General features: G+C 38.9%; 2 protein-coding genes across 3 annotated transcripts; one reads left to right on the forward strand and one right to left on the reverse strand.

Annotated features, from left to right (window-relative positions):
- Positions 1-6,761: 6,761 nt before the first annotated feature.
- Positions 6,762-7,279, forward strand: ATOH7 (atonal bHLH transcription factor 7; the record flags this gene model as incomplete). Its single annotated transcript, XM_080823511.1, has 1 exon — positions 6,762-7,279. One exon carries the CDS (start codon positions 6,762-6,764, stop codon positions 7,218-7,220), a length of 459 nt encoding a protein of 152 aa, XP_080679637.1. The 3' UTR covers positions 7,221-7,279.
- A 10,389-nt stretch (positions 7,280-17,668) lies between these two features.
- On the reverse strand, positions 17,669-120,333 carry MYPN (myopalladin). 2 transcript variants are annotated; one of them, XM_080823590.1, is made up of 20 exons: positions 120,306-120,333; positions 104,880-105,782; positions 80,254-80,429; positions 77,548-77,599; positions 73,623-73,737; positions 72,449-72,520; positions 63,777-63,918; positions 61,107-61,130; positions 58,209-58,325; positions 57,464-57,836; positions 49,212-49,802; positions 48,725-48,863; positions 34,244-34,465; positions 32,927-33,076; positions 31,591-31,673; positions 30,259-30,385; positions 28,865-29,072; positions 27,022-27,187; positions 22,341-22,474; positions 17,669-19,367 (listed from the first exon to the last, which is right to left on the reverse strand). In XM_080823590.1, exons 2-20 carry the CDS (start codon positions 105,779-105,781, stop codon positions 19,198-19,200), a joined length of 3,963 nt encoding a protein of 1,320 aa, XP_080679716.1. In that variant the 5' UTR covers position 105,782; positions 120,306-120,333; the 3' UTR covers positions 17,669-19,197. The 2 variants fall into 2 exon arrangements, with proteins under 2 accessions (XP_080679716.1, XP_080679715.1); XM_080823589.1 differs by lacking the exon at positions 120,306-120,333 and adding an exon at positions 116,800-117,035.
- Positions 120,334-121,896: the final 1,563 nt, after the last annotated feature.

A 121,896-nucleotide genomic window follows, 5' to 3' on the forward strand; every position in this document is an offset into this window, starting at 1 on the left:
GAATAAAAACTTCAGTTAACCAAGCAGCTAACGCATATTTATCAAACACTCTAGCAAGACCCAGGTATCTGAAATTTGCCCCTTCCCTCAAAGAACTTATAACTTATTTGGAGAAATAGGAAATGAATTCATAAGAAGATACCAACAATACCAGTTTGAGGGTAGAGATTTTTGCACTGTGGCCAACTCTATTTCTAGCACCTGGCACATAGTAATTTCACTAAATATTTGAATAAATGAAAGTTTGAAAAAATGAAACAAATTGGTATATGGTTGCCAAAGGAATAGGAAAGCACATATACTCCTATGGCTACCAATGCTGGATACCACTTGGAGACAGCCAGGAATCTGACTGGTATAGATATCTAGTGAGCTAGGCATGACCTCTTTTTGCTCCCTGCTCAGTGAAGGTCAGTAGGAGGCTGGGGCACAGACAGGGAAGTAAGACTCAAACATGATGGTGAGGCGGAACAGGAACACAGGAATTAAAAGACCCAAGTCTTCGGACATTTAGAAAAACTTGTTCAGCCAAGCTGCTGAAATTGCACAAAGAAACTAAAAAGCAACGTCAACTAAAATAGAGAGAAAACCACTTCCCCCTGGGGCAGGGAGTGGGTATCAGCGGCTGGCCTGGGCCAGCAAGGCCTCTGGGCTTTAACTCTGAGCTGACTCAGGTACTGCCTGAAACCTGGATTGTAATGAGAGCCACCCTTTGGGGAAGTAAGCCACCTGCTCACTGTGAAACAGCGAATACCACAATTTCAGAGCAGAAACAAAAGCAGCAGGTCTGTTGCCACTGCTTTGGAGGGCACAATTTCCCCCCAAAGAGTCCATTTGAGCAGGAAGAAAAAGAGCTGTGTTCCTAGCGGAACAGTGTCTACTCTCCCTTTGTGTGTGGGGTCCCTTCATCTACCTTTTCCTCTTCCTTTCTTTTTTTCTTTCAACCAAATTTCTTGAGCATCTGTTATGAGCTAGACACAATTCTATGTACTAAAGATACAGCTAGGAATAGTACAGACGAAACCCCTGAATTCCTGGATTTGCCAAAGAGCGAAGGACATAAAGCATCAGACAGAACAGGAGTTGAATGACACAACGAAGCCACCTGGGGGAGATCTGGGGAAACTGTATTTGAGGCCAAGGGAGCAACCAGGGAAGAAGCTCCAAGGTGGGGGAAAGCATGGGATGTGGAGGAGGAGCAGCCTTTTGAGAGGGCAGCAGTAAGAGATGATGTCAGAGGGCTGGGGTCACGAGCCAAAATCCTTCTTCCTCCAGAGCACAGTAAAATCTCTCTGCTCTGAGCCCCTAATGGTACTAACCACATACTGTTTCATGCCTAGGACAGTGGTCCCAGTTTTTCTGATCATACACTCCTATCAGAGAAAAAAAAACAACAACGCTGGTATATACTCATATATAAATATACATTTTTATATTTTGTATGCCATAAATACACCCCAAGATAGAAATTTAAAAAACCAGGTAAAATAAATATCAGCAGAATTTCTAATCTTCTTACATACTCTAATGGACTGTCTTGTGTGCTGTTTGGGGACTATAACACTGGTTTATGACTCAGGGTTAGTTTTTTGATGGGCGTTGGGTCTTATCTCCACAACTGGATTGTGAATTCCATTAGGCTAAAGGCTGTCATCCCTGATGTTGTCTGGCACAGGGCTGAACAGATGGAAACAGTAATTACTGGTGGACATGCAGACAAGGAGACACCTTTGTATAGGGTCTTCGCTGGGAGGCAGGATGGGTCCTGTGATTTTGCTGTTGCCTGGAGAAAAGATTCCTTGTACCAGTCCAGGGTTCAACCAGCGAAATGGGGCCACTGTGTGGACTATGGAAGAAGGAACTTATTGTAAGGATGATGACTTACACAATAGGGCAAGGGGCTAAGAGTGCAAGTGTCCAGAAGGGGTTGTTGAAGCATCAAGGAATAGTCACTAAGGAACCCTGGCTTGGGTGAATGAGAAAGAGCTTGCAGTTGGGTCTGGGAGGCGTGTATTTTCAGGGGCTGAAATAAGACTAGGTGGGGAGGTGTGGTACAGTAGAGCTGGCAGTCAGGAGGGAAGAGTAGAAACACAGTGAAAAAGTTCAAGAACAAACGGGAATCCAGGTGCACCCTTATGTCTGTTTTTCATGGCCTCTAACCTGTAATAATGTTCAGAACATGTTGACTTCACTTCTGCTTCCCAAACCTCATGTAACTTCCTTTTGCCCACCTCAAATCCAAATGACACAGGGAAGGGCATTCTGAAAAACATAGCTTCTGGTCCAGATTTACCATAGAACAGTGCAGCCCATCCCTTGGATTGATTCCCTTCGTTCTGCTTCTAGACTCATGAAAAGAAATCATAACTGATTTGTCTCCTCAAAAAGACCTCAGTACCAGGAAGGGAAGGCCCTGGATGGTGAATGCAAATATTCCAGTCATTGGAAAAATAGAGCATCCCCTGAAAATTAACACTTTAAAATATGTGTCTGTAACTACAAAACTGAACCTCAAACTATAATACAATCCCCAAACTTACTTGCCAGTAAGGCCCTGAGCAGCAAAAGGGAAAAGGAACTCCTTTCAATTTACTCTTCTCTCCCTGTTCCTGCTCCTATGGAAGAGAAGGAAAATAAAGCAAAAATGAGCAGAAAGGAGGGGAGGCTAATCTAGATCTTGAACAACTGCCACAGGTCATTTTATTTACCCAAATAAGCACCTGTACCGCGTTTAACTGTATGCCAAACACAGACCTAAGTGTTTACAAAGATTAACTATCTAATCCTCATACCAAATCTGTAAATTGGTTCTATTATTACCCTTCTCTTTAACAGGTTAAGTTAAGAGGCATAGAGAAGTTAAGTAAGTTGCCTAAGATTGCACAGCTGGGATTCACATCATGACTAACTGTAGCTTTATGTATAAAAGATTCAAACAATGATTCATTAAGTTCATTTTCATTATCATTTGTAAAATCTATTCACAACATGAAGGATTAGCTGTCATTTAAAGAGTGACTTCCTTAGGGACCAGGCAGGTTCTTTACAGCTACAGTCTCATCTGATGCTCTCTACTGCCCTTTGAAGTAGGTATTATGATTCCACTTTGCAGATGGAAAAATAGAAGTGATCTGTGTAAGGGCACACAGCCAGCTGACAGGAGATACAGGACTCAAAACTGACTCCAAAGATGGTGCTTAACCCAGACACTAAGAGGAGGCTAAGATCCACTATGGAGAAGAGTGAATGCAGAGTCTAAACCATGCAAGTCAGTCTGGCTCATGGTGAGGAGAAACTAAATCAGACTGTCAAGCCAGAATTTTCAAGCAGTGTGTGAAGTGATAGGAGTTGGAGAATCACCTGGGACACTGTGGTAAGCCCATACTTTCTGGAGATAAGTGATCACTTCTGGGGCCTGGGATGGGAACCCCTGCATCCTTGTCAACTATCTTTAAAGTAATATTGCTCCTATTTTTCTACTCCTACAGGTGTAAACTCCTTCTATGTCTCCCTCTCCCCCCATCTCCATCTGCTAGTTTTGATTTCTGGCCAACCCTGAAATATAAAGTAACTGCCAGTTCCCTTGGTAAGATCATACCTTCAGGACAGAAACAATGTGGGAATTTCTGAGATGCATGGTCTTCTGGCTCAAATGACGGTATTTTCTGGTAAGAATTAATTTTGCATTCAAAATGTGGAGGTGATGTGTATGTTCTTTATAAGGTGAAGGAATGCAAATCATTCATATGGGTTATTCACTAGGAATGCACTCATTCTGTAGCATCTATCTCTCATTTACCTAATTTATTTTTCTAGCCATTCAGTTTGTGTCATGTATTACCTTTCATTGTCTAAGTGCTCTGCTAGACATTAGAGTTATGAAATAAGTAACACTATCCTTTAAGTACACAATTTCTAACTTTATTCCTGAAACGTTCACTAGTGACTTGTCTGACTTTGGGAAGTCACTGGTGGATCTCAGTTGCCTACCATAAACTGAGTGGCTTGTATTAAGTGATCTTATAATTTGAAAGCCTCTAAAATCAAAGGACAGAGGATATTTTAATACAGTCATTAAGTTGCTCAATACCTCTGAGCATACTGTTTAGCTTCTATGACACACCTTCTCCTCTATAAAATAAATGGGAGGTTCTAGAGCAGGTTTGAAAAAGTGTATTCCAAGGAACTTTGTGAACAGGCTTTTCCAGGAAAAGAAGGTCTGTGTTCAAAAAGGTCTAAGAAATGCTGGAGTCAGGAGGTTTCCTTATCTTAGGACCTCTCAGAAACTTTATTGTACTAATTTTGTTTCATGTCTTTCCAAGCGGGAGATAGCAAATATGTTTCCCAAACTTACTTGACAATGAAATCCTTTTCCCCTAAAGCCTCTCTGTAGTACTAATAAATTGTCCTTCAGAATACATTTAGGAAATGTCTTACTTTACACACTGTATACTCCTAAGGCCCTTTATTATAGCAATGTTCTCTATGCATCTCTATCTTAGATCAATTTCATGTCATAGATATCTGCTAGTTTATGTTCTTATGTGCTGTGTGCATACTGCTATTTTTCCTTTTTGGAAAAGTTGTGCTTTTGCTTCTTTTAGTACACAGGCTATAATCTCTCCAAACATGAATATATGGCCTGCAAAATCACACGTCTTATTAGCACTTTGATCAATAGAGTCCAGAAGAAGCGCACAGTATGTTTTGCGGGGCAACATTCCCAAGAGTGTCACAGAGGAGACTCCTTGGGGAAAGGGATGAGACATGTGAACATGACAAATAATGGGATTAGTAGGGCAGATTTCCATAAGAATTCAAAAAATATATTTGACATTTTGATGATGAAATACTGTGGTCTTTCCTGTCACAGAACTACCATTCCTGACCAAGACTATTAGGACTCAGAGTAACAGAGCTGAGGGTGGCTCCGTGCAAAAGTCTGTGTTCAACATCTGTCACGCTGGAGATCATTAATGTTCAATTGCATCCTATTGTCTTCCTGCTACTCAACTTCATTTCACTGTCATTGCTTCAGCTGGGGATTAATCAACTATTTATGGGAAGACTGGACTTGAGGAGTCAGGACATTCACAATGGGGTTTCAGTCTGAGGCTACGGTGGGGGAAGAAAGTTATAGTAAAAAGACTCCTGCTTTGTTAGAGTTTGTTGAAAACTGAATTAAACAAAAATATCTGAGAATAATGCTGACATCATTCATATTTCAAAAGAAGAAAGAACATACTTGGTATTCCTGAAGAATCCAGAAATGATCCTGGCTTGAATCTATTCGGAGCTGGTTTCTTTGCCACTTTACTCTTCCTTAAGAGCTAGAAAAAAGCTGTGATGAGAGAATCAAATTAACGGGTTCTCTGTATAAATCAGATCATTATCAATAGTGGAAATGGTGCTTCGTTATTGTTCCTGAGGACAGCTGATACAACTGAAACATCCACGTAGTATGAAATATTTATGGCTTTATGAGATGGGGGAAAAAACTTCCATTAGGAATTATTTTTTAAAATCTCACAAATTACTTAGATGTTTCTATTTTGCACATATATGTGCATTATGATTAGTTTTATTAGATTTAAATGTCAAACAGCTTTCATCTCAATATATGTTCCCAAAACATTTATGAACCTTTTTCAGGGGAAATAGAGTATAAATTTTGAGTTAATTTGCCTAAGTATCCAATCTCATGCAATCCAACTATGTAGCTAGAATATTTTTGATATACCATTAATATATTTGATATGTTACAATAAATCATTCTGCAGAAAACAGCCAAATTACTTGGACAGTAGAATTTCAGGTCTGTAATATTAGGACCTACTAATTTGTCCCAACTTACTTAATAGCTAAGATAAAAATGTCAGTATATCAGATCGGCATTAACCAAAAATGTCATACATCTTGACAAAGCTAAATCTCCTTAAACTTATATCTCTTAATTCCAAGACCAACATGTTCACACAAATAATTTCTAATAAATGTAAAACCTCGGCTAAGTTTTGGATACGTAAGCTGCTACTTGATATGGGAAAAGATGGACCAAGCTCTTTCCCCACCCCCACCCTTTTATTCTTTTGGGGACAGCCAGGCCACTCCAGATGGTGTGTTACTGTTGGACATAGCTTTGGAGAAACTTCAACAGACGAAGGCTGTAATGTCAGGATTTTGCTGTGCGTCGTCCCCCTTCCCCCCCTGCAGTTCCCAGGGTAGGAAGGTGCTGAGATGGAAGCTGAGGGACGCCCGCCCACCTGCCACCACCTGTTCACTCCCTCAGCCCTCTGCTATAAATTCTCCTCCTTCAAAGATTCATCCAGCACTCTCCGACAGCTACTGCGGAAAAAGCGCTCCTTCTCTCTCTGAGCATCTGGAAAGATTTCGTCTTCCTGAAAAAGAAGTCTCGGGCTTTCCCAGAGGACTTGAAAGATCTTCCCCAAACCACCACACCAAATTCTGCAGCAAGAAGGTTCCCTTCTCTTTTCCACCCTCACGTTGGGAAAATGACTTTCTCTTCAGCACCTCAGTTTCCCCTAAATTTGAGCAAGTGAAGAGACAGCAGTCTGGTTATCCAGTAGGACGGAAGGCGGGGTCCCGTACTCCCCACTGTAAACTCTGATTTCCACGCGAGTTGCTTTGTGTATGACTTACTCGCTCAGAAGAGCCACGTTGGGGAGCGGCTCGATAGACCGGCTCGCGCGCAGGTCCTAAGCGGGCGAGTGAGCTTAGAGCCTCCCTCCTTCCGGCCTGGGATGAAGTCCTGCAAGCCCAGCAACCCCGCGGCGGGACCGCGCGCCGCGCCCGCGTGCGCAGGCGGCGCCGAGTGCGCGGGTGCGTGCGCCGGAGCTGGGCGGCTGGAGAGTGCGGCGCGCAGGCGCTTGGCGGCCAACGCGCGCGAGCGCCGGCGAATGCAGGGGCTCAACACGGCGTTCGACCGCCTGCGTAGGGTGGTGCCCCAGTGGGGCCAGGATAAAAAGCTGTCCAAGTATGAAACCCTGCAGATGGCACTGAGCTACATCATGGCTCTGACCCGTATCCTGGCCGAGGCCGAGCGATTCGGCTCGGAGCGGGACTGGGTCAGTCTCCACTGTGAGCACTTTGGCCGCGACCACTACCTTCCATTTGCCAGCGCGAAGCTGCCGGGTGAGAGCGAGCCCTACGGCCAGAGGCTCTTCGGCTTCCAGCCGGAGCCCTTCCAGATGGCCAGTTAGGGCGCGCGGCCCTGCCAGGGGGAAGATGCCCAGTGATCGAGCTCCGGAGCCATAGCCCTTTCCCCAGTAGGTGGCCAAGGATGCGTTCTTAGAATAAAATAGCAAACCTTCAGGTTACTTTTATTCGCGTCACCGGTCTTATGGACACGATTTTCTTGCCTTTCTCTTCCTCCTTATCAGTATTTTGTAGACTACATTAATGGAACTTGTGAATGGTTTTGATTCCTGTGAAAATAATGCCCCCTCTCCCTTTTGGGGGACGACTTGAAGGGAAAACAATCTTAAGAAAAAATAGGATTAGGCTATACTGCAGTTTTAGTCCTCGGAGAAACAATCACTTTCTTAAACTTTGTAAGTTTGACCTGTTCGGGTGAAGTTACAGTATTCATTACGTGTGTATGCTTAAAACAGCTACCTACCGTCGTGTAAATACATTTATGCTTACTGCATTGTGTGTGTATGCATGAAGTAGTCATACTTTTTTTTTTTTGCTAGAATACATGGCGTGAGTGCTCTGTATTTTTAAATGTATACATTATTAAAATATAGATTTTGTAATATAGAAATAAAAATGTGAGTTTGTTTTTTATGCTAAGTGCCCTGCTAGTTTCCTGATGGCAATAAAGGCCTATTTGGGGGCGATGATATTGAGTGCTTCCCTGAGTGAAGATGTGGAATGTTTAAATCTAATTGCACCAATTGGCAGATGTGCTCTTTTGTAATACTAAAAAAGGCAAGCTGATGAGAATACAAATAATTAATCTGAAAGCTTTCTCTGTAACTTGGAACTATAGATGTATTATTATTATTATTATTTTTAGATGTATTATTTTTAATGGTTTTTTTTAAAGGTTAAATTAATTGAAATAACATTTAGCTTTTAAGTAGATATACAATTCCTCAATATTTTATTGAGGCCAATTACTACTAATTCCTTACAAGTACCCAAATATATATATTTGTTCCTATATAGGAATGTGTATATGTTAATATTACACATATAAATATAACTAACACTGAGAAATTTTAAAATGTTGCTTTTGTAAGTTATTTCCTTTTAATCAGTACAAGCAAGCAAAAAGAGCATCACTACCATCAAGGCTAATCAAGATAAGAGCAAAATAATATGCATGGTGTTTGTTTGAATTACTTTCATAAATTTGCTTAACCACTGGATGCGTAAACCAAACCCTTAATGTAAATAGTGACTTGGTGATCAACAGCACTGCATGCATTATTAGAAATAGCAATTAGAAATAGTAACTAGGAAAAGCCAGGACTCTAAGTTATGTGTGCATTTGGCATTTTTCACAAGTCAACAGAAACAACAATGACATCCCCCAAACATATTATGGATTCCAACACCTAACATCAGATGCAGCCACCTACTTGCAATTTATATTATTTCTATAGAAAGTCTCCGTAGAATTTTTACTTTCTTAGTTACCCCTAATTAGCAAAATCCATTTGGTATATAAGGAATGAAAGTGTCTTCCCCAGGGCATAAACTTAAACTTACAAAATCGCAAGTGAATCCCTAGAAAGCTTGGAGAAACAATTGCTGAATTTCTCTTTCCTTCTGATATCTGCTAATAAGAAACTGAGGAGGGCTCAGGACTTTGCTTCCTCACTGCAAATTAGAGGGTAAAATGTTTAGGCTTAGAAGATACTATAGTTTACACTACATAACTCTAGAAGAGACGATACCATGTCCTCTTTCTGGCCACACTCCACACTGCAGTGTGTACTTAAACTAATGACAAGGCTCTGGGCCTCTGTCTGTCTTACTATTTGGGCACGATAGTTTATTATCTAGACTCGGAAAGCTTCATTAATAACCCCAGTAAGTTTGTAGAGTTTAAGAATGAATAAAATCAGTATTAAAAAATGTGTTAATTAGGGAAGGTCTCAAAAATGTGTTAAGATGGGGTCCTTTTCCCAGTAGGCTTCATATCCCACTCTCTAGACTGTAAATTCCTTTTAAAAGAGAGCTGTGCTTTTCATTTGATCTCTAATGGCTTTTAGTATAGAGGGATAGAATAAACTCAATAAATATTTCTTTTTTGATTATAAACAGTATTTTCTTAATGAGATTGAATAAATTAATTAAATAGATAAGATCCTAATCCCATATCTCTTTTTCCCCATCCCCATTCTCTGAAAAGAATGGTAATCTGTCCGTTAAATATTTTGCCTATAGCTTCCTTTTCTGTGTTTTTTAAATCTCTGGAAGCAATTTAGCTCTAACCAAATTCCTAAGCTATCCACCCCACTTGATGTACTATTTTTTCCTGGGAGACAATTGAGGGAAAAGTAAATGGGTCTTAGTGATCAAATCCAGTCTTGGATAAAACTCCAAAAATTGTACATTGGGAAATCCGTTATGATTTATGGATTAGGAGCTTGGGTAGCACAAGTATAAAATCTTTTTGAAGTTAAGATTCATATATTATTATACATAATAGATTGTAGATTACCAAAACACTTAAGAGTTGCTGTAGTATTCTATACTGTCCACATTTGAAAAATCTGTGTTCTTTCTAGTTTGATAACAAGGCATATTGAAATTCAAAAATATTCTTTTGCCTGGGCTCCCTTTAAAAAAAAATCAAATATTATCAAGCACCTACCCACACCCAGGCTTACTCAACACCACCCTTGTCCTTGGATATGCAGCCAAGATGAGCACACGTACTAATGAATAAGCGGTCCTAAACAGAGTATTGCTGAATACTTTAGTGGTGTAGCTCTAGTAACGTATGCCATAGGAACCCTTTAAGAGGGGGCATTAAAATAAAAGAAGACTCCCCTGGGCAGGTTTTCAGTTTGATTAGTTATTATATCTGGGCTCTTCCTGGGTGCTAACTGGAGGCCATATCCCCAAACACCAGGGTCAGAAGTCTTGAAGAACCATACACAAATGAACAGGTCTATCATGAGGGGAAAGACCATCCAAGCCAGTGGTTCTCAACCGTCCCTGCTCATTAGAATCACACCTAGGAGTCTTGAAAAAAATACCAACTCTGGGGCCCCCAGCTCAAGAATTGATTTAACTTCTCCAAGGTGAGGCTTGAGCATAGTTTGAAATTCTCCCCAGGTGATTCTAATGGGCTGTCAGTATTAAGAACCACTTAACTGAGCAATATGTACTATGACACCATTAAGCTCATTACCCAAAACTGATTATACTGACTTCCAACTTTGGGTACTTGCAGATGTTAAGAGAATCTGGCTATCTTTTTTATCCAATACAGCCAGTTTCTTAGTTAATGAGGTGGCCTTTATATTAATGAAGATCTAAAATTTCTGTTAGATATGAGCCAGGTAGAATGTATTTGGGTTGTGGTTGGTAGAACTGTAGGATTCAACAATTAAGGCTCAGTTAAACTTACATTTTGCCATATTCCAGTAAAAGCAAAGTGCTGTTTTGGACTGAATTTGGCTACCCTCTGCTCTGCTTAGAGATACCTCTTTTTGCTAACTACAGTGAAAACAACTTCAAAGTGCATATAAAACCATAAATATATGGCTTGTCCTTTTACATGGGTATACACCCATTCCCTTCTAAGGTCATGAATACAAGTGAGTACAAGCTTTCACAGTTGTTGTATAGAAGTAACACAGGTCTTTAGGGTTGCTATTTTAAACTGGCAGTGTATCCAAAAAATACCTGAGCTGAAAAAAAACCACTGAAAGCAAGAATTTACCTATCTCACATACATAGTCTTGAACCAAGCTACAAAGCAAACAAACCCAACAATTAATTGAGAATAAATAAAATTTTATTTAATGCATAAACAGTCCATCACATCCTCTAAATTTCTTTTTTAAAATATCCAGGTTGAATTAAATACTGGTTCTTAATTTTTATTTTTTCTTCTAATTGCAAAGTTTCCAAACAAAGCACAACCCCTAACAAATCTTTAAGAAAGCACGACTAAGAAACAGTAACAATATCATGGAGATGACTGGTCTACTCGAATACAGTACCACATACCTTTTGAAGAAAGACACAGTTTATGCTCACAGACATTTGGGCTTAAGCGATCACTTGTTTTCAGTTCCACAGATTATCTAACATGCATGATCCAGAAGAACAGGAATAAAAGCCAAGATCCATTCATTGCTTTTTAGTAATGGAAGCAAAACATTATTTTTATGTAATTTGCACATTTCAAAATGGCTGCTATAATGGTTTTTCCATTAGGATTTCAATAAACAAAAAAGTACTTTAGAAAATAAGTTGACTCAAGCTTCCTAAGATGGAAGCATACCATGTTTGTTAGAGGCATCTCTTGATTCTGATTGAATTATGTTAGCTGTGGGTGCTCCGTGCCTCAACTGAAGTCTCTGTGTGTGTGTGTGTTCATGTGCATGTGTGTACATGCCTGTGGGTATATGTACATCCTTTGTCAGTCCTCATGGCTGAAATGAATCATTGGGGTTAAATTCAGACTTGATGTAGCTGAGAATGCAAAAACAGTGGCCAAAGGATACACTCATTTTTGTGGGTCTTTATCTATCTGTTACCCTAAGTTGATTCATTTCAACATAAGGTCATTGACATGCTAGCATGGAACGTTTTTTTCACTGGGATCTGGAATAGTACAATGAAGTTGTCCTGAACTGCTTAAGCCAGAAAGGAATACAGAAACTCCTTTGCTCTTTCTCTGTGGTCTGCAGAGTCATTTCCACTAACTTCATTCGTGGACACAGGAGTCAGAGTTCCTGTTGGCTATTCTACCTATGCAAAAATAAATTTTCCTGGAATCTGCCTGCAGAAAGCCGATAGAATATTTTTTAAATTCATTTGGTTTTTCTCTAGATTCTTCTTTTAACTGCATACCATCTAGAAGATTCCACCATTATGTACTACCCTTCTAAAGAGAAACAAAGCAATGGGGGAGGAAAGAAATGCAAACCTTTAAAGCAAATTTAACTACTTACTTTGGAGAAAAATATTTTAAATGTTTCCTTTGGAATTAAAAAAACGCTATTACTTTTTTTAGGGTCTCCAAGTAAATTCTTCATAAATGTATGTTTATCCTAGCCTCCATCCTGGAAAAGGTGAAATAAAGTATTTTGTTTACTTTACAGATAAAGAAACAAGAGACCTCAGAGTTACAGAAAAATCAGAGAATGTGTCTGATATTCATCTGAATTATTAAAATCCCTCTTGAATTCCTAGGAATTCACCTAAGAATGCCTAGAAATAAGGAACTTCCCTAATACTGCTAAGTATTTTACAGATTTTTCAATCTCAACAGAAAGGTAACAAAGGAAGAAGAGTAGGTTAAGAAACTTAATGCTGAAGATTGGAAAAGTAAGTGAGAATCAGAAAAGAAGATAAAGTGTCTCTGAAATAACAGTACTGAAAAAGTAAAATTTAATTTACCCATGTGCATTAAAAAAAATGCAGTTGCATGCAAATGATTTCATTTGTATTATTTGAGGGGTTTAACTCTCCCTTAACACAGTAAAACTGTTTATACTCTGTACCCATACACATTTAGTAATCTTTTGGTAGTAACTGCTGTAGTCAATATTAGCAGATAATTCACTGAATTCTTGCACTATTAATTGTGGGAAAATTACAAGAATCTGCTAGTTTTCAGATAACTCACTGAATCTGTGAAAAGCATCATGTTCTTTGGAATTTTGGAACATCGAACAATTCACTCTTACCATACTATGTGAAAATAACTCATGTTTCTTATGGGTATAAAAACACTTTTTTTTTAAAAAGACTTTACTTTTAAGTAATCTCCACAACCAATGTGGGGGCTCACAGTCACAACTCCGAGATCAAGAGTTTCATGTGCCACCAACTGAGCCAGCCATGTACTCCAAAACCCCTTTTTATTGTATCTCCATTAATTTTCAGTCTAAACTGGTCAAGCTTCTCCACCCCCATCTTTCCCATCTTTAAGTCTCATTTTTTAATGTGTCTGTTTTCAGTTAGGAGGCAGAATGAATTTTTATCTAAGAGAGTTAACATTCTATAAGAAGTCTACTGGATTTTCTGGATATTTTAGGAAGATTAAAACCTAGTTATCTTTCTGTTGCTCTGTTGATATTTAATCAGCTTGTAATTTATGTTGTAACATACAATTTGAATAAGAATATTTTTACAAAATCACTTCCAAGTGTCAAATATACTTATACATTAAAAAATTGGTTGAATCACCATCAAAAAGTTTAAACCTGGAAACTAGAACTATTTTCTTCATTTTAAAGAAAAATATACATTTACTTCAGCCTTAGAATATTTGTTGTCAAATATTGTTGAAGTCTTTTAGTTTTTATTGTTAGGGAAACATTTTCTATTTACTCATATGTTAAAATCTTCTAGTAAATTAGTATTTTTATGCCTCTACACTACAGCCATTCTCTTTACGCTTACTCTCAGCATTTTTGGCCCAATTCTCAGAGGACTGAAAGTGTGTTCTTTCTCTATTTCTTGCAATTTCAAGGCTACCGCTTTTTGGAGTTTGAGGTGGCCATTGTTTACATATTAACAAAAGGCAGCCTGTTTATCATTCTATAATACCAAGTGTGCTAGCTAATATAATTAGAAATAGGAGGCAAACATAATTTCAACAAATATGCATTTTTTTTGCACTGCACAGATTTTTAAAAACATGGTATTAGCAACTTTTTTTTAGCATACTGATGACCACTGCATTGTCAAAGTTTAGAAGACGTTTGGCATTTTTCAAGCAGTGTTTCAGTGATTAACTTTCTAAAATCTTGATCCACGTAAAACAAGAAAAGGCAATTAGTGGTGAAAAGGACTTCAAAAAGCTTCTTGTAATTGAAGTAACTGTTCGTCTTACTGGTAAGGCACATTGATTTTCTACTCAACCATCAGCAGAAATACTTTGAGGCCAGGTTACCCAAGGACCCTGGAAGGGACCTTGAATAAAGGTCATTATTAGGAACTTTGCCTTTGAGTTTACAACCAATTCATAAATAGCCCGAATACAAACAGACTCAGGCCAGGATCTCGGCTTGGAAGGTACTTTGGGAGTGTTGTGGGGAGGAAGAGGACAGGAGGAGGTTTTGATCAACAAGAATTTGGATGTCTGACCCACTTAGGATTCTAGACCTCCCCTCCCAACCTGATTTATTTTTTTTTATTTTTTATTTTTATTTTTTTTACTTTGTCAGCAATTCTGTCAATTAGAAGTTGATGGGAGTAAGAAGGCAACTGCTTAAAAAGAATGCAGCCCCTCTATGAAGTTAAAAGACTCTCAGGTAATCAGAATTCGTTCAGTTGGACTGCTTTCTTCTGACCGTCGGCCTGAGATGCCTGGAACTGGAGTTAGGTCATTTTGGAGCATGCAGCATGCTGACAGGCTGAGATGGGATGGGTTACCACAGACGGGGGTTATAGAACATGGAGCACAGGGCATCTGGGGAGAAAAACACAGAATGGGGGATAGATGCAAAGGACCTTAGACCACATGATAGACACAAAAAAGGAGGAAGTAGTTTCTCTTCCCCTCTTATGTTATGGGCTGCTTTGCCTGGATCCTGTTCTTAGGACCATCACCCAATCAGGTATAATAGATGTTGTAACTCAGTCATGAATTAAATTGGGTTTACTGAGTTCACTTGGGAATCTAGCACTGTGTTTTGGGTGTAAGGAAATATATTCTGCGTTTTAAACCACCAATTTACAAGTGAACATCTGGAAAGCAACCCATTTGTCATTTGAGGATTATTCAAATTAACCTGTCCCTATAAAAGTCAGCTTTTGACTCCTCTAGGCATCATTCTCCGTGGTTCGTTTCATCCAGAGCTCTAGCTCTATCTACTGCTGGTCTCTCAACTATTCAATTTCTCATTGAATGCTTACAAAAGTGAAGTGAGGAATAAAAAGAGAAAGATGCATTGATCCCCATTTCCACAACTAATCAAATTATGAAAAGCCCTTCAAATTGTTTGGAGAGGAGAGTGCTTATGGGACCTGTGTGACTTTTAGAAACAAAGGACCAGACAAATTGCATCAACTTTCTCTCCTTCCCTGGTCCGTTTTTGCAGGTTTTTGATATTCCTCTGGGGCCTTTATGAATGCTACATGTCTAATGAGTGTTGCACAAAATAGGAGGGTCCAATAAGGCCGAAGTGTGTGTTTATTTCTACTTTCTAGGCATGCACTGCATGTACCACAAAGGGGAGTATATTCTTCACCAGGTGCCCAAACTACAGCTTTATGCCCTCTGCATCCCCTTGGACCTTTCTGGGTAAGTTCTGAAATTACTCTCCGTAGATGTGGCTGCTGTTTGGAATCACCTGGGAAGCTTTCATAAATCCTGATGCTTCTGCCACAATTCCGGAGCTTATGACTTAACTGATTTGGGGTTGTGGCCTGGGTATCAAGATTTTTAAAACTCTTCAGGAGATTCTGATATGCAGCCCAGGTTAAGAACCACCGCTCTAGTCTCAGTTCACTTTATATGGGAACATACTAACGTACCTAGAAATTTAAAGTTCAGTTTAGGTCAATGAATATTTATCGAGTGCCTACTCTGTATAAGGTACATGACAAACTTTGACACAGTCCATACCAACAGTAGCTAAAACCTAGTGTGGGCAAGACTGGCTAGTGCAGGCAGAGGGGACAGGCAGGTATAGAGAGGCTATATTTTATATAAAATACTATACAAGGCCATCTTTTCTTCTTCCAGATTCAAAAAACTTGCTATAAGTTTTCAAAGAAAATAGAATGTATTTGGGTGGGGCCTGTGGGATCAGAAAATAGTTCCCAGAGGCAGTGGCATTTTTAGATGGGCTTTAAGGAACAGAGAAGATTGCCATAGGTAGAGGCTGGGGAGAGAGAGTCTTCTAAGGTAGAAGTGACAGAGAGGCCTGGAGCTGGGAAGCAGGGGCCTGTGTTAGGTTTGCTGCCATATTGGGTGTATTTTCTGAGGAATGGGTTGAAAAGTTTTGGCATCATATTGGAACAAGCCTTGAATACAACAGGGCAGAAGAGTGGGTACCTGATTGGCTCCAGGGAGCCACTGGGGGTTTGAAATTGGGGAAGTGTATGAGTAGAGCAGTACTTCAGGAAGAAAGAGCTGACACTGAGATCTGGGCTGGATTTGAATGGGAGAAAGGGCAGCAAAAGAGGCAGAAAGGCCACTTAGAAGTCCTTTATTATGGTTGAAGTCAGAAATATTGAGGGAAATTAATAAAGTAATGCAAGTCTGAACTGGAGAACCGCAGGGGGATGGAAAGGAAGGGCTGATGTAGAAGAAATAATAGAATTAATGGGATCTGTTGATCGATTGGTGAGAGAAAGCAAAAAATGACTTGGATGCTTCTTATCTGGATTGCCAGGAATGTGATGGTGCCATTAATAGAACTCATTAAGCAAGGCTGAAGAATGGTTTATGAAAGGGAAGATGATGAATCTGATTTGGGACGTTGAGTCCAAACATATCCAGCCGAACCAAAATTTCTTATATACGTATCCCTCATTTTAATAGACTTCTAATGGAATTCTCAAAGCAGGGAACTGATTCGTTCAACACAGTGGAGGACTCTGCCTCGTAGGAAGCATATGGCATTGTCTGGAGACATTTTGGGTAGCCACAACGTGGGGATCAGCTGCTAATACTACTGACATCCAGTTAGAGGCCAGTGATGTTACCAAACATCCTACACTTTGCAGGACAGCCCCTGCAATGAAGAACGATCCACCCCACAAGGTCAATAATTCTGAGGTTCAGAAACCCTGCATTGACAGAATCCAGTATCTCCAATTTCAGGAATTTTTGAGTTTCTTATATTTTAGGTTAGACAGCGCCATCCAGTGGTCAAGTATAATACTCATCCGAATTCTCTGGTGAACACTAGAAGGCAACAGATAAATAAAAAGTATTTCGAAAGCTAAGACATAGAAAGGTGAAAAATGTCCTTTCATAGGAGAACTACTTAAGGTTTATAGAAATAGATATGATAGGAAGGTCAGGTGAATGACCGAGAAGGAACAATCCTGGAGTTAGAAAGTTCTCTTTGGGTAGAAGAGATTTCATAATAGAAGCCAACCCGGAAACAGAATATTTTATAGGATACATTCTGCATGAAACTTATGCTGTCATTACAGTTGCTTGTATTTTTAGTATTGCTCCTGAATACATGAAAAAAGAAAACAAAAATCTAATAATTTCACTGAATAACTGACTGAAACCTTTATTTCTTAATGATGTAACCTGTGGCATTTGTTTCATTAAGAAATAAAGATTGAAAATATTAAGATGATTTTAGAGTCATAAAAAATATAGGGTGAAGAGAACTACAAACACTCTTACAAACACTCTTTATGCCTTACATCTTACCTCCCCTACTAGATTGTAAGCTCCCTGAGGTCAGGGACTATGTCTTATTCATAAGTCTCTAGCATGACATCTTATACAGAGTAGACACACAAATGCTTTTTTTGAGTGAATGAATTTATTTTTATACTGGAAGTCCTTGCCTTGAAGTGAAGAAAATTTCAAACCTTTCTAAACAACTATCTGTTCATTGGAGTTAGATACCAGCTGAGGGTGCCTGGCTCAGAGAACACCAGACACCTGTGCATCGGGAATTGGTAACAGACACCTCCAATTCATTTCACAGGGGAGTCTGGAGCAAGCTGTGCTGTGGTGACCATTCCCAGGGCAGTTTTTGGACTGCTGTGTGAATTGCAGATTTCTCTATCTAATATAAGATTCATTTATCCAACAAATATCTATTGAATGTCTACGTGGTGCTAAGCACTCTTCTAGGCACTGGGGATAATCGCAGTGAACTTAGTTCTAAAAATTCCTTAAGTTAAGAGGCAGGTTTTGAATAGGTGGGTTAGAACAAAGATGCATATTCCCCTTTCCTCCCACTTTCCTGGTTAGCATGATTTTTTTTTCAGCATGATGTTTTTTATATAGAAAATGCAAATGATCTGAAACACAGTTCATACCTATTAAAGATATCTCCTTCCATACCCACTGCTCTTCTAGGGCAAGTGAAAAACAACACTCTCCCATCACTTCCTTTCCTTGTTGGCATCTCTTCCTCCCTCACTGCCTCATACACTTCCAGACTTTTGGGGAGACAAGAGGGGCAGATGATGACGACTCTTGCATATTTTGCAAGCGGCAGTTGAAGCTAGTAGCTTTAAAAGTGACCCCATAGAAGCTTTCTTGTTGGTTGGTTTACTGGCAACCTTTTAGTTCTAGGATTTGGGGATGTATAAAGTCAGAAAGCAAAACCACTCACCATTATATCCAAAAGAAAATGATGCAGACAGGCTAATGGGGCCTTGTTTTGGCTATTGAACAAGTGCATTGTGCAATATTGAGGGTTTCAGTGAATTTTCTGGTATCTCAAGCACATTTTGGCACCTTAATACGTGGCTCAGTACACTCAGGATAAGTAAATCAAAAGTGCTTCTCCACATCTGTGAGTTGTATGGCATGATTTCTTAAGGCTAAGTAGAAGCTGATTAAATGAATCCATCAAAACTACTGCTATGGATGTAACTGATGAAAGGTAATGGAGACCTCCCCACCTTTTTCCTTTACATTGTTTGGTGAGTTAGTGATTCCTAAGGTCACTACTGTCTAACTCCTTTCAGCCCAAACATATGGCCCCTCATTACTCCTAATAGGGCCTAAATATCCCTAACATAGCAGGGGACAGGGGAGCATGCTAGCTTTTTCCCAAAGCAGTGGATGACTTCGTGACATCTTTGGTTCATCTGTATCGTCTTCTCACATTTTTGTTGGAATCTTTAAAAGGCACAGCCCGACAGCTTTCCCCTAGCTGAGACAGCAAGAGTCCCCAGCTGACTTATTCGAAGCACTTCTTGCCACGGGTCCAGCAGCATGGGAACCCACTCAAATCCAGTTGCTTGGAAACTGCTGTGTCTGGCTTATCCTCCTTTCCTCTCCACAGTCTGCCCCCTTACACAGCCGGCACCCAGACATTCCTAAAGTTCATCACTCTCCACTACACTCCGAGAAGAACATGAATACACCATTGTGCTTTCCATGGAGGAGAAGGCAGAGAAAATGTCAAGTCCTTTACTGGTGAGAGATCCGTAGCGACTGCCAGTGGGCCGGACCGACATAGGCGGTGGGATCTGCTGGTGCCACTGAGCTGGAAAATGGACCAAATAACATGTTACAATCAAGGGAATGCAGTTGAGTGGGTACAGGGCAGGGGTGTATTCTGTCCTCATTCAAACACTTTCTGTGAAATATATCTGGGTCTGAAATGCGTCATTTGCAAAGAACCAAAAAAAAAAAAAAAATCTCTCCTTCCCTGCCAGGAATAGGCAAACTGGGCTGGTGAACTCTTATGCTCCTAATTCCAAAACCCACGATCTGGGACTATAAGAGTAGCTGCACAGGGAACACCTGGGTGGATCAGTTGGTTAAGCATCTGCCTTCAGCTTGGGTCATGATGCCAGGGTCCTGGGATCTGGTCCTGGGATCAACTCCTGTGTCAGGCTCCCTGCTCAGCAGGAAGCCTGCTTCTTCTTCTGCCTGCCCCTCCCCCTGCTTGTGCCCTTTCTTTCTCTCTCTGACAAATAAATAAGTAAAAATCTTTAAAAAAAGGGGGGGGGCACATGGGTAGCTCAGTCAGTTAAACATCTGCCTTTGGCTCAGGTCATGATCTCAGGGTCCTAGGATTGAGCCCCGTATCAAGCTTCCAGCTCAGTGGGGAACCTGCTTCTCCCTCTGCTGCTCCCCCTGCCTGTGTTCTCTCTCTGCCTCACTCTTCCTCTCAAATAAATAAATAAATACTCTTAAAAAATGAAAAGAGTAGCTGTATAGGGTGATTTATCAAAATAGCTCCTCTTACATCCCCTCTCACTGATCTAGCATGGAGTCTCCCGGGGCAGTGTAGAAAGAGCTGTAGGCTCTCAAGGGCAGGTACCTCAGAAGGCAGAGACAAGAAACCTGAGGTAATGGAAGCCAAAAGACAGGTCCAGACCTCCAAAAGTACCTGTCCCACACCCTAATCACTAATCAGCCACTACCCATCCACCCCCTTATTCAGGTTCTAATGAGTTTATAGGAAGAAGACTGAAAAGTAACTTATGTGCAATCAACCATGATTCAGGGACAAAAGAGAATGTATTAGAATTTCCATGTTCAGCAAACACTGTGTAAAGGAGATGATCCTTAGGCTTGAACATGCCTGAATGAAATATCCATCCAAATTGCTTTGTCCCTCCTGTTGTGCCTGATTCAGAAATTTCGAAGCAGTCTTCTGATTAGGTTTCCAGGGACCTTGGTGTGGAGAAGGGGGAGCACCAGCTGGGGAGACTGGGTACTCTGGATCCTAGAAAGCTATGGACCTATTGAGCACCTTTGTTGATTTCATTATTTTGAATCCGTTTTTTAGATAATAATCAGTTTTTAGATAATAATCAGATTATCAGTTTTTTAGACATACCTCTGAATGGGTGGATAAATTCAAGTTTAGAAAGCTACGGAAGTGAGAACAAAACTTACAGCGATTCAACTGAAAAGCAGGCCCTCAATGAGGCCACGGTGAATAGTCAAGTCTCTGCTCCAAACCTCTTAACCAGACTACTACAGCTGCTTCTATCAGAAACTCTACTTTGGGTGAGAGAGGGGAGCCCACCTGCTGTTCCCATTCCTTAGACAGGCAGGAAGTGGTGGTGGTGGTGGTGGTGGTGGTGGTGGTGGTGGTGAGAGGGTAGGGGATTGATTTCAGCCCAAGTCCTCCATCCCCTCCTCCATTTCCAAGTCCTAATCAAGGAAACAGCACCCCCTGTTGTTGGTGCTGCTCAATCAAGACAGGAGCCTGGGAGAGGTGAGCCGGGAAAACTGAACTGGGAAGTGGAGAGCAGGATTGGGACAAGATTTATCAGTTTCAGGGCTTATTGGTACTGAGTTTCTTAGTTGGAGAGCTATCTCCCCCTGACATGGAAAAGTGGATGAAATGGATAGGGGACTTAGCCTAGGTTAAATATATCGATGGCCTCTCTCTCCCCACCCCCTTACCAGGGGAAAGTACGTTAGAGGCAGCATCCCTCACAGTTGAATTTCTTTTCAAGTCCAAAGATAAGGGAAAATAATCGAAGGACTACATGTTGCCTCCAAATATTAGACCTAGAGAAAAAAATAGCAGGCCAAGGCTCTTCCTGTATGGTACTAAAAAAAGGGAATTCCTAGTATGAAAAGTTGGGACCTCAGGTTTTAGACACAGTGACTTATTTGTTATTCTGGTTGCTCATGTTGAACCAGTAATGATTAAGAAATTTATTAATTACTAAATTACTTAAACATTTTTTAAAGGAGAGGAAGAAAAAGAATCACCCTTTTGGATTAAGGAATATGCCTCCAAAAAAATACCAGTTACTGTCAAAAGTATAGAGAAGAAGAGCAGAGTACATTACATTATATTAATAAAGATTAACTTGTTAAATTCTTTTGAAAATTAGAAACATAGCTCAAAGGAATGATACAAAAGCCAGCATTTGCCTCCTGGCTATAGACACATAACCTCCCTGAGTCTCAGTTTCTTCAGCATTTAGAGGAGGGTGACAACAGTTGCAATAATAGGGAGGGTCTAAGGATACCATTTTGTAAATTACAAGTCATTATACAAACATCATTTGATATTATTATTGGGGCAGCTCTCTATTATTAGTCTGGTTGTGGGATTGGCACCATAAGTATTTGTGGAATGAATTAACAGATGAATGGGGACAGGAAAATTCTGCTGGGTGGAGGTATGCTTGGGAGGAATGACAGGCAGTGGGGATGGAGTTCCAGTGGGTGGCCCATGGTATTAAGGAGACAACAGGAGATGTTGGATGATCAAAATCATAAACACAGTTAAACTCTGAAATAATTGTAATTCCTAACATTATAGAACATTTTTTTTTTGAAGAAGCTTAAGCTCAAAGTAAAATGCAAAAGTGTACAAAAGCCCTGAGGTGACTAGGATGAAATGATTTTAAAAATCCATCGCGTAAGCACTAAAATATAGTCTAACGAGTTCAGTTATGGAAAAATACCATACCTATCCTTTAAAAAATTGTTTTAAGCTGTCTATTACACACAGATGTTTAACTGAGGACATTACACCTACCATATATATCCAGCCTCGCAGTGCATGACACAATGCCAACTTCATTCTTGGCTGACAATGTGTACCATCCAGCGTCGGATTTCTTGGCTGGCTGAATGAGGAGGCAGACATACCCTGTTGTGTCCTGGTGCATACTGGAGAAAAAAGAGAACATATCTGCATTGTACCTGGGGGCAGAGAAGGCCTTGAGCGGTTCAGGGTTCAGGGAAACTCTGGGGGCAAATCCAGCAGTACAGTGCATCTCCTCTCCTCCCTGACCCTAAGGGGAGGGATGGGCAAGTCAGCTTAAAGCAATTATCAAAGGCAAACTGAACGGTGGAATGGAATTACAAAAGAGCAGAAGTTAACCCAGTGAGGCCCAGAGGAGGGTCGACAGCCCAGGCAGAGACCCATTCTTGCCCTCCCCACCGCTCTACCACTCTTGGAGTTGTACTCCTCACCAGAAGGGCCCCCATTTGTCACAACCAAAATCCAGAAAAATCTCTCTTCCAAACCAGATTGGACATTCAGGCATAGATGTATTGTTAGCATGGAGGGGTTATTTCTTAATGTAACCAATTGGGCACGCGTAGGATTTAGTTTAGTACAGTTCAGGAGCAAATTCCTTCCGTTTCATCCACATCAGTAGTTCTCACTCTTGGCTGCATATTGCAATCTTGGATAATTACACTAGAACTTCAGGCTGGGTTTAACATGCTATGTTAATTATTATTATTATTAACGCCCAACATAGGGTTTGAAATCATGACCCCAAGATCAAGAGTGGCATGTTGTACTGACTGAGCCAGCCAGGCACCCCAACACGTTACATTAATTTAGAAGGAAGCGTTAACTCAAGAATATTTTCTGTGCTTGCGTGAGTTTTACCAGAAAAAATTCTCGACCTATATATATGTAGACTTCTTAGATGCCAAAATCCTGTAAAGTTTGACAGCTACAACATCCTCTGGAACAAATTCAGTTTACTGTGAAGAAATAAATCTCAGTAGAAACTTTTGTACATAAGCTGCTTTTGTTTGCTTGCCCCCTCGTGGCATAAAACCAAAATGGCAAAGATAAGGTTGATTAGAGGAAATCTAGCAAGGGACCCATTTTTGGAAACCGGATCCTGAGTTATTTTGAAAATAACCATGTTGTGATGGATAGAAAAGGAGTTACTGCATTAATGTTTTGTTTTGCTTTATTTTATTTTAGCTTTTTACTGTCAAAGGGATTTCCTGGGTACTAATATGACTGAAGATATGTAACAAAAAATATGCAGGATCCTCACAAATTCCTTATGCATTTTAAACTTAAAAATTAAAGTTTTAACAAAATCAGAAATGAAAGAGGAGAAATAACAATGAATACCACAGAAATACAAAGAATTATAAAGGAATATTATAAAATATTAAATGCCAACATTGGACAACTGAGAAGAAAATGGATAAATTCCTAGAAACATATAACCTCCCGATACTGAATCAGGAAGAAATGGAAAATTTGAACAGACTGATTACCAGCAATGAAATAGAATCAGTAATAAAAAATATGCCAACAAACAAAAGTCCAGGACCAAATGGCTTCACAAGTGAATTCTACCAAAATTTTAAAGAAGAGGTAATACCTATTCTTTTCAAAATATTCCAAAAAACAGAAGAGGAAGGAAGACTTCCAAATTCATTCTATGAGGCCACCATTACCCTGATACCAAAACCAGATAAAGACATGAAAGAAAGAAAGAAACTAACAAACAAACTGCAGGCCAATATCTCCAATGAACACATATACAAAAATCCTCAACAAAATATTAACAAGCTGAATCCAACAATACATTAAAAACAATTCACCATGATCAAGTGGGGCTCATTCCTGGGTTGCAAGGGTGGTTTAATATTTGTAAATCAATCAACGTGATGTATCACATAAACAAGAGAAAGGACAATAACCATATTATCATTTCAATAGGTGCAGGAAAAGCATTTTACAAAATAAACATTAATTCCTGATAAAAGTTCTCAACAAAGTAGGTTTAGAGTGAATATACCTCAACATAATAAAGGCCTTAGGTGAAAAACCCACAGCAGACATCATACTCAATGGTGTAAAATTGAAAGCTTTTCCCCTAAGGTTAGGAATAGGACAAAGATGTCCACTCTCATCACCTTTATTCGGCATAGTACTGGAAGTCCTAGCCATCGCAATCAGACAAGAAAAAGGAATAAAAGAAATCCAGATTGGTAAGGAAGAACTAAAATTTTCACTATTTGCAGATGACATGATACTATATATAGAAAACCCTCGATTCTACTACAACTGATAAATGAAGTCAGTAAGGTTGCAGGATTCAAAATCAATATACAGAAATCTGTTGCATTTCTTTTTTGTTTTTTTAACACTTTTTAAAATAAGCTCACAGCCAATGTATGCCTTGAACTCACAACCCCAAGATCAAACGTCGCACGCTCCACTGACTGAGCCAGCCAGGCATTTCTATATATTAATTGCATTACTAGGCATTAATAATTGTATTTCTATATATTAATAATGAAACATCAGAAAGAGAAATCAAGAAAACAGTTTGATTTACAGTTGCACCAAAAATAATAAAATACCTAGGAATAAAGTTAATCAAGGAGATGAAAGCTCTGTACTCTGAAAACTATAAAACACTGATGAAAGAAACTGATAAGACAATGATGAAAGAAATTGAAGATGACACAAACAAGTGGAAAAATATTCCATGCTTGTGGGTTGGAAGAACCAATATTTTTAAATGTCCATACTACCCAAAGCAATCTACGGATTTAAGTGCAATCCCTATCAAAAAATAACAATGGCATTTTTCACCAAACTAGAACAAATGATCCTAAAATTTGTATGGAACTGCATAAGACCCCAAATAGCTGAAGCAATCTTGAAAAGAAAAACAAAACTGGAGGTATCACAATCCCAGATTAAAAGTTATACTACAAATCTGTAGTAATCAAAACAGTATGATGCTGGCACAAAAACAGACCAATAGATCAACAGAACAGAACAGACAGTCCAGAAATAAATCCACAATTATATGGTAATTAATCTTTGACATAGGAGGCAAGAATATGCAATGGTAGAAAGACAGTCTTTTCAACAAATGGTGTTAGGAACACTAGACAGCTACGTGCAAAAGAATGAAACTGGACCACCTTCTTACACCATACACAAAAATAAACTCAAAATGGACTAAAGACCTCAATGTGAGACCTGAAACCATAAAAAGCCTAGAAGAGAGCACAGACAGTATCTTCTCTGACATCAGCTGTAGCAACATTTTTCTAGATAAATCTCCTGAAGCAAGAGAAATAAAAGCCAAAATAAACTATTAGGATGACATCAAAATAAAAAACTTTCTGCACAGCAAAGGAAACAATCAACAAAACTAAAAGACAACCTACTGACTGGGAGAAGATATTTGCATATTAAATAGCTGATAAAAGGTTAGTATCCAAAATATATAAAGAACTTAATATAACTCAACACACAAAAATGAAATAATCCAATTTTAAAATGAGCAGACATTCCTCCAGAGAAGACATACAGATGGCCAACAGGTATATGAAAAGATGCTCGGCATCACTCACTATCAGGGAGATGCAAAGCAAAACCACAATGAGATAGCAACCTCACACCTGTCAGAATGGCTAAAATCAACACAAGAAACAAGTGTTTGCAAGGATGTGGAGAAAAAGGAATCCTCATGCACTTTTGGTGGGAAGGCAAACTGGTGTGACCACTGTGTAAAACAGTATGGAGGCTCCTCAAAAAATTAAAAATAGAATCACTATATGATCCAATAATTCCACTACTGGATTTTTATGCAAAGAAAACAAAAATACTAATCCAAAAAGATATATGCTCCCTCATGTGTATTGCAGCATTATTTATAATATTTATATTTACAATAACCAAGATATGGAAGCAACCCAAGTATACATCGATAGATGAATGGATAAAGAATGTATGTATATGCGCGTGTGTGTATGTGTGTGTGTGTGTGTGTGTGCATGTGTGTGTGGGGGGGTTGTGTACACAGAGGAATATTACTCACCCATAAAGAAAAATGAAACCTTACCATTTGCAACAACATGGATGGATTTAGAGAGTATAATGCCGAAAGAAGTCAGTCAGTCAGAGAAAGACAAATATCATATGATTTCACACACATGTGGAATTTAAGAAAAAACAAAGGAACAAGGGCAAAAAAGAGACAATCCAAAAACCAGACTTTTAACTATAGAGAACAAACAGATGGTCACCAGAGGGAAGGTGGATGGGGGAATGGGTGAAATAGGTGAGGGGAATTAAGAGCATACTTATTGTGATGAGCACGTAGTAACATACAGAATTGTTGAACCACTATATTGACCACCTGAAACTAATGTAACATTGTATGTTAACAAAACTGAGTTATAAAAAAAAAAAAAGCCCTGCTAATTAATCCTGAAAAAAATTAAGGTTTAAAACTGTGGGAACTCTATACCATGGTCTGCCTTTCAGGAACAAAAAAGAATAAATTCTTGATATGCACAATAACATGGACAAAACTCAAAGGCATCATGCTAAGTGAAGAAGCAAGATTCAAAAGACGACAGACTTATTTGGGTGTCCAGGATGTCCCACCGAGCTCGGAAGTCCCTTTGAACGTGGGAACGGGCTGTACCTGATCCTTTCTCGGGTGAAAGGGATGGTCTCATTGTCCTTCTTCCAGAAGAACACAGGTGGTGGCATGCCTATCACCCGGCACTCCAGCCTCACTGGGTGGCCTTCGGGAACTCCGCTGTTCTGCAATTTCTCCAGGATCACGGGTGCTTTCTTCACTTCTTTGGCTGAATGAGAGAAGGGCCATTCTTGTTTGAGTAGTAAGTGCCTTGAGGTTCATGCTTCAAACTCATTACAGTTCTGGAACTTAGCAGAGTGGGCCCCCACCCACCTCACCTCCTCTTCAGCAAACTTCTCACACCCCGAAGTGAATATCATTGCTTTTATAAAAGCTCTGGAAGTGATGAAAAAAGGAATGAGGGACTCTCTTTGCGTATTGTGTGAGAGACAACACTCCAGGATCTGGGTGGCCCACTGGGCAGGTGAGGGGGGGGGCGCGAATGGTGGGTGTGGAATTTAAGGAGTCTCTTTTATTCCCAACAGTAAATTTTGAGAAACAACAGATTTTATGTACTGAATGTATCCTTTTTCTTTTCTAGAGGAGATGATTTTGTGAAAGGTATATTCATTTTCCCTCAACTTTTATTTTGAAGAAGTTTATAGCTACAGGAAAAAAGTACACTACTTTTTTTTCTTAAGTTTTATTTATTCAAGTAATCTCTACACCCAACATGGGGCTCGAACTCAAGAGATTGAGATCTGAGATCTGAGATCAAGAGTTGCACTCTCCTCTGAGCCAGCCAGGTGCCCCAGAAGTACACTACTTAAAAACAAAACAAAAAAACCCACTAAGTATGCTTCCTAAGGAAGCCTTTGGCGGGGGGCAGAACCAGATAAGGCAAAGATACCTCATATTTCAGGATTCCAGAATCAATATTTGCAAAATATTAGGGGGAAAAGTAAAAGCTTGCAATCAGTATATCCTTGCAGGAAGAGCTTTTCCTACTCTGTTGGGTAAGAGAACATTAAGAGTGAGAAAAAGAAAAAGATATATGGGGTAAGCAGTTACAAGCCTATAGAGAAGATAGTATGCCGAAGTCCCCTGATTTCCAAGGGCCACACATAGGAGAAAGCTCAGCGCTAGAATTCGTATATTCTGAAATCTAGTTCTGGTTGGACTCCTGCCCCGAGGGCAGGTACCAAGCAAGTGATGATGACTTGTTGTCCTTTTTTGTAGGCATTACAGTGTTTTGTTCATGTCGCCTTACAAGGTAAAGGTTCATTTGTTTAGTTACCAACTCAACATTTGCTGAGCACTGTGCATGTTCCAGGCACTGAGTCAGACATTAGAGAGACACAGAAAAAGTCAGAATGTCTGAGTTAGGAGATCATAGTTACATGGAAGGCTGCAAGTGCTCTGAGGAGTCTCTCCTTTTCTAAGTGCTAAGGAAAAGGAGGAGGATGTGCCTTGGTGGTGACATTTGAATTAAGCCTTAGAGAATGACGAGGAGGTTCCTAGGCAAAGACGGGTATATTCCAGGTAAAAGGATCAGTGAAGCAAAGGCATGGAAACTTGGAGTAGGGACAAGAATCTGGTGTGTTCTAGTAGCGATGAACTGTAGGGCAAGTGACTTGAATTTAGTGTAGTCAATATACTAACTAAATGATTAACTATTACAATGGCTCCCATATACTGAATGCATATATGCATAAGATACCATATTATGTTTTTACTGATAAGTCTTCGTAAGCAATGAAGGAAATATGGCCCTTACTACAGTGAAGGAGAAATGGAGATGAAACTTGATAGGGCAAAGGACTAAGGAATTCTGCCAGAGGTTGTGCTTTTTTGGGCAATAACTTTAAAGGGAGTTACGCTTGGGGGTCCCGGAAGCCAACCTTACCTACTACGGTGAGCTCCAGACTAAAGGAATTCTGTCCAGTTTTGTTGGTAGCAATGCATGTATAGGTCCCTGCATCACGTTGAGTGAGCGGGTCAATGAGCAGAGAGTGGACTCCAGTCTCTCTGACCAACATCTTGTGGGAGGCGTCTGGTAGCACCGGTTGGCCATTGAGCAGCCACGTCAGCTCTGGGGGCGGTAAGCCACTCACCTAATAAATAACAGGACAGCTGAGGCAAATGACAGACTGATGACAAGCAGATTTATTTGGTGGCTGAATTCTTCATCCTTGTCTGGCACCAAGTAGTGAGAAAAAACATGGGGTGGAGAGACACCTCTCTGTAGGGGCATCAGGACAAGAGGGGCTGGGTGAGTGGCCGTATTAATTTAAACTGTATAGTAGTTTGACCCCAAATTCAGGTGATGATTATATTTTAGATTAGAATAAGTAAGAAATAAAAACTAAGTGAATAGATAAAATAGGTCTGCAGAGTCGGTTTCACAGATGATATGTTGTTGCTTACATACCTGAGAATCAGCGAGAGGTAACCAAGGAAAGGGCGGACATTAGAGTTCTCAGACGCTTCTCTGTGTTACAATCACGTGGGGAGCATTTGAAAATCCCAACGTCCACTTACTATCTTAAGTCAGAATCTCTAGAAATGGGACCCGGGATGGGAATCTTTCAGGGGTTAGGGTGGAAGAAGTAACAATCAATCCCGAATATTATTTAGGCAGCCATTGGCAGAGTAAGAACCACCTCTACGAATGATTAACCTTTACCACTTAGCATCTAAAAATTCCATAGCATTCTGAATCTTTGTCTGGAGGGCAAGAGGTGATGTAAGTTTCTCTTCATACTGAGGGATATCCACGCTGCTCAGTTGAACAGTTTCTGGCTGAAGAATTAGAATGCAGAATAGCTAAAGCTGCTGGATGTTGGTTAGTATGAGAAACCAACTTCTGTTTTCATAAACCACCTCAGAGCCATCTTTTCATGACTATGATTTTTTCAAAGCCTATACGTCACAGACACTCACTTCAAGGATGCAAAAATCACACTTTTGGCTTTATAGTAATGAAGACTTCCCCGGCACTACATGGAAAATGTCTGAATTACATCAGTTCTTTGGTTGTCTTTTACAAATGTGGGGTCAACATTGATGATACAACACCAATGTAATTTTATTAAGGTATTAAAGACTTAAAAATTTCATCAAAATTTTTTATTGTCTGGGATTAAATGTTCTGAAAAAGCCTTGTGAAAGAAGAGATCTCTTTCGCTTCCCCAGTCCCTCTTTCTCTAAACAAAACATAAAACAAATACAAACAAAAATAAATCAAACAAATGCAAAATGTGAACAGATCTGGAACCAAGGATGAGGATCAGAGTCTACCTTACAGTCCAGCCGACAGAGGCGCCCCTCGTGAGCTACCATATCCCCAGGAGCCTGCAGGAAATGTGGTCGGAAAAAGCGTTCCTGTAGGGGCTCTTTGTCTCTCTCTTGTGCTCGGGACCTTCCTCTACAAAAACAAGCAAGGTCAGGCATTAAACTTAGAAACCAATCTATAAACCTACAACAGCAAGAATTTACGCATGGCGATAGACCGTGGAAAACAGATATTTTGGGGGTGGAGTAGGGAAGGAGGCTGCTGGACTGTAAACAAATGATAAAATAATAAATAATGGTGTGAAGCTTATGTAAAAAGCAAGGTGGTAAGCATCTCATACCCTGTAGGATTATCTTATGAGATCTGTAATTAAATAAACAGGCTTTAGCTTCTTTCTCTCTGAAGTCATCCTGGGTTAAGTGGCTCAGCTCCCCTTGCCTGGGCTTTTACCAGTTGTTCAAAAGTTTCAAAATAAACAAATAAATCAGTATTCAAGCCGAATCTCAAATGAGAGCCAGCAGACAAGTCCTGTTTATTACCCAGAACAAGGCAGCTGCAATCCCTGTGTCTCTGAGTAATAAAATTTAACCTGGCTATAAATTATGGCAGACCATTAAAGATGATCAGGAACTTAAACTGGTTAAGACTGACCAACAGTAACAGCTGTTCTTGAAGGGGGGGGGAAACGAAGAAGAAGGTATAGTTGCAGCAGTGATGAAATACTGTATCTGAAACTTGGGTCACTATTTTTGCTCCTTTGGTAAGTCAAATATAATTCATCCATGTCAGCAACTATGGAATGCTTTGCTAAGACTTTGTGGCACCGTAAGACTCAAGGGGAAGCCAGGCTCTTAATTCTTAGTGGTTAGTAAAATCAGAGAGGGAGAAAGCCAATTGCCGTGTTAGAGTCAATTGTTATACTGGGGACAGCAACAACAAAAATATTCAATCTATAGACATAACCATTAGCAGTTTCTGTTTTTTTAAAGAAAATATGGTAATTTAGTTCAAAGACTCTGGTTTATATATTATCTGCACAGGTACTACTGATGGTCACAAATTTTAAGCCATCAAGAGTGTGTGACAGACCTGTGGGTCTCAAAGTTAATGTGCTTATAAGTCACCTAGGGATCTTATTAAAATGTAGTTTCTGATTCAGTAGGTCTGGGGGGCGGTGCTTGGGATTCCACATTTGCAACAATCTCCCAAGGGATGTTGATGCTGCAGATGCAGGACTACATTTTAAGTAATAATTTGTAGACCCAACACTTTGATGCTCATTGTGGTAGGTGGGTGCTTGGGAGGGGCTCGAAAAGGAAGATTTTTACTGTCTTTACCTGTGAGACTGACCAGCAGATGTTAGTCGACTGCGAATGGGCAAACTTTGTACCATCAAGTGGCCAGAACAGCTGATTCGTCCCTGAAACAAAAATGAATTTAAAATAAGAGAATTCCCCCCGCCCCCTTTTTTTTTCAATTTATATAAATTTTTCTGGACTGGAACCATTTTGAGCCTTTTGGCCAACTGTTATGAACAAGAAAACTTGGGGGTGGGGGATGAAAACAATAAAATATGACTCCTTAAATCACTGTTAATAGTCCAGAGGAGAGGGGCACCTGGGTGGCTCAGAGGGTTAAGTCTCTGCCTTCAGCTCAGGTCATGGTCCCAGAGTCCTGGGATCGAGCCCTGCATCGGTCTCTCCGCTCAGCAGGGAGCCTGCTTCTCCCTCTCTCTCTGCCTACTGCTCTGCCTACTTGTGATCTCTCTTTCTGTCAAATAAATAAATAAAATCTTTAAAAAAATAGCCTAGGGGAGAAATTTAAAGAACATTGTGATGACTTTTATTTTGAGCTAAGAAATGAACAGAACACAAATGTAAAAAAATTCGAATTCTTGTGCACTGAACATTACCTGCGGCCACATGCAGAGACTATGGCCAAGTATTTTATACTTTTCTTAATAGAGATTTATCCTCAAGACTAACATTTTATTTTTTTAAAGATTTTATTTATTTATTGACATAGAGAGATCACAAGTAAGCAGAGAGACAGGCAGAGAGAGAGGGGGAAGCAGGCTCCCCGCTGAGCAGAGAGCCCGATGCGGGGCTCGATTCCAGGAACCTGAGATCATGACCTGAGCCAAAGGCAGAGGCTTAAACCACTGAGCCATCCACGTGCCCCAAAACTAACATTTTAATAAGAAGAGTGGGTGAGTAGAAATTATAGCTCTATACTTTGTATTCTAGTAGTAGCTGAAGATATTTATTCTGTCTTTTAGAGGAATTTTAAGTCTTGATCCTAAATCTCATTCAGAAAAGAAAAGTGAGAGATTATGGCTTTCTAACTTTTACAAAAAAAAAATCATTCTTTGATAGAATGATTTATAGACTCTTCAAGAGAGTCAATGAGTTGATAAACAAAAGATTTAGCCCAATACATCTGGGACATAGTGAACAGATATTTCTAATGTCCTTTGACAAAGGCTCAGGGCTTGAGTGACCCATCCATGGCTAACTGGTCTTTTAAACTGTGCTCTAGTTACACACAATCACAATGCTCCTCATTCATTTTCCTCAGCAATCCTTAGTAACTGGCACTTCTCAAGGTCTCATTCACAATGACATCAAGTGCTCCTTCCTCAGTGCAGCACAACGCAGAACCCTGCTTCTCCACCTGGGGGTTGGCAGCCATGATAGTGTAGTTGCCGTCATCATCACCAGTGGTGGAGTCGATGTGCAGAGAGCACGTCCCGTCTCCTTCTCGCCTCATTTTGCAGTGCTCATTTCTCTTTGAAATCTGCTTCCCATCTTTGAACCAGTAAACCTGCAATGAAAGATAATCGAGGAGAACATACACTGTTCTGCACATCTTTTGAGGATAGTGAAGTAGGGAGTAGGATGAGGCAAGGGCGTCTCTGCAAGAGCCCCATCCCTTATAAAGCACTTTGAAAAAAATATTTTTAAAATGTCTGTGTAATAGACTCCTGCACTTATACATATACAATACTTAAGTTAAAAATTCTGTATGATTTAGGATTGAGATAAAGCTTTTGACTCTTTTTATTGTACTTCATAATTACTTAAAAAGTCACCCCAAGCAATAGACATGTCTTCATAAACAAAATGATGAAAACCAGGAGCATGAATTCCCCCCCCCCCCCATTATCCTATCTAAAAGCTCAAGTCTTCTGCAGTCACAGATCTCCAGGTCTGCAATAGCTCACTCTACCTGAAAGGATAGTATGGTTTTTTATACTAAGTGGAAGGAGGCCAGGACTCACTGGCTAAATTTCTCATTAAATAAACACTTAAATAAATAGATTTTTCATGTTGAGTTCCGCATGTATCAAGGAGATCTCTCAAAGACAGGGGGGTTAGAGTACTGGCTGCAGCTGTTCTCCTCCACATTTCCTAGTTACCTAACCATACATGATAACACCATGCTAATGTTTGTGCAAGTAGAGCGGAGAGATCCCCTACCACAGCCATACCGGGTGTAAATCCTTCTTTCAGCTGACTGCCAAAAAAACCTGGTGACTCATAAGATTTTTCTGCAGTCAGTGATAATGATACGACATTTTCGGCATTTACCAACCTGATAGTAATGATACAAATATAGCTACTTCGTGCAACAACAGGCCCTTTGTGGGTATTCAATAAGCGTTAAATAAAAAGAAAAATATCAATTTGGTGAGTTTGGTGGTTGAGAGAATCAATAGCCCAAAGTGGAGGATTATGACTAAGAAGCTTATTTTAAACTTTTATTTAAATTCTAACTTACCCATAAGTCTGATTTATTTTGGGCCTAATTATTTAACGATTTTATCCTTGACTGTCTCTTTTTAGTGAAATTATCTGGGCTTTGTTAGTTTTTCTGGTAGTGGTTTTTATTCCCTCTGTAGATAATTCCCTAGAATCTGGTAAGACTTTCTGGAAGGCACTGTCTACGGTTCTGTGTTGGTTGGCCCACCAGCTGGTCATCTTCTCCTACCTTTGGAACAGGTATTCCAACAATTTTGCAGGTAAATGTCACTGGAGAGCCTTCTGTAACCCGGAAATGCTTGAGTCTTTTGTCAAAGATGGGAGCAATACACTTGCCCGTGGGGATCTCGTCATGTTGGATTTCATCATCTGATTCATCAACAGGGGTACGTTCCAAGCGAAACTCTATTTCATTCATCAGCCTCTGCTCAAAGCTTGAAATTTTGTACTCCTGTCAAGATGGAAAACATGTTTCAGTTTCAATTCTATGGGTGAGAAAGAAGGTGTCTATCAGTATAATTTGAGGATGGAACTTTTTAGATTCAGATGGTAAATATATATCATGGAAACCCAATAAACCAGGCATGTTCCATTTCCAGTTCCTCACCACAGAGCACTAAGGGAGATGCCAATGTCTCTACTATAATCCCAAACTGCCTTAGTGAATCCTGATTCCTCACCTTGAATATGGAGCCCCAGTAGCATCCTGTAGAGAAATGAAGATGGAATGTAATTTCCATTACTACTATTAATGTCCATTTCAATATGTAGAACTTCCTATCTGGTAATATGGCAAAACTATTCTGAATTGCATTCTGATGCATGCCTGCATTACCAGCTCCCTGTCTCTACTGGACACTCCCACCTGCATACTTGATGAAACCTGTCTTGAATAAATCTCCCTTGACTCCATATCCATCTCTCTACTCTCACCACAACAAAACTAGTTGAAATAATTTTGTATTGTTACAGGATCGTTTGCTTGTCACCCAGTCTTTCACTAATGCACTCCAATTAAGCTTGTGTTCTCGCGGTTCCCCCGAGATTACTATTGTCAGGGTCTCCAAATTCACCAAATCCAGTTGTCACTTATCTGTTCTTACTTTACCTGATCTCTCAGGAACATTAGACAAGGATGACTACTTTCTCCTTTTTGAAATATTTTCTTCTGTTTGCTTTCATGACACCTTATTTGTTTTCCTTCTTTTTCTTTAGTTGCTCCTTATCAGTCTCCTTTGCTAGCTCCTAGACCTAGGTAGGTGGTCTCATCCTATCTTACTTCTGTATGCTGATGAGTCCAAATCCACATCTTCTGGCCTGATCTTTCCACAAAATTCATATACCTGATGATCTATTGTACATCATAAGAGTCATATACCCAGCGACTGATTCTATATCATGGCTTGGGCACCCAAGGGGCATCTCAAACTTAGCATGATCCAAACAACACATATTTGATTTCTGTCTCCCAGAGATGCTCCTACCTTACCCTTGCCCATCTCAGAAAATGGTGCCATGACTCATCTACTTGGTTAAATAGTTAAGCCAGTGTTTCTTGCACTATCTTTGGTGAAAACCAGATTTTTAAAAATTAACATATAATGTATTATTTGTTTCAGGGGTACAGGTCTGTGATTCATCAGTCTTACACAATTCCTAGCACTCACCATAGCACAAACCCTCCCCAATGTCCATCACCCAGCCACCCCATCCTTCCCACCCTCTCCACTTCAGCAACCCTCAGCTTGTTTCCTGAGATTAAGAGTCTCTTATGATTTGTCTCCCTCCCTGGTTTTGTCTTATTTCATTTTTTCCCTCCCTTTCCCTGTGATCTTCTGTCTTGTTTCTCAAATTCCTTTTATCAGTGGGATCATATGATAATTGTCTTTCTCTGATTGACATTTCGCTTAGCATAATACCCTCTAATTCCATCCACGTCGTTGCAAATGGCAAGATTTCGGGTTTTTGATGGCTGCATAATATTCTATTTGAAAACCAGGTTTTTAAAAATGTCCAATGCATAATTTTATAAAGTGAAATAAAAATGAATGAGTAGCAAAATGAAATTTAGGAGGCATGCAAAATTATTATATTCATAGGCATAACATTTTTCTGTCAAATTGCTATAAAAATTTCTTAATGGTTACTCTCAGTTTCTGTGCTTATGCCAAGGTGGAGACGTGATAGCCTGCAGATTGCCACACATCCTCAGACCACACTTGGAGTAACCAAGTTAAACCCTAAATCTAGGATTTATCCTGAATTCCAGTCACTCCCTCTCCCTGCTGAATTCTATCAAGATTATATGTCACCTCCCAAAGCAGCCTTCCCAATCCACTCCCATTCTAATACTCTGCATAGTACTGGTTGCTATCCAGTATATTTATTGTTTGCTTATTGATTGAGTGATTGAATATCTCTCTAAGGATTAGAATGTTAGCTCCACAAGAGCAGAGATTTTATTTATCTTGCTTCTCACTGTATCAACAGCACCTGGAATAGGGTCTGTTTCATGGCAGGTGCTCAATAAGTATCTGAATGATGAACAAAGACAGGGATGACATGAGGGCAATCCTTTGTTCCAACTGCATGTCTGAGGACTCCAGAGCCCTGGCTTTGGGCTGAGGGTAAGACCTTCTATAAGCTTGTGACTCTAGTTAACCACAATTTCATAATTTAGGTGAGCTCCATGGAGATGGCATTAGGATGTTCCTGAAATAAAATTTGGAAGCACATGACTGATATACATCTGCCCCCAGTCTTAGGCAGAGTGATTGAGTTTAAGATTCATAAGCTGGGGGCACCTGGGTGGCTCAGTCGTTAAGTGTCTGCCTTCGGCTCAGGTCATGATCCCAGGGTCCTGGGATCGAGCCCCACATCGGGTTGCCTGCTCAGCAGGGAGCCTGCTTCTCCCTCTCCCACTCCCCCTGCTTGTGTTCCCTCTCTCGCTCTGTTTCTCTCTGTCAAATAAATAAAATCTTAAAAAAAAAAAAAGACTCATAAGCTGTATTCTCAAGTTATCAAGTCACATTACTCTTGTCCTTTAGTTATAGTCTTATACATATTATCACCTAAATTTGTGTAGAATTGGAGCTTATGAAACACAGAAATACAGAAATCAGAGGTTCCTTGGTTTCAATTTCTTGAAACCAATTTTAAATCCTCCTCTCTTGGCTACATCTCACACTGGGTAAGCAAAATAAATCCACAGCTCTTTCATGGTAGAGAAAATGATTAATCTTCAGTTAGCTTATTAATTTTTAATCAGATAATTCAAACCAGTTAAAGCAAAAAATTGTTCACATCTATTAATTTGAAACCTAGTTTAAAAGTATAAGAAACCTAGTTTAAAAGTATTAAGACTATTTTCTACATTATAAGAGTTTTTAAAAAGTTAATCATTAAAGCTTCCAACTTTCTACCTATTAGGTTGAATAATATGAAACTGACATTTTTGTAGGTCAAAAGTGTAGAATTTCATAGATTCAATCTAATACTTCACAATGACTATAATTTCCATAAATACAATAAATGTTCTGGCAAATTGGAAATATTTCTTAGTCTTCCAGTTTAAAATCACATGAAGAATATATATTTCTTCTTTCTTGAATTGCATTTATGATTCTAAATATATATTATTTTTCTTTTTAACACATTTGTTTATTTTCTGGGATATTTAGGAGTAAAATCAATGAGTCATTTTATTCCCTTACCATATGAGGTAGGTATTAAATAGAAGTTTTATTATTTTAAAAATTACATCCAAATAGAATAATTCACATAGTTTTCAAACCTCATACACAGATCCTAGGGTCCAGGAAACAGCAGTTTTTGTGAGGGTGGCAGGAGGTCTTAGCCTTTTACACCTTCTCATCTTGTTTCATTTAAGGCCCCAAACTCCTAGTCATTCCATACCAGCTCTAGCCATGGTTCTAATGGAGTCCTTGCTCTAAATTAAAGAGTCTTTCCTCACGCTTCTCCTATTGCCTGACCTGTAAGGGCTGGTAACTTCCTGATTAAATACATTGTCAGAGTTATTATAGGGAGAGATAAATTCCTGAAATTCTATTTTGAAAGTATCAAGTAATTTTCCCAAAGAAGTGTTTTGTACATAGTTCTAAGTTACGGTTACTCCTAACCTTCAGGAACGCAGTGGGTGATATATATGAGGCTGTAAGTGTCTGCCTGAGGATATCAATGTCACATTGTCTCCGTGTATTCCAAACTTGATTTTACCAGCTTGGGGTCTGATTTTACAGAATTTATAAATGTTTGAATTGATTTGATCCAAGGAACTACAGAAGCAATATGATGAAAATATGCACACTTTGTTTCACTATACATGTATGCATATTGGTTATATATTTATTATTTTATCAGTATGACGAATTGGGAGATGATAGAAACAGAACATTCAATGAGTTATTTAAAAAACACTGCTGATAACTATGTACTGAGGATACAGTTGCAACCAGATCTTAATTGGAAGGTTTTTTTTTTTAATTTAAAGATTTTATTTATTTATTATTTGACACAGAGAGAGAGAGAGAGAGAATGAAGTAGGCAGAGTGGCAGGCGGAGGGAGAGAGAGAGGGAGAAACAGGCTTCCCACCGAGCAAGGAGCCCTATGTGGGGCTCGATCCCAGGACCCTGGGATCATGACCTGAGACAAAGGCAGATGCCCAACCAACTGAGCCACCCAGGCGCCTCTTAATTGGAAGTTTTTATTGAAGCCCAAGATGGGCTAGGTATCAGAAAACAAGTGAGCTGACAGATAAACTATTCTTCAGAAATTTCAAAGCAGTTGCTTACAGACAGGGTAGACCTTTTAACCCCCCCCACCTCTGCCAGAAAAACAAAGGAGTCAGAGGGGAAATGATCCAGTGAGAGGACTTTGAAGAGAGCTATTGTATCTCTGCATCTCCTACCTCCCCCTCTACCCCAAGAGTACCTGCCTTCACTTCAAGCTCAGTGAGGGAGATTAAATGGGCCCATTAGGAGCTACAAGCAAGATGGTGGAGGAGTAGGAGACCTGAATACCCTTGGGTCCCAGGAGTGCAGCTAGATAATTATCAAACCACTCTGAACACCTATAAACTCAACAGAGATTGAAGAGAAGAAGAGCAGCAATTCTAGGAACAGAAAAGTGACCACTTTCTGGAAGGTAGGATGTGTGGAGAAGTGAATCTGAGGCGATATACTTCCTGTATATAGACCGTGGGAAGGGGGGCCAGCTCCCGGCAAGTGATAGAGCAACAGAGCACAAAATTGGAAATTCAGAAGTCTGTTCCACTGAGGGACGTCGCTCCAGAGGCTAAGCAGAGGGTGGAGCCCTTGCGGGGACAGTGTGGTCTCAGGATCTGTGGTGTCACAAAAAGACCAGGGGTGTTTGAGTGTGGCAGAGCTGCCAGGCGTCAGAGTGGGGAAGCCGTCTGGCTTCTGGAGGTGGAGCTGAGGAGTGGGCTTTTAGCTTGGGGTTACCTTAAACCATGATCTCAGGCACAATTGGGCCACTGCTCTTCAAACAGGGATCCCACAAGTGACAGATCCCAGGAGACCCCCTTCTTCTTCCTCTGGGAGGAGCGACACAGGAGCACCCTGCAGGAATCTGCTGGGTTTGGAGACTCCAAATGGGGCCATGCGCCAGAGATAGAAATGCTTGGTCACAGGCTGGGTGAGCCCAGAGTGAGGCCGGACACAGGGAGATGGGAGTGATTGACTGCTTTTCTCTGAGGGCGCACTGAGGCCCTGAGCTCTCAGCTCCTATGGGGCTAGAGATTGGGAGGCCACGATTTTCACTCTTGTCCTCCAAAGCTCTAGAGAAAGTGTTCAGGGAACAAAAGCTACCAAGAGCAAAACTGAGCAGATTACTTAGCCTGGCCCCTGGCAAGGGCAGTGCAATTCCACCTCAGGCAAAGACATTTGAGAATCACTGCAACAGACCCCTCCCCCAGAAGATCAGCAAGAACACCCAGCCAAGACCAAGTTCACTAATCAATGAGAATGCAGAACTCCAGAGCTAGGGGAATGCAACACATAGAATTCATGGCTCTTTTCTTATGATTCTTTAGTTTTTCAAAGTAAAATTTTTAAAATTTTATTTTTTTCTTATTCTATTTTCTTTTTAATTTTTTCTCTTTCCTATTTTACCCCTTTTAACTATCTTATCTTGTCAATACCTTTTTAAAAAATCTTTTAAAATTTTCATTGTTATAGTCATATTCCATCCCTTTATTGTATTTAACCTTATTTTTTGTATACATATAGGTTCTTCTTTCTTTAAAATTTTGGGATACACTTTCTTCTAACAGATCAAAATTTACCCTAAATCTAGCACATGGCTTTGTTCTAGTTTCCAGCCTGATCACATTCTTTCCTCTTTTTTTTTTTTAATTTTCAAACAACTTCTTATCTTATCAATTCCTTTTTTAGAATATTTTTTAATTTTCATTTTTACAGTCATATTCCATTCCTTCAACATGTTTACCCTTATTTTTGTATATATATATAAGTTTTTCTTTCTTTAAAATTTTGAAAGGCAGTTTCTTCTAACAGATCAAAAGACACCCAAAATCAAGTGTGTGGCTCTGTTCTAGTCACCAGTCTAATATATATATATATATATATATGTATATATATATATATATTTATATTTCTCCCCCTCTTTCTCCCCCCCCCCCCCAGTTTCAGGTCTCTTCCGATTTGGTTAGTATATATTTTTCTGGGGTTATTGCTACCCTTTTAGTATGTTGTTCTTTCATTCATCTATTCTTATCTGGATAAAGTGACAAGATGGAAAAACTCACCACAAAAAAAAAAAAAAAAAGAACAAGAGGCAGTACCAATGGCTAGGGACCTAATCAATATGGACATTAGTAAGATGTCAGAACTAGAGTTCAGAATGACAATTATCAAGGTGCTAGCTGGGCTTGAAAAAAGCATGGAAGATACAAGAGAATCCCTTTCTGGAGAAATAAAAGAACTAAAATCTAACCAAGTAGAAATAAAAAAATCTATTAATGAGATGCCATTAAAAAATGGAAGCTCTTACTGCCAGGATAAATGAGAAAGAAGAGAGAATTAGTTTTATAGAAGACCAAATGATGGAGAATAAAGAAGCTGAGAAAAAGAGAGATAAATAACTACTGGACCACGAAGGGAGAATTTGAGAGATAAGTGATACCATAAGATGAAACAATATTAGAATAATTGGAATCCCAGAAGAAAAAGAAAGAGAGAGGGGGGCAGAAGGTATATTGGAGTGACTTATAGCAGAGAATTTCCCTAACTTGGTGACAGGAATGCGCATCAAAATCCAGGAGACACAGAGAACCCCCCTCAAAACCAATAAAAATAGGTCTACACCCCGTCCTCTAAGAGTAAAACAGAAGTTTTAGTGACAAAGAGAAAATCCTGAAAACAGCTTGGGACAGGAGGTCTGTAACATAAAACGGTAGAAATATTGGATTGGCAGCAGACTTATCCACAGAGACCTGGCAGGCCAGAAAGAACTGGAGTGATATATTCAGAGACTAAATGAGGAAAATATGCAGCCAAGAATACTATATCCAGCTAGGCTATCACTGAAAATAGAAGGAGAGATAAAAAGCTTCAGGACAAACAAAAACTAAAAGAATTTGCGAACACCAAACCAGCCCTATGGGAAATATTGAAAGGGGTCCTCTAAGCAAAGAGAGAGTCTAAAAGTAACAGACCAGAAAGGAACAGAGATGATATACAGTAATAGTCACTTACAGGCAGTACAATGGCACTAAATTCCTATCTTTCAATAGTTACCCTGAATGTAAATGGGCTTAATGCCCCAACTAAAAGACACAGTGTATCAGAATGGATAAAAAAACAAGACCCAGTGATATGCTGTCTGCAAGAAACTCATTTTAGACCTAAAGACACCTCCAGATTTAAAGTCAGGGAGAGGAAAACCATTTACCATGCTAATGGACATCAAAAGAAAGCTGAGGTGGCAATCCTTATACCAGACAAATTAGATTTTAAGGCAAAGACTATAATAAGAAATGAGAGAGGACACTATATCATACTTAAAGGGTCGGTCCAACAAGAAGATCTAAGAATTTTAAATATCTATGCCTCTAACATGAGATCAGCCAATTATATAAACCAACTAATAACCAAATCAAAGAAACACATCAATAATAATACAATAATTGTAGGGGACTTTAACACCCCCCTCACTGAAATGGACAGATCATCTAAGCAAAAGATTAATAAGGAAATAAAGTCTTTAAATTACACACTGGACCAGTGACTGAATATATCACTCAGATATATTCAGGACATTCCATCCCAAAGTAACATTCCATCCCAAAGAACACATTCTTCTCTAGTGTACATGGAACATTCTCCAGAATAGACACATCCTGGGTCACAGATCAGGTGTCAACCAGTACCAAAAGATTGGGATCATTCCCCGCATATTTTCAGACCACAATGCTTTGAAACTAGAACTCAACCATAAGAGGAAAGTTGGAAAGAACTGAAATACAGGGAGGTTAAAGAACATCCTACTAAGGAATGAATGGGTCAACCAGGAAATTAAAGAAGAATTGAAAAAAATCATGGAAAGAAATGAAAATGAAAACACAACTTTTCAAAATCTTTGGGATGCAGCATAGGTGGCCCTGAGAGGAAAGGGGACCCTCCTACACTGTTGGCAGGAATGCAAGATGGTTCAGCCACTCTGGAAAACAGTATGGAGGTTCCTCAAAAAATTGAAAATAGAGTTACCCTAAGACCCAGCAATCACACTACTGGGTATTTACCCTAAAGATACAAATGTAGGGATCCAAAGGGCCATGTGCACCCGAATGTTTATAGCAGCATGTCCACAATAGCCAAACTATGGAAAGAACCTAGATGTCCATCAACAGACGAATGGATAAAGAAGATGTGAGATATATGTAAAATGGAATATTATGCAGCCTTCAAAAATGAAATCTTACCATTTGCAATGATGTGGATGGAACTAGAGACTATTATGCTGAGCTAAATAAGTCAATCAGAGAAAGACAATTATCATATGCTCTCTCTGATATGAGGGATTTGAGAGACAGGGTTGGGGGTTGTGGGGGGTAGGGAGGAAAACAATGACACAAGGTGGAATCAGGAGGGAGACCAACCATAAGAGATTCTTAATCTCCAGAAACAAACTGAGGGTTACTGGGGGGTGGCAGGAGAGGGATAGGGTGGCTGGGTTATGGATATTGGGGAAAGTATGTTCTATGGTGAATGCTGTGAATTGTGTAAGACTGATGATTCACCTGTACCCCTGAAGCAAATAATACATTATATGTTAATAAAATAAAAATAAAAATAAAAAAATAAATGGACTCAATAGGAGAGTTTGTTTCATTTTCTACAGTGGGTTAGGTTCTGACTCCTGCCTAAAAAAGCTAGAGTGAGGAGTGAGGCATCTTCTTGTCAGTGGGAAAGCTAAAGACTATTTTGACTAGCATTCACTCCTACATTGTGTCAGGGCAGAGGACCTGTGATGGGTCCCGTCATGCACACTTAGGCCCCATACAAGACAAAGCCACTGTGGCGTCAGCTTTCATCTCTCCATGGCTGGGAAAGGGAGTGAGAAACAGCAGTTAGTAAAGTGGGGGAAGAGGGAGAAAAAAGAGAGCAGCTGGCCACACCTCCCTCCCTGGCTTTGGGTTCACCACTTATAACAGTCCCTGCGGTGTAGGGTATGGATAGGGATGTTTGTGTGGGGGATCTTTTTTTTTTTTAAAGATTTTATTTATTTATTTGACAGAGTGAGAGAGATCACAAGCAGGCAGAGGAGCAGGCAGAGAGAGAGGGGGAAGCAGGCTCCCCGCCCAGCAGAGAGCCCGATGCGGGGCCCGATCCCAGGACCCTGAGATCATGACCTGAGCCGAAGGCAGAGGCTTTAACCCACTGAGCCACCCAGGCACCCCTGGGATCTTATTTTTGAATAAGGATTGGAGTGTTGGTTACTACAAGAACTGGAAATTTTGTACTACTGGATCAAAACTGTATTTTGCAACAAAGTTACCATAAAACCTTAAATGAACTAAATGTGACCAAAACTATTTTGAGATTGCCTTACATTTGAGATTGCCAGGAGCAGGAAAAGAAACAGTCCCATGGAATAAATTCAAAGAGATATTGGGAGAAAAAATTTTCTTTTTAGACATATTTGTTTAAGGTACTAGGTATACAATATATAAACTGCAAATAAGCAACACAATAAGAATGCTGTAGATCAAGGAATTTCCATGAAAGATTTCATAAAATATCTGGGAAATTGGAAACAGGAATGAGGAAACCATGAAGTTGTGAGCCAGGGGTATGTGGCTTGTTGCTAAAGCACTGAATCTTTACTTCAGAGCTGTTATCAAAGATGTATACCATCCCCAAAGCAGGAATTGATGTCGTTGCAACTAAGAGTTGGTTATCCCATGGATAACTACCCCAGTTACACATAAATCAAGATTGTCATTCCAAGTTATGACTGATGGGACTCAGATTTTGTAAAGAAAATTGCAAAAAAAGCAGTATGTTTAAGTTAAATTTAGATGCTTTCTGTACTGTTCTGCACAAAGTTTGAGCTACTGATCCACTGTTGGTAGACATAGGCTTTGAATTTCCAGGACTGGATTTATGTTGCATTCTCCATTTCCCCTTGCCTTAACCTGTTGTGAGTAAAAGCAGCAGTTTCTGCATTAGCTGCTTATAAGTAATGTTTGTGCTCAAAGGAGAGAATGTTTTTCTGTGTGAAGCTGACATTCAGTAGGCACCAGAGTCTTGCTTAATTTCAGTGTTTTCATCTTTTAAATCTATTGATTGAAGTGGATTATTGTCATATGGTAGTATCCACAATTAGGCATAATCAGAATCTACATAGTCAAGTGAGGTATTTTCCATAGATAGGTCACAAATCCAAAATTTTCTATTCAGTCAAAAGTTTCACTATCTTATCTGAAACTAATATAAATCCCATAGCCATGTGCTAATTCAGCAAATATTTACTGAGTACCTATGCTGTGCCAGACACAACAGGGGTGCAGCAATGATTAAGACATCTACCAATCTGAGGACCCAGGGAGATTGTGATTGGTGCATCCTGGTTGGGTCCACAGCAGATGACAAAGGGACACTTCACCATCCCAAGGTTCTACTGTGCTCAGGGTAAGCAAAACAAGGTCATTGGCTGTGTGGAGTTCTTATTAGAAAAGGAATGGATGACAAGACTCACAAAATAGGATTTTCATAAAAGTCCATAGTAAGAGATGAAAGAGGTATGCTTTAGGTAGAAGAAAAAAACTGAACAGCTTAGAGAAGATTAGAGGAACAAAAAGCGTAGCAATAATTAGGTGAATATTTTTTTTTCTTTTGTCATGCATGACAGTATCTGGGAACCACAGACAGTTTTAAAGAAGAATTAATTTTAAAAAGTATGTTGGGGAAAGGAGCAGGAATAAAGAGATGGGAAGGTTTCCAGAGAAATGAGGTCAAGGAGGAAAGCTGAAATAAGACAGTGTGTGTGTGTGTGTGTGTGTGTGTGTGTGTGTGTGTAGAAATTAACAGTACCAAATATTTACTGGATGCAGACAATCATGTTAAGTCATGTGTGAATTAAAAACATTGGTCATGCAACTATCATATGCTCTCCCTGATATGAGGAAGTGGAGATGCAACGTGGGGGGTTTGGGAGGTAGGAAAAGAATAAATGAAACAAGATGGGATCGGGAGGGAGACAAAACATAAGAGACTCAATCTCACAAAACAAACTGAGGGTGGTAGGGGCAGGAGGGGTGTTGGGAGAGGGGGGTGGGGTTATGGACATTGGGGAGGGTATGTGCTATGGTGAGTGCTGTGGAGTGTGTAAACCTGGCGATTCACAAACTTGTACTCCTGGGGCTAATAATACATTATATGTTAATAAAAAAATTACTTAAAAAAATCATTCATCATGAAAACTTCACTATTACATTTTGTGATCCTGGATTCCTTTGACCTTTCAGATTCACATTACTATCCTTAAACATTTATGTTTTTTGATCCACTGAAATTCCACTGGTGGTGATTGATACCCTTCAAAATAAGAAATGATACAGCCTAAAATCTAGAGGCCGAGCACCTCCCTTAGCTTGTCCCTAACTCAAAGAAACTTCACTGTCAGTTTAGAAAGCTAACCATTTTAATATATATGAACATCTGAAAAGATGATACCTTTGTGTCACACAATGTTCTAAGAATCAATAAGCAAATGTTAATTGCTACTTAGAAATGTTTTATAAAATGAGTTAGAAGGTAAATGCTGAAATACTACAATAGGGAAATGCAAAGTGGTAGATATGTCAAAGAAAACCCATTTTCTAAAACATTAATTTAGGAGTTTGCGTTCTGGGGAGGAAACTATCTATAGTCAATATTCATTGTTCAAGGACCTCTGATTTATTTTCATGCTCAGCATAATGGGATAAGGCTAGACCACACACATGTTCTAAGAGGTTGCTCTTCTTCATTGGCTGGGAATAAAATAGGGCCAGAGAGTCCAGCTTTTGGACTTAGAAGTTTTCAAAACAAAATAAAACAAAAACAAATGCATACTCATCAGAAGAAATCATTTGCTTCCCCTTCATATGGGCAGCCTAATATAGGAATAAGAAAACTGATCATTTTGATTCCTGTGTCCCCAGTCTGCAGATATAGATGACTATCAACAGGCAGGTGTTTCTTTATGATTACTTTTCCACTTTCCCAAGCAAATTTTCTTCTTTAGGCCACAATACACTTTAGACAGTTCTTCACATCTTCACTATCGTCTCCCAAGGCAACAATGATGAGGCAGTATTATAATGTGGTCATCATTTTATTCCTTAAAACTTAATCAGTATCAGCATCTACCAACCTAATGCAAACTTTCCATCTTAGATCCTTAGTTTCCTGAATTGCATTTACGCAATTTATTTATGCAGCTTGGTTTTCTTACCCATGGCATAGAACTTACTCTAGAATCAATTCTGTAAGTAAACCACCATAGCGATTCCCAGAATAATGATTCTCAGGGGAACACTGATGCATGTCACAGATATTCAACTGGAGAGGATTGGATGATTTTTGAAACAGCTCCTAGTCCCCGCTATTGGCCCTGGAGTTAATAATGAGCTCTATCAGGTTTAGGACACTCAATTCATAGAAGTTCATGTTCACATATACTCACATTTCAGTATTTCAGGAGATAAACCCTACTTTGCCATGAACTGGGCAGGGAATTAGCATGGATCTACCTACAGAGTAACTATGAAAGTAACATCACACGGCTTGTGTGCTAACCTGGTATTATTTTTACAGGGTTCCCAATTGCTGAGTTGCAAAAGACATCCATTGATCACAGCTCTGATTTCAGTGATACTTAGAAGGATTAACAACCACAAATGTGATGACAATATTATAGGAAAGCAAATCTGCATCAGACAGAGCAACATTTATGGCAGCTTAAAGGTAATTCTCATAAAACTGAAAAAGGCTGCACCGCTTTAGGGAACATGTGAAGTGTCTTGGGGACTAGGGCTCTAGTTCTAGTTCTACCACTGACAGTTTGACAACTGTGCCCCCTGTTTCTCGATCTAGAAGAAGGAAGGGAGAAAAATAGTTGCCTTGGCATTTATCTCCCAGAAACATACCTAATTTGGTGAAATAATACATGAAAAGTGTACTCAATTATAACAAGTTTAAGTGTTCTTCTTCAGTTCAAGCAGCACATTTTCAAAAGAACCTACTTAGTAAAAATTGCCCAACATATCGCACAATTGTAAAATACTGTATATCCATAGCTCCACTGGAGGTAAAATATAGAAACAAAGGAAAACAGCATATGGTCGGGGAAATTTGGAGCCTTGTTTCCAGGGATCACTTATGCCACAAATTCCACAATATTTGGCATATAGTTTTGCCTGAAATCTTATGTTATGTTTCAAAATAGATTTTTATCAGTTCCCACCTTGGGAAATTAACCAATAGTTAGGTTATCAAAATGTAAACCTACATTTAAAAATTAACCACATTATGAAATGCAAAAATAAATGGCCCAAAGAACAAAATACTCAGTCTATTTTTCTTTTATTTGATGCTCACCTATGGCTTTCCTTTTTCTCCTTCAGTGTGAGCACTTACTAGAAAGCAAGGAGTTGTATGGGTTGAACCACAGGATATTGCCTATTGATGCCTATTTCACATGATTCAAGCTAACGTAAAGAGTGAGAGGAACTGGTGAACAGACCTCTGGCACATTAGATTGTAGGAGACAGATAAAGGACAACGTGGCATCCCAGCGTTCCTTAAAGTCTTGATCTTCTCATATATGGCAATATTTCAAAGATGTGATAGTATTTGCCTATACTGAGTTGAGTATTGCTGGAATGGCCAGCAAACTAGCTAGTCCTTCTCTTTCTTTAACATATTCTATTCTGTGTAAACACATATAAATAGTTAAACTGATTAACTACCAAGGTAATCAAGAACTGTAGAACCATGTGGATGAGTTTCCCATATGACCCTCGGTTAATCTATGTTCTAACTTCTACGAGTGCAGGGTCAGGCTCACTGAGGTCTGGTGACCTGACCATCCAAGGACTAAGTTAAGTGAAATGATATTTCTTATCATGAAATTCCAATAAACCATTGTGTGCAACAATCTTACCTGCTGGTTTGATCTGGCATCACTGAAATTCATTTTTTTTCCCAAGTCTTGAATGACCGCATTCTTAGTTTCACGAATGTGATCATCATTCACTGGTTGGGGAGACTTTGTGTTTTTCTTCATTAGTCCCTGGGATGGCCTGTAAAATAAATTCACACCTGACACACCCATGAGAAACCCTTGCCAGTGTCTGAAAGCCTGGAAATCGGAGTGGCTGAAATGGCGGTCAGATAGTAGGAGTCATCAGGCACTTAGGGAGGTCAGCTCGGGTACCAAAGTTGAGAACTGCACAGAGACTGTGTGTCTGTAGAGGTGTTTTCAATATTTAAATTATTAAATCTGTAAGGTGTTCAATATCCATTTAGTGCCTCAGAGATAGGATTATCTAGGAACCCACTAAATGAGAGTCCCGTCCCAGACCAAGCTATTCCACGTACGTCCTTTCTTAAGTGACATCTTTTACTCAAGAAATCTAAATGACACTTACACAGATGGTGCACTTCTGGGCAGCCCCATGGCATTGGTGGGAGGGATGGCAGGGAGAGAAGGCAGAACAGAGCTGAGGAAAGCCACTGGGTTCTGAATCCGGCTGGTGGGAGAGACAGGAGCTGGGGAAACACAGCGGGGCTGAAACTGGTTTCCACTGGAGATGGCAAACGTGAGTGGCGCTGGTGCTGGCTCTACTGGAGCTAGAGGGGGTGGCTCATTTGGGACCGAAACTCCTCCTAGAGATTTGTTTGGCACGGAGGGCTGAGAAACCAAGAGGCTCTCTTTGCTCACTGTCCTCTGAATGGTTTGAGGAGCGCTGCTCAGGGTGAACACTGGCGAGCTGGAAGGGGACACAGTTGCTGCGGTGGTGTTTGGAGAGGGGAAGAAATGCTTTGGCCGGGCCAAGCTGAATGTCTGTGATGAAGGAGCCTTCACCTGCTTGCTGGGCATCGTCACCGCCTGGGAAGCAGTGGAGTTCAGAACACTCATGTTGAAAGGAAACTCCTTAGGAGAGGAAGGAGATGGGTTTTGCAGCTGCTGTTGTTCCAGTAGGACTTGGTTGTGAAGCTGTTGTAGCTGACTGGAATCACTGCACAAAAGACGGGGAGAGAGAAGGGAAATCTGTCATTATCAGCCTCACCCATCAGAAAACGTCAAGACAGTCTATTTACAGTTCTATGCTGATTCAGAACACACAACCAGAGTTGTCAGAAATGAGCTAATCAATTCCTCGTGAGTTGTTTCTCTTTCCTAAATCTGTTTTATTGTCGGCAAGAAGGGGAAAAGCCACCACAACGCACAACTCCAAAAGGCATCGCTCACATTGTATTCTTTGTGCGGTGACCTTGAAACACGGCAGCACAATTTTAGAATGTTTATAAATTAGAAAGAAGAAATAGAAACAACAGTCCTCTGTTGGGAATGCCCAAAGTTCTAACCAGAGCAGACTGTATCTCAGCTTTGGGACAGAAAGTGGTGAGCTATGTATTGCTGTAAGGAACTGAATGTGTTGTATGCTTCATTTTGCCTCAGTTTAAAACCTTAAGAAAGCCACTGGGTGTGTCTTGGTGTTTCTCATCCCCTCTTGACAACAAACGTTATAGATAAGGTGACCACATGTCTCAATACATTCTGGGCAGTCTTGGTTTATGACTGTTTTCCTGGTGCTTTTTTTACTCTCAAAAATGTCATGATTTGAATGGTAGACTATATGGCCATCCTAATTAGAAACATTGCCTTAGACTTTTCTTGTTCCTAAGAGGAGAAAGAAGATCAAACGGAGAATACTTTCTTCTTTTGTAGGAAACTGAGTCACAGAAGCATTATATAATTTGCCCACGGTCTATTTATCTTAACAAAATGGTTAGTTATTATTATTTTTAAAGATTTATTTATTTGAGAGAGAGAGAGAGAGCAAGTGAGCATGGGGGGAGGGGCAGAGGGAGAAGGTAAGAGGGAGAGAAACAGATTCTACTAAGCGCAGAGCAAGCCCAATGAGGGGGTCAATCCTGTGACCCCAAGATCTCAACCTCAGCCAAAATCATGAGTCGGATGCTCAACGGACTGAGCCACCCAGGTGCCCCCAGTTACTTTTTTTTTTTTTTAAGGTTTTATTTATTTATTTGACACAGAGAGAGAGAGAAAGAGATAGCAAGAGAGGGAACACAAGCTGGGGGAGTGGCACATGGAGAAGCAGGCTTTCTGTTGAGCAGGGAGCCTGAGGTGGGGCCTGATCCCAGGACCGTGGGATCATGACCTGAGCTGAAGGCAGATGCTTAACGACTGAGTCACCCAGGTGCCCCTATTTTTAAAGAAAGAAAATGGAAAATGAAAATCTGTAAAAATCTTATGTGAATAAAGTTGTCAGGGCTGCTAAACGTTGCTATTTAGAATTTACTCTCAAATGAGTAACTACAGGAAGATCCACAGGGAAGAATGTGGTGTTTCAAATCTGCCACAGTTTTATGTTCTTTGGAAACATAGGTTGCTTCTGGAACATAGAAGATGATCTGCTGAACATGAGATCTATTAAAAATGAAATGTTCGGTATTTTCATAGCATTAGGAAAGTCAACACCAACGGTAATAAAGTTGAACAAGGAGGTTCTCCAAACCTTGATTTTTCTTAATTCTGGGAGTTTAAGACCTTTCTCCTTCCTTTCATTTACATTTCTTTTTTTTTTTTAAGACTTTTTTTTTTTTTAAATTTATTCATTTGACAGACAGAGATCACAAGTAGGCAGAGAGGCACTCAGAGAGAGAGAGGAAAGCAGGCTCCCCGCTGAGCAGAGAGCCTGATGCGGGGCTCGATCCCAGGACCCTGGGATCATGACCTGAGCCAAAGGCAGAGGCTTAACCCACTGAGCCACCCAGGTGCCCCTCATTAACATTTCTGATTACAATATATGGAAAAGTTACTTCACAAAATAGAGCCCCATATGTTGTCATATAGCTATATAATATGCAATCCTTCCTTGTTTGTTGATAAAAATTCTTGTTTTGACTTTAAGAATTCAGAAGCATTAACCACTTGGTACAGTAACTTTCTTCTCTCTCTACTTTTTAGAAGTATTTAAGCTTAGAGAATAAAGTAATATAGTTACAGATTAATAAAACCTTTCAAAAATAAATCTTTTCATCATGGATGAAAGTTTCAGCAACCAAGAGAAGCAGAAATATCTTTCTTAGGTTATCCTTAGAAAAATATAAAATATATACAATTAATATTGTTTCTGTTAGTGTTAACTTTTCCAACAGTATAAAAATACAAAAATCTTTAGATTTTTAATGGATTTCGTATTTGTCAGGTCACATTCTGTGGTTGCCGTAGCCTGAAGACAATGCTGTATGGTTTTCAGGACATCTCTGTACAGAGTAGTCTACACAAATTTTAGTCTTACGATTTTCCAGAATCCTTTTCTCATGGCTATAGAAATAGAAAAAGTAGTATATGACAAGTAAGTAAGCTCAGAAAGATAAGGATGATCGAAAGGGGCAGGAAGTCATTGGTACTGATTGAGTCTTATTTTCCTTTAGTTCCCATTGAATAAAAGCTAAGAACTATCTTTTTATTTTAAGTAAGATTTCCAACGGCATGTTAGCCCTTATCATTTAATGCAGTATATCAGATTAGAGAGGGTCACAAACCTTAAACATAATGATATGTGAGATAGAGTGTCAAATTGTTTTGCTTATCTAAGATTCTGGAAGAATTCATTTGAGAATAATGTCTCTTTTTGTTTGAACAAGATTGTTTTTTGTTTGTTTGTTTGTTTCTAATTTCATTAGTCTTGTTTCACAAGGGATTTAAAACAGCAGTTTGGATTCGCTTATTCATTATATCAGTTGTCAATGCCACTATTTGACAAACTTTTATTAAATTTTCTGTGTTAACTTTGCTAGGCACTATAGGAGAGATATACATGTCTGAGATAGCACAAGCTATTCAGGGCTCAAAAATCTTACTATACATACATAAACATAAATAACCACTGGTTATTTAAGAGAACACGTGGAACTTACTTGCTGCTTTAATAATGAAGGTACAAAGAACAATGAAAGAATAAAGGAAGGGAAAGTTAATTACAAAGGCATTCTAGTTCTAAAATCCCTAGTAACATCTCTAATACAAAGTAACAGCCCATCATAAATTGCTACAAGCTCAGCTGCTCTTTTCTTGTTGCCAGGAGGATTTCTGAAATCAGGTCTGTATCCAAGCTTTCTTTTATCAGCTTTCAAGCTGACGTCAAGCTTTCTTTTACCCAGGCAGATTTATCAGCTCTCTTGAGTTACCTGAAGATATCTTCTCCTTTGCCACAACACATAATTTAAGCATGATGCTCAAGAATATGATTTCTGCAGACAGACAGACTTAGGTCCTAATCCTGGCTCTGTCACTCATTCGTTGTCTGTGTGGCTTTGGGGTAGTTTCTAGACTTTTTCTGACCCCGATAGCCTCATAAATAAAATAGGAATAAGTACACTCTCAACATTGTTGTGAAAATTGATCAAATCACCGAAAACATATAAGTACTCCATAAATGGTGGCTTTTTTATTTTTTAGTTTGTGAACCACAAATGTCAATTTCAAGATCTATAATAATGAAAACTGAGAGTTTCAGAATAATAAAGATGCTTCTTTTTGTTTGTGGGGAACAAAGGAATCTCTTAGGGATTTTAGATGAAAAGGCTCAGTGACAAAAACAACAAAACAAACTTGAGATAGTGTATCAATTCCTTTTGAAAGCTGTTTTGGCAACGCAAATTTTGGGCAGTGTGTGCTGGAGCCAGTTCTCGATTGCTCTGGAGAGCAGACTGTGCACATCTCATCCCAATTCCCAGTTCAATGACCTTTCTTTAGTAGCTTGAAATAGAACACGGTGGGAGAAAATTGGCAAATGCTACAAATCAGGGCTCCCCTGTCTTTATCTGTTTTTAAAACATCTGCTAGCACATCACTGGTTAGAATAACAAATTCTGAGTAAATATGTCTCTGCAATTGGCTTCTAGCTCTGGTTTTAGCAGTGGCTACCATGCTGGCTACACATTAGAATCACTCACAGAGCATAAAAGACAGACAAACCTCAATGATTTAGGCACCATTGCCCAGAGAGTCCAGCAGCCCGGGAAAAGATCCAGGCCTAGTTATTATTATCTTTTTAAAAGTAGGTCAGTGGTTCTTAAACTTTAGTGAGCCTCAGAAGCCTCTGGAGGGCTTATTGAAACCCAGATTTTGCCCTCCCCACCCCCTCCCCCCAGCTTCTGATTCAAGTCTGGAGTGGGACCTGAGAATCTGCATTTTCTATCAAGCTCCCAGGGGATGCCAGCACCATGAATAGCAAGCCTCAAGGTGGCTTTTGCACGCCCTTGGGACTGAGAACCACTGCTCTAAAGAAACACTTGTCCCCCAAACCTAGGCTTTCCCAGTACATGCCGATTTTTGTCTGACATTTTCCTCACTTTAAATGTTAATTATTGTGTTCCCCTGGGTGTGGAGGGGTGTGTGTATGAGGTGGGGTAGAATGATAAATGGTGGTAACCCTAACTTTCCAACTTTAGGCCAGTAGTTTCCAAACTGGCTGAATATTAAAATATCTGTGGAAGGATTCCGATTCAGTTGGGAAAGAAGGCATAAATATTTTTTTAAAGCTCTACTTTTCAGTAGAGAGTGTAGCCAGATGAAGAATCGAAATTGAAAATCTCAAAGTCTGAATTATCCAGGCTTTGATGATACAATGTTTAAAAATGACAGTTTTTTTTTCTGTTGCAGCTTTAAGATCTATAAGAATTATGTCTATTTTCCATGTGAGTGGCAAGCTGAGGGAATAAGCAAAAATTTGTGCCCTCAAGAAGATTATTCAGAGAGTTAACATATTGTAATATAAAACCTAGAACTTTAAAAACAATGAGGTCAAAACCAGTAAGAAAAGGCTGTTAGACATATGGGTTCACAAAGAACTGCTGTTTGTGTTGTGTGTGTGTGCATGTGCACATGTACATATATGTTCATCCCTCTACAATACAACCTATAGACACGATTAAAAGAAAACTTAAGGAAGGCAAAAAAGATTAAAGAATTATATAACACTGAGGACTGGATTTGTAGAGCGTGTCACTGCATAGTTTAAAAACAAAAATTATATTCATTGGAAGTCTGATATGGTGGATACTGCTGGCTGATTGCTTACTTCTTCCCTTTGTAAAAGAACTTGATTTTATTCATGGAGGCAACCTGTACAGCCAAAGACTACACTTCCTAGTCTCCTTTGCAGCTACTATACCGTGTGACTAAGTTCTGGCTGATGAGATACAAACACAAGATTTTTGGGTAAGACCCAAGAAGGCTCCTTAGAAGGAGTCTGACAGGTCTTCCATCCATTTGCCCATCCAGCAGCTTGAAATCAGACATGATGACTAGACCACCATCAGCCATCCCGGACCAAGATGGGAACTGGAGAGGAAGCCAGTGCTGCAGGTGGCAGAGTGGAAAGACAAGAGGCTGGGTTGTCAATGACTGTGGAGCCACTCTAATGGCCCCAGACTGCCCACTAATTCCTTTATTTAAGAGGAAAAACCCTCATGTATTTAACTCACCATTTGTTTGGGTTTTCTTCTACACAAAGCCAAACTGAATCCTAACTGATGTACCTAATCATCCTGAACAGTCCCTGGGTAAGAGGAGGCTCTGTAAAGAAGGCAGTTCCCAAGGAAATTGTTTTGGATTACCTGTTCCCAAAACTCCCTTTTCTGTGAAATCCCCCTACCCCCCACCTCACCGTCCTTCATAGTTCTGATTTGATCCATTTGACTCTTCTTTCCTCCAAACATAAATCCTCTGCACCTGACCAGCTGGTATTTGGAATTGAGCTGCTATGAATGATTTAATTAGCAGTGGAACTTGACACAAATTGTAGAATGGGACATGCCATGATGGGCCAGGTGTGAGGTGATGAGTCTTCAAAGAGGGAAGAGTGGAAAGGATATGCAAAGAAGAAACAAGGAGGTGCTCCAGACAGAGAGTGAGTGGGGTACAGAGGCTTGGGGGTATCTTTCTCCAGGCAGGACCTGGCTGCCTTCAGGTTCCCATTCCTGTGTATTTCCCTACAGTAACCACTTTTTTACTTTAGTGGATTCCTATTTCCTGTGACCAGCAGAACTTTCAGGGGACAGAGACATTTTTGGATGTGGTTTTCCAAGAGGCATGCTTCATAACATTTAATTTTATGCCCAGGATTTTGCCTGATGAGACAAATATATATATATATATATATATATATATATATATATATATAGAGAGAGAGAGAGAGAGAGAGAGAGAGAGAAATATAAAACTAAATGACCTGAGGATTGCTGGGGGGGGGGTGGAAGGGTAGGGATAGGGTGGTCAGGTTATGGATATTGGGGAGGGTATGGGCTATGGTAAGTGCTGTGAAATGTATAAGACTGATGATTCACAGACCTGTACCCCTGGGGCTAATAATCCATTATATGTTAATAAAATAATTTAAAAAAAAACTAAATGACATCCCCTGCTTCCATTGAACATCTTGTGTTCTGCACTGAGAAAAGCATGATGGGATCACTGTTACTATAGATTGTAATTTTGACCTTTAAATGTTTAAGTAATTATAAATATAATTTTTGTAACTTTGATCCAACAGAACACAGTAGTAGTAGTTTCATGTTCTGTGTTTGCTTTATTATAGATGAACTTTAAACATTGCAACGTGGCTCCGATGGAGACTCCCTAAGGGGTTAGGGTGACATCACATCAGGCTCCAAGGTGAGTCTGAAAATTATGACTCCTCATTATTTCATCCCCATTATATTATACGAAACCTACTGTGGTTATTATAGCATATCTAGCCACAGCAAAGAACGGTGAAAAAAATACTAGATATCTTTCCCATAATGACTACAAGAACTTTAGCTGAAACAGAAATGGGAAACATAAGGATGAAATTATAGATTATAAGGATTACTAGATTCAAGAAAGGGCTCTATAAGAAGAGTGCAGAAGGGGTAACATTAGGTATAACATTTTTCAGAGGTAGAATATTTAACAGTAAGGATAGTAGTGTGAGTACACTAATGTTGATGTAAGGATTTATGGTTTGCAAAGCATTTAAATTGTTTCTTCTCATTCTGTTTTCAGACCCACCCCCCCCTTTTTTAAGGTAGACTCCATACACAGCATGGAGCTCATTGCAGGACTTGAACTCACAACTCTGAGATCAAGACCTGGACTCAGCCAACTGAGGCACTCAGGTGTCCCATTCAGCCCCATTATTCTTTTTTTTTTTTTTAAATTATTTTATTTTTTTATAAACATATACTGTATTATTAGCCCCAGGGGTACAGGTCTGTGAATCGCCAGGTTTACACACTTCACAGCACTCACCATAGCACATACCTTCCCCAATGTCCATAACCCAACCACCCTCTCCCTACCCCCCACCCCCGGCAACCCTCAGTTTGTTTTGCGAGATTAAGAGTCTCTTATGGTTTGTCTCCCTCCCAATCCCATCTTGTTTCATTTATTCTTTTCCTACTCTCCAAACTTCCCATACTGCCTCTCAACTTCCTCATATCAGGGAGATCATATGATAGTTGTCTTTCTCCGATTGACTTATTTCGCTAAGCATAATACCCTCTAGTTCCATCCCGTCGTCGCAAATCAGCCCCATTACTCTTAAGGGCAGATTCAGAGAGGCTCAGAGGCACCCTTGGTCCTGTTTTAATTTTTACTTACAGTTTGGGTTTGGCCAGAACTGGAGGGGGTTCTTTGATGGGTGAAGAAGGCTCAGGGAGTTTTGCTGCCTGTCCATTGAATCTTTCCGGGAAAGAATCGGGCCTGGTCTGCTTGGTGGTCACCACACCCTCCTCAGAAGATGCTTCACTTCCTTTGTCATCTTCAGGCAGGTTGAAGTGCACACGGAGCCCAATCCTTGAGCTGGACCGGGGCTCATTGTGGTTCACCAGAACTCCTTCAAGTTTGGGTTTAGGGGCTTGTTCCACAGAAGGGGGCTCTGGGTTGGGTGGGGATGGCTGTTGCTCAGTAACAGCCAGGTTGGTTGTGGAATTGGCCGAGTGAAGAGACCCATTATTTCTGAGGTCTTCATTTCCTGAAAGGACAATAACAGGACCTGAGCTGGTAGCCTCACCCAGTAAGACTGAGACAGGATTATAACTGTGAGCTGGGCCATGCAGCCAACCACATGAGTATGCTAATGGGAGAATGCTTGTCAAAAACAGTGACCATAATCTGGGTTATTAAAGAATGGTGAGGATACAGGGGGAAAAAAACCCTAAACTAAAAGCCCAAGTACACGTTTGGAAAGAATATTAGAAGTTTATAAAACACCAAGGGGATGTTTTCTTAAGAAATACAAGAGATAACAGCAGGGTAATGGGTGGTGGTCATAAATGGAATAAGAAAATGAAAATTGGATATTGTTCCATAGTCTAGACTGTTCTGGCCTTCCAGGCCCCCTTACCTCTTACATCGAGCTGGGCTATGCTTGACACCGTGCCGTATTTGTTGCTTGCTGTACATGTGAAGCACCCAGAATCTTCTGCAAACACCTCAGCAATGACCAAAGTACAAATCTCCTCTAAATGCCAGTAAAACAGAACAGTTACTGACTTAATTGTGGAAATGGAATTATAAAGTTTACTGATATCAGATGAGGATTCTATAAAAGTCAATATAAGAAGTTGATTCTTGAGTTGTTTGAAAGTAATCAGTCTAAACAATTATCTGATTGGATCGACTGATGAGCAGGCTCAATGAATCAAAGATGTACAACAAAAAACTCCACATAGACTATTGGCAAGAGGATCTTACGATAATCAAATATCTTAATAAATTGTGAATTCCCGGATCATTTTCTGTTTTTATGTCATCAGTCCAAATGATAAAAATAAAACTGAGAAACAGTAAACTTAAAAAATCGCAAAAACAAATTAGGAGTTAAAGCAAAAGGAGATTTGTGCGAAATAAAAGGATTAATAAAACATTTTAAAATCTAGGGCTTTCATTATGTCTGTGGGGAACTTTTCCACTGAGATAATTTTAAATGAAGGCCACAATTTAAAAGTGGGCAAGAAATATTTTGCTGTGCTAATAGTAATTAGCTGATAGAGTAATTTGAAATTCCAGGTGAAAAAAGAGTGAAAAGCATCTTCTCTTTTGCAATACTATGGTAATTCTTATGGATTATTTCAATAGACAGCATGAACCCCCTTTGAATAATGACAAAGGTTATTTGCCATTATTCAAATAATGATTCCATCATCATGGAATTGATTCCCAGATTAAACCATGTGATTATAGCCTAAAATTATTATAGTTAGATATTCCTTGACATGAAGAGAAGTGTAGGACAATAGTATAATAGTAGTATAATAGTAGTAATAGTATAATAGTAGCAAAACTGTCAATTATCACTCAGAGGACCTGACATGAAAAACAAAATTAACAAAAGCATTGTAGTATTAGGAGGGACTTGGGAATCTCACTGTTTCATGATAACTGAATTGAATTAGCTGGCCACCCTCTAGGCAAACTGGACCAGAGGCCACAGCAGACAGGGTTGAGTACTTGTTCCAGAGCTCTTCACCCTTCTTCCTCCTTCCTAATAGAATTCTGGCTTGGTCCACCCTCCTTGGAGCGGTCACATGCTTCAAAGCAACTTGGCCTCTCCCTCTCCCGGTCTCAGATGGCCAACCCTGACTGGACACGCTAAGTTCTGTTCTTTCTAATTCATGGCATGCACCATACAACTCCAGTCAATGAAATACAAGGGAAAGCCTTCTCTCCTTTTTTGGAAGGAAGGAAGGAAAGTCGTTTGGGGAGTCCATGAGAAAGATTTCTTTGCTCTTAGAAGAGAACAAAAGAGTTTTGTTCCTGAATTTTGCCCCTGCAGTGTTGTCTGCATACAACACTCAGAACTGTGGCAGCTGTCTTAGGTAGATGAATAAAACAAGACTAAGCCTGAAGACAGTGGAATGGGAAATGGGGAAAAAGCTTGGCCCCCAATGATCTTGGACATGTAAAATCACGCAATCTTAAGACATTTCTCAGGACATCTTGCTACGTGAGAAAATACATTTTTCTTAAGGCTTAAGCCACTTTAAGTGAGGTCTTCTTCATTGCTGCCAAGAACCCTGAATGATAGAGAGGCAAAGTTTGGTCTGGTGCCTCTCTCTACTCTCTGTACTGTACTTTTTCTGAGCCCTTGGACTTTGTTTCCTTCTCTCTGTTCCCCTTCCCAAACATTTCTACTCTCAGCCTTCAACAACCACTTTCAGAAAATGATCTGATTAATTGATTCACACAACACCGTACCTGTCTGATGAAATAAAGTATTCTGTCTCCAAAGGGTATTTGCATATACAAGATGGAGGAAGACCTTTCTGGCTATGAAATTTTAGATCACGGAGCTGGGAAAGGCAGTACTTGTTTTGGGAAGGGACCCCTTTTGGGTGCCTCTGAAATGATTCTGTATATGAAATTGCCTAGTGGAAGAGCCTGCTCTGGACAAAAGTGTCAAAATCCGAAATATTTTCAAGGGGAAAATTACCACTCCATAAGCTATGCAAGAATAAGGCTGCTCTGTTCTTTACTTATGTATCCCGAAGGCCCTAGAGTAGGGCTGTACCGTATGGATGGTCCATGTCTACTTCTGGAATGCCTTTCCATTCAGTTTTCAGAAGAGACAATTATAATAATGAAATCCCAAATAATCATTCTTACCCAGGGGTACGAATACAATCTGATTTTCCAGGGTGCTCACAGAGAAGACTTTTCAGATGTTTACACTGTGGTTTGTGAGTAATTTGCATTTTCTGGAGGTTAGAGCTTCACCTACCATCACTCCCATGTCATCTTGGTATCTTCCCAACCAAATCTAATAACACCATGGAGGTTTTATTGATTCTGCAAATTTCAAAATCTGATGGATAAGTTTTAAGACACATAAACCATGGAATTGGAACTGATCTAGCATCATGGATATTGCTCTGCTCAGTTTTGGGAAGTCACATGTTGGGGTAAAAAAAAAAAAAAAAAGGAGGGAGAATATTCCTAAGAAACATCCCTTAAAAACTGGGAACTAACTGCATTCATGTTCAGTATTTGATATAAATTCCAAATTTGCATGTGCTCCCCTCTTTTCCTTCTCCTACAATAATAGCTAGAGTGGGTTGGAATCCTGCTTCTAAAACCTTATTTTTCATTTTTTCCTTGACACCAGTGTTACATCAATATGTTTTACTATTTATGTAAGATATATAAAATCACTGAATTATATATATATGTTTTTATATATATGTGAAATCACTGGTGCTTACATGTTACCATGCTAACAAATTAAAGTTAAAATGATCCTTACCTGGTTCTGCCATGGATCGAGGTTCTAAAAGAAAAAAAAAAATTAAAAGATTCTAAGCATTTCTTTTACCAAGAGGCCATATTTTCATCAGAAGCTTCCTATAGAATTTCAGTCTTTTGTATACTCGTGAGTGATTTGATAAGGTTAATCTGTAAGTGTGGAGGTAAAGCATCAATGACCTCGACGGGGACAGGACAGTTGTCACAGAAGGGCAGCAAGAGAGCTGCTAACCAGATGTTGCTATATCTCGGGATACACCTGGATTCCACTTGGGACACACAAAGCCTTAGGTGAGGAAAAGTGACTGAGTTAGGGATTCAGGAACAGCTTGCTTTTACTGGTACCCTTTCAGCTGTACCTGAAACAAAGTTTGTGCAGACTGAGACTCATTCTTGGCAAGGGTTCTCACATCCTAATAAAATGTAGACTCTACCTCCTGCTCTAAAGTTTCTAGATCTGATTAATTGATTCACACTACACTGTATCTGCCTGATAAAATAAAGTATTCTGTCTCCAAAGGGTATTTGCATAAACAAGATGGAGGAAGAACTCTCTGACTATGAAGTGTTTTCATAGTCAGAGAGCCTCAGGGTAGATAACAAAGGAGCAGATTTTTTTTTTTTTTAAGATTTTATTTATTTATTTGACAGACAGAGATCACAAGTAGGCAGAGAGGCAGGCAGAGAGGGAGAGGGGAAAGCAGGCTCCCTGCCCAGCAGAGAGCTTGATGCGGGGCTCGACCCCAGGACCCCGGGACCATGACCTGAGCCAAAGGCAGAGGCTTCGAGCCAAAGGCAGAGGCTTCAACCCACTGAGCCACCCAGGTGCCCAGGAGCAGATTCTTTATCTTAAAATTCTCTGACATTCCTGGAAGTGCCTTCATGGTACTGAATACAGAATACAGGTGTTCAATGGCAGGCATTCAGTAAGAGTTGTGGAACTTAGTTACAACCTTCCACACTGCTAGAACTACTCAAGTTTTTTTTCTCAAATTTAAACGGTATTCAGATTATGTTATTGTTGCTGCTACTGTTAAAACCTGATAGCAGTTTGGCTCATATATCAGTGATAAGCAGAGACAAATTAACAACAACAAAAAAATAAGTTACAATGTATTTTATGACCAAAATGGGTCAAGGTGAAAGCAGTACATGATAAGAAAAAGAATTGACCACTTGAATATATAAATAAGTCTTACAGTAAAAAAGAAAAAATCTTCAGTATGAAAATGAGCAAAGGATATGAACAGGTAATTTAGAAATAAGGAAATACATGGACCCAATAAACATGAAAAAAATTCCACCCCCCATTTGCTTGGTGAAGTACAGATTAAAACAAGCGTTCCAATTTTGGACCTATAAAATTAGTGAAAATTTAAAAAATCTTTCATATCCTTTATTAGTGAAGGTATGAATCAAAGGGCATTCCCATGCATTGGTAGTTGTAGTAGAATATAATTAGAACAACACGCATCCCCCCTCATTTGGGATAGTCCTGTTTTATTCCTGGGATCTTTGTGTAATTATTTTTTAAAAAGATTTTATTTATTTATTTGACAGAGAGAGATCACAAGTAGGCAGAGAGGCAGGCAGAGAGAGTGAGAGGGAAGCAGGCTCCCCGCCGAGCAGAGAGCCCGACGCGGGACCCAATCCCAGGACCCCGAGACCACGACCCGAGCCGAAGGCAGCGGCCTAAACCACTGAGCCACCCAGGTGCCCCTCTTTGTGTAATTATTAATGGCAATCTCTTTCACTCCCAAAGTGTCCCAAATTAGATGATCAATTATGTGATTATCCTCAATTTAGTTCAAATTTTTGGGCTGGCATTTTGGCAATATATATTGAAAGCCTAAAAATGGGTGAATTTATAGTAGCAATCCTAGTACTCTTTATTCTTTTTTTTATTTTGAGAATTTATTTATTTATTTATTTATTTTTGGTAAAGATTTTATTTATTTACTTGACAGACAGAGAGCACAAGTAGGCAGAGAGGCAGGCAGAGAGAGAGAGGAGGAAGCAGGCTCCCCGCTGAGCAGAGAGCCTGATATGGGGCTTGATCCCAGGACCCTGGGATCATGACCTGAGCTGAAGGCAGAGGCTTTAACCCACTGAGCTACCCAGGCGCCCCGAGAATTTATTTTTAAGTAATGCCTACACTCAATGTGGGGCTCCAATCCACAACCTCGAGATCAAGAGTCAGATACTCTACTGACTGAGCCACACAGGCACCTCTGATACTCTTTATCCTGTAGATATTCACAAATTATTTTTCTTTTATATGCATTGAAGCAATTTACAAAAGTAAGAATCTGTGAACAATTGAAATATTCAATAATAGGAGATTAAATAAATATAAAATTGATTGTATTGATTTGTTTTTAAAGTATATTTATTAACACAAAAAGATGTTCATGACCTGCTGAGTGAAAAAATCAATTTACAAAAAAGTGTTAGATTTATTTTTATATCTGAAAAACATGCATGGAGAAATTTTTGGAGACTAGACAACATAGTATTAATAGGCTTTAGTTTGGAGCATTATGAATACAAGTATTTTTTTTATTCTTTTAGTTATATTTTTACTTGGTTGTTAAAAGTTATAGAAATAAATGAATACAATATATTTATAAAAATTAACTATCAGAAAAATAACTTTAAAGCATCAACTTACTTTTCTGTAAAATTCTGAAATCTGGAGAATCTTCTATCAAGGTCCCTTCTCTATACCACTCAACTTTAGGAGATGGAGCTCCTTTAACTCTGCATTCAAAGACCACCAGCTGACCTTCAGAGGCTGATAAATTCTGTAACATCTGTAATGAGAAGAATATTGTTAGAACCTAGAAGTATACATTTTTGGAATTTAGTTCCAGTGCCAAATTTTAGAAAAAGATAATATCGTCTTCATATTTGGATTCTCTCCAAATCTACATCTCCAGCGGTTTCAATTCTGTGGATTATTTTTGAACATAGAATCATCTGAGCCCATATGAAGCTTTTCCCTCATGATCGTCTTCTTTTTCTTCTCTGTTGCAGTGCCAGACAACTTTATTAAATACTAGGTGACACATCGGAAGTTTTGGAAACATGCTGGCTTTTGGTAAAGTACTTCTGTTCTTAAATGCTCAAGTAGAGTTTAGTTTCCAGAAATAATAACAATTTAAGAAATCTGCAGGAAGATCTATGAGGCATAGTCAATAGAGTAATGTATTTCTCCACACAAGACTGTCACTGTTCGTGAGGTGGAACATCCCTGTGTCTCAAGTAACTGACTCCATTTTCCTGGCTTTGTCTTATTAACAAATATTCCTGGAAATTGACTTTTGTTTTGTTTTCTTTATGTGTTTTTTAAAGTATGTCTTCAATGATCTCTTGAGGGTTATAAACAATGACAATCTCTATAAAATCATAGTCACAAATAGAGTCTGATGTCATGGTACAATATGTTGTAATTTTGTGAAAGTATCATTAAATGTTTTTGCACACATCCATGAAAAAAGGTTTACAAAACCACTTTGCTTTTGTTTGTTTGTTTATTGAAAGTAGATTCCACCCCAGTGCAGAGCCCAATATGGGGCTTGAACTCTCAATCCTGAGATCAAGATCTGAGATGAGATCAAGAGTCAGACACTTAATGCACTGAGCCACCCAGATGCCCCTACAAAACCACTTTGAACTGTATCATATCAGTATATTCTATAATAGAATCTACCAGAGAATGGCACTCACAGTTTCCATTCACAGCCAGTCTTTCACTCATGATTTGTGAGCTTAAAGTCACACATTCTGGGACACCTGGGTGGCTCAGTTGGTTAAGCGTCTGCCTTCGGCTCAGTTTGTGATCCCAGCAGGGAGCCTACTTCCTCCCCACTGCTTGTGCCCTCCACCTCTCTCTCTTTCTCTCTAATAAATAAAAATCTTTAAAAAAAAGTCACACATTCTTTTGTGTAGTTGGTACTTCATTTGACTTGAGAAAGAGAGAGAGATGGAGGGAAAGAGAGAGATAAAGGGTACCAGTAGGGGAAGGGGAGAGGGGGAATAAAGGGAGAGAGAGAATTTCTCAAGCCGACTCCAAGCTAAGCATGGAGCCCGAGGCAGGGTTCGAACCCAGGACCCTGAGATCACGACCTGAGCCTAAGCCAAGAGTCCAATGCTTAACCTGCTGAGCAGCCCAGGTGCCTCTTGTACTTCATTTGATTATGAAATTCTTCTTTGGCACGTGTGTGGGCATATTACTGTTTTTTTTCATATTATTGTTTTTAATGTTGGAGCAAACATTATAAACATGGAAAGATTAAGATTAACTTCCTCCACAAGCTCTATTAGTAACAAATGCTGCAAGGCTTTCTATTATTACTATTTGGATATCTGCATTAAGGAAATATTGGCTTTTGCATCAGAGAAAGGAAAAGCTGGTATTTAGCTACTTTTTTGCTTTTGTCATTCACATCTTATAAATATTCTGTGATTATTTATAGATATTTTATGAACAATTTATGATAGTATGTTCATGGCATGGCCCCATCATATTTATGACATTTGTCTAAGGAATATAGGGGTGGGGATAACCACACAGCCTTAGCTATATATAGTAGATGACTTTTACCTCAGAGGTATGTAAGTTGATATTGGGAAAGCCAGGGGGCGTTGTAGTTCAACATTAGTGTTCAGTTCTTTTGCACTCCCAAATTTGTTTGCTGAAGTAATTCAAGATGAGATTTGTACCGAGGGGTCTCTGAATTAATAAGGAACTATTTGATAAACAAAAACAATAACAACCCCCCAAAACACCTTCTTATTCTTTATCTACCCCAAACAACAACTTCTAGTGACAAGAAAGGAATGTTCTCAGTAAGCAGGGAACATCAAGGAACCTTGGGTACTCCTGGCAAGCCGGTGGATATGCCCTCCACCTTGACATCTGATCAAATTCTGTGTAATGTGGCAGCTTTGAGGCTGAGTGAAAATTTTAACGGCAGTCAGACATCTCCCTGGGATTCATACGAGATAGAGTTTCATTCCTTGAGGCAAACAAATTAGAAAAACAGACCAAGGGGAAAAAAGTGGTGGTGGTGGAAGAAGTGATTGAATAAATTAAATATGGCATCCTTTTTAAGTGGATGTAAGAAGAATGAGGTCACTCTATATGTTCTGACATGGCTTGCAGTTCAGATACATCAGCCAATGCTCAATCTGCAGAGGTTACACCAAAAGAATATACTTGAGAGAATATGTTGCTCACAGTTGAGACCAACATTAATTGGTTGTAATTGTTCACTTGACATTGAAGGTCAAGACCTGTGTTCTATTTGAGAGTCCAGCCAAGATACCTCAGGTACTACAGTATGTGTAATATGCCTGCTAAGTGTCTGTGATATGAGATGCAAACTCATTCTATTTGATACATCATCAATACTCAGTAGGAGAGGTGCCAAGGGTCATCTTACAAGCCACTCAAAAAAAGTTTTTGAAAGTCACAGTTTGAAGGACGGTGATAGTTGTTATTGCTGAAGACCGCTTTTCTACAAAAGTCTCATGAGAAGGAACCGACTCACACCAGGGTCCAAACCAATCACACCATTTGAACAGAGTGCAGATGGTGCGATATTCAACAGACGAGTAGGTCTTAGGCTGTTATTAATGGCACAATGCCACCAGACCTAATCAGAATCATCTTGACTTCACTGAAAATGAATAAGATAAATGAAACATTCCCCAGCTAACAAAGATTTAATTAGTCTAAACTAGGAATTATGGATTTGGACTAAATTTCTTAAACTGAGGGTTTACAACCTCCTGAGGTAAACAGTATCCAAGGGGCAAATCTGTCCTATGTGTGATCATCACTGATCACCTGGAAAGACATTCTTTGTAGGGTGATTTGACAGCACAAAGCCTTGAGAAGCATTTCTTCCATAACCATTTGATATGGGACTTTTTTTTCCTCTATTCCTCCTAAAGATACTCTGAAGCCACAAAACAATGAAAGCAATAATTCTTTATTTAGTTGAAATGGAAGTTATTCACCACTGGATCAATATTACTACGTGCCAGGCACTGTGCCAGGTGCTTTAAATGTGAGCTGAAAGGAGATAGTTTGTGCTTAGATTTATACCCAAAAATATAATATAGGGATAACCTTGAGAAAGGACATCTCCCTCATTGGTTAAAAGATAACAGCTATAAGGTTCATACTGTTATTTTATTCTTTTTTTAAAAAAAGATTTTATTTATTTATTTGACAGAGAGAGACAATAAGAGAGGGAACACAGGCAGGGGGAGTGGGAGAGGGAGAAGAAGGCTTCCCACTGAACAATGAGGCCGATGTAGGGCTTGATCACAGAACCCTGGGATCATGACCTGAGTCGAAGGCAGATGCTTAACTGACTGAGCCACCCAGATGCTCCCCGACTTTTTTTAAAAGAGTTGGTTGGGGGGTATAGGTGGGAGGGAGAGGAAGTCTAAAGCAGGCTCCACACCCAGTCCGAGCCCCCCACAGGGCCCAATCTCACAACCCTGAGATCATGACCTGAACCAAAATCAAGAGTTGGATGCCTAGCTGACTGAGCCACCCAGGTACTCCAGTTTATTCCTTTTTAAATCCAGTTGATATTTGCGTGCCTTGGGAGAGAGAGGCTGCAAGTGAACGTGTATAGTGCTTTAGGCTGGAGTTGGTTCAAAGGAGTTTTTATGGAAGACCTTTTTACCCCTTGGTGGGCACAGGTGCCCAGAACAACAGTTGAGCCAGAAAAGTTTCTGGCATTGTTGGGCTGGGGAGGGCGGGGGGCATGTAATCTTTAAAAATCTGGATCCGGCCACTGGCCCAGTTATTTCAGGGTTTTCCTGCTTCTGCTATTATATAATGAGGTGCTCTTCAAATTCTCACTTCCCCTGCCCCCTTGCACTCTTCAAATTACTGCTGAAGCAGCTGGAGCCAGGGCGGCTGGAGCCTTGAAAGCTGGCCAGGGCAGCTGCTGCCGGACTGGGAGCAGCGGGAGCAGTAAGATTCTAATCTAATTTGATCATCTACCTCCCTTCGCACTCAAGAAGTGTGAGTTCTGTTTTCTCCCCCATAAATAGAGTGAGAGTGCTTTTGATACTGTATAGAAGATGGAGGATCGTCTATTTCCATAAAATATAGGCATCACCTAGAAGTAGAGCCATGAACCAGATATGGTAGTCTCTCAAGCTACCACTGTTTTGCTGGGCAGCCCTTCTTTTCATTTCAACCCTCTTTAAAAAGAAGATAATGCTAGTACTTCCCTATCACCAAAAGAGGCACAAGGAGTTAAATAAAACTGCTCTCTAATTTTTGCTTTAGAAAAATAGCTTCTTGGGACGCCTGGGTGGCTCGGTTGGTTGAGCAGCTGCCTTCGGCTCGGGTCGTGGTCCCGGGGTCCTGGGATCGAGTCCCACATCGGGCTCCTTGCTCAGCGGGGAGCCTGCTTCTCCCTCTGCCTCTGCCTGCCTCTCTGTCTGCCTGTGCTCACTCTCTCTGACAAATAAATAAATAAAATCTTAAAAAAAAAAAAAGAAAAATGGCTTCTTGCCATTACTGGCAAAGAAATGCTTTGTTGGGCGGTATAGAAAATCAGTCATAGGCGCTGGAATGCCAGAAGTCCCTAAAGAAGTAAATAGAACAGGAATAACCCAAACAAACGTATGCATATGATCAGCTCTCATGGCTCATGCCATGTGATTACCATCATCGGTGGCCCTGACTCAGAAATTTTCTGACACTGGCAGTGACTATGACCTCAATTCTGCCCTCACTGGTGGAAACTAACGCAAGCACACCGTTGCTGATAAGTCTGTCTGGAATCTGAGCCACAGCCTATCCTATCCCTGTGCCCTACCTCTGAGCAATCCTGAGCCCATTTATGGAGGCAAAAGCACATCTCCTGAGGGCTGAGAAAGCCTATTCAGAGTTTGGGTCTTTGTATCAAGGACTGTTTTCCCACCACGGACCTAATGCTTTTGGAGATTTATCTAACAAACGCCATACACGGATGGTCCCTGACTTTATATGGCTCAACTTACGATTTTTCAAATGTACGATGATGCCCAAGGGATACACATTCAGCAGAAACTGTGAAAGATTTTGAATTTTTTATCTTTTCCTGGCCTAGCGATATGCCGTGTGCTCCTCTCTTGTGATGACAGATAGGAGGGCTGAGTGGCAGCCTCCCGCCAGCAATGCCATCACGAAGGCAAACAACCGATACCCTGACAACCATTCTGTAAGCATCCAACCTTTCTGTTTTTCACTTTCAGTACAGTATTCAACAAATTCTACAAAATATTCAACCTTTTACTATAGAATAGGCTTTCTATTAGATGATTTGCCCAGTTGCAGGCTGATGTAAGTGTTCCGAGCATGTTTAAAGTAGGCTCGGCAAAGCTAGGTGTACTCAATGCATTTAGACCTATGATATTCTCAAGTTTTACTAGGTTTACTGGGATGTAACTAATGACTAATTTATTTTCCCATTTTTATTTGTTAAAGCAAATATGAATCTGCCCATGAGAGTATCTAATTGCAAGGAGGTATCAGAGTCACCACACAAAAGCCACTAAGCCTGTTCATTTAACCAGCCCGTGAAAATTAAATGTAGGGGCGCCTGGGTGGCTCAGTGGGTTAAGCCTCTGCTTTCAGCTCAGGTCATGATCCCAGATCCTGGGATCGAGCCCCGCATCGGGCTCTCTGCTCAGTGGGGAGCCTGCTTCCCTCTCTCTCTCTGCTTGCCTCTCTGCCTACTTGTGATTTCTGTCTGTCAAATAAATAAATAAAATCTTTTTAAAAAAAAAAAAAAAAGAAAATTAAATGTAAAGAAGTGCTAAAGTCCTATTGGATTTATTGGAATAATATGGCTTTGGACCCATTGTTTCCTTCATGGACTTCCATCTAGATATTGGAGATAGCCTTCAAGGTGCTTGTGTGTGTGCAAACAGCTTCATTAGTGTGCTAATTGTTGTTCCAAAGGTATGTACCAGGTGATTCAGATGCAGGGAAGACAGAACACCTGGGAAGATCTGAAAGTGAGCAGGAGACAAGGACACCTGTCTGGTGTCTGGCTGGGCAGGTGGTGGTGAGGAAGAGGAGAGAGGACACTTTAGCTGGCACTGGGTATAAATTATTTATTCTGTGGTTTAGTTGCTTTTGAAGAGTCAGCACTGTCTCTAGGGTGTGACAAAAGGGCATGAAAAATTAAAACGTCCCGATTTGGGGTGCCTGGGTGGCTCAGTCAGTTAACCGTCTGCCTTTGGCTCAGGTCTTGATCTCAGGGTCCTGGGATTGGGCCCGTGTTGGACTCCCTGCTCAGCGGAGAGTCTGCATCTCCCTCTCCCCCTGCCCCTCTCCCCTCTTCGTGCTCTCTTGCTCTCTCTCAAATAAATAAATAAAATCTTTTTTAAAAGTCCAGATTCTGTGGCACATAAGCTCTGTTTTAAGGCTAGGTGACTTAGTATTGAAATAAGAGATAATTAGAGGTAGCTCTGTTGGCTGTATTACACGCATGTGCATGACCATATGCCTGCATGCATGCACACACACACACACACACACACACACATCTATACAAAGGTCTACTTATAACTCTTCTTCAAAATCTTGTATTCTCTAAGTCATAGATCTGTTGCTTTCCTACCTCAAGTCTTTGAAAATAGTAAGGCTGAAATTCCAAAAGCAGATTATAAGAAATGAACCTAATACATGGAGAGGCATCTTGCTTCACATAAGAATGTCTGCCCAACTGATATGGATATGGATAAATGTCACTCTAGACTCTGCTTGACTTTGGAAAACCATCTGAGATGAGGTGATACAATAGAACTTTCCTAAAACTGATGTTTCCGTGGAAGTTGTGCATTTAGCTCTTTCTTCGGGGATCATACTCTTTGGAAAATATGCCATTTTTGCCATTTTGCTCTAAACCATGATTTATCAGCCTCAGGACAATTGATAATTTGGGCTGGATGATTCTGTATTGTGGGTGGTGTAGAAGCTGCTTTTAGGCCACAGGCTTGAGCAATGGTTGAAGGGCCTACCTAGCTGAATGCAAACAGGCTCATTAAACCATAGTTCTTAACCAACCAATGGGCTCCGTACTACCTGGCATACTTCCTAAGATTACCAAATAAGGGAAAATTCCATACATTTCCATACACCCTCACTCCATCTTATAACTATAGCTCCTTACTACTGTCTCGTAGACAGTCTCTTCTTTGCTGTCCTGCCCGCAGCTCCCTTGCAGGATAGTAATTAACTTCCATCTCCTTTGTTCAGCCTTGGCTGAATTTTTTTTTTACCACACACACCCACTGGCTCCCACCCAATCGGGACACCCCCAAGGAGGCCGTCATTGTGTACATCACAGGATGGTTAGCAGCATCTCTGGATGCCAACAACACGATCTCCTGGTGGTATCCACCAACAATATCTACAAACATTGCAAATGTCTCCTGTGGGGCAAAGTTAACTCTGATTGAGAACCACTGCTCTAAACTAAAGCATACTTCTAACAGGACAAAATCTCTTTGGGCCTCACTTTGGCATTCATATAAACAATAAGCTATAAATCCAGGTATGGATTTCATCCATGTGGTCTTCATAACACCAAAAAAAAAATGTGGCTCAATTTTCACCTTTAAATTTATTGTCTCGGGCAACACATAAACAAAGCATGTTATATAAAGGTAGGAATAATAGACTGGGAGTTGGGAGAACTTGTTTCTAGTCCTGATTCTGCCACTAACTCGCTTTCTGACCTTGGATAAACTGCCTCAAGTCCCTGGCCCTCCCTTGTGTTTTCATTTGTAAATGAAGTGCTTGAGTAAATTTTCCAGTTCTGAATACAAAGATTGTGAGACTCAGAATTTGATGCCACCACAATAGTTGATAGGGTGGACTAGAAGAAGAAAGTTCTCTGTCCTAGAGTGTTCCTTTATGTTAAGCCTCCTAAGATCATTTAACTCCATCGCCTTAAACACTAGAGACACGTGCCTGCAACCTGATTCTTCTGAAAGTTCAGAGAAACCTCTGGAGTTGGGAGTGGCTAGAAACTTATCACCTGACCCTTAGGTGTGGCTACTTCATTTAACAGCAATAAGTTGGCCATATAGAGAGTGGGGTAGACATTCCTCTCATTATGCAAACCAGTATTAAAAATCTGGGACTTGAAATGACCTGGTAACAACTACCAAACCCCCCCCCCCCAAGCCCTATACAGTACTTATTAAAGACCAAAATCCTGAGCTAAGTCAGTAAATCTTGGATCCTACAATTATGTGTGGCTTCTGTGCTTTGTTTAAAGCCATGAGAGAAAGAAAGAATATTTTGATTACCTTTGTAAACACAGGAGCTGCAATGATAGGTTTTCCATCCAATCCTTGCAGATAGTTGGTAGGGCTCTGACACTATTAGAAGGGAACCAACAATAGATTCATTGTCACCATGATTACTACCTAGATGATAGATAAAACAAGTCTATAGCATTTTGTATATGCAATTATTCTAAAACCAAAAGACTGACCTTTCTAAGTCTATGAACCACAGACTTCAAATTTGATACTGAATTGATTGTATTTCTTTCTAGGTCATCGTGGTTATAAATAAGTGCTGTCTATCCCCACAGCCTCAACACACAGAAAGAGCTCTACTGGTTGTAATAAACCCTAAACCTCTGAGGAAGTTCCATAAAACCTGAGTTTCCACATACCACAGCTTGAAAACTACTGGGTTAGAACTAAAATGTGACCCCTCTACATTATTAAATGGATTAAATAAGAAGTTCTGTTTGAACTTTTTTTAAGTTGCAGATCAATATGTTTACTCATACATAAATAAATATATCAATAACATATTACAAATATACTTAGATTAGTATGACTTCATATTTTTAAAATATTATATATATTCATATACATGCACAGAAAATGCCTAGAACTATCTGCTAGCAACTATTAACAAAAGGTACCTCCGAGGAGTTGGGGCATGGGAGTAATATCTCGACCAAGGTTTTTATTGAATATACTTCTGTATCTTTTGAGTGTTTTTACAATAAGTATGCATTAGAATCATCATCATTATCATAATCATCATCATTAACTTGAAGGATGAGAGCATTAAATGCTTTCTAAAAAAATCATTTTCTGGTTGTTATATCTTAGAAAGTAGAATTATTTGCAGCTCCATGAAACTGAGTTTCATGATATAGTGTCCTGCCTGGGCCAGTGTGAGAGCTGGCAACTCTTTGTATACCTAACCAATGCCCTTCATTAAACTGGAATATCAGTACTACTTAGTAAAGAGTTTCTTTTCCTGTGAAATCTGCCTATGAAGCTAGAGAATATGTTCCCACAACAATAAGAAACACCATTATCATGATCGTGGAAGTGTGTTGCCCAAAGTCATGAAGTTGCTATAGAGGAGAATACAATAATGCCGTACAAGATGGCCACGGTCACAGTGCCTGCTCATCACAGTCCACGGCACCTGTGTTTCACTTAGACTCTATACCTGTTGGATGGTTGACACCCTGGGCTGGGCCACCACATGCTGGGCTTGGGGTGCTGCTGAAGGAATGGCTGCAGAAGTAGTGGGAGTAGATGATACCTCTTTTGGCTTCTGGATTCTGAGAAATGATTAAAATATAGATTTTAAAACAGACCTGTCATTGTTTTTGAAAATTCTTTCAGAAAAGCTAGTAATGTCATCACTTCTTACAAGTTAGATGTACTAAAAATTCTTGTTCAACAACATTCCACAAATGCTTACACTTCTTTAATATACACTTTTGAAAAAGATTTTATTTATTTATTTGAGAAAGAAGGAGAGAAAGTGCACAGAGAGGGTGAGAAAGAGAGAGTGAGAGTGAGAGGGAGAAGCAGACTTCCTGCTGAGCAGAGAGCTGGATGCAAGACTCAATCCTAGGAGCCCAAGATCATGACCTGAGCCAAAGGCAGATGCTTAACCAACTGAGCCACCCAGGTGCCCCTTTTTACTATACATGTTGATAGGCAATGTCATCAGGAAGATGATAAGATGCCACTACTGTCCTTGAGTTAGTTGCCCTCAGCTGGGGACTTAAGAATATTCATAACTAACAGAGATTCAAGCAAGAAAATTGCAGAAGATAATTACTTGAGATTTTTGTTGTCCTTGTATTTTCCTCTGTATTTTCCCTCCCCCTTCCATTCCAAGTAAATGTCCAGGCTTCATAAACATTCGCTTCTGGCATTTTGGCGTGGCATAAAGCAGAAATAGCCTGAGTCAACAAGCTTGAGTTTATGCAAATTAAATTAAATTAAAAAGATTATTTGAAGGGCAAGAGAGCCAGGAAGTAGTCACAAGAAGACTGCGGAAGGGAGATTATTTTAGTTTTGCTGTGAAGAAGAGAGAGGTCTGAGGATCTTGTCAGAGAACCTGACAAGAGGGAGAACCAGAGTTCAGAGGGGATAGTAACCCCTCTCATTAAAAGGCTCCCAATCTTACTAAAGATATTAGTCCCCCAGCATGTCAGGAGGCAACAAAGTGCTGGACTTGAAGGGACCTTGAAGTCTGGGAGATAAGGCTCCCTCCCATATCCCATAGGGATAGATGACTGATGACAGGATGGGCTTCCCTTTTGTCCAGTTGTTACCTTCCTCTTCCTCAGCTCCTTTATCTCTAAAATGTGGAAATAATAATTCTTACTTCAGAGGTTTTTTGTGAGGGTTAAAAAAGGCAATTCATGTAAGATGATTAGAGCAGTGTTTAATATCAAACGCAATGTCTATGTCTATATACCTATCTGTCGTCTTTGTACAGCCATGGAAGAGGAATGGGATGGCCAATAATGAGTGATCGAATTTTTTTCCCAGCCCAGAAGGGTGGGGTCTCAGAAACAGAATTATGTGGTGATGCAGAGGCTATCAGTGTCCCCAAAGCATCCATCTTCTTCTTCTACAATAATAGAATTCCTGATTTCTTTATATGGCTATTCTAAATAAAGACTGCATTTCTTGACCTTCATTAATCTAAGTTTGGCCACATGACTACTCTCTAGTCATGGGATATGAAGGATAGTGATGTATGTTGATCGAAGGGAAATGACCTTAAGAAGGGGGTGGGGAATGCCCTTCATTACTTGCCATCTGAGACTAATATGGGGCTATCCCTTAGAATGAAATGAAGCTGGAAGCCACTGGAACTCAGTGAAATGCAGAGCCATTCTACCAGCCCAATCCATATGTTTATGTAAGTGAGAAATAAATATCTCTCTTATTTACATTACTGTCATTTGGGGTATGTATTACACAGAACTGAAGCTAAATCCTAACTACCAAAAGTAGGTTTAAAGAAAACAATCAACCGAGATATTTCTTACTTATTCAAGTTTGTATATCAAAATTCCTACCCATGAGGCTTGTAAACCATGTTATGAGAGACTTGAGGAAGAAGTTAGGAATGTGCGGTGGAGGAAGAGTTTATTAGAGAACTTGACTGTGTCTTGAAGGATACATAGTTTTCCAGGCAGAGGGTATAGGGCATTCCTAGCAAAGTGAATGACTTGAACAAAGGGATGAACATAAACTATACATTGTTTGAATGACATAGGAACAGTGTAGGGAAACTGAGGTGGCAGAAAGGAGGAGGAGGAAGCAGGAAAGCCTGGTTGATACTCTACTCAATCAAGCTTTGTATGTCATGTTAATTTTTTTTAATGTTGTTCATGTTGTGTTTGTTTGTTTGTTTGTTTTGAGATTTTATTTACTTATTTGACAGAGAGAGAGAGTGAATACAAGCAGAGGGAGCAGCAAGCAAAGGGAGAAGGAGAAGCAGGCTCCCTGCTGAGCAAGGAGCCCAGTGCAATATGGGTTCATCTGAGGACCCTGGGACCATGATCTGAGCTGAAGGCAGACATTTAACTGACTGAGCCATCCAGGCGCCCCTTGTGCTTGGTTTTTATTTTCCCATTGATAATACATTTTTTTTTTTAAGTTAGGGAAATGAGAGGATCAGAATTATCTTTTAGAAAATGTCTGGTTGTAGTTTGGAGGCCATGAGAGGGAGAAAAGGGCTGGAGCAACCATAAGGAGGTGGCTGGCATAAAGAGGCAGGAAAGAAGTAGGAATTGACCAAAAGCCACAAGAACAATAAGGAATAGTTAAAAGGGAGAAGTCATTTACTCTGGTTATGAACTTTCATATCTGTGAAAAAACTAAAAGCAAATTATTGTTTCTATTCCAAGGCAAGCATACACAAAGGTATTTTAAAGACTAAGACATGGGGCGCCTGGGTAGCTCAGTGGGTTAAAGCCTCTGCCTTCAGCTCAGGTCATGATCCCAGGGTCCTGGGATTGAGCCCCACATTGGGCTCTTTGCTTGGCGGGGAGCCTGCTTCCCTTCCTCTCTCTCTGCCTGCCTCTCTGCCTACTTGTGATCTCTGTCTGTCAAATAAATAAATAAAATCTTTAAAAAAAATAAAATAAAAAAAAATAAAGACTAAGACATGATCTCTGCCCTGAAGGAGCTTCCCCTCTGTAGGAGAGGACAGAATTTGCAAACACAAGTCAACAACTCTAACCAGTCTTCCAAATGTTGTTTGTTTCAGGTAATCTCAGAGAATGGAATTTGCATCCATTTCAGGTCCCATGCCTTCTGTCCACAGTTTCCTCTGCCTGAAAATGCTCTTTCCTTCCTTGTTTGGGGGTGTCCACCTACTGCTCTTTTAAGACTCAGCTCAAGGTCACCAACTCTGTGAAGCCTTTCCCGACCCTTCTCAACCAATAAAGAGACCTTTCTGCCAAATCCAATACACCCTGCCTATGGTTATATCATCACACTTTATTACTCTTGCTTTCTATATGCTTAGTATACATCTCTTGTTATATTTGCTATGTATTTCCCTCTAGTAGACTGTGAACCTCTCAAAAGTAGGAAGCATCTGATTTTTCTTATTACACATTGTGTCTAATGAAGTGCCTGGTGTAGAGTAGGAGCTTAACTGATGGTTGGGAAAGTAAAGAATGGATAGATGTAACTTTGTTCAGTACTAAGTATAATTGTTTAACAAAAAGGTTATGACTTACTTACATCACTCACATATACAATTTAAGGCAACCAGGTTTTGTGTCTTTATGAATGCTAATATCTAGTCACAAAACACGAATTTTTTTGAAGCACTGGACTATTTGCTTTTTGCTCCGTAGATGTAGGTATGATATAGCATGATGATATAAGTATGATGACAGGTGATGCCTCATTTTTAAAATATTGGCAATATTAAAATTCTTCTTCTAGGAAAGACTTAAAGCAAAAGAAGTAGACTTCTCTAAATCCACTCAATATTTACTTTTTGAGGTCATACCCTGGAGCCACCCTTTCCAAGTTCTACTAAACCAAATAGCAGTTTTCTCAGGATCTGAGGATGCTAAAGCCATAAGATAGAAAATCAGAATTACCGATTCATCTCTTCCTTGTTAGGGTCCCCTTCTGAGTCAGAAGAAGAAACCCCTGGAAAAGTAAAAACAAGACATGAAATCTTAAAGACGGTAATTTCTTAAACCAGTTCCTAGGCATTTGAAGACCTATAGAATTTCAGACCTAGAAATGAACTCAGTGATTTCCTACACTAACACCCAATTTTACAGATGAGAAACAGATCCTATGTAGTTGAAGGACTAGTTCAAGGTCACATGGCCAGTTAGTGACAGAGTTCAAATTAACTGGCCTAAATGTCAAATGTACTTATATATAAAACACCACCTTATGCCTCTAACAGAGCCGTTTTTGCAGACCTTTTATTGCTGTCCATAAATCCTCTTGCTTTTGGCCTACACAGATTAAATAAAAGGAGGGATTACATTGGATTCTGAACATTGTAGGTGTAGGTGGATGCTCTTCCGCCCAACCCTAATATTAACAAGTCATACTTCATCTTGGGAGTGGGGGTGTTTGAAGCTCTGTTGCCACAAATTCAAAAAATAAAAAATCAGCAATCCAATCTCAGCATGGCTAGCAAAGCTTTGATCTCAGATTTACTTCTCAAGATAGTGAATTCCAGGAAGATACAACTGAGCTAAATCTGGAGGTATTTATTATACTTAAAAAAAATTGCAGATAAAAACATACAACACATATCTATCGTGCATTACTCATTATTATCATTATTCATGCATCTATTCAATAAATGTTTATCAAATATTCACTATATATTTGGTATTACATAAGGTATTAAAGATATAAAAAGGAATGAGACAGTTCCAGCTTTATAATCTAGTTGGTGAATGAGCATTTATACCAAAATAATACAATATTTAAGTGCTAAAACCAAGGCATACATAAGGTATTATAGATGATAAAAGTGCTAAAGAATAGTTCTTTATTCTTTTCTATTGTCTACTCTATTCTCTGAAAAAACTCAGAGATGAGATAAAATAGAAAAAAAATTCGATAGATATATAAGGAACATGAAATGATTTCTTCCCTAAAGTTAGTCATATAAGTTTGTGCTGATGTAAATGCCTGTTCAATGCTCCCAAATGATCTCCCTGCTTCTACCCTCGACTATCTGAGGTATATTCTCAATCAGGAGCCAGGGTGACCTCATTAAAAGCTGTCAGATTATGTCACATTTCTGCTCAGAATCCTCTACAGCCTCCCATCTCCCTTAGAGTAAAAGCCAGAGTCCTTACAATGACCTACAAAGACGAGCATGATCTGTTTACCTGCCTCCTCCCCCCTCTACCCCATCTTGAACTTCTGACTTCATCTGTTACTTTTTTCCTTGTTTCCTCCATCCGGGCCACATTGGTTCATCTCTATACCTAAACACAGGGTCACGCCCATCCCAGGGTCAGTGTACTACTTATTTCTCCATTTAGAGTAGTTTTCCCTTGAATATCATTGTGGCTCACTCCCTCCCTTCCTCCAGGTCTTCACTCACGTTACCTGGATAGTGAGGTCCTCCCTGACTACGCTATCTGTAGAACGACAGTCCCCATTCCCCCACCCACACACTCATGCACGTGCACACTGAAGCAAATATGCACACATATGTCTATTTCCTATCCCTTTTTCTTCCTTTCCATTTCTTCTGTGGTATTACATATACTGTGAGATACAGAAAATATATCTATTGGTCTCTGTTCTCAACACAGAGCTGCTAAAACTCTTATAATTTCTAAGTCATGAGCATATCTTGTTATAATATTTGTCTTTGAACCCCATAGAACTCCTAAAACTCTTATAAATTTCTAAGTGATAAGAGCACAAGAGCATCTTTCGTTCTAATGAAGTGACTCTGGTTGGCTCCTAAACGGGGTCTGGTCACCAGAAAGACCAAGCCATGATTAGAAGCTTGGAATTTTCAGCCATCCCCACCAGCCTCCTAAAAGGAGAGAAGGGGAGGAGATGGAGACAATAATTGATCGTGCCTACATGAGGAAGTCTCCATAAAATCCCAGTAGCATGGAAGGCTTCCAGGTTGGCAAATGCACCACTGCATCCACACTGGGAGAGTGACACAACCCACCCCAACTCTACAGGTACAGCAGCTCGTGCACTCCAGACCACCTAAGACCTCACCCTATGTATCTCTTCATTTGGCTGTTCATCTATATTCTTTATCATATGATTTTTCCCGAGTTCTGTGAGCCACTCTAGCAAATTAATTGAACACAAGGAGGGGGTTGTGGAAACCTCCAATTTGTAGCCAAGTGAGACAGAAGTCGTGGGTTATCTGGGGGCCTAATACTTGTGATTGGCATCTGAAGTGAGGGAGGAGCCATCTTGTAGACCTAAGTCCTTAACCTGTTGGATCTAACACTATATCCAGGTAAGTGATGTTAGAACTAAGTTAAATTGTAGGACACCCAACCCCACATACTACACACAGGTTGGAATTGGTAATCAGATAGATACGTGATCAGAACACTTAAATAGGTATTCGTATACCTATCATATTATATATTTCATTTATTTCATTTATTTTTTTGTCTCTCTCATGACAGTGTAAATTCCATCTGTTCATGAACTTTTGTCTGTTTGGCTCACTGCTATTGTCCCCACTGCCTAGAAGAATGCGTGGTACAGGAGGCCTTCAATAAGTATTTATTATAAATATGTCTTACCAATAAGGGCCATGCTGTAAGAGTATTTTGTTTTACCTTCTATATAAATCTCAGCAGAGGTTGAATCTGTCCCATAGATGTTAGAAGCAAAGCAGGAATAGCGTCCTGTGTCTTCTTCAAAGGCTTCAGCAATGGTCAATGAGTGCAGATTTCCTGCCTGGACAATATGAATGTCTGGGGAATTTTCAAGCTCCTTTCCTTCACAGTACCACCTGCAAAGAAGGGAATATTGTACATGACCGAAGTGTGAAAATTAATAACATAAGTGCTCCAGATGTTCCCTAAGAGGAAAACTGTGACAACTTAGAATCAGAACATTAAATGGTATAATTTGATTGTAACAATAAGAAGAGTTGGCAGTATTCAAACTACATTGACACTTTATTCAAGAAATTTGGGAAATGGTTCCTATCAAGAATGATACAACTGAGTGGGGTACCTGGGGGCTCAGTTGGTTAAGTGCCCAACTCTTGGTTTGGCTCAGGTCATGATCTCCAGTTTGTGAGATCAAGCCCTGAGTCAGGTTCCATGCTCAACAGGAAGTCTGTTTGTCCCTCTTGCTCTGTTCCTACCCCTCCTCTTGTACTCTCATTCTCTAAAATAAATAAATAAATAAAATCTTAAAAAAAAAAAAAAGAATGATACAACTAAAAGCATATGGATGAGAAAGTAAATCCAGACAACCACAAGGAACTAGATCTTTGCGGTGGAACTTGGCTTCTCCTAAAAAGATGTACAGCTTTCCATACTATGCGTTAAGTAAGTGCTCCTTTGCTTATCTGGAGAGAATCTGAAGGATATTAAAAGTTCATGAGGTTGAGTGCAATCATTCCCTACTATGAAATTGCATCTGACCTACTAAATGAAAATTATTTTGTTGGGTTACTTGAGTCGTCAGAGTAAGGAGGATGGGTCATATTCTTCAGTAGTGGCCCAACTTTGGCAAATAACCTAAGTATGTTTCCATAGGCTATGGTATTTTATTTTGATTCCACACACTTGAAGTTAGAAATTTTTATTATAGTTTTTTGGCCAAAAATTTACATAAAATAATACATATAATAATGCTTAGGGGTGCCTGGGTGGCTCAGCCAGTCAAGCATCCACCTCTTTATTTTGGCTTAGGTCATGATCTCAGGGTTGTGAGATCAAACCCTGCAAAGTGCTCCGTGATCAGCCAGGGGCCTGCTGGAGATTCTCTCCCCTTCCATCTCCTTCTGTACCTCCCTGTTGCTCATGCACATGTGCTGTTTCTCTCCTTCTCTCTCTAATAAACAAATAAATCTTTTAAAAAATAATGTTTAAAATGTGGAGGTGCATAATAAGAGAAAAAGACATCAAAACTGCACAGAAATGCAATTTCTCATGTTACATGCTAACAAAACTCTAAAAGTTTGAAGAGTGTCATCTACAGTTAGTAGGAATGCAAAATGGTGCAACCCCTAAGAAAGGAATATGGCAATATCTGCCAAAATTACAGACGAGTTTATCTTTGGACCCAACAATCCCACTTGCGGGAATCTCTCACACAGATCCACTTGCATGCATACAAAATGACAAATGTACATGTTACTCATTTAAATAGTGAAATATTAAAAAGAACTTGAGTGTCCAACACCAGGGGTCCTATGAAATAAACTATGGTACAGCCACATAGTGGAACACTCTGCAACTATGAAAAGAGATTGAGAAAGATCACTATGCATCAATATGGAAAGAACCCCAAGATATATAGTTAAAATTTTTAAGAGGAAGTTACAGGATAGTGAAATTGGAGTGTTTTTGTAAAATATGTGGGTTGTTAGGGATTGAATTATCTTTCCCCAAAGGATATGTTGAAGTCCTAAATACCAGTACTTGGGAGTATGACCTTACTTGGAAGTAGGGTCTTTACAGACACAATCAAGTTACAGTAAAATTACTAGGATGGGTCCTAATCCAGTATGAATGGGGTTTTTTGGAAGGGGAAAACCCTATGTGAAGACACACAGAGAGAATGGCATGTGTTGGCAGAGGCAGGGATCTTCACAGAACCTGTTATCTGAAATCAGTTCGCTTTGCTCTTGTGAGGGCCCCCACCACTGGATTGTAAAGTGTCCATGACAGGACATTATTAGTTTTATTCACCAATGTAATCCCAACAACTACAACAGTGCCCTGACATATGGTAGATACTCAGGAAATATGTGTTGCATTTGTTGAAAGACCAAATTATAGAAAGAATTGATAGTTAATATTTTGTAAGAATTTTGTTATTAAATTTACCAAATTCTATGCCAGTTTTTGATCTGTTGTGACAGTGCTATATGTAGCTACTGAACTGGGTTTGTAAATCTCCAAGGCATAAATCTCAGTAAGACCCCAAGGAGTTTACAGGGCACCTGGGTGGCTCAGTTGGCTAAGTGTCTGTCTTCAGCTCAGGCTATGATCTCAAGGACTTGGGATCAAGCCGTGCATTGGGCTCCCCATTCAGTGGGGCATCTGCTTGTCCCTCTCCCTTTGCCCCTCCCCTGCTCATGCTCTCTCTTCCTCTCCCAGATAAATAAATAAAATATTAAAAAGAAAAAGTCCCTGAGGAGCTTATATGAACAAACCCACAGAGCATGTGTAGTTCTAAATACAGTGAACATCCAGTCAAACATGATGTATTAAGCACATGTGTTTACCTTTACTCCCCTCCTGAAATGCCCCTAAAATGAGAATAAAGGGATTTTTAAAAGGTATAAAAGCACAAGAACCAAAAGATTGAGAAGGGAGATGAGAGAAGTACTGAGATCTTGAAAACTTACCAGGTGGAAAGTAGATTGAGGAGCCAGCAGAGTCGAGAAATCTGAAAATCAAGTGTCTGTTTGTGGATGTCAATGAAAGAAGACAATTTGTGCTGTACAACCCTATAAGTTTCAGAATTTGGAGACACAAGTTTGGGTGTAGAAACACGCTAATAACAGGGAAGAGAACTTAAAATAGGGTAATTGATTTCAAGTTTGGGAAATGCACATAGAGATCCCCACAGCGGGTGGCATCCTCTCTTCTGAAAGTTAGGGGATGCCCTGGGATGAAGGCTGAGTTGCTGGTTGCATAAGGAGCTGCTCCATATTAGAACAAGAGGAAGAGGGTTCTGGAGAGATTTCTCTAGAGAGAAACAAATGGGCCTGATGGTTCACCTGCATGAAACCGAATATTTAGGAAACACTTTACAAATGTATTGGAGAATTGAGACAAATTTGTGATAGGACCACAGAACTAAGCACATAAAGAGAGAGAGAGAGAGAACGCAAGATGATGGAGGAGTAGGAGACCTAAATATCATCAGGTCCCAGGAGTTCAGCTAGATAGTTATCAAACCATTCTGGATACCTACAAACTCAACAGGAGATGGAAGAGAAGAAGAGCAGCAATTCTTGGAACAGAAAATCGACCACTTTCTGGAAGGTAGGATGTGTGGAGAAGTGAATCTGAGGCGATACATGGGAAGAAAGACTGCGGGGGAAAGGGCTGGCTCCCAGCAAGCAGTAGGGCAGTGGAGCACAAAATCAGAACTTTTGGAAGTCTGCTCCACTGAGGGACATCGCTCCAGAGGCTAAGTGGGGGGTGGGGGTGTGGAGGGGTGGGGATGGTGGAGCCCTCGTGGTGTGGTCTCAGGACCCACAAGGTCACAAAAAGACGAGGGGTGTCTGAGGATGGTAGAGCTGCCAGGTATCAGAGAGGGGAAGCCGGCCTCAGAGATAAAGTTGAGAAATGGGCTCTCAGCTCGGGGTTATCTTAAACCATGATGCAAGACACAGTCAGACCCCTGCTCTTTGAGCAGGGACTCCACAAGTGGCAGATCCGGGAGATCTTCTCTTTCCTCTTCTGGGAAGACTGGTGTGGGATTGCACTGCAGGAATCTCCTGGGTTTGGAGACTCCAAACGGAGCTGTGCACTGGAGATAGAAATGCTCAGTCACAGGCCTGGTGAGCACAGAGCACAGCCGGAGACAAGGGAGACAGGAATGATTGACGGCTTTTCCCTGAGGGCGCACTGAGGCGTGGGGCCCTGAGCTCTTGGCTCCTACAGGGCTGGAGATTAAGAGGCCGCCATTTTCATTCCCATCCTCCAAAGCTGTATGGGAAAGCGTTCAGGGAACAAAAGCTACCAAGAGCAAAACTGAGCAGATTACTTAGCCTGGCCCTCAGCAAGGGCGGTGCAAATCCTCCTCAGGCAAAAACATTTGAGAATCACAGCAACAGGCCCATTCCCCAGAAGATTAGCAAGAACATCCAACCAATACCAAGTTTCCTGATCAATGAGAACTGCAAAACTCCAGAGCTAGGGGAAAGCAACACATAGTATTAAGGCTCCCCGCCCCGCCCTTCCCATGATTCTTTAGTCTTTCAAAGTTAAGTTTTTTTAATTTTATTTTTTTCTTATTCTATTTTAAAAAAATTTTTCCACTTTCTTATTTTAATGTTTTTAAAGTATTTTATCTTATCAATATCTTTTTTAAAATCTTTTAAAATTTTCATTGTTATAGTCATATTCTATTCCTTCATTGTATTTAACCTTATTTTTTGTATACATAAAGGTTTTTCTCTTTTTGAAATTTTGAGATACACTTTCTCCTAATAGATCAAAATATACCCTAAATCTAGTGCATGGCTTTGTTCTAGTCTCCAGTCTGATCACATTCTTTCCTCTTTTTTTTTTTCCTTTCTTCAACCAACTTCTTATCTTATCAATTCCTTTTTTAGAATATTTTTAAATTTTCATCTTTACAGTCATATTCCATTCCTTCATCATGTTTACCTTTATTTCCATACATATATATAAGTTTTCCTTTTTTTTTTTTAAATTTTGGGAGGTAGTTTCTTCTACCAGACCAAAATACATCCAAAATCAAGTGTGTGGCTCTGTTCTATTCACCAGATTATCTATATCTATATCTATATCTATATCTATTGATATCTGTATATAATTTTTTTTCTTTTTTTCCTCTTTTCTTCTCCCCCCTGTTTCAGGTCTCTCCCGATTTGGGTAGTTTATATTTTTCTTGGGTTGTTGCTACCCTTTTAGTATTTTATTCTCTCATTCATCTATTCTTATCTGGATAAAATGACAAGGTGGGAAAACTCACCACAAAAAAAAAGAACAAGAGGCAGTACTGATGGTTAGGGACCTAATCAATACAGACATTAGTAAGATGTCAGAACTAGAGTTCAGAATGACAATTATCAAGGTGCTAGCTGGGCTTGAAAAAAGATTGGAAGATCTAGAGAATCCTTTCTGGAGTAATAAAAGAACCAAAATCTAACCAAGTTGAAATTTAAAAAGCTATTAATGAGATGCCATTAAAAATGGAAGCTCTAACTACCAGGATAAATGAGAAAGAAGAGAGAATTTGTGATATAGAAGACCAAATGATGGAGAATAAAGAAGCTGAGAAAAAGAGAGATAAATAACTACTGGACCACAAAGGGAGAATTTGAGAGATAAGTGATACCGTAAGATGAAACAATATTAGAATAATTGGAATCCCAGAAGAAAAAGAAAGAGAGAGGGGGGCAGAAGGTATATTGGAGTGACTTATAGCAGAGAATTTCCCTAATTTGGTGAAGGGAATAAGCATCAAAATCCAGGAGACACAGAGAACCCTCTTCAAAACCAATAAAAATAGGTCCACACCCCATCCTCTAATAGTAAAACTGACAAGTCTTAGTGACAAAGAGAAAATCCTGAAAGCAGCTTGGGACAAGAGGTCTGTAACATAAAACGGTAGAAATATTAGATTGGCAGCAGACCTATCCACAGAGACCTGGCAGACCAGAAAGGACTGGCATGATATATTCAGAGACTAAATGAGGAAAATATGCATTCAAGAATACTATATCCAGCTATGCTGTCATTGAAAATAGGAGGGGAGATAAAAAGCTTCAGGACAAACAAAAACTAAAAGAATTTGCAAACACCAAACCAGTCCTATGGGAAATATTGAAAGGGGTTTTCTAAGCAAAGAGAGAGCCTAAAAGTAACAGACCAGGAAGGAACAGAGACAATATACAGTGACAACCACCTTACAGACAATACAATGGCACTAAATTCCTATCTTTCAATAGTTACCCTGAATGTAAATGGGCTAAATGCCCCCAATCAAAAGACACAGTGTATCAGAATGGTTAAAAATCAAGACCCATTGACATGCTGTCTGCAAGAAACTCATTTTAAACCCAAAGACACCTCCGAGGCACCTGGGTGGCTTGGTGGGTTAAAGCCTCTGTCTTCAGCTCAGGTTGTAGTCTCAGGGTCCTGGGATCAAGTCCCACATTGGGCTCTCTGCTCAGTGGGGAGCCTGCTTCCCTCTCTCTCTCTGCCTACCTCTCTGCCTACTTGTGATCTCTCTCTCTGTCAAATAAATTAAAAAAAAAAACTTAAAAAAAATAGACCCAAAGTCACCTCCAGATTTAAAGTCAGGGGGAGGAAAACCATTTACCATGCTAATGGACATCAAAAGAAAGCTGAGGTGGCAATCCTTATACCAGACAAATTAGATTTTAAGCCAAAGACTATAATAAGAGATGAGGAAGAACACTATATCATACTTAAAGGGTCAGTTCAACAAGAAGTTCTAAAATTTTAAATATATATGCCCCTAACATGGGAGCAGCCTATTATAGAAACCAATTAATAACAAAATCAAAGAAATACAAGAACAATAATACAATAATAGTAAAGGACTTTAACACCCCCCCTCACTGAAATGGACAGATCATCTAAACAAAAGATCAGTAAGGAAATAAAGGCTTTAAATGACACACTGGACCAGATGGACATCACAGATATATTTAGAACATTCCATCCCACAGCATCAGAATACACATTCTTCTCTAGTGCACATGGAACATTCTCCAGAATAGATCACATCCTGGGTCACAAATCAGGTTTCAACTAGAACCAAAAGATTGGGATCATTCCCTGCATATTTTCAGACCACAATGCTTTGAAACTAGAACTCAACCACAAGAGGAAATTTGGAAAGAACTGAAATACATGGAGGCTAAAGAGCATCCTACTAAAGAATGAATGGGTCAACCAGGAAATTAAAGAAGAATTGAAAAAATTCAAGGAAACAAGTGAAAGTGAAAACACAACTGTTCAAAATCTTTGGGACACAACAAAGGTGATTCTGAGAGAAAAGTATATAGCAATACAAGCCTTTCTCAAGAAACAAGAATGGTCTCAAACACAACCTAACCCTACACCTAAAGGAGCTAGAGAAAGAAGAGCAAAGAAAGCCTAAGCCCAGCAGGAGAAAAGAAATAATAAAGATCAGAGCAGAAATCAATGAAATAGAAACCAAAAGAACAGTAGAATAGATCAGCAGAACTAGGAGCTGGTTCTTTGAAAAAGTAATAAGATTGATAAAGCCCTGGCCAGACTTATCAAAAAGAGAAAGAGAGAGGGATAGAGAGATAGAGAGATAGAGAAAGGACCCAAATAAATAAAATCATGAATGAAAGAGGAGAGATCACAATCAACACCAAAGAAATACAAACAATTAAAAGAACATAGGAGAAACTACACACAAGCAAATTTGACAATCTGAAAGAAATGGATGCATTCTTGGGGACATATAAACTATCAAAACTGAACCAGGAATAAATAGAAAACCTAAAGAGACCCATAACCAGTAAGGAGATTGAAACAGTCATCAAAAATCTCCCAACAAACAAGAGAACAGGGCCAGACAGCTTCCCAAGGTAATTCTACCAAATATTTAAAGAAGAATTAATACCTATTCTCCCAAAACTGTTTCAAAAAATAGAAGTGGAAGGAAAACTTCCAAACACATTTTATGAGGCCAGCATTACCTTGATCCCAAAACCAGAGAAAGACACCATCAAAAAGCAGAATTAAGGGTATGGGCTATGATGAGTGCTGTGAAATGTGTAAACCTGACGATTCACAGACCTGTACCTCTGGGGATAAAAATACATTATATGTTTATTAAAATAAAAAATTAAAAAAAAAGCAGAATTAAGGACTAATATCATTGATGAACACAGATGCAAAAATTCTCATCAAAATGCTAGCCAATATGATCCAACAGTACATTAAAAGGATTATTCACCACGACCAAATGGGATTTATTCCTGGGCTGCAAGGTTGGTTCAACATCCGCAAATCAATCAATGTGATACAATACCTTAATAAATGAAAGAACAAGAACCATATGATACTCTCAATAGATGTTGAAAAAGCTTTTGACAGAGTACAGCATCCTTTCTCGATCAAAACTCTTCACAGCGTAGGAATGGAGGGTACATACCTCAATATCATCAAACTATCTATGAAAAACCCATGCAAATATCATTCTCAATGGGGAAAAACTGAAAGCTTTTCCCCTAAGGTCAGAAACACAGCAGGGCTGTCTACTATCACCACTGCCATTCCACATAGTAGTAGATGTCCTAGCCTCAGCAATCAGACAACAAAAGGAAATAAAAGGCATCTGATTCAGCAAAGAGGAAGTCAAACTCTCACTCTTTGCAGATGATATGATAATTTATGTGGAAAACCCAAAAGACTCTACTCCAAAACTGTTAGAACTCATAGAGGAATTCAGTAAAGTGTCAGGACATAAAATCAATGCACAAAAATCAGTTGCATTTCTATACACCAACAGCAGGACAAAAGAAAGAGAAACTAAGGAGTTGATCCCATTTACAATTGCACACAAAACTATAAGATACCTAGGAATAAACCTTATCAAAGAGGCAAAGAATGTGTACTCAGAAAACTGTGAAGTCCTCATGGAAGAAATTGAGGAAGACACCAAGAAACCATGGAATGAGCAAGACGTTCCATGCTCATGGATTGGAGGAACAAATATTGTGAAAATTTCTATGCTACCTAAAACAATCTACACATTTAATGCAATCTCTATAAAAAACCATCAATTTTTTTTCAAAGAAATGGAACAAATAATCTTAAAATTTATATGGGACCAGAAAAGACCCTGAATAGCCAGAGGAATGTTGAAAAAGAAAACCAAAGCTGGCGACATCACAATTTCAGACTTCAAGCTCTATTACAAAGCTGTAATCATCAAGATAGTATGCTACTGGCACAAAAACAGACACATAGATCAATGGAACAGAATAGAGAGCCCAGAAATGGACCTTCAACTCTATGGTCAACTAATCTTCGACAAAGCAGGAAAGACTGTCCAATGGAAAAAAGACAGTCTCTTCAACAAATGGTCTTGGGAAAATTGGATAGTCACATGTAGAAACTGGACCATTTCCTTACACCACACACAAAAATAGACTCAAAATGGATGAAAGACCTCAATGTGAGACAGGAATCCATCAAACTCCTTGAGGAGAACACAGGCAGCAAACTCTTCGACCTCAGCTGCAGCAACTTCTTCCTAGACACATCGCCAAAGGCAAGGGAAGCAAGGGCAAAAATGAACTACTGCAACTTCATCAAAATCGAAAGCTTTTGCACAGCAAAGGAAACAGTCAACAAAACCGAAAGACAACCAACAGCATGGGAGAAGATATTTGCAAATGACATATCAGATAAAGGGCTAGCATCCAAAATCTATGAAGAACTTATCAAACTCAACACCCAAAGAACAAAGAATCCAATGAAGAAATGGGCAGAGGACATGAACAGACATTTCTGCAGAGAAGACATCTAAATGGCCAACAGACACATGAAAAAGTGCTCACCATCACTGGGCATCAGAGAATACAAATAAAAACCACAGTGAGACCTAACATCAGTCAGAATGGTTAAAAATAACAAGTCAGGAAAGGACAGATGTTAGTGAGGATGGGGAGAAAGGGGAACCCTCCTACCCTGTTGGTGGGAATGCAAGCTGGTGCAGCCACTCTGGAAAACAGTATGGAGTTTCCTCAAAAAGTTTAAAATAAAGCTACCCTACGACCCAGCAATCGCACTACTGAGTATCTGTCCTAAAGATACAAATACAGTGATCCGAAGAGGCACGTGTACCCCAATGTTTATAGCAGCAATGTACACAATAGCCAAACTATGTAAAGAACCTAGATGTCCATCAACAGATAAATGGATAAAGAAGAGGTGGTATATGCATACAATGGAATACTATGCAGCCATCAAGAAATGAAATCTTGTCATTTGCAATGGCGTGGATGGAACTAGAGGGTATTATGCTGAGCGAAATAAGTCAGAGAAAGACAATTATCATATGATTGCTCTGATATGAGGAATTTGAGAGGCAGGGCAGGGGCTTGTGAGGGGTAGGGAGGGAAAAAATGAAACAAGATGGGATCGGGAGGGAGACAAACCATAAGACTCTTAATCTCACGAAACAAACTGAAGGTTGCTGGATGGTAGGAGGGGAGGTATAGGTTGGCTGGGTTATGGACTTCAGGGAGGCTATGTGCTATGGTGAGTGCTAGGAATTGTGTAAGACTGGTGATTCACAGACCTGTACCTCTGAAACAAATCATACATTATATGTTAATTTAAAAAAGTTAAAAAAAAAAGATAATAACTCCAGGTCAAAACAAACAAACAAATAGTTGTACAAGCAAGGAAACATTCATTTTACCCTACCTGGATTGTCAGTGAATAATACGTACATACTAAGAAGAAAGTAAACATTAATTTTTTTTTTTTTTGTAGAAAGACAGAGAGAGCGAGAACATGAGTGGGCCAGATGAGATCATGACCTGATCTCAAGAGTCAGTCACTTAACCAACTGAGCCTCCGAGATGCCCCACATAAAATATTTTTTAAACAACCTTGTAATATTATTATAGTGAGGCAGTGAAGGAACAGAAGTGCTGGTTTATTAAAGAGGCGCTGAACTCCCATCTTCTCGAACAGAAAGTCAATAGAAAATAGTTAACATCAATATGCCAAGCGATAGTGGTACAAGTATATTACAGTAGTTCTCAAAGTATAGTTCACTTTCTGTGAAGACAAAGCTATTTTTATATAATATTAAAATATTATTTGCCTTTTCACCATGTTGACATTTACACTGCTGGTGCAAAAGCCACAGGAGGTAAAACTGTTATAGTTGCTTTAGCCGGACAAATTAAGGCATTGTCAAAAATTGACTTGTGGTCGTTGTGTTCCTCACCTCCATGCCACAGTTAAAAAAATTTTCAGTTTCATTTAAAAATGTCCTCAGTGAAGCAGTACAAATCATTACTTTTATTAAACCTCAACCTTGCGCCTATATCTTTTTAATATTCTGGGTGGTGAAATGGGAAGTAGCACAAAGCATTTCTATAGGATGTGAAAGAGCATTTGTGTGTGTGTTTTTTTGAGTTGAACTAAGCATTAAATGCATAGAACAATATTTGAACTTGAAAGAACAACTGATAAATTATGGTTATTCAGATTTGGGAGTCTGGCAGATGTTTTTTCACAAATGAAAGAAGCCTTTTGTTTCAAGTAAAAATAACTGATACCTTTGTTGTCAATGAAAAAACTGGAGCTTTCAAGGAAAAGTTAAAATTTTGGAAAATTTGTATCCCCCGCTGTAAATTTAGGGCTTCCCAATACTTAAAGATTTTTTGATAAAATCAAATGATGATATTAACGCATTTTTTTACTATTAAATAATAAAATGTGTCAACTTTTGGAAAATCCATAATACTCATTTTCCAAATTACCAATGCATGATATTATCCATTTAAAGTCCAAGACGGAAGGTCCTCAGTCTCATAAAGTCCAAGACGGACAAAGGGCTTTAGTATAGCAGAGTATAAAAGTTAATTGATATGGTTTCAGATTTCACATTGCAGCTAACCTTTAAGGAAGCACCGCTAGCCGAATTTTGATGTAGTACCAAACAGGAATAGCCATATTACCTGAAAAGGCTATTGAAATACTCCTCTTATTTCCAACTACATATCTATAAGGCCAGATTTTAAAAATTTACTTCAACCCAAACAACATATTACAATAAACTGAATGCAGAGACATGAGAATCTAGCTGTCTTCTATTTTGCCAGACATTAAAGAGATTTACAAGAAATGTAAAAGAGGGGGCACCTGGGTGGCTCAGTGGGTTAAACCTCTGCCTTCGGCTCAGGTCATGATCTCAGGGTCCTGGGATCGAGCCCCACATCGGGCTCTCTGCTCAGCAGGGAGCCTGCTTCCTCCTCTCTCTCTGCCTGCCTCTCTGCCTTCTTGTGATCTCTCGGTCTCTCTCTCTCTCTGTTAAATAAATAAATAAAATATTTAAAAAAAAAAGAAATGTAAAAGAGTGCCACTCTTCTCACTAAATTTTTTTGAAAATACAGTTATTTTGGGGGCGCCTGGGTGGCTCAGTGGCTTAAAGCCTCTGCCTTCGGCTCAGGTCATGATCTCAGGGGCCTGGGATTGAGCCCCACATAGGGCTCTCTGCTCAGCAGGGAGCCTGCTTCCTCCTCTCTCTCCGCCTGCCTCTCTGCCTACTTGTGACTTCTGTCAAATAAATAAATAAATAAATAAATCTTAAAAAAAAAAGAAAATACAGTTATTTTTCGTGAAATTATTTAATATTAGCATGTTCATTATTGTTATTTAAAAATGAATAAGAAATGCCTATTTAGAACATTTCTCAGTTTTCATTTCTAATATGATCATTTCAGATGTAATTCACATATGCAAGCCCTCTTTTGGGCCTCAATAACTTTTAAGACTGTACAAGTGTCCTGAGAACAAAAATTATGAGAACTGCTGGAGTATGATTTGGAAATACAGAGGTAAAGAGATAGGAAACTGCAAAAAAGAGTTGACATTGGTCTGTTCTTTAATGTTACTTGACTTTTTAAGCCCTGTACCTGTATTAATTTAATAAAGCAAATAGAAATAACTATTTCAAGACAAATAAACAAATACGTTCCCTTACATAAACATTATGAGGTTACCTCATTTCTTTAATGTTTTTCTTCCTTACCAAAATGGGAGTGGAAACATCTAGAGCAATTGGACAGCCAGAAGGCGATAAGTGGAATGATTCAAATGCCCAAACTCTCTGTCAGAAGTGATTTTGTGCTGCTACTCAGAGGGCAAGGATAGATTCAGCCAGTCCCAAAGAAAAAATCAGTAATCGTCACTCTGACTTTTAACACCGTGACCCACTCAGAAATAACACACCGGTCAGGCTACCTTCTCAAAAAGTGTTAAACTTTATCCAGCTTCCCTGAAGACATTTGAAGATAAGGAGGAAAACACACTCTCTTCAAACATTTATCCATGTTAGGGAATGCTTTCACAGAAACGCCCTGCCCAAGGTGTGTGTTTTAGGACGCCAAAGCCTCATGACACAGAATGACAGTGGTGCCAGACGTGATTCATGGCTCAGCAGAAATGAGTCAGTGATCTGGGAAAATAAGGCAGGTCCAAATGAAAAAGAAGGGCCCGGCTTTTGTGCACTCAGGATAGCTTGCCAGATCTGCTAATTTGGCTGGCTACCAAGCCTGGGAATGAAGACACTTGAAGAGACACATTTTTCAGATTTAACTGGATTTTTGGTTACTGCTGTTAGGTTACTATTTTATCAAAACTATGGCTCAGATAAATGTTATGACTCATTGCTTTAGCACATTAACGACTTCTAAATGTAATTTGAATGTGTTATTCTGACTCACCAGCAATAATGCTCATTAAAAGAATGATTACTCAGAGCGTTTCTTTAGCCCTGTCCCAGCCCTTCCAACGTCCCTATCCTACCTCCTATTATTGCCACTCCATGTTTGTTTCCTTTACTAACCTATCTATCACTTATAATTATACAGTGGTTTGTAGGTTTATTTGTTTAGTATTTCTCTCTCTGCCTGAACAGCAAACACCACTGGTTGGAGATAATCAAGTTTGTTTTGTTTATCACCTGTTTTTCTGGTTCCTGGCACAGTGTATGGCACATCAGAGCTGCTCCAAAAAATGTTTGCTGTATGGATAGTAAATGAATGAATTCATATTAGGATGATTAGCGCCTCAAGCCTGTTTTGTTTTCATTCTTCAAGGTTTGGTGGCTAAAAGAGAACTTTCCTTGAATTGCCTTTAACCAGCTTTGTCTAACAATGCCTGATCTCTTATGTGGAGGGTGGAGGGCCTAAAACAGACGAAAGTAGTTTACTTCGTGAGTCCTCAGCTCTCTCCGTTCCGCAGAGGGACTCTTCCCTAGGCAGAGTGCATTGGACTCTGGACTCTATGGGAAAATAAGATTATAGTAGACATTTTCTAACAAAACTCAAAGCTATGTTGGACTTTTGCAACACAATTTGGTGTTTTGTATGTCCTGTTTGCTACTGAGTTAACAAACTCAAATGTTCATGACCAGTGGCTGTATTTCAATCATGGGGCTGTGGGTATACAAGGAAGGGCATGGGTCTATGCTTGAAATTTTATTAAAATTTACTGAGTTCTGGGGTGCCTGGGTGGCTCAGTGGGTTAAGCCTCTGCCTTCGGCTCAGGTCATGATCTCAGGATTGAGCCCCGCATTGGGCTCTCTGTTCAGCAGGGAGCCTGCTTCCCACCACCACCACCCCCCGCCTGCCTCTCTGCCTACTTGTGATCTCTCTCTCTGTCGAATAAATAAATAAAATCTTAAAAAAAAAAAGTGGGTTAAAATTTATGAGTTTTTCGAGGTGGAAACTTCTTGTTAACTTAAGAGAAACATAAATAAGCACTTGGTTAATATCAAGTTATCAAGATCTAGCTAATTTTAATACTAAGGGTGAAGATTAATAAAGTGAAAATGAAAACAATTCCTAAATAATTTTTTAAAGAAGTACATTACTTTGGGTAGGGCTGACTAGAAACTTTTTGTTGCCTCTTTCTAGAACTCTTACGTTTTCTTTTTCTCATAGTACTTATTACTAAATTACTACATAATTTACTTATTTATTAAATTTACAGTTTGTCATCTATTTCCTTCACCTCAACTAGAATAGAATATGGCAGGAAACTTAGCTTTAGTTACTAATGAATTTCAAGTGCCTCGAATAGTTCCTGATGCATAGTGAATACTTGAATAAATTTTTATTGAGTGAATGAACAAATGAACATATTAAATTTTTTAGTTTTGTTGATGCAGTGTACTTGAATCTTTGCAATATTGATATTTTAAAGTACAATTTTTTTTCTTCTGTTACACTATGTTAATCTTTCTGTCAGAATAAATTCTTCTATTCATTCAATTTGGAACCACTTTGATGGTATTGATTTTGTTTATCTCAAGAATTTAAGTTTGGCTAAACATTATAAAATCAATATTCTTTACCATATCAAAAGAATCAAGGGGAAAATCATACAATGATCTTAATAGATACAGAAAAATGTTTTATAAAATTCAACATCCACTCATGATTTAAAAAATCTTAATCTTCTTAAGCAAAAGAAACCGACAACAAAATCTTATGTAAGGGTGAAAAATGGAAAGTATTCCCTTTAAGACTATAAATAAGACTAGAATACCCACTGTCACCATTTCTTTTTAACACTGTACTGGAGGGTTTAACCAGTTTAATAAGTCAAGAAAATGAAATATAAGATACAGGACTGGAAAGGAAGATCACCCGTCCAAAAATCTATAGATTTTTGCTGCTAGAATGCAGCAACGTTTTTGGTTAGAAGAACCAATATACAGGTGGGTGAGGGGATGGGATAACTGGGTGATGGGCATTAAGGAGGGTATGTGACGTGATGAGCACAGGGTGTTATATGCAACTGATAAATTATTGAACACTGTATCTGAAACTAATGATATACTCTATGTTGGTTAATTGAATTTAAATTAAAAAAAGAAAAAGAAAAATATACAAAAGTTGATTGCACTTCTTTATATAACAATCATAGGATGCAATTTTTTAAAAAAGCTATCATTTATATAGAGTGAAAATGAGATACTTTTGGATAAATCTAGCCAAATATTTGTATGATTCAGAGAAAAAAATTATTTAAGCTTACTATTTAGGTAATCTAAATAAATGGAGAAACATATTATGATCCTGAATATGAAACCTCAATATTTTATTTTTAAAAAGATACATTTTTTGAGAACGAGTGAGAGAATGCGTAGGGGATGGGGCGGGGGGTGGGAAGGAAAGAGAGAATCTCAGGGTGACTCCCTGCTGAGTGCAGAACCCAACTTGGAGTTTGATCTCACAGCCCTGAGGTCATGACCTGAGCCAAAATCAAGAGTCAGACGCACAACCGACGGAGCCATCCAGGTGCCCTGAAGCCTCAATATTTTAAAGATGTCAAATTCCCCCTAAATTGGTCTACAGATTCAATGCAATCTCCAAATCTTAATAAATTAAAAAATTCTTATGAAATTTGATATGATGATTCTAAAATTTATATTGTAGAGCAAAAGGCCAAGAAGAACTAAAATTCCTTAAAATGAAAAAGCTGGAAATAAGAATTATGAAAACTCTATTGCAATGAGATAAATAAACCACAGGAAAGGAATACAAAGCTCAGAGCTAGATCCACGTATTTATGGAATTCTAACTTATGAAGGAGCTGGCATTATAGATCAATTGGGGGGATACACTTTTCAATAAACTGGAGCTGAGACAGTTGATTACCCAATCTAAAGATAATATAAATGGATCCTCTGTTTTACACCATACACAAAAATCAGCTTTAAATGGATTAAGAAATTAAATGTGAAAGACAAAATTACAAAACTTTAGAAGATAATATATAAGAATATTTTATGTTGAGGTTAGGAAAAATTTCTTAAGCTAGACACACACTATAGAAACCAAAACCACAAAAAATAATTAATTTTATACCAAAGTTAAAAATATCTAATTATTAGAGATACCATAGAGAAAATAAGGAGGCAAGTCAAAGTAGGAAAGGATATTTTCATAATATACATGTCAATATGTCATATGATTAGTACCTTAATCATATTTTTTAGAAGTCTTACAATTCAATAAGAAAAGAACAAACTGACAGAAAAATGAATGAAAGATGTAAAGAGGTCCTTCATATAAGTGAATCCTGAATGGTCAACAAACACAGTTTTTAAAATTCTCAGCTTCATCAGTAATTACAGAAATGAAAAATTAAAATTACAACAAGCTAACACTTCATACCTTTCTGACTGGCAAAAATTTAGAAGTCTGGTAATATCAGTATTGGCAATGATGTAGGACAACCAGAGCTCTCATACAATGTTGATGGGAATGCAAGTTGAAATAATTTCTTTGGAAAAATGTGATATTATTATAAAGTTGAAGTTGTACAAACTCCATCAGCAATTCCATGCCTAGACATACTCATGTATCAGGAGAATATATTAGAATGTTTATAACAACATTGTTCATCTTAAGAAAAAACCTAGGAACAACCCAAATGTACACCAACAAATACAATCCTCTAGCCTTGCAGTGAAATCCTATACAGCGATGAAAATGAGTGGATTAGAGTTACTTGCAACATCATGGATATAGTTTTTGGAGAAAAAAATTCAAGCAGCAGAAGAATATAAACATCACTATCCTACTTATATTAAAAAATTTTTAAATATGTAAATTTTACTAATATTATTTTTTAAACTTTTTATTATGGAAACTGTCAAGCATATACAAGGTAGAGACTCTGTATAATGGGCCACCAGGCACATATCCCTTAGCTTCAATAAATTATCAACAAGTGGCATATGTATTTCTTTTATATTCTCCACTTTTTCCCACCTTGAATTATTTTAATGTAAGTCCAGGATTTTGTATTATTTCATCTGTAAATGCTTCCATACCAATATTGTTTAGGGACATAAAAATATGTTGTGAAACTATGAAGAAAAATTGTTAAGAAGAATTTAAAGAGAAAACACAGGATTTGAACTAGTGATTACTTCTGAAAGGGGAGGACGGGAGAGGATTAGGAAGACAGCAGTCTTAAAAATAATGGTAATGTGAGCACACAGATGTTTGTCCTTATCATTCTTAACCCATGAACACGCATATGTACGTGCGCGCGCACACACACACACACACACACACACACAAATTCTTCAGTATCTAGTCAAAATACACTTTAGAAAACAATTCAGGCAATTCAGTCTGATGATCCGTGTCCATTTTGGGAGTGTATGTGAAGTCAAGAGTCTGATTAAAGAAAGTTGGTAGGCAATGGCAGGAACTTATGCAGAGGCCCTTGGAGAGCTTGACTTATAGCCTCTGGAGTCTGTGGGGGTACAGAGGTTTATACCCAATTCTTACCTCAGAAACTTTTATTTTATTTATTTATTTTTTAAAGAGTTTATTTATTTATTTGACAGAGATCACAAGTAGGCAGGCAGAGAGAGAGGGGGAAGCAGGCTCCCTGCTGGGCAGAAAGCCTGATGCAGGGCTCAATCCCAGGACCCTGAGATCATGACCTGAGCTGAAGGCAGAGGCTTAACCCACTGAGCCACCCAGGTGTCCCCAGCCTCAGAAATTTTTAAGGTGACGGGATATTTAGTATTGCCCAAAAGAGAAGGACAATAGAAAGAGCTTCAGTGGAAGCAGCCTAGATTTCCAGACTTTATGGGACAAAGATGTGGCTTTTCCCATGGACCCAGTGGACACCACAGAAGCTAGCCTGGCGTTCCACCTCAAAACAGAACTCGCTTCAAAGAACCGCCTACGAGGCTGAGGTGACTCCAACAGAGAGAGTGTGAGAAGTGTACTGTTGGAGTAAGAACTGAGCAACAGGTCCTAAAGTGTTACCTGGAGATTGCAGCCTCTGGGTCAAGGAACAGAGTGTGGGGAAGGTCCCTCCCTCTGAGGTAGTTTCCGAAGAAAATGCAAAAATTCTCAGCACAGCAGCAGACAGCAGTTTGTTAAAACACAGGTGTTTGGGCCTCATTTTTAGAGACCCTGATTCAGGAGGTATAAGGTGGAACTACAAATCTGCATATTCACCAAGGTCTCCGATGATGCTGGCCAGCTGGTTCAGGAACCCACTTTGAGTAGCGGGTTCTAGGAGGCTCTCAAAACGTAGCCTCTTCTGCCTCTCTGGACTTATTCTCAAACCATTTCCTTCTCACTCTATGTTCAGGTGACATCAGTTCTTTCAAGTCCTTAAAGTCAATGATGATCTTGTAGCCTTAAGAGCTTCGAATCTTCTGTTCCCTCACTCTGAGATACTTTTTCCTAAGCCCCACTTTGCCAGGCTAACTCCTAGAGATCTTTTATTTCTCAGCTTAAATACCGCTTTTTAATACAACCTTCTTCAGCCTACCTATAAGGTTTGGTGCCTTCACTACATGCACCCTCCTATATCACATTTATCACAAGTACAATTATGTAAGAATTTTGGGAATTTTTGTTTATTATCTGTGTTCCTTACTAGACCCTAAGCTCCATGAAGGCAGGGAATTTTTCTTGTTTTTGCTGTTTTAATCTTAGTGCCTATAACAATACATGGCACATAGTAGGCACTTACTATTGGTTGGATAAATGAATGAAGGCATCTAGATTTTCCCAAAAGGTAGAAGAAAAAGCCCCTAAATAATATAATATTTCAAATATTTGTACAACATATTAACTATATATCATATACAATTGTTTATAATAATATTTTTATAATTCCCCTGTGTCATTTAAAACATCCTCTGTCTTTGTAACTAATTTATTTCCTGATCATGTCACTTGCAAGCTATTGTCCAGAAGCAGCAAAAGCAAAACCCAACAGCCAAAGCAGGCATTGATGCCTATAAAGGGTAAATTTGTGCTGCTTCAGAAGGTTGTGCACAAGCAAACATACTTAGTGTGACCCAGCTGCACATTCCTGGGAAAAGAATTTGAAGTCAGGATACAAAACGGGATCACAGCCATTTGCTGTGAATTCCAACAGACGCTTTCATCTGTGGGTGATGCATGAATGTGTTTCATTTTCTAAGGCCCCTCCTCCCATGAAGCTATATCCAAGATTAACAAGCTTTTTCAAAAGGCTACCTTCAGTGAAGTAGGATTTCACCTCTACAAAACAAAGCAATTTCTGCCCAGTTAACATGGAAATCAACAAATACACCAAAAACAATTTTTCAATTTGCTAAATCAGAGTTACAAGAGTATGGATAACATACTGATTACACAGAGGGGCACCCAGATCCAAGGTTAGACCTCAGTTGCCAGGTACGCTTATTACATTTTCTTGCAAAATTAGTGAAAAGGATACGTTTCTTATTGACTGCCACGTTCCTACATGGCAAGCCAAAATGTCTCATTATTATTTTAATGTATTTTTAAGGTATTCTCCGGATCAAAATCTGTGCTCCTGGGTTCTATGGGGATGCCTTAGGAGTTTCGGGCTTCTTCCACTCCAACACTCTTCAATCTCAAAAGCTCTAATTTTATCCTTAAAAAGTGTGTGTGTGTGTTTGTGTGTGTGTGTGTGAGTGAGTGAGAGAGAAAGAGAGAGAGTGTTGGGATAACATGTAACAGATTCATTGCTGGGAGAAAACTGGGAGGGAGTTACTGCTAAAAGAAGGTTGGAAAACACTACTTCAGTCTGGCACTAGTAGAAGTTAGTTCCAAGTGTTATCTGTTTATATATAGTCCCTTTGTAATTACAGAGATATTGTGTCCAGATTTCCTAGTGTCCAGGTCATTCCTTGGAATGTCTCCAGTTCCACTACCCTCTCATTTGACCTTCAGTCGTGCATTTCCAACTGCCTATTGGAAATCATCCCTTGGTCTCCTCAGACTCAAATCATCAACTCCGCCATTCATCAGTCATCTCTTCCATTTTCTTAGTCCTTGACAGTGACCCCAGTATTCTCTCAGGCACCCGGCTTCAAACGTGAGGAGTAACATTTTTTTACTCATCCTTCCTATCCAGTCAGCCACCAAGTTTGGCTTGATTTCTTGTCTTCTAAATCTTGCTCCCACTGCCCACATTCAAATCTGATCAGAGCATCTGACCCCTGGGATATCTCCCTCAGCTTCCTCAGTGGCCTACTCTCTTCATTCTTTTCAAGTCTAACTCCTCCTTCCAGACTAACTCTACTTAAATGTTCCCTTTCATCTTGGTACTTCTCAATACACAACCTTGTAAATGGCTTCTAGGTGGTTTTGAAACCAAGTCTGAACTATTCTGTTTTGCTTTCAAGGCTCTGCAAAATCATTTGGCTCTACTCTCTTTTCAGGTTAGCCCAGTCTCCTCCCTGTCATATAAAAATATTCCTCTCCCGGCGTCTGTGCCTTTATATGAACATGTTAAATTGACCTGACCTAAAAGCTCTTCTCTTGTCTCGGCTCACCTGTTACCCCATGTTCTTCACATAGCCAAGGAACTTGCAGTTCCTTGAAAACACTTGTCTTCAGACCTTTGCACTCGCTTCCTCCTCCACCCTTGGTCTCTTCAAACTAGAGGCACCTCCTTTGTGAATGCTTCCTTTCTTCTGCACTCGAGACAAAATAATCACATCTTCTTTTGAGTTGCTGTTGCGTTCTATATATACTTCTGTTATAGCCCTTATCATACGATATTGCACCATTTTGACTACATTCCTGTCTGATTGCCTTTTCGATTGTGAGCTACCCTCTCAGGATAGTTTTAGACTTGGTTTCAAAACAAGGTCCCTGACCTCCAATAACTCACATTTGTTTCGTACTCCCAGTGAGTCACTTTAGTAATTCAATAGGTATTTGTTGAATGATTGAATGAATAAATCCTAAATCCTCTCAATCTTTCTCATCCTACATGTCCAAAGTCTTCTTTGATCTTTCTAGTCCTCCATCCCTTCTCTGAAGCCTGATAGTTCTTATGGTTTTGTACTATATAAACTTGGATGATTTCTTTAATTGAATCACAAGCTCCTTGAGGTCAGGAACATGTCTTATATTGTCTCTGTCACTGCAATAATCAAAGTGCAGAGCACATAGTAAAAATATATTTGCTGTCCAATTAATTAGAGTTATGTAAACTCTGGGCTTAAGACAATAATGACAGCTAATAGAAAATTCTAAACTTTTTGGAATATAATTGCTGCTGTAAATTAAATACTAGTTCATTCAGAAAATATTTAATGAATACCTAGAAATTTTCTGGCACCAAACCAATGGTTGGAATACAGGCATGAATTCTACCAGGAAAGAAATTCTTCCAGGTAAAATTAGTATTGCTACATAGAAGCTGTGTACATTTTTTTCACTTTAAAATTTGTAAATTTGTATTTGGTTGATTAAGTAGTTTTTGAGTGACCACTAGATTACTTTGTTGGGGGGGGGGTGGGTAGCTTATAATTCTTCCTGGCTCATTTTTCTCACAGGAATACTGAATTCTTTTTTGTATCTGAGATTGTCACAGTCAAGAAATGGGGAGAATCAATCCTGAATGATGTGGTCTAGTTTTTCTGGTTTTTTTGGGTCCATTCTATGTTTAGAAATTAGTGGGTTGGACAAGACTAATCTAAGTAAGTTGTGTGTGTATTATAACTTGAGTACTCACCACCTTACTTAGATTGACCAAATGTCACTGAGTGATTTCCATCACGGTTCTGTGATGACATCTCACCAGCATTACCAACAATACTCCCCGAGAGTGTCATCAGGCATGATTAGAATAGAAGGTTAGATACTGACCTGTGTCATACAGTTTCAACCCTTTGTCATATCTTAGGCCATATGACCGAATCCTGATTTAAACTGATTGAGTTTCTTATTTTCCTGTTTCTTTATGCATTAGTTTACTTAACATTTCTTAGTGATTACTATGGGCCAGAAATAGACAAAGGAGATATGAAGGTGTTCAGGATACAAAGGAGAACCCCTGCCCTCAAGGAGCTCATTTGCATAACTGGATAGTAGTGTATATGACATTGCAGAAATAGTATTTAACATTGCATTCTGTTGCCTTTGAAAACCAAAATTCAATATATGAGTATGTCTTTGGGTAAAAATCTCTTGAATCAATAGGTAAATATAAATAAAACTATTATTATTAATACTATTACTGTCCTATAATATGAATACTGTGTGAGAAAAAGATGAGACCCTATTTACACACCTAGAATAAATGTTAAATAGTAATGAAGTCATTCTACTAGTAAGTAAATTGTTAGGAAGACAAAGTGATTGTTACAGGACTCTAAATACCAGTAATTCTCTACAAAAGCAACATACTTAAAGCTCTTTATTCACATACTATTACATTGTAATATTAGAGTTTGCAAATGTCATCCTGGGGCTGCCGTCAGATCCAGGTTGTGGGACCTGAAGCTCAGATATGTGGAAGGGCCCCTTTAAAAAATGAAATAAAATAAAACCACAAAATTAGGCATAGTTTATGCAAATGAGGAGCCCTGAGGCTTAAGCTTCATTTGCTTCAAAGAAAAGCTAACTGGTAGGCACATAAAAGATTGATATCAGGGGTGTCTGGGTGGCTCAATAGTGAAGCGGCTGCCTTTGGCTCAGGTCGTGAACCCAGGGGTCCTGGGATGGAGCCCCGTGTTGTGCTCCCTGCTCAGTGGGAAGCCTCCTTCTCCCTTTCCCAGTCCCCCTGCTTGTGTTCTCTCTCTCTCTATCTCTCTCTCTCTCTTGCTGTGTCTCTCTCTGTCGAATAAATAAAAAAAAGATCTTAAAAAAAAAAAAGATTGATATTCTCTCTACTCATTAGTCATATTAGGGAAAGACTTGGGCATTAGGGAGAATAGTATTCATTAAGCTGTTATGAAGAAGTTTATAATAAATACAATACATGTAAAATGAATCTTTAAATTGATTTTACTTAGCTACAAACTTACTCTATCTTTATTCTATTAGTCTTTATTCTATCATTTGGCTTTCTTTAAAATTGAAAAAATACCTCTGGAATTCATTGAGTTTAAGTCTTAAATATTTTCTTGTTTTAAGCTTCAGGCTGTAGACTTATGCTGTCCAATACCTTAGTCACTGACCACATGTGGTATTGGGCACTTGAAATGTGGCTGGTGCAACCTAGGACCTAAATTTCAAATTACATTTAATTTTAATTAATTTAAATTTAAAAACTGATAATTTTGCTGTTATGAATTTTTGAGGTATGTTTGGAACAACTTGAGTATGTTAAGCTACTTTTTCAACTGTAAACATGAAATCTAAATGCAGATTAAGTATTTCCTAGGAAAATTAAGTAGTCAAATTGAGATGTGCTGTTATAAATGTAGAATTCACACTGGATATCTTAATAGTTTATATTGATTACCTGTTGAAATAATAATATTTTAATATATTGATAAAATAACACATATTTTAAAAGCTTATCTCACCCAGTTCTTCTTACTTTTCGAAAATGTGACTACTTGAAGGGGTGCCTGGGTGGCTCAGTGGGTTAAGCCTCTGTCTTCAGCTCAGGTCATGATCTTGGAGTCCTGGGATCGAGCCCCACTTCGGGCTCTCTGTTCAGTGGGGAGCCTGCTTCCCCCTCTCTCTCTGCCTGCCTCTCTGCCTGCCTGTGATCTCTCTCTCTGTCAAATAAATAAAATAAAACATTTTTTAAAAAAAGAAAAGAAAATGTGACTACTTGAAAAATTTCAATTGCAAAATTTGGCTAATATTATATTTCTATTGGAGAGTGCTACATTAGACTTTGACTTTTTCTCAAAGAGTACATAGTTTTTGAAACCACATACTTAAAAGACAAATATGTGAGCGAATCAGGGTAGATGGAAAGCAATTACCAAGCATTACTAATGGGATGTTTTTTACCTTACTTGGGGTGGTGGAATTCCTACCACTATGCAATCCAACTGTACTCTGGTTCCTTCTGGAACTTCCCTGCTCCGTAACTTTTGAGTGAACCGAGGAGGTTGCCCCAGAGGTTCTTCATAGTACAAAGATGAAGGTGAAGAGCCTGGGGTGGTGTCTCCACCAGCTGCCTCACTGGCAGCCTGCTCAGCTTCACGCCTCTTAGCTTCCTGCCTTTCAAGGGCGTGATTCACTTCATTATCCCTAGTATCTGCAGGGATAGGGATGGGAACAGAAGATCTTTCTCTTCTTTCTGAGATATCTGACAAACTGGAGCTATTTTCCTGCGTAAGTTTGTTTTGAGATTCCAGTTTACTCTTGTGGTTTTTGCAGGCACGAGGTCTAATCCTTTTGGAGCTATGGGCTTTGAAAAGGGAGGACAGCTCTTCAATGAAATCGGCAGCTTTATTTAAGAATACTTTTTTGGACTGGGTTTCAGAGCTATACTGTGGCCTTTTTGCCTCATGGGGACTCTCTTTAGAGCTGGTAGGACCTCGAGAGTTATCCTGACAGAAGTTGGGGTCAAAACTTGATTTAGGTGAGTGTTTCATTTGATCAGACGAAAGACGTTTTCTGGCTTGAGCTTCATCTGCTTTCTCCAAAGGGTCATGATTGATGGCCAGTCTTGCCAGATTGACACTTTCATCTAATTCTTCTTGGCTCAGGAAGGCTGAAAGATCTGGAAGGTCATCTTGGCCTCCTCCTCCTTCAGCAGCTCCAGAAGGATTGCCAAAATGGAAAGGGTTGGGGGACGGTTCTGCTCGACTTCTCTCATTGTTTCCCCGGTGTCTAGTTTCTGCCAAATAGCTCTCTCTTAGAAGCTGAGATATGGAAGTAGAAGCTTCTATGCTGTCGTCTTGCATGCTGTCACGAAATAATAATAATAATAATAACAAAAAGTTCGATCATTTCTAAAGAATAATAGGTCTACAAGCATGATGGAGTCTTAAGATCTTAGAGTTTAAAATAAAAAGTTGCCTAATTTTGATACTTCTACAAAATTTACAGTAAAGACTTAAAGATTAACCTCAAATTGTAAAGTGAAGATGAACTGAATGAGACTGCCCTGAAATATAAAATAAAAACATGGGTAATAACCATTCTATTAAGTTCTTTAATACAAGTTCAATTGTGAAAGTTATGAAGTAACCATAGAGATAGTAAATGCAATTTCTAAGCACAGTTTTGATGATATCTATAAAGGGCTTTTAGTTATAAAGACCTCTCCTACACAGAGATTTGCTGTCCATACTCTCCCCTTTACCTTGAATGCAATAAAATAATAGGCGTTAAAAGATACGGACAACAACAGTTTTCCGTTTCATTCATAAAAAGCTCTACATAAACTGACATTATCTCTTATGGTTTCAAGACTTTTTCACTCAGCTTCACCCACACTGGTTTCTTATTATTTCTGAAATGTTCTAAAGTTACATCTGAAATGCCTCAGAACATTTGACTTGCTGTTGCCTGTACCTGGAGTGTTATTTCTGACAATGCTATGTGACTCACTTCTCACTTCCCTCAATTATCTATCTATTCTCTCCTCAGTAGTTCCTTCTTTATGGCCCAACATAAGACAGAAATACCTTTCCAGCTTATCCTTTTTACAAAGTTTGGTTTTCCCAGTACCACTTATCTTCATAAGAAATACCTGGCATGCACATTTTTAGCAGCTTGTCGTTTTCCTCCCACTAAAATACAACTTCCACCAATGCAAGGACTTTGATCCCCAAAAATAATTGTTAAACTAATGAATAAATTCTTCTTTGAAATGGGAAAAAAAAGGTACAGGTAACATAATCCATTTAATTACTGAAAACATTAATTTGATCCAGTTCATGAAAATAAATAATGCTTTGGTCTTTGACTAGAGACAAGTTGTTTAAATTCAATGTTGTTTAGAGGTTCAATCTGCTCTTGAAAAGTGTAATGATTTAGCCTTTTCAAATAAGGTATAATTAATTTAATTCCTACGAAGATATGAGTTAGAGCCTAGATTTTTAAAAATCTCTTATATTAACATTGGTGAAGAGGGGATATAGGAGACAGGGAAATGAGGTTTAATACAGGACACCCCTATATTGTATTTCACTGTATACCCTTTCCTGACTTTTGAGTGTCAATTATATGAGGCTATTACTGATTCAAAAAATAAATAATTTTTAAAATATTAAGAAAATATCATAGTAACTTTAGTTCAAAACCCCCCCTGAACTAGAGTTTGGTAATACAAAGCAACTTTATATTATTAACATTTTATCATTTATTGAGTCACACATTTACTAGAGGGATGGCAAACTGGTGACCTGTAGGCTGTTACTTCTCTCTTTCCTTAAAAGATCAGCTAACAGAGTACAGTGCTCTTCCCATGGATCTTGACTTTCTTAACACTCTACTCCTTCAGTCACCACCAATCAATCAGAGATGGTCATAGAGATGAAGACCATTTGCTTGCTATTCTTGGCTACCATGTGCTAGGCCCTGTGCTGGGAAGATGGAGAGGAAAGTAATCTAAATCTTTTTAGGTTTTATGATTCTATGACAAACTTGTTTCAGTTCACCTTTCCTCTCCCATATAAGACAGCCTTACTTACATCACAAAGAAGACTTCCTGGGAACTGCTCTAATTCCTGAGCTTTTAGAGTGCTATCCAAAACCAACCTCTAAATTGGCAAAGTAAGCAGTCACCTTGACAGGGCAATTAGAGATGGCTGAAATAATTGCCTACAGCCAAATATTTTTCCACATGCTTGATACAGCCTGAAATTGCCACTACTGGAGTCATTTGTTTGGGTGAAGTCTACCGTGCCTTAAAAATGAATTGAAAATGCAAACGTGCTGGATGAGTACAAAGCTTTATCTACAAAGATATTCATCACAGTATAGATGATAGTATTAAAAATTGGAACCATGTTCAATAAGAAATTGGTTAATTAAATTATAATATACTCATTAAATAGAGCTATCCGGCTATTTTAAATCTGGTAGGAACATAAATCATATACCAAATAGTATATGAAAGTATAATTAATATATCAATTGAAAATTTGTCTCATGTCTGCATTAACATACAGAAGAAGAGTTAAAAATATGTGCAATAAGGTGCAAAACGCTATTTTAAAATGTAATTACTATACTGATGAAAAAATCCTTCTCATTTATAAATCAACTATTTCATTAGTCTCATTTGAATTTCTGCATGTACAATTGGCCCTTGAACAATGCAGGAGTTAGGAGCGCCAACCCTTGCACAGTCAAAAACCCACGTATAACTTTTGATTCTTTCAAAACTTAACTACTAATAACACACAATTGACTAGAAGCCTTATCAATAGCATAAGCAGTCAATTAAAACATATTTTTATATGTATCATATACTGTATTCTCACAATAAACTATGCTAGAAAAAAGAAAATGGTTTAAGAAAATCATAAGGAAGAAAAAAATGTGTTTACAGCACTCTACTGTATTTTTTTTTAATGTAAAATAATCCATGTGTAAGTGGACTCACACACAGTTCAAACCCATGTTGTTCAAGGGCCAACTGTATTTAAAAATGTAAGGGGACGGGGCGCCTGGGTGGCTCAGTGGGTTAAAGCCTCTGCCTTCAGCTTGGGTCATGATCCCAGGGTCCTGGGATCGAGCCCCACATCGGGCTCTCTGCTCAGCAGGGAGCCTGTTTCCTCCTCTCTCTCTGCCTGCCTCTCTGCCTACTTGTGATCTCTCTCTGTCAAATAAATGAATAAAATCTTTAAAAAAAATAAAAAAAATAAAAATGTAAGGGGAAAACTAATATATAAATCAGAATGATCTTCTATTAGTTGGACATTACTGCATATCGTATTTTATTGTAACTTTGTCTCTAACTCTGTATTCTAAGATGGCTTTTATCTTGAGGCAACATGGAATGAGAATTATTGGTCTTAGAGTCAGATCGGTTTTCAAATTCTGGTTTCATAAACTCTTAGCAGTTGTATGACTTAGAGGAAATTGCTTACTTCTCTGAGCTTTGGATTCCTCATCTTGTAAAACATGGATAATACCTAATTTCTGGGATGTTGATAACATCATGAATGCAAAGCCCTTAAAACATGCATCAGAATGAAAAGCCCTGTAATAGACACTCAAATGATGTTAGTAAAAAACAATATTTAGGGGCTTCTGGGTGGTTCAGTTGGTTAAGCATCTGCCTTCAGTTCAGGTCATGATCTGGGAGTCCTGGGATTGAGCCCTGCATTGGCTCCCTGCTCAGTGGGGAGTCTGCTTCTCTCTCTCTTTCTCTCTCTGCCCCAACCCCTGCTCATTCTCTCTCTCTCAAATAAAGAAATAAAATCTTTTTAAAAAACACAATATTTAGGTGAAGGTGATGTTAATGCTGAAAAACTTTTAAGAACTTTATATTTATGGTGGAAATAGGAAAGAAAATACTTGTAAAAAGTAATCACTGCTCTGGATAACCTTTTTTTTTTTCCTTTTTTAAAGACAAGAAGCCAATTGAGGTACAAATGCGTGCCTATTCTGATGCTTATGCTTGTAAGAAATTATTATGATAAAAAATTTCAGTTTTTAAATTAAAGAATTGCTTTAATTTATAATTTAATTAATGCTTAATTAATTTATTTAATGTTCTTTAATGTAGTGGTTATTACCTAAAACTTTGGAGTTAGATAGATGTGGTTCAGATCCCAGTTCTGACACTTTCTGGCTGTATAAACTCAACAAGGTCACTTAACTTCTATAAGGCTCAGCTTAGACGTCTGCAAAATAGCCATCTCATAGATTGAAGTCATGATTAAATGTGCTTGGCATTAAGTAAATGTTCAGTAAATGGTAGTTGCTGCTCTTATTATTATTATTAAATAGCAACTACACTGACATAGCATGATAAGAAATGGAAGTAGAGCTAGTGACGTGGTTGACCCTAGGACAAAGTTTGAAGAGCAGCTCAGCTCTGATTTGTAGTTAATTCAGCACCATCTATACTCTGTTGAAATACATGTAGTCTCAAAAAAAAAATACATGTAGTCTCATGAAATAACTGTGTTGCCTGTCGATCTTGTATACATTTTCTTTGTTTAGGCACCTGCCTGTCCCCACCCCCCTCACTGCCTTACTGGGCCAAGATCTACATGGTCTGCAGTTCTTAGCTGAGAGATCACTGTGGGATTTCTTCTTTGTTCTGGGTTGGGTACCTCTGCAATGTAATCCAAATCTCTCTGTCCTTCTCTCCAAATACGGCAGTTACCACAACACATTAAATTTGCCTATTTACTTTTCTGTCTACCTCACTTTGTTTTTGTACACCACCATCTCTGTGCACACATAGCACATGGAATTGGATCAATCAATATCTGTTGAATTCTTTGGTTCATTAGAATTTTCTGCTAAATCAATTGTTGTTTATCTTTTATTCTAATTACAGGATAAAGTAAGACAGATAAATAGAAATCACATTTGCAAAAGAAAAAACTTAGAGAAAAAGGAAAAATATAAACTGGTAAAAGCAGTAATCACTTCAAGGTGACTTTCAAATGAAATTTTATGATGGATAAAATAACTGGAATTATGCTTTTCTTTCATAGCAGAAGTATCAAAGTACATCTAATTATAATCAGAAACCTGGGTTTGAATCCCAGCTCCAACACTAAATAACTGTATTATCTTGAGCAAGTCAGTTAATGCATCTGAGTCTCGATTATTCCCATCTTTCCAATGGGACAATAGCAATTCTCTTTTAAGAGGTTGTCAAATGAAAATGCATATGTAAATTGCTAAGCTGATAAATATTACCTATAATAGGAAATTTTAAAATGTATCATTTTCTCTTTCAAGCATTAATGTAAAAACTATCTGTTGTAAAATTTGTACTTTAAAAATAAAGCCCAAATTCTATTATGGCTAATGTAGCTTTCATTTATTCATCCAATAAATATCTATTGAGCATCTACTCTGTGCCAGGTACCATTCTAGGCACTATGGGTTCAGCAGTGAACAAATGACAAAGTCCCTATCCTATGGAGTAGACATTCTGGTGGAGAAGACGCAAGTGTTAAGAAGAAAAATAAATAAGAAAAGGGAATAGAGAATGAAGGGGAAGAGGGGAAGGTGTGCTATTTCAGCTAAGAAGATCAGGCGTAGCTTCTAATGCAGTGGAGAAGTTAGTCGTGTGACCATCTTGTGGTGGGGGTGGGTGGAGAATGTTCCTAACTGAGAAAGAAGTAAGTGTTCAGGTGAAGGGAGGTAAATGTTTGCTGTGTTTGAGTCAAGCCCATTGTGCCAGGAGGTGAATGAAAAAGAAGAGTAGAAGAAAAAGAAGTCAGAAAATTACAAAGTTAGATCATGTGAAGTCTTGCAGGCCATGGGAAGGACTTTGAATCTTATTATACATGTAAATGGGGACACATTTTAAAGTTTTGTGAAGCGGATGACCCAGTATTTGAAAAAAATTAATCATGGCTGTTATGCAAAAAATCAAGTTGAAGGGAGCAAGTGTGGAAACAAGCAGATCAGTTAGGAGCCTTGCCATATGCTACGCAAGAGATGATGGTGGCTTGGATCTATGAATGGTACCAGTGGGAAAATGGTGAGAAATGATCAGATTTGAGGTTTTTTTTTTTAAAGTAGAGGCAGTATAATTTGTTAGTAGACTGAAAGATAGGAGAGAAAGAGCAGAGTCAAGGGTGACTTCAATATTTAGGGCCTAAGCAACTAGGTGAGTAGTGGAATCATTTTCTTGGATGAGCAGGTTTTAGGAAAGGAAATTAAGAATTCTCTGAGACATTTCATCTGAGATGTTCAGAGTGACACTGGACTTTGTTTCCTTCTTTCTACTTCTTACAAAATTGAAACAGATTTAATGTCACTTTCAGAATAAGAATGAGTGAGGGGCGCCTGGGTGGTTCAGTTGGTTAAACGACTGCCTTTGGCTTAGGTCATGATCCTGAGGTCCTGGGATCAAGTCCTGTATCAGGCTCCCAGCTCCGTTGGGAGCCCCCTTCTTCCTCTGACCTTCTCCCCTCTCATGCTCTCTCTCACTTTCTCTGTCTCAAATAAACAAATAAAATCTTTTTTAAAAAAAAAAGTTTAAAAACAAAACAAAACAAAAAAACAATGAGTAATTGTCCTTAAAAACAGATCATGGTTAAGGTGAGATTCCTAGGTTGGAAATGAAACAAGGCGACATCAATAATCAACACAGACTTTAGTAAATCATATAAACTAATTTGGTGACATAGATGGCTTATTGACTGCTCTTTACTGTACTTTGCTAAATAGCTCCATTTTTTTCCCTGGGATTTCTCCTGACGAGAGGATCTGCCCTGAGAACTTGCTGAAGATTAAGGGTCTGGTTCATAATAACAAAATTTGACGTTGATACCTTTGGGTATATTTCTCAACTCACGTTAACTAGGCACTACCTTTTTTGCAAGCTCTAAGAAGGCCTTGTTGGAAATATCATTTGGTATACGCCTATCTTTGGGTTATAATATGAATATTTAAACTGGGGCATTGGCCAGCGAATTAGCAAAACCTAATATGAAATAACTTGGACTCAAACATAAACACTGAAGATATCTAAATGAGATAAATACCTAAACAAATTTAGATAGCTAAATGAGAAAACAAATCTCATTTCTAAGTAAACACAAAAAATAGCTTAATGTTTAATAATTATTCATGTAGAGAGCTGGAATAGGACAAGATAAGACATCTTTAAGTAACTCACCTCTAAACTGAGGATAAGCAGAACTACTCTGCTTACTTCATAGTTTCGTTTGTGAAAGCACTTTAAGAATGTGCTTTAAAAACACAAATTGAAGGCGATAATTTCCTGCTGATGTATAATTATTATACCTAGAATGTTCTTTAGCAGAAGAATCAACAACAAAATTAGGATTTGCCTCCCTCTCTTTAATGCTGGTGTTGATCCATTTGTTTTGCCTTCTCTGTACTATGATGTTCCACACAATAGAGGTATCTAATTCAGTACTTTCGGAGAAACTTGCTGGGCCAAGAACCAAATCCCATGACATAGGAACTAGTCCTGGAGAGTTGGGTACAGATCATCTTTAAAATTTGGCTGCAGGGACCCCTGGGTGGCTCAGTTCATTAAGCTTCTGCCTCTGGCTCGGGTCATGATCCCAGTACCCTGGGATCAAGTCCACATCAGGCACCTTGTTCATCGGGGAGCCTGCTTCTCCCTCTACCTATAACTCCCCCTGCTTGTTCTCTCTCTCTCTCTGACAAATAAATAAATAAATAAAAATCTTAAAAGCAAAAATAAAGAGGCGTTAATTAAAAAAAGAGTTGGTTGCAGATGGGTCGCATTTTGAGGTAAATACTTCTTCACTGTTACAGTTTCCCATCCCATTACTATTACAGGGATCACCGCCATCTTAGTTTTATCTCTAGTCTATTTCTGGTGTGAATGACATTAGTCATTTAGTAAGTTAGTATACATTGCATTAACAGAATAAGGACATGAAATATATAGAAATATGTCAGTAGCCTATGTCATAACCCGCACTATGGAAATAGTGTAAGGTCTAGTCTCTCGAGTCCTCTTTCAGTTTGAAACAGGAAAAACAGCAGATAAAAACAAATAAAGACAAATGTATACATTAAAAGAGAATGTTGTACTAGAGAGACAGAGCAGAGGTAATATATAGGAGAAACAGTGGGAATCTGTTAAATTAGGGACATTCCTTAAAGGGCAGGGGTTTAAAGGAAGGAAAAGGTTTTTAGATAATGGGCCAAGGGTGTGTAAGCTGTTCCATTCTCTTACTATTGTTTTTTTTTTTTTTAAGATTTTATTTATTTATTTATTTGACAGGCAGAGATCACAAGTAGGCAGAGAGGCAGGCAGAGGGAGAGGGGGAAGCAGGCTCCCTGCCGAGCAGAGAGCCCGATGAGGGGCTTGATCCCAGGACCCTGGGATCGTGACCTGAGCCTAAGGCAGAGGCTTTAACCTACTGAGCCACCCAGGTGCCCCTCTTACTATTGTTTTAATTGAATTGCTAAAGTGGGGAAGGTAGGAAAGAAAGTAAGGATTTAGTTTGAGTGGGAGAAAAGAGATTGGCTTCTATGAAGCATGCTTTCCTATGTTTTTGAATATAGAACAGGATAAATGTGTAGGAAAGTAAAGGATACTGAAGCCAGAGCCCAAGGTTACTATTTAACCTTGACAGCAAAGAAATTGTGTAAAAGTAAACTCCACAATTCGTGGAAAGGCTAGTGAAAAGCCAAGAGAAAGACCTCAGGCCTCTAGGATGTGAGAAGAGCTTGGTGGTAGTCACCAAAAAATGAGGTTTTCTATCACTCTCAAGATCTCACCATTTGTGGGGAACTTAGCTCTCAAACAGGAAATCAAAAGCAAGAAAATGTCAATCTCATTAACTCAAAGATTATTTTAAATAAGAAAATAAGAAAACAATAGAACAATTTCATCCCGCTTCAGCCTGTCAGATTTCTTTAGGTGATGAAGGATTTGAAAAAGGTAACTTCCCAAATTACACTGACATAACATGCTGGCTAGATTGAGAGAGGAAGATGTGCCCCCAAGAGGCTCCAGATCCGAAGATCTAGTTTTAGTTTAAGGGCTTGGTGGGAAGGCTGTGCTGGGCCCCTCCCAGAGGGTATAACGCATTGTGACTCCAAGCGGAGGCAACAGGCAGCCTGTGCAGAACTGGTCAAGGTGACTCTGGTTATACATGAACTCTACAAACTCTGGTGAGTGCAAGTAAACAGCCATACAAACCTTTGTGCCCACCAAAAATATATTTGCTGAATATAGGCTCTTAATTTTTTTAAAAAGATTTTATTTATTTATTTGACAGAGATCACAAGTAGTCAGAGACAGAGGCAGAAGCAGGCTCCCTGCCTGATGTGGGGCTCGATCCCAGGACCCCGAGACCATGACCCAAACCAAAAGCAGTGGCTTAACCCACAGAGCCATCCAGGCGCCTCAAGGCTCCTAAATTTTTAAACAGACTATTCTGTCTGTACTTGAATTATTCCCTTTAGGCAAAAGTGAAATGCCCTAGCAGTTTTAAAAACTCTTTGTCAAGCATGCAGCACCGTAGAAATTTAAGAAAAGATCTCCATGGTGCTTGATTCTTCCGTATCTCCTAAGAGAGGAAAAAATTCAATTTTTGGTCTTGTTATAGGTAATGACACTGGGTGACAAGCAATGCCTTTGTCAAATCTCAATGTCAATGAAGGAAACTATCGTAATTATTCTGGGATTACCAGTATCATTTGTCTTGTATTTTCAGGTTAGCAAGCTCAGTTCATTACTCCTATTACATATATGGCATTAACTGTTGAAAATTTAGCTGGCATCTTAGTTCATTAAAGCCCTTTCATGATGAAAAGTGATTTATCAGCTGTCTTAGGTCAAAAGTAAATTTGAATGAACCATCTCTATGAATCACAAAACCCAGCCTGGATTAAAAACTCATTCAATTTTTGATGTCCATGAATTGTGGTTCTGAGTCCATTCTACTTATTGGACTAAGCACGCTGTAATAGAAACATGTAATAGAGAGCTTGTATTCTAAATCACAGATCTATAGAACTGGGGGGTTAACATATTAGTGTGAGTTCCAATAACATTAGCTATCCTCTATAAGTGGGAATAGAGACAAACTTCCAGAATTTGGATAGTGTCCAACCGTTTGCTTCATAGCCCATTATTACAAGATTCGGTAATGGCTATAATTTTGTCTACCAACAAAATAAATATAATGTGCATATATTTCAGATTTCCTGGAATGGCCTTGATTTTAAATATTTTGTTTGTTGTCAAATCATGTGTCGGACAGCATATCTTAACCTGTGTTTAAAAAATATGTTTATTATACGTTTAAGTATAAACAGTCTCAATTTCCTAGAAAAGGATTGTGGATTTTACATGTACTTAAGAGTTATGATTAAGGAGAGACTGAAAAGTTGTCACAGATTCTTTATTGGAGTTTGTAGAATTCATTTTATCATTATCAATGTGAAAGTAACTGAACCACAATTTTTTGAGAACAAAAATGGATAGGTGTTTTGTCTTTTTCAAACTGATTGATTCTAGTATCTTAAACAAGTATGAACAAAAATCGGTTGATGAAATAGAAAATTTCTTAGCACCATTGCTGTAATGTTTACTTTTGGGGAATGGAAATACAGATTAATCCAAGTTCTCTTTTTCTTTGCTTACATGGTTTTTAAAATATAATTCAAGATGTGCCTCTAATTACTGCTAATAGTGCAATGTACCAGGCCAAACACTTGCCACTGACTGTCAAGTGTCTTTTTGATGCAGTTGAAGAGAGAGAGGGAGAGAGAGAGAGAGAGAGAGAAAGGAGAAAGAAAGAGCAATGTCCTTTGAGCAAGACTTTTTGCAGCTGTTGTGTACATTAATCCAGGGAGCAGATCTCCCAACACTAAATATAGCAAGCATATCCTTTTACATGATAAAAAAATTTAAAATGAAAGTCTTTTAACTACAGAGTCACATTATTTTAGATTTGACTTCCTTTAAAAAGGAAATAGGCATCGCACACAAATTCTCTATATACACTGTTATTTTAATAACTGAACATGTGGAAATACCTATGATGTATGTATCATGTCACAACTTCCTCTGTTGAGGTATTTTTTCCTTAGGACCCAAGGAGGCTGTGATCTCTGTGACTCTCACCAATCCCTTCCAAAATCTTTACATGTAGAAAACTTTATTTTTTGTAAAATTTTGTGCCCATCAAACACAATTAGGAGCTATTCTAGGTTTCCCTCTTAACCACAGTAACTAGGTCTCTGTAATATCCCTTTTCCCATTGTCAACGCCCTGTTATCAAAACACACTTGAGAACTTAAATCTGGATATTACCTTTCTTTTTTTAGTTGACCCAGATGAGGATGTCCAACCCAGGCAATCCACTGTGATGATAATTATCCAAGGAGAACTTTTAGATGAAAGCACAGGAGAAAAAGAAAATTCTTCACGCCCTTGGAAATCGAGAGTAGCCGTCCATAGAGAGTGAGGAGTTAACCTTAGTTTCAGTGAAGATGGCTGTAAGAAGCTGGACAACCTGTCACCACCAGAGCCAGAGCATTTGTCAGCTCACAGGTCCCAAGTTATTTTGAGCTGTATAAACCATGTGCCTGTGAAACATTCCACCTGATTGGACAGGAGAAAACTGAGCAAAGGGATTCCATAGCGGAACAGCACCTATGGGCGGTGGGGGTCAGTCAGTTTTTCTACCTATAGAATTTCACTCCTAGCTGGAGGCCCAAGTTGTTTATTGATTTATGTTTGGAATTACTACTAAATTCATGACACCATGTTCCATCTGTCAAAGAGAATGGCATTATTTTTGAAATACATCAAAATTCTTAATTTTTAGGAACTTTAATTTTAATGGAAAAATTTATTGTCATTTAAGCACTGATACATTTTAGGAAATTTGGCTGTGAAAAGCCATACAAAGCTGAGGTCTGACATTTTAAAAGTGGAGAGTTTTGGACCAAAGGCTAAGCAAAGGCAGAGAAGATAACTAACATTAAAAGTTGTTAATTAGAGATCACAACCCCCCCAAAAATGGAGAGGAAAAAAACATCAGCCTGAGAGTAAACCCGACAACAAATTAGTTCAAACAAACTTCATCAGAAAAAAAAAAAACAATCAGATACTGTTCAAAAGTCAATATGACTCTTTAACATAATAGATTACAACTCCCATTCTTGTATTAGTATCTGGAATAACATTTTTGTGTATTATTTGAAAAAGTCTATGCCAGATGTCTTCTTTCACAAGCATTACCAATTATCAAAAAAAGACTGCTTAACCAAACTAACATCTGCTCAAAAACCTTGTCAAAGTATAGGTTCTTTCATATTAATTTCATACTTTTTCAGAATAGAAATTTGGGGAAAAAAGAAGTCAATCCCATTGCTTGGTACAGATTAAGTGTGCTGTAATGTCATTAATCTTGGCAGAAGCCCGCATTTTGAAAATTCAGGTAAATGTCATTGGTTATTTTTTAAAAGGGTCATTCTCAGATTTAGATAGCATGAAATAATGTATTGGCTTGTATCTAGAGTCTTAATTAAATCGCTCAACAGTTTGTAGGAATTCTTCTCATTCATTCATTCATTCATTCATTCAATAAATATTTACCAGATGCCTACTATGTACCAGGTACTGGGTTTAAAGCAGTACACAAAATATACCAAAATTCCTAACCTTATGGAATTTACTAAGAGATCTTTTTACCCTTTATAGGCATCTTGAGACTCCCTATTGTAAGTTGAATAGATATAAAATTTCTTTGTTTATTTTGATCACATCAGGGGTTTCCCTATTCCCTTCTTATGGAGTCTTGTATTTAAACAGGCAAGGTGAAAAAAAATTGAGGAAAACTTTTAAATAATCCAGGTTTAAAGTACAGTTATTGAGGAGGGAAAAAAGTACAAAAAGAACTGAATTATGCGGATAGGCTGTTTTTATTACCACAGTAGCCCAGATCTTTAATGACAGATTCCTTTGCTCTCTTATCTAATCCTGTGTTGATACTAACCTCAAGACTGCTTAATTGTGTTTATACACTTTCTATTTATATGGTTGCTCCAATAATTTCTTTTTTTTTAAAGATAAGATCTGGGAGCACCCTGGTGGCTCAGTCAGTTAAGCGTCCAACTCTTGATTTCAGCTCAGGTCATGATCTTGGGGTTGTGGAATCTAGCCTCGCATTGGGATATGTTCTTAGCAGGAGGTCTGCTTAAGATTCTTTCTCCTTGTTCAAATTCCGCATTGGGCTTCACTCTGGGCATATATATATATATGTATCCACATATATGTATATATAAAAATGAGCACATTTTGCAAACTGGTATAACGTTACGTAGTAATGCTATAGTTAGGATAGAAAACTAGTAAACTTGAAAACACACACACATACACACACACACAAGAATCTCTCTCCTTCTCCCTCTGTCCCTTGCCCCGGTCCTCCCTCTAAAATAAATAAATAAATACATCTTAAAAGGGAGAAAAAAAGCCATTCTCCCCTTTCTAAATAAATAAATAAATTTAAGATCATCATCCCCCACTATCCCACTCAGATCTTGAGACCTAATCAATATAACTGCTACTAGTTCCTTATTAGGGATATGGGAAAGTGGAACTTCTATTTCGAGTAAAAATAGATGTGATACAATTTGATTTTCCAAAGAGAAATGTATACACATGCTGTAAGTGAACACATCTCTACTTCCATACAAATTATGCAGTGATAAGACAGTATACAAAATTTTTTGAACACTGGGGAAAAAAAGCTGGATGTAAATATTTAAAATAAATAATATTCAGCACTTGTGGACATCTTGCTTATAATACATGAAACTTATATTCTAAACTCTGTTGTTGTTTTTTTTTAAATCAGTTTTTTCTCCCAAGTAACCACAGCCTCTATTCTGGTTATCACTGTAGTACTTACATAAACACTGTACCACACACCTATTAGTTCAGATTTTACCAGAGTTTATTGATACAAAGAACAATTTTTTAAACTTTAAAAAAATTTCCAACATAGTTAAAAAGAAATTTCAGAAGTGACAAGTAAACACAAGATTATATGCCTTAAGCCTTCCCCATAAAGTTGAGTGGCCCATCCAACACATGTGTTTATTGTGGTTTAAACATGATCCTGTGCTTGCCTTCAGCTGTTTTCTTAATTCAGTCACTCAGCTACAGAAACAATTTACTCACATCAGGGTGATCCACAGACATATCAAGGAACCTGGAAGATCTATGACAGAGGAAGTCTTCACTTGGAGGATAAACATGCAAGAATTCTGTGCTAGTAGATTCATAAAATTTTGGATTTCCTATTTTTCCATATTGCTGTAGATTTTAATTCTTGAAAAGAAATTGCTCACATAAACCAAAGTTTCAGTAAGTTTTGTTTAAGTTCACAGGTTTATATTGACTTACGACCCCCCTCCCCCAGTATCAGATGAGAAGAACAAAAACTCCTCTACATGTTGTTTTAAAGAATAAAGACATGTATGGGTTTCCTAACCTTTGTTAACGAGAAGAGTACTCACACAAAGAAAAGTTCTTGTCCATCCAAAATGATATATATATAGTAGATTATACAGGATCTTATCCAAACCCCATGATACAATGTAATTGAGAAATACAATTAAGTCCTTACTGAACTTCTTTTTCATCTAAACGGTATTGAAAATGATTACCTAAAACTAAAAGCAAAAACATGAGAAAAGCTCTACGTCCAAAATCCACTTCGTTTCAAAAACTAAAAACATTTTTTGAAAACTATACATAGAACACCTATTTTAAAACATTATCCTGAGAAGTAAATTTGTGGTTACCTGTAGGAGAAACACCATTCCTGTATCAATCAGTCAGGATCATCCAAAGCCCAAATCTCACTGCCTCACTGGTGTCAGCCACAGAAGTATCATGAAGGAAATGTGACACTACCCCGCCAGAGTAATGAAGGGTATTTACAGGGTTCTGTGGCAGATCCAGGGACAGTCGTTTAGAACAGATTGCTCCTTCAGATCAACTTTAATAACTCAGTCTGCACGATGTTCTTAGCCTGGAGGGACGGTGGAGGCGGATAATGACTAAGATGACTAAGGAAATAGACTTTTCTTGATCTTTCCTTAGATAAAAAGGATAATAAGGATGGAATTTTTAAGAATAAAGTAGAGGAATGGGCAAAATGTCTATACACAGGATGCACATGACATGTGTAAATATTTTTTATTTGATATAAAAGTAAGAATATGGTTAATACACTTATTAAAATAAACATGTGAAAACAATCAATTATTATAATAATGTGTGCTCCTTCAATTTTAAGGTAGGGTAAAGCTTTACTATATGGTTTCCATGAAGACATAATAGGTCTTTCTTCATTTATTTATTTATTTTTGCGAGAGAGAGAGAGAGAGCGAGAGCGCGTGCGAGCATGCACAAGGCGTGGGTGAGAGGCAGAGGGAGAAGGGGCTCTCCGCTGAGCAGGGAGCCTGATGTGGGGCTCCATCCCAAGACCCTGGGATCATGACCTGAGCCTCAGGGAGATGTTTAACCTACTGAGCCACTCAGGCACCTGACACAATAGGACTTTCTTTACTTGTGCTTTTTGATATGGAGAATGTATCAGTGTTTCCGCTTTTTAAGAAGTATTATTTCCAATAAGAAAACCTGCTTCCCCAAATTTTTAAAAAGAGCGTCTGTATTTAGCACTAAGTTACTGAAGATATTCAAAACAATTAATATCCTCAGGTGTACAATTGATTCTCTCCTCTCACTGCATTAGTATGATTATATTAACACACATATAAATATATCATCTCAGTAGAAATGAGTTAACATTCCTTAGTTGTGTGCTACACACTGTGCTAACCTCTTTCTGGACATTGTGTTTTATTTCATGTACTCCTCCAGTGGTCTATGAAGTAGGTACTATTAGAATTCTAGCGATGAGAACCTGAGACTTAGAGGTTAAAAATTTGCTCAAGGCCACACCAGTGAGTGACTGAGCCAGGATTAAACATAAGGCTAACTCTAAGTCTGTGCTCATAACTACTACAAATATTTAAATGTTCACATTTCTAAAGTATTTGTGAAAAAATTTTTTAAAGATTTTATATATTTATTTGACAGAGAGAGTGAGAGAGGGAACACGAGAAGGGGGAGTGGGAGAGGAAGAAACAGGCTTCCGGCTGAGCAGGGAGCCTGAGGCGGGGTTCGATCCCAGAATCCTGGGATCATGACCTGAGCCGAAGACAGACGCTTAATGACTGAGCCACCCAGGTGCCCCTTTGTGAAAAAATTTAAGGGTAAAAATGAACAAAAAGCATATTCTCTTTTAGTGAGTATTTTAGAGGAATGCTATAGAGAATTTTAAGTTTATAATTTTTCTGACTGAAACCGGCTCTGAGATTTTTTGGA

This window comes from Martes martes, assembly GCF_963455335.1.
Source record: "Martes martes genome assembly, chromosome: 14".
Classification (NCBI taxonomy): domain Eukaryota; kingdom Metazoa; phylum Chordata; class Mammalia; order Carnivora; family Mustelidae; genus Martes; species Martes martes.

Bases quoted from the DNA above. Each gene is read 5' to 3' on its own strand.
- MYPN (XM_080823590.1), bottom strand. From the start codon at position 105,781: ATGCAAGACGACAGCATAGAAGCTTCTACTTCCATATCTCAGCTTCTA. The intron at 63,919-72,448 runs GTAATCAAAATA...TTCTCATTACAG, and splicing joins CAGCTCCTGTGTTTACAAAG to ATGTTACAGAATTTATCAGC. The intron at 31,674-32,926 runs GTGGAGAAGCAG...TTTTTGTTTCAG, and splicing joins TCATGGCTGCCAACCCCCAG to GGACGAATCAGCTGTTCTGG.